The 144,179-nt window shown below is 44.8% G+C and overlaps 1 protein-coding gene across 3 annotated transcripts; it reads right to left on the bottom strand.

The window, feature by feature from the left end:
* Positions 1–25,342: 25,342 nt before the first annotated feature.
* golga5 (golgin A5) lies at positions 25,343–128,568 on the bottom strand. Of its 3 annotated transcripts, none has more exons than XM_073039140.1 (13): positions 128,400–128,568; positions 101,709–102,322; positions 87,894–88,121; positions 74,238–74,457; positions 68,385–68,508; positions 65,710–65,913; positions 62,449–62,619; positions 60,263–60,391; positions 49,092–49,190; positions 42,857–43,079; positions 41,891–41,993; positions 41,658–41,721; positions 25,343–25,702 (listed from the first exon to the last, which is right to left on the bottom strand). In XM_073039140.1, the coding sequence occupies exons 2-13, from the start codon at positions 102,280–102,282 to the stop codon at positions 25,616–25,618; spliced, it is 2,226 nt and encodes a 741-aa protein (XP_072895241.1). In that variant the 5' UTR covers positions 102,283–102,322; positions 128,400–128,568; the 3' UTR covers positions 25,343–25,615. The 3 variants fall into 3 exon arrangements, with proteins under 3 accessions (XP_072895241.1, XP_072895240.1, XP_072895242.1); XM_073039139.1 differs by lacking the exon at positions 128,400–128,568 and adding an exon at positions 128,283–128,395; XM_073039141.1 differs by lacking the exon at positions 128,400–128,568 and adding an exon at positions 128,185–128,311.
* Between the last annotated feature and the right edge of the window lie 15,611 nt (positions 128,569–144,179).

Genomic DNA, 144,179 nt, shown 5'->3' with positions numbered 1-144,179 from the left:
CATAACCCTCCATTTCTTTCCTGTCCATATACTCCTCTCTGGCTAAAAATATACCTCTTTTCCTCTCTCCTAAAGGCTGAGTCCTCTAGTTCTGGATACCCGGACCACAGGAAACATCCTCTTCACATCCACCCTATCTAGACCTTTCAACATTCAGTAGGTTTCAATGTCCCCCGACAGTCTTTAAAATCCAGTAAGTACAGGCCCAAATCTGCCAAACGCTCTTCATATGTTAACCCCTTCATTCCCAGAATCATCCTCGTGAACCTCCTCTGGACTCTCTCCAATGACAACACCTTATGAACTATTCCCAGAAACTTCAGCCATCTCTGCTCTGCTGTCATCCCCACCAGTATCCTCCTCCAATCCACCTGGGCAAGCTCCTCTCTCATGCCTCTGTAAATCCTTTATTCTATTGCGATATCGATACATGTGACTTGTACTCCTCCCTCTCAAATTGTAGTATGAATTCAATCACATTATGGTCACTGTCTCCTAAAGATTCCTTTCCACTAAACTCCCTAATAAGATCTGGATTATTAAACAACACCCGATTTAAGACAGCCTTTCCCTGAGTAGGCTCAAGCACAAGCTGCTCTAAAAAGCCATCCCATAGGCATTGGATCACTGAAAACAACGCTGGAGAGGTAGTACTGGGGGAGAAGAAATGGTGGATGAACTGAATAAGCATTTTACTTTAGTCTTGACTGTGGAAGACACTAACAGTTTGGTGGAATTTCAGAGTCAGGGTCATGAAGTGTGTGAAGTTACCAAGACTAGAGAGAAGGGTCTTGGGAAACTGAAATGTCTGAAGGTAGATAAGTCACCTGGACCAGATGAAGTACACTCCAGAGTTCTGAAAGAGGTGGCTGAAGAGGTCATGGAGACATTAGTAATGATCTTTCAAGAATCACTAGATTCTGGAATGGTTCCTGTGACTGGAAAATTGCAAATGTCTTTCCACTCCTCAAGAGGGCAGAGAGGCAGAAGAAAGGAAACTATAGGCCAGTTAGTCTGACCTCTGTCGTGGGAAGATGGTGGAGTCGATTATTAACAATGACATCTCAGGAAGCACATGATGACAAAATAGACTGTAGTCAGTGTGAATTCTTCAAGGAAAAATCTTGCCCAACAAATCTGTTAGAATTCTTTGAAGAAATAAGCGGGATAGACACAGGAGAATCAGGTGATGTGTACTTGTATTGAAACCTACCAAATGTTGAAAGGACTAGATAGGGTGGATGTGGAGAGGATGTTTTCTATACTGAGGGTATCCAGAACTAGAGGGCACAGCATCAAAATTGAGGGATGACCATTTAGGAGGAATTTTTTAGCCAGAGAGCAGTGAACAGTCTATGGTAAAGGCAAAGTCTATGGATGTATTTAAGGTGGAAGTTGATAGTTTCCTGATTGGTCAGGACTTCAAAGGATATGGCAAGAAGGCAGGTGTATGGGGTTGAGTGGGATCTGGGATCAGCCCTGATGGAATGGCGGAGCAGACTTGATGGGCCGAATGGCCTAATTCTGTTCCTATGTCTAATGGTCTCCTGAAGGATTTGGCAAACTTGACTTGCGAGAATGCAGTAAGTACCTTGGTGGTGTCTCTGGGGCTCTGTGGTGGGAGGTGCTGGAGTCTTGGGTCCTGTGACACCAAGTTCGGGAGGAGTTGTCGCTCTGAAGCTGTCAGGCTCCTGTCCTGGACTTGCTTTCGGACACTCTTCAGCTCATGTTCTATATATTTATTTTTATTTGTATGATTCGTCCTCTTTTGCACATGAGATTTAATTGTGTGGGTTTCTTTGTGGATTCTACTCTGTTTCTTTGTTTGGTGGCTGCCTGCAAGAAGACAAATCTTAAGGTTGTGTATGGTATACACACTTTGATAATAAAGGTGAACTTCTGACACTTAAAGAAAATACTTGATTACGATTTTAACAAAATCAGGTCGATATGGATTGTAGCGTCTGTTTCAGCAAGTGGTCAAATATATGAAGATACAGTATTTTATAGTGTCAAAGTAAATGAGTTTCAGTTTGGCCATTATGTTTCATCCACTTTCACTTATTTATTCCAGAACAATCACCAGAACCAAGGCAGATAGAGCCAAATTCCTGTCGAATGATTGCTTTCGACCCCGTGGCCAGGAAAACTCAGCATCGCCTCCAGTTCCTCTCTGTACGATTGTACAAGTTCAGAAGGCCTGTGACAAGGTGCCACACATGAAGCTGCTTAACAAGCTACGAGCCCATGGTATTACAGGAGAGATTCCAGCACGGATAAAGCAGTGGCTGATTGGCACGAGGCAAAGAGAGAGAATAAAGGGAGCCTTTTCTGGCTGGTTGCCGGGTGACTAGTGGTGTTCCATAGAGGTCTGTGTTGGGACTGACTTGATGCTGGAATTGATGACTTTGTTGTAAAGTTTGCAGATCATGTGAAGATGGGTGGATGGGCAGGTAGTTTTGAGGAAGTAGAGAGGCTACAAAAGGACTTAGAAAAATTAGGAGAATGGGCAAAGAAATGGCAATGCAATATAGAGTTGTGCATACACACTCTGATAATAACTGTAGTTTGAATCTCTGACTACAGTGTAGGAGGAGAACCCGTTCCTGTTTGCCTATACTGTCCATCTCCCTCCATTCCCTGGATATTTATTAGCCTATCTAAAAGCATTTAGAGATTGTATCTGCTTCCAAAATCACTCCAGGAAATACATTCTATACAGTTGGCAGTCTTTGTTAAAAAAAAACAGTCCTGCACCTGTTCTTTAACTTCAGGATCAAGCTTATTGTCAACTGAATGTACATATAGACAACCGAATGAAACAATGTTCCCCCGGACACAGTCCACCCACAAAACACAGCACATAAAACAAAATAATAGATAGATACTTTATTGATCCCAAAGGAAATTATAGTGTCAGAGTAGCATTGCAAGTGCACAGATATACAAATATTAGAATGAGGTAAGAAAGAATTAAAAAGTTACCTTAAAAATAAAATGTACAAGATTTACACATCAAAGATTACAAGATTTCCTAGATCGCACTGATAAGCTGGTAGTGCAAGAATTACCATAATATTATAAGAACATGGAGAGAGAGGGCAGAGGCATGACAGGTGCACTGGACTCGGTGCTGCCCTCCAGTGTTCACTTGGTGGAAGAGCAGCTGGTTACAATTTGTGGCTACACTAACAGGACCACCATGGCCTTGTTCTTGCTGAATGCATCCAACGCACCATCAACCTCATCTCTCAGGGATTGACCTATATTATTAGTAGTTTCTGTGTAGCTATATTTTTACTGCTAGCGTGATTATATGCACCTTGTGTGGCTGTTGGTACTGGGTTTTCCACATTAGCCTTGGAGGATAACCGTTTGGCTAAACTGTGTGATTGAATGACTATCAAACTTGACCTTAAAATTCTGAGAACTTGTTTCTGGAGGTGGGTGGGGGAGGAGGGGTGACAGCGTGCAATACCAAATCACTTAAACCGAATTCAGCCTATGAGGAAACGGAGTGCTCTAAAATGTTTCAGAGAAGCTATTTGTCAGAAAGAATAATTGCGCCAAATTCCCACTTTGATTGCTCTTGTGTATTTAATATTTCATTAATATTTGAATACTGTTGTAAATCTATTGATTGATAAAGCATTCTTTGATTCATTATGGCTGTATGCAAAAACCATAACACCACCACATGATATCTGTGCACCTCACTTGGAGTAAACACAAACGAAGACTCAGAGCATTTCAGTCCCTAGTTTTATTGCAATTAACTTTTATGTTTTGAAGCTACAAATAATAACAATTCCGAGATGGAATGGAGGCTTCTTGGGAAGATCAATTGGGTAAAATTTTGGCAAATTGTCAAATTTTCTATCAATCAGTTACATATCAGACACTGTAATCAAGAGGTTTTTGACAGAAGTAGTTAATGTCTCAGCCTGGCCTCAGCTTGTGCAGAAACTCATGCTGCTCCATGGTAGCATAGCGGTTAGAGTAATGCTCGGGCCGCCGGAGTTCAGAGTTCAATTCTGACGCCATCTGTAAGGAGCCCTGTACATCCTCCTGGTTTCCACTGGGTGCTCTGGTTTCCTCCCACAGTCCAAAGACATACTGGTTGGTAGGTTAATTGGTCATTGTAAATTGTCCAATTAGGCTAGGGTTAAACCGGGGGTTGTTCAGCATTGCAGTTCGAAGGGGGTATTCTGCACTGTATCTCAGTAAATGACTGATTTTGGTTAATGGTATTTATTAATGTGAAAACAGTAGACATCCTGTATGAGAGTTAACAACAACAATGTGACTTTTATTACTGGTATTCGTTATGGTCCCTTCATGGGAATAAGCAAAAACTACCTATTAAATGCGCCCAATGGCTTGTGTCTCAAATAGCCTCTGACAACCAAGTCCAGCTCCTGGCCTTCACATAGAAACATAGAAAACCTACAGCACAATACAGGCCCTTTGGCCCACAATGCTGTGCCGAACATGTCCTTACCTGAGAAATTACTGAGGGTTACCCATAGTCCTCTATTTTTCTAAGTTCCATGTACCTATCCAGGAGTCTCTTAAAAGACCCTATCGTATCTGTCTCCACCACCGTTGTCGGCAGCCCATTCCACGCACTCACCACTCTCTGACTAAAAAACTTACCCCTGACATCTCCTCTGCACCTACTTCCAAGCATGTTAAAAATTGTGCCCTCATGCTAGCCATTTCAGCCCTGGGAAAAAGCCTCTGACTATCCACACGATCAATGCCTCTCATTATCTTGTACACCTCAATCAGGTCACCTCTCACCCTCCGTTGCTCCAAGGAGAAAAGGCCGAGTTCACTCAACCTATTCTCATAAGGCATGCTCCCCAATCCAGGAAACATCCTTGTAAATCTCCTCTGCACCCTTTCCATAGTTTCCACATCCTTCCTGACCAGAACTGAGCACAGTACTCCAAGTGGGGTCAGACCAGGGTCCTATATAGCTGCAACATTACCTCTCAGCTCCTAAATTCAATTCCACGATTGATGAAGGCCAATACACCGTATGCCTTCTTAACTACAGAGTCAACCTGCACAGCAGCTTTGAGTGTCCTATGGACTCGGACCCCAAGACACTGCCAAGAGTCTTACCATTAATACTATATTCTGCCATCATATTTGACCTACCCCATCTGTCACTTCTCAGCCCAGTTTTGCATCCTATCGATGCCCCACTGTAACCTCTGACAGCCCTCCACACTACCCACAACACCCCCAACCTTTGTGTCATCAGCAAATTTACTAACCCATCCCTCCACTTCCTCATCCAGGTCATTTATAAAAATCACGAAGAGTAAGGGTCCCAGAACAGATCCCTGAGGCACGCCACTAGTGACCGACCTCCATGCAGAATGTGACCCGTCTACAACCAATCTTTGCTTCTATGGGCAAGCCAGTTCTGGATCCACGTGTGGCTTAATTGCTCAGCCTGGAGGAACTGAGAGGAGAAGGGTTAAGCAAAGACGGGTTACTGGCACCTTAAATCCAGTCACTTCGGGCAGATGGGGCTTGTTAGCTGTTGTTGGTAGCTCATCTAGGAGATGAAAGCTGCGATCTCAAACCTCCGTTACCTTGTGGCTGTACCCACTCATGGGGAAGGCTTCGGGAGTAAACCGCGAGGGAAAAATCCAGCGCTGGAGTCCCTAAGGCAGTCCTACATTGAGCTCGATGCTGACTGATAACTCCAGCAATGCTGCTGGTACCAAACTGTATCAGTCTCTGTCATTCCTTTGGCTTCATTAGCTGTGTGGAGAGGGGGAGCTTGCTACATGAGCAACAGCTGGCCCATGTCGTACTGTCCAGGCTTGCGTATCTAGACAGCCAGGATGCAATATCCATGGTCAACTCTGACCGACAGAAACCCTCACCTCATTCATTAAAGGTGGAATATTAACCGGGGCATCAGTAGAAATTGTACCTCTTCTTTGAACAATATCTTGGGATCTTTACCATACGTTACTTGGATCAGCAATTAGTACAAGACCATCAGATATAGGAGCAGTATTAGGCCATTTAGCCCATCGAGTCTGCTTTGCCATTCATCATGGTTGATCCATTTCCCTCTCAGCTCCAGTCTCCTGCCTTCTCCCCATATCCCTTCATTAATGACTAATCAAGAATCTATCAACCTCTGTTATAAATGACATTTATATTGAATTGAATTGACTTTATTACTTACATGAGGAGTAAAAATCTTTACATTGTGTCTCCATCTAAATGTGCAATGTGCAATTTATAGACATTTATAATAAATATTATGTACAACAGGATAATCATTATAACAGAAATACAGTTGTATCAGCATGAATTTATCAGTCTGATGGCCTGGTGGAAGAAACTGTCCTGGAGCCTGTTGGTCCTGGCTTTTGTGCTGTGGTACCGTGTCCTGGATGGTAGCAGCTGGAACAGTTTGTGGTTGGGGTGACTCAGGTCCCCAGTGATCCTACAGGCCCTTTTTACACACCTGTTTTTATAAATGTCCTGAATCATGGGAAGTTCACATCTACAGATGCGCTGGGCTGTCCGCACCACTCTCTGCAGAGTCCTGTGATTGAGGGAGGTACAGTTTCCATACCAGACAGTGATGCAGACAGTCAGGATGCTCTCAATTGTACCCCTGTAGAAAGTCCTTAGGATTTAGGGGCCCATACCAAACTTCCTCAACCTCTGAGGTGAAAGAGGTGCTGTTGTGCCTTTTTCACCACACAGCTGGTGTGTACAGACCATGTGAGGTCCTCGGAGATGTGGATGCCGAGAAACTTAAAGCTGTTCACCCTCTCAACCCCAGATCCATTGATGTCTTTATGCTGTATTATCTCCAGCAAATATCCTATTTGCTATAAAACTAACAGCAAATCTGTCAGGTCACCTCTCATCCTCCGTCACTCCAAGGAGAAAAGGCCGAGTTCACTCAACCTATTCTCATAAGGCACGCTCCCCAATCCAGGCAACATCCTTGTAAATCTCCTCTGCACCCTTTCTATGGTTTCCACGTCCTTCCCGTAGTGAGGCGACTGGAACTGAGCACAGTACTCCAAGTGGGGTCAGACCAGGGTTCTATATAGCTGCAACATTACCTCCCGGCTGCAATTGACTTGCCCTCAATCCTAACCCTCAGGTGTTGTCAGCATGCAATGTGCTCATTCTCCTTTGGATAATGTGCCTTTCCTCCCAGTGCTCCGTTCAGCTCCAACAACCAGAGGACGAGCTGGTGGATTAATGACATCCTGTACAATACCCATTGGTGTGGTTTGTCAGGGAAAAGAATGAATGAGGGGGGTAAGTTACAAGGGTACAGAGAAATGCAGAGTCCGGGAAAAAGACTCAGAGAGTTGTTCTTTGGAATCTGGCATGGTCCAAGTGTGCTGAAAGATCTCTGTCTGTGTTTTTACAAGTACAAGATTGGAAGCATAAGATAAGCAAATGAAGGCATGGCTGCCAATTAAGAAACTGCAAGGATAATGTAATCATTATGGGGATCATATATAGGCCTCCAAATAGAAGCCGAGATGTGGGGTTGAGATTGCAAAGGGAGCTGGAAAAGGCATGTAATAAGGGTAATGTCACAATTGTAATGGGGGACTTCAAAATGCAAGGGGATTGGGAAAATCAGGTTGTTTCGGATCACAAGAGGGAATTTGTTCCATGCCTATAAGATGGCTTTTCAGGGCAGCTTTTGCTCCAGCCAGCTAGGGGAAAAACTATCTTAGATTGGGTGTTGTGTAATAACCCAGATCTTATTAGTCAGCTTAACATGAAGGAACCCTTAGGAGACAGCGATCATAATATGATTGAACTCATACTAACTCCTGAGGACAGGTGACAAATCAACTGATGATCCCACTGATGATAGCACAGGACAGTTAACATCTTGGTCCACGTGTATTGTTCTGGACACTGGTGACTACCGGGAATAGTCTGCTGGCAACCGGGAATAGTCCGGTTGGCAACCGGGAATAGTCCGGGTGGCAACCGGGAATAGTCCGGGTGACTACCGGGAATAGTCCGGGTGGCAACCGGGAATAGTCCGGGTGGCAACCGGGAATAGTCTGGCTGGCAACCGGGAATAGTCCGGCTGGCAACCGGGAATAGTCTGGTGGCAACCGGGAATAGTCCGGCTGGCAACCGGGAATAGTCTGGTGACTACCGGGAATAGTCTGGTGGCAACCGGGAATAGTCTGGTGGCAACCGGGAATAGTCCGGTTGGCAACCGGGAATAGTCCGGGTGGCAACCGGGAATAGTCCGGTTGGCAACCGGGAATAGTCCGGGTGGCAACCGGGAATAGTCCGGTTGGCAACCGGGAATAGTCCGGCTGGCAACCGGGAATAGTCCGGTTGGCAACCGGGAATAGTCTGGTGGCAACCGGGAATAGTCTGCTGGCAACCGGGAATAGTCTGGCTGGCTTACTTCACCAAGCACAGAAGATGTGGTCTTTTCAACCACTGATACACAAGCCACAGCGATTCGCTCTGGAGAGGGTCATCATACTCCAGGTCAGACGAGAGATAACCCAGGTCAGGTTGCAGACCACAGTACCCAGGTAGATCCTTCGCATGATGGCGGTGGTGAGGTGGGTGGTAGAGAAGAAGAGGAAGGTCAAGTGGCCAGGACTGGCAGATGAGAAGGCTTGGTGTGTGTTTGATGAGGATATCAGTATGATGTTGGAGAACACTCTCAGGGGAACATCAAAGAGAAAGTTGGAAGTGATGGGCAATATGATTTATAATGTTGGAAAGTACAGGTTTGGTTTAGTTGAGCTGAAGAACACAAAGCCTACACAGCAACCAAGCAGGCTTCAGAAGGAGGTTAGTAGGTTGAGGAGAGAGCTTCGATCGTTGAGACAGAGGTGGAAGGTAGCAAGTGAGGGTGACAAGCCAGGGCCTGCTGATCTCCGAGAGCAGTTTCGAATAAAGTTAGCATCACTCCATCGTGCAGAGTCACAGCATAAAAAGAGAGAGAAGGCAAGGAAGTCATTCTTTGAGAACCATCACCAGTTCACAAAGAGTTTGTCTGAACAAAATAAGAGCGGGCAGCTTAACATCTCTCAACAAGAACTTGAGGATCACCTGGCAGGCACTTACTCTAACGAACAGCAGGAGGCTCCTTTGCTTGACATTTCGGGGCTTGTGAAGCATACCGAGCCAGGAGTGAAGTTCAATCTGTCAGAACCCAAACTGGCAGAAGTCGAACGGTTCATCAAAAAGGCAAGGTCAGGTTCAGTGCCAGGACCTAATGGAGTGCCGTATAAGGTGTTCAAGAAGTGTGAAGAGCTGAGGAAATTGTTAAAGGTAGTGTGGAGACAAGGTGTTGTTCCTTTGTCATGGAGTGAGGCTGAAGGAGTACACACCCCGAAGGAAGAGATTTCTATTACATTGAATCAGTTCTGACCAATTTCACTCCTGAATGTAGGGGGAAGATTATGTTTGGCATTCTAGCAGAAAGAATATCTTCATTTGTGATAGAGAATGGATTGGTAAATACATCTGTGCAGAAGGCAGGAATACCAGGCTTCCCGGGATGCCTTGAACATACTGGTATGATATGGCATACCATCCAGGAGTCGAAAAGGTTGAGAAGAAATCTGGCTGTAGTTTGGCTTGATCTTGCAAATGCGTATGGTTCCATTCCCCATGTCTTGATTGAGTTTGCAATGGAATTCCTATGGATTCCTGCTAGGGTGAGGAACTTTGTTATGCAATACTACAACGATTTCCGGATGAGGTTTTCCACTCAGCGGTTTAAAACTTGGTGACAGAGCTTGGACATTGGTATCCCGATGGGATGTGTGATTTCACCCATCCTTTTTGTGTTAGACATGGAGGTCATTGTGAGGGCTGCAGAATCAGTGGGACCAGGTGTTGCATTTAATGGCGGAGGGGAGTTGCCACCAATACGAGCGTTCATGGACAATCTCACCCTTTTGGGTCCTAGCACGGAGGCAGTGGAACGTGTACTATCTAGACTCGAGGAGCTAATGGATTGGGAAAGAATGAAGTTCAAGACCAAGAAGTCAAGGAGCCTTGTTCTTAGGAGAGGAAAGCTGGTTGACTTTCATTTCACCCTTTGTGGAGAGGAGATTCCATCCATTCAGGACCAACCAGTTAAGAGCCTCGGGCGATGGTACACAGAGGAGCTGAGAGATACCAAGAGGGTTCAAGAGACAGGAGAACAGATCAGCAGAGGTCTGATGTCTGTCGATAAGTGTGGCTTGCCTGGCAAGTTGAAGTTGTGGTGCTTGCAGTAAGGACTGATGCCACGGATAATGTGGCCACTAACTGTCTATGAAGTGGCAATGTCCCATGTTGAGGCAATGGAATGGAAGATCAACAAGTATGTTGATTATAGGAAAGATATCAACAAAATAGCGAGAGTACAGAGAAGATTTACTAGAATGTTACATGGGTTTCAGCACCTAAGTTACAGGGAAAGGTTGAACAAGTTAGGTCTTTATTCCTTGGAGCGTAGAAGGTTGAGGGGGGACTTGATAGAGGTATTTAAAATAATGAGGGGGATAGATTGAGTTGACGTGGATAGGCTTTTTCCATTGAGAGTAGGGGAGATTCAAACAAGAGGACATGAGTTGAGAGTTAAGGGGCAAAAGTTTAAGGGTAGCACGAGGGGGAATTTCTTTACTCAGAGAGTGGTAGCTGTGTGGAATGAATTTCCAGTAGAAGTGGTAGAGGCAGGTTCAGTATTGTCATTTAAAGTAAAATTGGATAGGTATATGGACAGGAAAGGAATGGAGGGTTATGGGCTGAGTGCGGGCCAGTGGGATTAGGTGAGAGTAAGCGTTCGGCATGGACTAGAAGGGCCGAGATGGCCTGTTTCCGTGCTGTAATTGTTATATGGTTATATGTGAAGAAGTGGCTTGGAGTACCCAGCAGCCTCACTAATATTGCAATCCACAGTAGCCAGACAAAGCTTGCCATCCCAGTGCAATCCCTTGTTGAAGAGGTCAAGGTAGCCAAGGTAGGATCATTCTTGATGCTTCGAGACTCAAAAGACCCTGTCATCAAGAACATCCAGCCGGATGTGAGATCAGGCAGGAAGTGGTCAGCCCGGGCAGCAGTCGATGAGGCAGAGTCTAGATTGAAGCACAAGGAGACGGTTGGGGCTACCCAGCCAGGCCGCCAGGGACTTGGATGGACAACCCACAAGTGGTGGTCATCTTCTACAGGTAAGGAGTGCCGTGAGCTTGTAACGCAAGAAATACGAGAGGTAGAAGAGGAGAAGAGGTTAGCTAAAGCAGCTGGCCTGACCAAACAAGGGGCTTACACCTGGTGGGAAAGTGTTGAACAACAACACCTACCTTGGAATGTTCTGTGGCAGATGGAACCGCTCTGCATTTCTTTTCTATGCAAAGCAGTGTATGACCTGCTCCCAACACCTGCCAACCTCAGCACCTGGTATGAAGATAAGACAGACAGGTGTGCTGCTTGTGGCGAGAAGGGAACACTTCAGCATACTCTGAGTGCATGCAGAGTCAATCTTTCCAGCGGCATGTACACTTGGAGACAAAACAACGTTCTCAAAGTTGTAACAGAAGCAGTTGAGCAGAGAGTACTGCAGCACAACTTATCTCATGCCCCATGCTGCACAGAACATCGCATATCATTTGTGAAAGAAGGCTCCAAGACAAGGGTGTACAACGCAGGACCACGATCAAGCATACTTTCTTCAGCCAATGATTGGTGTGTCAAGGCCGACCTGGATGGGAAAGGCAGTTTCCTGGAGTAAATAGTTTTCACCACATTGCGTCCAGATATAATCGTCTGGTCTGACACCAGTAGAGAAGTGGTTAATGGTGAACTCACAGTCCCCTGGGAAGACAACATCGATGAAGCCCATGAGCATAAGTTAACCAAGTATGCAGAATTAAGATCAGAGTGCAGAGACAGAGGGTGGAAGGTCTCATGCTATCCATTCGAAGTAGGATGCCGTGGCTTTATTGTGTTCACTTTCCAGAAGTGGCTGCGTGACCTTGGCTTCACTAGAAGAGAGATCAAGTCAACCAGCAGGGCTGTAGCTGAGGCAGCAGAGACAGGATCATCTTGGGTGTGGACCAAATACGTCCAGAGGGGCAGATAGTCGGACAGTCTATCCATCTTTTGTAAACTCTTCAGTAGCTGCATAGATACCTGAAGAGTCGACTATCTGTTGGATGGAAGCGACCAGCAACTCTGATAGAGGCAGATGCCGAGTTGTTAAACTCATCAGTGGGAGGTGGTGCTTTAGCACTGCTGGCCCACCACCTCGAGGGAGTCTTGATCATACGCGGGCCGAAACTCCTGAGGACAGGTGGCAGATCAACTGATGATCCCACTGATGATAGCACAGGACAGTTAACATCTTAGTCCACGTGTATTTTCAATTCGTTTGCAATTTAAGAAGGAGAAGCACAAGTCACATGTATCAATATTGCAATGGATTTACAGAGACATGAGAGAGGAGCTTGCCCAGGTGGATTGGAGGAGGATACTGGTGGGGATGACGGCAGAGCAGAGATGGCTGAAGATTCTGGGAATAGTTCACAAGGTGCAGGATGGATAGCAGTGGTAGGAACTGTGGCTGACAGGGAAGTTATGGATAGTATAAAAGTCAAGGAAAGGGCACATAAGGTAGCAAAAGTGAGTGGGAAGTTGGATGATTGGGGAAACTTAAAATCCAACAAACGGCAACTAAAAAAGCTGTAAGAAGAGACAAGATGAATATGAGGGCAGAAAAGCCAATAATATAAAGCAGGACACAAAGTTTTTTTAGTTATATAAAGAGTAAAAGGGAGGCAAGAGTTGATATTGAAAAATGATGCTGGTGAGGTAGTGATGGGGAACAAAGAAATGGAGATGAACTTAATGGGTACTTTGCATCTGTCTTTCTTCTCTGTGGAAGACACTAGCAGAGTGCCAGAGGTCCGTGAGTGTCAGGGAGAGGTGCCTCACATGAGGCTGCTTAACAAGAAAAATATCCTATGGTGTTACAGAATAGATACTGGCTTGGATAGAAGGATAGCTGACAGGCAGGAGGCATCAAGTGGGAATAAAGAGGGCCTTTTCGGTTGGCTGCTGGTGATTAGTGGTGTTCCTCAGGGGTCAGTATTGGGACCACTACTTTTCACATCGTAATGGTAGTGGAGTTGATGGCTTTGTGACAAAGTTTGTGGATGATATGGAGATAGGTGGAGGGTTGGGTAGTGCTGAGGAAGCAATGCGATTGCAGCAGGACTTGGACAAATTGGAAGAATGGGCAAAAAATGTGGCAGATGGAATACAGTGTTGGGAAATGCATGATAATACATTTTGGTAAAAGGAACAGAAGTGCGGACTATTATCTAAATGGTTCAAACAGCAGAGGTGCAGAGGGACTTAGGAGTCCTCGTACAAGACTCCCAGAAGGTGAATTTACAGGTTAATTCTGAGTAAAGAAGGCAAATGCAATGTTGGCATTTATTTCAAGTGGAATAGAATATAAAAGCGAGGAGATAATGCTGAGGATTATAAGAGACAAGTCAGGCCGCACTCCAGAATCAGGTTTATTATCACCGACACAGCGTGAATTTTTGTTAACTTAGCTGCAGCAGTTCATTGCAATAAATATAAATGAATAAATTACAGTATACGTATATTGAATAGATTAAAATTGTGCAACAACAGAAAAATATATTTTCAAGAAGTGAGATAGTGTCCACGGGTTCAATGCCCATTCAGGAATCGGATGGCAGAGGGGAAGAAGCTGTTCCTGAATCACTGAGTGTGTGCCTTCAGGCTTCTGTACCTCCTTCCTGATGGTAACAGTGAGAAAAGGGCATGCCCTGGGTCTGGAGGTCCTTAGTAATGGACGCTGCCTTTCTGAGACACAGCTTGGGAGTATTGTCAACAGTTTTAGGCCCCATATCTCAGAAAGAATGTGATGTCATTGAAGACAGTCCAGAGGAGGGTCACAGGGATAATTCCATATGAGGAGCATTTGGCAGCTTTGGGCCTGTACTCATTGGAATTTAGAAGAATGTGGGGGGGGGGGGATTTCTCATTGAAACCTACCAAATTTTGAAAGGACTAGATAGGAAACATCCTCTCTACATCTGCCCTCTGTGTCCTGAACTAGAGGGCACAGCCTCAAAATTGAGGCAGCAACTCTTTAGAACAGAGGTAAGGAGGATTTTTTAAGCCAGAGAGTAGTGAATCTGTAGAATGCTCTGCCAAGTCTGAGGGTATATTTAAGACAGAAATTGATTATTTCCTGGTCAGTCAGGGCATCAAAGGATAAGGCAGGAAGGCAGGTGTATGATCCAGGATCCAGGATCAGCCATGATGGGATGGCAGAGAAGATTCAATGGGCTGAATAGCCTAATTCTGCTCCTATGTCTTATAGTCTTACTCTCGCCTCTCTTTTACACTTTATTTATCCGAAGAAACTTCCAGTATCCTCTTTAATATTATTGGCTGGCTTACTTTTGTATTCCATTTTAACCTTTTTAATGACTTTTTTAGTTGCCTTCTGTTGGTTTTTAAAACCTTCCCAATCCTCGAGCTTCCCACTGATTGTTGCTCAATTATATGGCCTCTATTGGCTCACAAATGTTACACAGTGAAATTATGTTTAATTAGTGCAGGACAACTGCAAAAGGAAGATTTTTAAAAATGTCCAGCAGATATTATAAGGTGGGAAGGCAGGTGTATGGGGTGTATATATACATGTTGGTACCAACGACATAGGCAGGAAGAGGGATCAGGTCCTGAAGTGTGAGTTTTGGGAACTAGGCAGAAAGCTGAAGAACAGGACCTCAAGGGTGGCGTTCTCAGGATTGCTGCCAGTGCTACGTGATAGTGATGGTAAGAATTGGAGGAGATGGCAGTTGAATGCGTGGCTGAGGAGTTGGTGCAGGGGGCAGGGTTTTAGATTTTTGGATCATTGGGATCTCTTCTGGGGAAGGTGGGACCTCTACAGGTTGGATGGGTTGCAACTGAACTCGAAGGGGAGCAATATCCTTGCTGGTAGGTTTACTAGCATGGTTTGGGAGGGTTTAAACTAATTTGCAAGGGGGATGGGACCCGGAGCGATAGAGCAGTGAAAGAAGTGCATGGAGTAAAGCCAGATCTAACATATAGAGAGGCTTTGAAGAAAGAGAAGCAGAATAAAGGGTATAAAGGTAGTAAGGCTGAAGGGCTAAAGTGCGTGTACTTCAATGCGAGAAGCATCAGGAACAAAGGTGATGAACTGAGAGCTTGGATACTTACATGGAATTATGATGTAGTGGCCATTACGGAGACTTGGCTGGCACCAGGGCAGGAATGGATTCACAATATTCCTGGATTTCAGTGCTTTAAAAGGGATGGGGGGGGGGGGGATGGGGAGGAGGTGTGGCATTACTGGTCAGGGATACTATTACAGCTGCAGAAAGGGTGGGTAATGTAGCAGGGATCCTCTTTTGAGTCAGTATGGGTAGAAGTCAGGAACAGGAAGGGAGCAGTTACTCTACTGGGAGTATTCTATAGGCCCCCTGGTAGCAGCAGAGATACCGAGGAACAGATTGGGAGGCAGATTTTGGAAAGGTGCAAAAATAACAGGGTGGTTATCATGGGTGACTTTAATTTCCCTAATATTGATTGGCACCTGATTAGTTCCAAGGGTTTAGATGGGGCAGAGTTTGTTAAGTGCATCCAGGATGGATTCCTGTCACAGTATGTTGACAGGCCGACTAGGGGGAATGCCATACTAGATCCAGTATTAGGTAACAAACCGGGTCAGGTCACAGATCTGTCAGTGGGTGAGCATCTGGGGGACAGTGACCACCGCTCCCTGGCCTTTAGCATTATCATGGAAAAGGATAGAATCAGAGAGGATAGGAAAATTTTTAATTGGGGAAGGGCAAATTATGAGGCTATAAGGCTAGAACTTGCGGGTGTGAATTGGGATGATGTTTTTGCAGGGAAATGTACTATGGACATGTGGTCAATGTTTAGGGATATCTTACAGGATATTAGGGATAAACTTCTCCCAGTGAGGAAGATAAAGAATGGTAGGGTGAAGGAACCATGGGTGACAAGTGAGGTGGAAAATCTAGTCAGGTGGAAGAAGGCAGCATACATGAGGTTTAGGAAGCAAGGATCAGATGGGTCTATTGAGGAATATAGGGTAGCAAGAAAGGAGCTTAAGAAGGGGCTGAGAAGAGCAAGAAAGGGGCACGAGAAGGCCTTGGCGAGTAGGGTAAAGGAAAACCCCAAGGCATTCTTCAATTATGTGAAGAACAGAAGGTTGACAGGAGTGAAGATAGGACCGATTAGAGATAAAGGTGTGAAGATGTGCCTGGAGACTGTGGAAGTGAGCGAGGTCCTCAATGAATACTTCTCTTCGGTATTCACCAATGAGAGGGAACTTGATGACGGTGAGGACAATATGAGTGAGGTTGATGTTCTGGAGCATGTTGATATTAAGGGAGAAGAGGTGTTGGAGTTGTTAAAATACATTAGGATGGATAAGTCCCTGGGGCCTGACGGAATATTCCCCAGGCTGCTCCATGAGGCGAGGGAAGAGATAGCTGAGCCTCTGGCTAGGATCTTTATGTCCTCATTGTCTACAGGAATGGTACCAAAGGATTGGAGGGAGGCAGATGTTGTCCCCTTGTTCAAAAAAGGTAGTAAGGATAGTCCAGGTAATTATAGACCAGTGAGCCTTACGTCTGTGGTGGGAAAGCTGTTGGAAAAGATTCTTAGAGATAGGATCTATGGGCATTTAGAGAATCATGGTCTGATCAGGGACAGTCAGCATAGCTTTGTGAAGGGCAGATCGTGTCTAACAAGCCTGATAGAGTTCTTTGAGGAGGTGACCAGGCATATAGATGAGGGTAGTGCAGTGGATGTGATCTACATGGATTTTAGTAAGGCATTTGACAAGGTTCCACACGGTAGGCTTATTCAGAAAGTCAGAAGGCATGGGATCCAGGGAAGTTTGGCTAGGTGGATTCAGAATTGGCTTGCCTGCAGAAGGCAGAGGGTCATAGTGTACATTCAGATTGGAGGGTTGTGACTAGTGATGTCCCACAAGGATCTTTTCTGGGACCTCTACTTTTTGTGATTTTTATTAACATCCTGGATGTGGGGGTAGAAGGGTGGGTTGGCAAGTTTGCAGATGACACAAAGGTTGGTGGTGTTGTAGATAGTGTAGAGAATTGTCGAAGATTGCAGAGAGACATTGATAGGATGCAGAAGTGGGCTGAGAATTGGCAGATGGAGTTCAACCTGGAGAAGTGTGAGGTGGTACACTTTGGAAGGACAAATTCCAAGGCAGAGTACAAAGTAAATGACAGGATACTTGGGAGTGTGGAGGAGCAGAGAGATCTGGGGGTACGTGTCCACAGATCCCTGAAAGTTGCCTCACAGGTTGATAGGGTAGTTAAGAAAGCTTATGGGGTGTTAGCTTTCATAAGTCGAGGGATAGAGTTTAAGAGTCACGATGTAATGATGCAGCTCTATAAAACTCTGGTTAGGCCACACTTGGAGTATTGTGTCCAGTTCTGGTCGCCTCAGTATAGGAAGGATGTGGAAGCATTGGAAAGGGTACAGAGGAGATTTACCAGGATGCTGCCTGGTTTAGAGAGTATGGATTATGATCAGAGATTAAGGAAGCTGGGGCTTTACTCTTTGGAGAGAAGGAGGATGAGAGGAGAAATGATGGAGGTATACAAGATATTAACAGGAATAGATAGAGTGGACAGCCAGTGCCTCTTCCCCAGGGCACCACTACTCAATACAAGAGGACATGGCTTTAAGGTAAGGGGAGGAAAGTTCAAGGGGGATATTAGAGGAAGGTTTTTTACTCAGAGAGTGGTTGGTGCGTGGAATGCACTGCCTGAGTCAGTGGTGGAGGCAGATACACTAGTGAAATTTAAGAGACTACAAGACAAATATATGGAGGAATTTAAGGTGGGGGGTTATATTGGAGGCAGGGTTTAAGGGTCGGCACAACATTGTGGGCCGAAGGACCTGTACTTTGCTGTACTATTCTATGTTCTAGATTGAGGAAGCTGTACCATATTTACAAACGTATAAAAAACCAAATGATTAAAAATAAATCTAGTCAAAGATTACAGAGATAATTACAGCAGAAAATTATTAAATATTTTGTGAAGGGGAAGGTTGGAGGCATTGGATGAATGGGCAAGGGAAACTCGGAGAAAATCTTTCTTTTGCTCCCTTTTTGCACTAGTTTTTAAATTTCTAAATATGTATTTATTGTAATTTATAGTTTTTATGTATTACACTGTGCTGCTGTCAGAAAACAAACTTCAGGGCATATGCCAGTGATAGTAAACCGGATTCTGCTTATCTCCACTTTCGGCAATTGTTCTTTCTTATCAGTCTTAAATGTCTTTAATGTTATTAGGTGGAGGCATGGTTACCACATTGAGTGTTTTTGTTTATTTTTCAGATTACAGATCAGTGTAAAATTGGAACCCATTGGAACTTGCACACAACTGTGAATCCAACAGTAGTACCATCATTGCCCACGTGAGGGCAGCTGTGAGCACAGGAACATGAAATGACTGACAATCGGCACAAAATGCTGAAGGAACTCAGCAAGCCTCCTAAAGAGTTCCTCCAGCATTTTGTGTGTGTTGCTTGGATTTCCAGGATCTGCAGATTTTCTCATGTTAGTGATTAAATTACTAGCAATGACAGGAAGACTCTCCTAACGAAGGCTGAAGACACAAATCCATTACTCTTTCCACAGAAATTGCCTGACCTGATGAGTTTTGCCAACATTTTTGATTTAAACTAACCATCTGTACATCCCCTCCAAACTCCCCCACTGGGTTTAGCACTCCTAGTGAGACCAAGTGTGCAATCTGACTGGAATGGCCACCCCAAGTTCCCAGGCATGCGTCATTTCAACTCTGTTTCTCCACCCTGACCTACCAGCCTTTGGTCTCCTCCACTGCCTCATATTCCACCAGGGCAGTGTACAACTCAGTGGTATGAACATTGAATTTGTTATGTACTTATTTATTTGGAGATGAGGACTTTCCGGCCCACCGAGCCTTGCCACCCAGCTACCCACCTATTTAACCTGGGCCTAATCACAGGACAATTTACAATGACCAGTTAACATAACAACATAAGAAATAGGTGCAGGTATAGACCATCCGGCTCATCGAGCCTGCCCTGTCATTCAATAAGATCATGGCTGATCTGTCCGTAAACTCAGCTCCATCTACCTGCCTTTTCCCCATAACCCTTAATTCCATTACTGTGTACAAATCTATCAAACTGTATCTTAGATATATTTAGTGAAGAAGCCTCAACTGCTTCCCTGGGCAGAGAATTCCACAGATTCACCACTCTCTGGGAAAAACAGTTTCTCCTCATCTCTGTCCTAAATCTTCTCCCATGAATCTTGAGGTAATGTCCCCTAGTTCTAGTCTCACCTACCGATGGAAACAACTTTCCTACTGTCTTATCTATCCCTTTCAAAAAATTTTAATGTTTCTATAAGATCCCCTCTCATTCTTCTGAATTCCAGAGAGTATAGTCCCAGGTGACTGAATCTCTCCTCATAAATTAACCCCTTCATCTCTGGAATCAACCTGGTGAACCTCCTCTGCACTGCTTACAAAGCCAGTATATCCTTCCTCAAGTATGGAGCCCAGAACTGCACCAGTACTCCAGGTGCGGCCTCACCAGTACCCTGTACAGTTGCATCATGACCTCACTGCTCTTGAATTCAATTCCTCTAGCAATGAAGGCCAACATTCTGTTTGCCTTCTTAATAACATGCTGTACCTGCATACCAACTTTTTGGGATTCATGAACAAGCACTCCCAAGTCCCTCTGCACAACAGCATGCTGCAATCTTTCACCATTTAAATACTAATCTGCTCTTCTCTTATTCCTTCCAAAGTGGATGATCTCGCATTTACCAACATTATATTCCATCTGCCAGACCTTGGCCCACTCACTTAACCTATCTATATCCCTCTGCAGACTCTCCACATCCTCTGTATAATTTGCTTTTCCACTCAGTTTAGTGTCATCAGCAAATTTTGCTACGCTACACTCAGTCCCCTCTTCCAAATCATCAATGTAAATGGTAAACAGCTGCGGGGCCAGCAGTGACCCCTGCGGCACCCCACTCACCACTGACTGGCAACCGGAGAAACACGCATTTATACCAACTCTCTGCCTTCTGTTAGTTAACCAATCCACTATCCATGCCAATACACTTTCTCTGACTCCATTCATCTTTATCTTACAAAGTATTTATAAGTCTGTTATGCGGCACCTTATCGAACACCTTCTGGAAATTTAAGTATACGACATCCACCTGTTCCTCTCTATCCACTGCACTCATTATGTCCTCAAAGAACTCCAGTAAGTGTGTCAAACAGGACCTGCCCTTTCTGAATCCATGCTGCGTCTAATGGACCCACTCCTTTTTAAATGTTACACTATTTCTTACTTAATGACAGCTTCAAGCATTTTCACAACTACAGATGTTAAGCTAACTAGCCTATAGTTGCCCGTTTTTTGTCTACATCCTTTTTTAAAAAGTGGCGTGACATTTGCCGTCTTCCAGTCTGCTGGGACCTGCCCTGAGTCTAGAGAATTTTGGTAAATGATTACCATAACCAATTCCCTCAGCACCCTGGGATGCATCCCATCAGGAGCAGGGGACTTACCTACCTTCAGGCCCTCTAGTTTGCTCATCACTATCTCTTTAGTGACAGTGATTTTATCGAGGTCCTCACCTCCCATTTCATCCATAACATCCTTCTTTGGCAGATTAGACGCATCCTCCACCGTGAAGACCAACACAAAACAGTCGCTCAATGCCTCAGCCATTTCCTTATCACTGGTGGAACTGGACGCCCTGACGGTGGTGTCTGAAAAGAGGATGCTGTCCAACTTGCATGCCATCTTGGACAATGTCTCCCATCCACTCCATAATGTACTGGTTAGGCACAGGAATACATTCAGCCAGAGACTCATTCCACCGAGATGCAACACTGAGCATCATAGGAAGTCATTCCTGCCTGTGGCCATCAAACTTTACAACTCCTCCCTCGGAGCGTCAGACACCCTGAGCCAATAGGCTGGTCCTGGACTTATTTACACTTGTCATAATTTATTTATTATTATTATTATTATTATTTATGGTTTTATATTGCTATATCTCTATACTATTCTTGGTCGGTGCGACTGTAACGAAACCCAATTTCCCTCGGGATCAATAAAGTATGTCTGTCTGTCTGTCTAATATCAATTTCCCCTTATCATCTTCCAAGGAACCTACGTTGATTTTGGCCACCCTCTTCCACTTTATATATTTATAAAAACTTTTGCAATCTTTGTATATTTTGGGCTAATTCACTTTCATACTTTATCTTCCGTTTCCTTATTTCTTGTTTAGTTGTTCTCTGTTGCTTTTTAAAGTTTTCCCAATCCTCCAGTCTCCCACTACTCTTTGCGACTTTGTACACATGAGCTTTTAATTTGATACAATCTTTTATTTCCTCAGTTATCCAAGGCTGGCTCTCCCCACACTTACTGTCCTTACTTTTCACTGGAATATACTTCTGTTCAGCACTGTGAAAAATCTCTTTGAAAGTATTCCACTGTTCCTCAACTGTCCTACCAAATAGCCAATTCACATTAGCCAACTCCTCCCTCATCCCATTGCAGTCTCTCTTGTTCTGCATAGTCTCTAGCATAATACACTAGTTTTAGATCTATTTCATCCTCCATCTGTATGCGAAATTCAATCATACTATGATCACTCTTTCCAAGAGGATCCCTGACTACAAGATTGTTAATCTTACCTGTCTCATTGCACAGGACTAGATCTAAGAGCATTTTCCCTTGTAGGTTCACTAACATGCTACTCAGGAAAGCCATCACAGATGCATTCTATGAAGTCCTCCTCAAGACTTCCTTGACCAACCTCATTCACCCAATCTATGTGGAAGTTAAAATCCCTAATGACAGCTGCCGTTCCGTTCTTACAAGCCTCAGTTATTTCTTGGATAATCGCCTCTGCCATTGCAATATTTTTATTAGATGGCCTATAGACAACTCCCACCAGTGATTTTTTTCCCATTACTATTCTTAATCTCTACCCGGATGGACTCAGCATTCTGCTCCATAGATCTTATATCGTCTCTCACAATCACCCTGATCTCATCCCTAATCAAGAGCACCACTCCACCTCCTCTGCCTTCCTGCCTATCTTTCCGTTTTACCTGATACCCTTGGATATTTAATTCCCAGTCATCTCCACTTTGCAACCAAGTTTCTGTAATGGCTGCTAAATCATATGCCTTGGTACTGATCTGTGTCACAAGTTCACTAACTTTGTTTCTAATACTACAGGCATTTAGATAAAGTGCCCTTATACGCATTGTCCTTTTAGAATCTAGTGACCTATGCTATTTTTGCTTTGTACATTTATGCACTCTTACTTTTTTCTTCACTAACTCTAGCTTTGGTCTCTGCATCACTTCCCTCTTCTTTTCTTTGTGGGCTCCCCTCCCTCTGCCATATTAGTTTAAAGCCTTCCCAACAGCCTACTTAATTAACCTACTAACCGGCATGTCTTCGGACTATGGGAGGAAACCAGAGCCCCCCGGAGAAAGCCCAGGCGCTCATGGGAAGGAGCGTACAAACTCGCTTACAGAGGATGTTGGAATTGAACTCTGAAGCCGCGATCTGTAATACTCTCAGGCTAACAGCTACATTCCCATGGCACTCCGAGAAAATACCTTACCCAACGGAGTGCTCAAATGCACAACTCTGCGATTGAACGGCTCACGCTCCACTGACTGAGTTATCTGGGCTTACAGGTAACTCTCTCCCTGGTGTCTCCCTCTCTATCTCTGCAATCCTCCTCCCATCTTTGTTGCATTATCCCTGCGACCGTCGAGGAGGAGGGACAGGAGCCTGAAAACACACACTCAACATTTCAGGAACAGTTTCTTCCCCTCCACTATCAGATTTCTGAATGGACAATGAACCCATCAACGATACCCATTTTTCTTGCTCATTTTTGCACTATTTATTCTATTTTTTATTGAATTGACTTTATTTTTTACATACATCAGTAAAAATCTTTACGTTACATCTCCATCTAAATTTGCAATGTGCAAGCATAGTAATTTATCATAATCTATAATAGATAGCATAGTCAATATAGAGTACATTCAAATCAGTGTGAGTTCATCAGTCTGATGGCCTGGTGGAAGAAGCTGTCCCAGAGCCTGTTGGTCCTGGTTTTTATACTGTGGTACCGTTTCCCAGATGGTAGCAGCTGGAATAGATTGTGGTTGGGGTGACTCGGGTCCGCAGTGATCCTACAGGCCCTTTTTACACACCTGTCTTTGTAAATGTCCTGAATAGTGGGAAGTTCACAGCTACAGATGCGCTGGGCTGTCCGCACCACTCTCTGCAGAGTCCTGTGATTGAGGGAAGTACAGTTCCCATACCAGGCAGTGATGCAGACAGTCAGGATGCTCTCAATTGTGCCCCTGTAGAAAGTTCTTATGATTTGGGGGCCATACCAAACTTCCTCAACCATCTGAGGTGAAAGAGGTGCTGTTGTGCCTTTTTCACCACACAGCTGGTGTGGACAGACCACGTGAGATCCTCGGTGATGTGGTTGCCGAGGAACTTGAAGCTGTTTACCCTCTCAACCCCAGATCCATTGATGTCAATAGGGGTTAGCCTGTCTCCATTCCTCCTGTAATCCACAACCAGCTCCTTTGTTTTTGTGACATTGAGGGAGAGATTGTTTTCTTGACACCACTGTGTCAGAGAGATGACTTCTACCCTGTAGGCCACCTCATTATTGTTTGAGATAATCTATGTAGTGTCATCTGCAAATTTAATTAGCAGACTGGAGCTGTGGGTGGCGATTATTGTACTTTATAGATTTAATTATATATGGCACTGTACAGCTGCCACAAAACAGATTTCACAACATGAGCCGGTGATATTAAACCTGACTTTCCTCTCCCACTTGCTTCCACATCCTTTTTTTAAACCCTCGTCGATTTCATCTTTCACACACCTGCCTTCGTCTCCCAGCTCCACAGCTTCTCTCCTCCTGCTCGTGCTCCAACTGTCCATCATCGCTCTCTGACCCATTATTATCTACAGGCCTCTGTCTCCCCTCTCACTCCCCCCTTTAGATTGGCCCTTCCCCGTGCCTTGTGCTGTCGACAATTCCTTTCTCCCTGGAAATTCGCTAATGAAGGAACAGATAAAATACTGCACTTATGACATACGTCAACAACTTGGACATGGGATTAATGGAATTGTGACTAAATTTGCCGATGATACAAAGATAGGTGGAGGAGCGGGTAGTGTTGAGGAAATAGAGACCCTGTAGAGAGACTTAGATAGTTTAGGGGAATGGGCAAAGAAGTGACAAATGAAATACAATGTTGAAAAGTGTATGGTCATATATTTTAGTGGAGGAAATAAACAGGCAGATTATTATTTAGATGGGGAGAGAATTCAAAATGCAGAGGTACAAAGGGTCTTGGGAGTCCTTGTGCAGGATACCCTAAAGGTTAACCTCCAGGTTGTGTCGGTTTTGAAGAAGGCGAATGCAATGTTGGCATTCATTTCTAGAGATATAGAATATAAGAGCAGGGATGTGATGTTGAGGCTCTATAAGACACTCGTGAGATCACACTTGGAGTACTGTGTGCAGTTTTGGGCTCCTTATTTTAGAAAGGATATACTGACATTGGAGAGGGTTCAGAGAAGATTCATGAGAATGATTCCAGGAATTAAAGGGTTACATCTGGCAGCTCTTGGGCTGTATTCCCACATGTTCAGGAGAATGAGACAGGATCTCACAGAAACATTCCCAATGTTAAAAGGCCTGAACAGATTAGCAAAGTTATTTCCCATGGTAGGGGAGTCCAGGACAAGAGGCCATGACTTCAGGATTGAAGGGCATCCATTTAGAACAGAGATGCAGAGAAATTACTTTAGTCAGAGGGTGGTAAATCTGTGGAATTTGTTGCCACGAACGGCTGTGGAGGCCAAGTCATTGGGTGTATTTAAGATAGATAAGTTCTTGATTAGCCAGGGCATCAAAGGGTATGGGGTGAAAGCAGGGGAGTGGGGATGACTGGAAGAATTGGATCAGCCCATGATTGAATGGCTGAGCAGACTCGATGGGCCAAATGGCCTACTTCTGCTCCTATATCTTATGGTCTATTCAGGTCAGATTACAGAACAGAACCTGATGACTTTTCTCATTCCTGTGTTATGGAATAATGCTGAATATATATTGAAGAATCAACACTTTTGGAATGAGTTTATTAAAAGATATTGCACAATCAAGTTGCTTCTGTCCCTCAGTATAACTACATAACCACTATATCGATGTACAGATTCTAATGTGTATGGCGATTGCGAAAATGCCAAGAGGCTGAAAATTAAAACTCTCAAACTACCGATTTGGTGATTAAAGCCAATAGTTAACTGGTTGTGCAGTTTGCATCAACGTATTGGTATATTATGTGTGTACAGAGCAATTCAAATCCCTCTCTGATGGCTTGATGTCCATTTCTTCTCACTTGCCGCCCGGTTGTGAGGAACCGTGGTGGATCTCCGGGGTGTAAGTCAGAAGCACTATCATCACCCACAAGTGCAGCAGCACCTACAAGAGAAATAATCTTTTAACCAAACAAGGGTAAGGAAATGTTTAGAGAAGCATCTACTCTATGGTTTTGAGAAAATCAGAGATAGAGTTTCACTAACGATCAGAGTTTTCAGTAGTTTGGGCTGCAGAATTTATTGGAGGCCTCTTCACCATTCACACCCTGTAGCTAAGCTATGTCGTACCAACAGGCCCAAATGCGTAAGAGCTTCTAAATATTAAAAGTGACTGTTCAGCAAAACGCACCAAATTATTTTTAAGTACTTACACATTTACCTTTTTTGTATTTGAATGGAAGACAAATTCAGCCACTGACATCACGTTTTATCTTCACACTCCTCAGTTACCACAAAATCAACTTCCCTTTCTTCTGTCCTCTAACTAGTTTTTTTGTAATACTAATTTCTGCTTGGTGGGCATCATGTGAGAACTCCATCAATTTCAGTGTCTGACTCATGACGTATTATTTATGCAGAAAAGGTTCGCAGCTTCAAGTTCCTGGGTGTTTCAGCATTTCTGAAGATCCATCCTGAGCCCAACATATTGATGCAATTACAAAGAAGGTGTGACAGTGGTACGTTTCATTAGGAATTTTAGGAGACTTGGAATGCCACCAAAGACACTCACAAGTTTTCTACAGATGTACCATGGAGAGCATTCTAACTGGCTGCTGCAGCGTCTGGTATGGAGAGGCTCAGAGAAGTTGTAAACTCAAATAGGCCCATCACGGACACTAGCCTCCCCAGCATCGACAACACCTTCAAAAGCTCATACCTCAAAAAGACAAGTCCATAAGACGTAGGAGCAGAATTATCCATTAGCCATTCCAGTGAATACAGGCTCAAATACATCAAACACTCTTCATATGACAAGTCATTCAATCCTGGAATCATTTTCATGAACCTCCTTTGAACCCTCTCCAGTTTCAGCACATCCTGTCTAAGATAAGAGACCCCAAAACTGTTCACAGTCTCACCTGTGCTTTATAAAGTCTCATCATTACATCTTTGCTTTTATATTCATCATATGATTGAATTTGAGAGGGGGAAGCACAACTCACATGTATCAGTATCGAAATGCAATAGAGGGAATTACAGAGGCATCAGAGAGGAGCTCGCCCAGGTGGATAGGAGGATGATACTAATGGAGATGACAGCAGAATACAGGTGGCTGAAGTTTCTGGGAATAGTTCACAAGGCACAGGATAGATGTGTTCCACTGAAGAAGTAGTTCTCAAATGGCTGACTGCATAAAAACCAAGGAAAGGGCATATAAGGTAGCAAAAGTGAGTGGGAAGTTGGATGATTGAGAAGCTTTTAAAATCTAAAAAAAAAAGAACTAAAAAAGCTACAAGGGAAAAGATGAAATGAGGGCAAACTAGCCAATAATATAAAGCAGGATACTAAAGTTTTTTCAGTTATATAAAGAATAAAAGGGAGGCAAGAGTTAAAATTGGACCACTGGAAAATGATGCTGGTGAGGAAGTAACAGGGACAAAGAAATGGCAGATGAACTTAATAAATACTTTGCTTCAGTCTTTAAAGTGGAAGACACTAGCTATGTGCCAGAGGTCCCTGCGTGTCAGGAAGCAGGAGTGAGTGCCGTTGCTATTACAAAGGAAAAAGTATGAGGCAAACTCCAAGGTCTAAAGGTGGATAGGTGATCTGGACCAGATGGACTACATCCCAGAGTCCTGAAGAGATAATCTTGGTCATGATCTTTCAAAAGTCACTTGATTCTGGCATGGTCCTGGCAGACTGAAGATTGCAAATGTCACTTCACTCTTTAAGAAGGGAGGAAGGAAAAAGAAAAGAAATTGTAGGCCAGTTAGCCTAACCTCAGTGGTTGGGAGGAGTCTACATTAAGGATGTGGTTTTGAGGTACTTGGAGACTAATGACAAAATAAGCCAAAGTCAACATGGTTTCTGTAAAGGGAAATCTTCCCTGACAAATCTGTTAGAGTTCTTTGAGGAAATAACAAACAGGGTGGACAAAGGGGATGTTATTTACTTGGATTTTCAGAAGGCATTTGATAAGGTGCCTCACATGAGGCTGCTTAACAAGATAAAATCCTATGGTGTTACAGGAGAGATACTGGCATGGATAGAGGAAAGTCTGACAGGCAGGAGGCAGCGAGTGGGAATAAAAGGGGCCTTTTCTGGTTGGCTGCCAGTGATTAGTGGTGTTCCTCAGGCATCAGTATTGGGACCATTACTTTTCACATTGTTTGTTAATGATTTAGATAATGGCTTTGAGGCAAAGTTTGCGAATGATATGAAGATAGGTGGGGGGGGGGGGTAGGTGGTGCTAAGGAAGCAATGTGATTGCAGCAGGACTTAGACAAATTGGAAGAATGGGCAAAAAAGTGGCAGATGGAATACAGTGTTGGGAAATGTATAATAATGCATTTTGGTAAAAGAAAAATAGTGCAGATTATTATCTAAATAGGAAGAAATTTCAAATGTCAGACATGCAAAGGGTCTTATCAGTCCTCACGCAAGACTCCCAGAAAGTTAATTCACAGGTTGAGTCTGTGGTAAAAAGGCAAATGCAATGTTGGCATTTATTTCAAGGGAATAGAATATAAAAGCAAGGAGATAATGCTGAGGCTTTATAAGACACTAGTCAGGCTGCATTTAGAGTGTTGTCAAAGTTTTGGGCCTCATATCTCAGAAAGGATGTATTTTCATTGGAGAAAGCCCAGAGAAGATTCACAAGGATGATTCTGGGAATGAAGGGGTTAACATACAAGGTAGATTTAGCAACTTTGGGCCTGTACGCACTAGAATTTAGAAGAATGTAGAGGGATCTCACTGCAACCTACTGAATGGTGACAGGGCTAGATAGGGTGGATGTGGAGAGGATGGTGCTGATATCCAGAACTACAGACACAGCTTCAAAATTGAGGGGAAACCTTTTAGAACAGAAGTTGGAAGAATATTTTTTAGGCAAAGAGTGATGAATCTGTGGTATGCTCTGCATAGACAGCTATGGAGGCCAGGTCCGTGGATATATTCAACATGGAAATTGATAGTTTCCTGATTGGTCAGGGCATCAAGGGGTACAGTGAAAGGGCAGGTCTATGGGGTCGAGTGGGATCTGGGATCAGTCATGATGGAGTTGAGGAGCAGACTCGATGGGATGAATGGCCTAATTCTGCTCCCATGTCTTATGGTCCATTTGAAATGAATGCTAACATTGCATTTTCCTTCCTCCCACAAACTCATCCTGCAAATTAACCTTTTTCCCCAAATCCCACACAGAGTTCAAATCACCACCACTGGAGCCATCTCACTAACCTGCTATGCCCAAACAGATGAGGAATGAACAAATAAAGATGGAGAGAGATATAATATATATATATATACACACATACACATACACACACACACACATACATATATATATATATATATATATGTATATAGATAGATAGAGAGATGGATGGAGAGAGGGGGAGAGGGAGAGATGGAGATAGAGATAGAGAGAATGGGAGAGAGATAGAGAGAAAAAGAAAGTAACTCACAAGACAATGTACCTCACCGAAGCCTGATGGGTCAAAGCCACTCTAAACACTGACACACTCACAAAAATAGCCACTCAAAGAATGGCTGCCCCACTTGTATATGAATTATTCTTACTGGCCCTTTCTAATGACCCCCACCTGCTGACTGCTGAGGCAAAACTCTGCCTTTGAAACCTTGCGTGCCTTCCTGATTAAAAGGGAGCTCTTTTCACGTACCTAGGGTGTGGATTGTAAGGAACCCATCACCCAGGACGTGCCCTCTTCTCATCGCTACCGAGGAGGAGATACAGGAGCCTGAAGACACTCACTCACTGATTCAGGAACAGTTTCTTCCCCTCTACCATCAGGTTTCTGAATGGACAATGAACCTATGAACACTACCTCGGTATTTTTCTCTCCTTTTGCATATATATATATTTTAAAAAATAATTTTTCTTATTGTAATTTGTTCTTAAATTATGTATTGCAACGTAATGCTGACACAAAACAACAAATTTCACAACATATGCTGGTGATATTAAACCTGATTCTGATTCAGAACTGTAAGAGTAAACCAGAGGTACATTTCTGTTACAACAGTCTACTCTGATACCAGGTAAACTAGAATTGCTCAGGTCCATCGATAGAGCAAAAGCTAAAAGGTAGCATTGGGAAATCCAGCAGCATCTGTAGTTATTATTTGTACTTGAGGCTAGTTACAATCAATCCAATGCAGAGAATCCCACACAATCAGAATGTGTGGTCTTTCTAGCGAGCAACTTTAATATCTCAGCTTTTACAGTAAACGTGACTCTGAAGGCCTAAGCATAGCGATTAGCAGAACACTGTTACAGCTCAGACTGTTGGAATTTAGGGTTCAATTTCCACTGCACATTCTCCCCGTGACTACTTGAGTTTAGTCCAGGTGCTCAGATTTCCTCCCACAGTCCAAAGACGTTCCAGTTAGGTTAACTGGTCATTGTAAACTGTCCTGTGATTAGGATAGAGTTAAATCAGTGGGTTACTGGCAGTGCAGTTCATTGGGCAGGAAGGGCCATTTCTGCTCTGTATCTCTAAATAAATTAAACAGACTTTTGGAAAGAGTACTCTCCTGCAGTGAAGATGTTTAGAACAAAATAAGGAAAGAGGCGAATGAGAAATTCTGCAGATGATGGAAATCTGAGCAACACACAAACAATGCTGGGAGCTCAGCAGGTCAGGCAGCATCTACGAAAAAAATACAGCCAACGTTTCAGGCCAAAACCCTTCGGCAGGACAGTCAATGGAACTATCCATTCAAGCCAGTATGCATCCTTAAAGCCAAGATTTCATAAATCAAACCATGTGTTCTTCTGTCTCAGGTTATTTAAACGACCAGCATTAGCAACTTAAATTGGTTTTCTTTAGAAACCTAAAAGATTAGGAGTTAAACCAATCGGGTGGCATCTGTGACACATCCCACTCTGAACTCATTCTTGAAGAAGATGCCTCAATAGCTGAGTATTTTTCTGGTTTACTTCAGATTGCTGTTATAAACAGGAGTCTTCCTGCCACTAACTACAGATATAATCTATCTATTCCTTTGATAGCAACAGAGAGTTTCCAGCTGTCATAGTCAAATAGGTAGAGGTACAATGTTAACAATCCCAGGCAGCAACAGAAATTCAAATTCAATCCTAGCATCATTAATATTTAGAGGAGTTGTTGTTCATGAGGAGGAGGGTGATGAGTAAAAGCCGTTTCCCCAGAGGGTTATCAACAACAAAACACAGCACAGGCCAATGCCTGACTTCCTGCCATCTTCATGGCATCCTTGAAACATCTCGGTTGGGGAACAGAGGAAATTCGATTGAAAAGATGGGTAATCTTTTCATGTCACTCGATAGCAGCAAGTCAACAGGTGTTTTATGTTGTTGGCGCTCGTCAACATTAATCTTATTCTAAGCAAATAAGGCAAAACGATAGTAAATAGGTTTGAAGCTCTAAAGTTATACTTTCTGCTTCTCATTAACAAGTTGACAAATTCAACCTGTTAATGAAAAGCTTCGGCAAGAACATGCGGAGACTCGATAAGTTTGTTCCTTATTCAACTCTGCAGAGAATAAGGGGTACGTCTACAAAGCCAGTGTTCTGTTCTGGGTGTCAGAAATGGGATTTCCAGGAGATGCCCAGCCTCCCCGATGGCCACATCTTCACCCCGTGCATCGAGATGCAGCTCCTTAGAGACCGTGTTAGGGAACTGGAGCTGCAGCTTGATGACCTTCGGCTTGTCACGGAAACTGAAGCAATGATAGACAGGAGCTACAGGGAGGTAGTCACCCCAAGGTTACAGGAGGCAGATAATGGGTGACCCTCAGGAGAGGGAACGGGGAGAGCACCCCTGTGCTCGTCCCCATCAACTACTGGTACTCCATTTTAAGTAATGTTGCGGAGTGGGTGGGGGGGGGGGGGAACAGCTGCCGTGCCTCTGGCACAGAGTCTGGCCTTGTGGCTCAGAAGAGTAGGGAAATGAAGAACTGAAGAGGATGGCAGCAGTAACAGGGGACTCTACAGACGGGGACAGATAGGCAATTCTGTAGATGCAAAAAGAAAACATGAATAGTAGTTTGCCTCCCAGGATCCAAGGTCCAAGATTTTTATGAAACATCCACAATATCCTGAAAAGAGAGGGTAAACAGCTGGAAGTCATGGTACATATTGGTACCAACGACATAAGGAAAAAAAGGGAGGAGGTCCTGAATAAAGAATACAGGGAGTTAGAAAGGAAGATGAGAAGCAGGACTTCAAAGGTAATAGTCTTGGAATAGAATGAGGTGGCAGGTAAATGCATAGCTGAAGAATTGGAGCTGGGGTAGGGATTCAGAACTCAGGATCATTGGGACAACTTCTGGGGCAGGTGCGTCCTGTACAAAAGGGACAGGTTGCACTTGAATCCGAGTAGGACCAATATTCTTGCAGGCAGGTTTACTAAAGCTGTTAGTAGTGGCTTAAACTAATATGGCATGGGATGGGAACCAGTATGTTAGGGCTGAGGATGAGCCAATGGGTTTACAAGTAGATAATGGGTATAACATGAATGTAAGGAAGGAGAAGCCAATGATTGGGTACAAATGCAGACAGAGCAAAGAGTTAAATTGTACTACAGAGGCAAAATTCAAAAGAGCTACGAACGTAGGACTGAAGGTGCTGTATTTAAATGCGCGTAGCATTCTGAATAAGGTGGATAAACTCATGGTGCGATTAGAGATGGGTCGGTATGACACGGTGAGCAATTAGAGATGGGTCAGTATGACATGGTGAGCAATTAGAGATGGGTCGGTATGACATGGTGAGCAATTAGAGATTGATCGGTATGACACGGTGAGCATCGCTGAGACGTGGCTGAAAGACGGTCATTGCTACGAGCTGAACATCCAAGGTTATATTTTGTATCGAAAGGACAGGCAGGATGTTATAGACGGTGGTGTGGCTCTGTTGGCAAGAGATGAAATTACACCTTTAGGAAAAGGTGACAGTACGAGAATGTTGAATCATTGTGGATAGAGTTAAGACACTACAAGAGCAAAAAAAACCATTATGGGAATCATAGTTAGGCCTTCAAATAGTAGCCAAGATGTGGGGTTGATGTTGCAAAGGGAGCTGGAAAAGGCATGTAATAAGGGTAATGTCACAATTGTAATGGGGGAACTTCAATATGCAAGGGGATTAGAAAAATCGGGATGGTGTCGGTTGGCAAGAGAGGGAATTTGTTGAAACAGAAACATAGAAAACCTACAGCACAATACAGGCCCTTTGGCCCACAAAGTTGTGCCAAACATGTCCCTACCTTAGAAATTACTAGGCTTACCCATAGCCCTCTATTTTACTAAGCTCCATGTACCTATCTAAAAGTCTCTTAAAAGACCCTATTGTATCCGCCTCCACCACCGTTGCCGGCAGCCCATTCCACGCACTCACCACTCTCTGAGTAAAAAACTTACCCCTGATATCTCCTCTGTACCTACTCCCCAGCACCTTAAACCTGTGTCCTCTTCTGGCAACCATTTCAGCCCTGGGAAAAAGCCTCTGACTATCCTCACGATCAATGCCTCTCATCATCTTATACACCTCTATCAGGTCACCTCTTATCCTCCATCGCTCCAAGGAGAAAAGGCTGAGTTCACTCAACCTATTCTCGTAAGGCATGCTCTCCAATCCAGGCAACATCCTTGTAAATCTCCTCTGCACCCTTTCTATAGTTTCCACATCCTTCCTGTAGTGAGGTGACCAGAATTGAGCACAGTACTCCAAGTGGGGTCTGACCAGGGTCCTATATAGCTGCAACTTTACTTCTCGGCTCTTAAATTCAATTCCATGATTGATGAAGGCCAATACAGTGTACACCTTCTTAACCACAGAGTCAACCTGTGCAGCACCTTTGAGCGTACTATGGACTTAGATAGATAGATAGATAGATACTTTATTCATCCCCATGGGGAAATTCAACATTTTTTCCAATGTCCCATACACTTATTGTAGCAAAACTAATTACATACAATACTTAACTCAGTAAAAATATGATATGCATCTAAAATCACCCTCTCAAAAAGCATTAATAATAGCTTTTAAAAAGTTCTTAAGTAGTTTACTTAAATACATTGAGTCCTAACCCCGGCACTTTAACATATCTTACTCCTGGCGGTTGAATTGTAAAGCCGAATGGCATTGGGGAGTATTGATCTCTTCATCCTGTCTGAGGAGCATTGCATCGATAGCAACCTGTCGCTGAAACTGCTTCTCTGTCTCTGGATGGTGCTATGTAGAGGATGTTCAGGGTTTTCCATAATTAACCGTAGCCTACTCAGCGCCCTTCGCTCTGCTACCGATGTTATACTCTCCAGTACTTTGCCCACGACAGAGCCCGCCTTCCCAAGATCCCTCTGTTCCTCCACACTGCCAAGAGTCTTACCGTTAATACTATATTTTGCCATCATATTTGACCTACCAAAATAAACCACTTCACACTTATCTGGGTTGAACTCCATCTGCCACTTCTCAGCCCAGTTTTGCATCCTATCAATGTCCCACTATAACCTCTGACAGTCCTCCACACTATCCACAACAAGCCCAACCTTTGTGTCATCAGCAAACTTACTCACCCATCCCTCCACTTCCTCATCCAGTTCATTTATAAAAATCTCAAGGAGTAAGGGTCCCAGAACAGATCCCTGAGGCACACCACTGGTGACCGATCTCCATGCAGAATATGATCCATCTACAACCACTCTTTGCCTTCTGTGGGTAAGCCAGTTCTGGATGCACAAAGCAATGTCCCCTCTGATCCCATGCCTCCTTACTTTCTCAATAAGCCTTGCATTGGGTACCTTATCAAGTCCCTCTTGCACTATCTACAAGCTTTCTCTATTTGTGAGCCAACATCCTCTTCCCCAGTCTCTTTAGTTCGGTTCCCACCCCCCAACAATTCTAGTTTAAACTCTCCCCAGTAGCCTTAGCAAACCTCCCCACCAGGATATTGGTCCCCCTGGGATTCAAGTGCGACCCATCCTTTTAGTACAGGTCACACCTGCCTCAAAGGAGATCCCAATGATCCAGAAATCTGAATCCCTACCCCCTGCTCCAATCCCTCAGTCACGCATTTATGGCTGATGAACTTAATGGGTACTTTGCATCTGGCTTCACTATGGAAGACACTAGTAGTGTGTCAGAGGTTTGTTGAGTGTCAGGGAGAGGAGAGAATGCTGTTGCTATTACAAAGGAAAATTTGCTAAGCAAACTGAAAATTAGTAAGGTGGATAAGTCAGCTGGGCCAAGTCTTGAGAGAGGTTACTGAAGAGATAACAGATGCATTGGTCATGATCTTTCAAGAATCACTTGATTCTGGCATGGTCCCAGAGGACTGGAAGATTGTAAATGTCACTCCACTCTTTAAGGAGGGAGGAAAATAAAAGAAAGGTAATTATAGGCCAGTTAGCCCAACCTCAGTGGTTGGGGAAGTGTTGGAGTCTGTTATTAAAGATGAGGTTTCGAGGTACTTGGAGAGTAATGATAAAATAAGTCAAAGTCAGCATGGTTCCTGTACAGGGAAATCTTGCCTGTCAAATCTGTTAAGAGTTCTTCAAAGAAGTAACAAGCAGGGTGGACAAAGGAAAGGCAGTAGATGTCATTTACTTGGATTTTCAGGGCATTTGATAAGGTGTCACAAGAGGCTGCTTAACAAGATAAAATCCTATCTTAGATACTGGCATGGATAGAGGAATGGCTAACAGGCAGGAGGCAGAGAGTGGAAATAAATGGGTCCTTTTCTGGTTGGCTGCCAGTGACTAGTGATGTTCCTCAGGGATCAGTATTGGGAGGTTCCGAGGTTGTCAAGCCGAGGAGTGGTAGTGGGGACAAGCTCCCACTACCTAAAAGGCATGTGCCTCAAAGAGCCTCTGACAACCAAGTCCAACTCCTGGCCTTCTCGTGTGGCTTAGCCCCTAAGCCCAGCAGAACTGTTTCTACTGACAGGAGAAGGGACAAAGGCAGGTCCTGGTGCCTTAAGACCAGTGCTTTGGGTAGATGGAGCTTGTCAGCCTGGGAAGGCAGTCCATCTGAGAGAGGGAAAACTCTGATTTCAAACCTCCACTGCCTTGCGGCCATACCCACTCATGGGAAAGGCTTCGGAAGTAAACCCTGAGGACAAATCCGGAGCTGTGGTCCCTAAGGCAGTCCGACATTGCCTTCAACCTCGCTCTGGCAACTCCTGTGACGTCACTGGTGCCAAGCTATATCGGCCCTTGCCCTTCCCTTGGACAACATCGGTGGCGTGGAGAGGGGAGACTTGCTGCTTGGGCAACTGCCTGACTCCCATACAACCTTTCCCAGGCCTGCGTCCTGGAGAGGACAGGCACAGATCCATGGTCTCGTGAGACTAACGGATGCCATCCAAGTATTGAAACCACTACTTTTCACATTGTTTGTCAATGATTTAGATAACGGAATTGAGGGCTTTGTGGCAAAGTTTGCAGATGATACGAAGATAGTTGGAGGGGTAGGTGGTGCTGAGGAAGCAATGCAATTGCAGCAGGACTTGGACAAATTGGAAGAATGGGCAAAATAGTGGCAGGTGGAATACAGTGTTGGGAAATTATGGTAATACATTTTGGTAAAAGAAACAATCATGTAGAATATTGTCTAAATGAGGAGAAGGTTCAAACATCAGAGGTGCAGAGGGACTTAGGAGTCCTCATGCAAGACTCTCAGAAGGTTAATTCACAGGTTGAGTCTGTGGTAAAGAAGACAAATGCAATGTTGGCATTTATTTCAAGGGGAAGCAAGGAGATAATGCTGAGCCTTTATAAGACACGAGTCAGGCCGCACTTCAGAGTATTGTCTACAGTTGTGGACCCCAAATCTCAGAAGGGAAGTGTTGTCATTGGGAGAGTCCAGAGGAGGTTCACGAGGATGATTCCAGGAACGAAGGGATAACATATGAGGAGCATTTGGCGGCTTTGGGCCTGTACTCACTGGAATTTAGAAGACTGTAGGGGGATCTCATTGAAACCTACTGAATATTGAAAGGTCTAGATAGGGTGGACATGGAGAGTACGTTTCCTATGGTGGGGGTATCCAGAACTAGAAGGCACAGCCTCAAAATTGAGGGGCAACCCTTTAGAACAGAGGTATGGAGGAATTTTTTTAGCTGGAGGGTAGTGAATCTGTGGAATGCTCTGCCACAGACTGTGGTGGAGGCCGAACCCGTGGGTATATTTAAGGCGGAAGTTGTTAGTTTCCCGATCAGTCAGGGCATCAAAGGATACGGCAAGAAGGCTGGTGTACGGGGTTGAGTGAGATCCAGGATCAGCCATGATGGAATGGCAGAGCAGACTCGATAGGCTGAATGGCCTAATTCTGCTCCTATGGCTTATTGTCTGATGGTCTAAACTGAATTCTGTATTGTGATTTTAATACACATTTAATCTCACATTTTTTTCCTTTAAATTAGTAGCCAGCTATGTGAGCCAAACAAAAAGTGATTGAACCTGTCTGCAATGAGCAGGTAATCACCAGGGTAGGCTTTAGTCAGAAAAGACTCTATGCTTCCTCACACTCAATTGTCCAGACGTGGAGACAAATGGAACTTCTCTCGCCAGCTGTTCCTTCCTCAGTAATGAATCCCAGAGCATTGCGTGTTGGTACTCTGAACGATCTAATATCACAGCCCTTCAGAATCAATAGTATTGAATTTCTCAGTTTCAAACACCTGACAATTTATAACGAATAACAGACTACACTTCTGCTGCTTTACTGAGATGTGGCCATGCAAAATAACCTCATTTCCTGTGTCCTTCAGTGCAGAATGCTGGGAAACAGAGACTGGAACAGACAACACACACAAAATGCTGGTGGAACACAGCAGGTCAGGCAGCATCTACAGGGAGAAGCACTGTCGACATTTCGGGCCGAGACACTTCCTCAGGACTAACTGAAAGGAAAGATACTAAGAGATACTGGAACGGACCTATACCTACTAACAGGCTGAGGGCAGATCTGATGGAGGTTTATAAGATTATGAAAGACAGAGAGTTGACAGTAATTTTTTTCCCAGTAAAAAGATATAATATCAGAGGGCAAAGGTCAGAGAGGGTAACCTCAAAGGAGATCTGAGGAGCAATTTTTGACAAACAGAGAGTAGTGGCTGCCTGGAATACGCCTCTGGGGGTGGTGGTAGAGGCAGATAGAGTAGTGGTTGCCAACCTTTTTCAGCCCAGGATCCCCTACCTCGGCCTTAGTGAAAGGCAAGATCGACCTACTAAATCATTTAGAGAAACAACAGCTCAGATTGTACTTCCAACTTGAGGCCCTTTATCTGGGCTGATTGTATTTTAATTACATAAAATGCTTTTGTCAATCTTTCAAATTAATTTAATCAAGAAAACACTGTAACTAGCATCTCAAACAGGCCATAGCTGTCTTTCTGTCATTCCATTTGTAGTAACTTCTACTTTGAAAAAGGACCACTCAACAACCTCATGTCCAAAGGAACAACTTCATCTGGGACAGCAAAACCGATATTTAACATACAGAGGTTTTCACTGAACAGCGGTGCATGGTGGAGGGGCTATACACACATGCGCACCGGGCAGAAAGAACGGAAGTAAAACCCCACAACGCCTGAAACAACCTCTCTTAACAAACAGCTTTCCGTAGCGGGAGCATTGCTATATTACCATTATCCTAATTAGTATTACCGGTACTTTATTTTTATAATGCTCACATTACAATACCTTTAATTCTAAGTTTCATTATTTAATTTTATTTCAACACAAAAAATAAATGAATAAAAATGACTGGGGCTGAATATTTTCTGCTAGTTCCCTGAAATTTGGCTCATAACTACAGACAGCCAGTCTGAGACAGTCTGTGAGGTGTCTGTCAGTAAGACAGCTCCTGTACTTAGATTTAATAATTTTCATCTGTGAAAATGCAACTTCACACAGATAAGTTGACCCGAAGTAGACACTGACTTTCAGTGCACACGTGGTGAGATGAGGAAACTTCTCCCTGCTGACAAGCCCCCAAAAGTCACCGTCCCTTGATTTTGCTTTTAAGCTCGATGTCATTTTGCAAATCAATTATTTCCATTTCAATATCACTTGGCACACCAAATACTTGCTGGAATTTGGCTGCTATCTGTTCTATATCAATTGGCAGAAATGGGTTTGAAATAAATGCAGCAATATCTTTCATGATGTTTAACTCCCCAAAACACCGATCGAACTCTATTGCCAGTTTGTCTAGGTAAGCACAGTACTGCTCAGGGCAAAAAGCATTTTTTTTCCTTGATGGCCTGTAACATTTTCTCCAAGTTGGGAAAGTGTGACAACCTCCCGTTCCTTAAATTTGAAATCCAAACAACAAGCTTGGCCTTAAACGCATTTACTGCGCTTATCATGTGGGGCAGGTGTGGGTCTTTTCCCATGAGCTTGTTGTTAAGTGCATTTTATTTAGCCATTAAGTCTGTCAGAAACCCTCAATCCAGTAGCCACGCATCATCTGACAGATCCTCGTGTTCCTCATTTCTTTATCTCAGGCAGCAAGTCAACAAATTGTTGCAGCACAGCACCCTCGCAAACCTCCTGACAGACTGAATATTTGAATGGACAGTTTCCGTTGTTAGACTGGGTGTTGAATCTGCCACATTTTTCAGGTGTTTTGTATTGGTAAACTGATACTGAGACACTAGTATAAGTTTCAGGGGTACGCAAGCTAATGATACCACTGTTTTTGTTTCCCATTTCTTGTACATTTGGGGAATGTTGGAATTTAAAGGGGGAGAAGGGTTGTAACGTGAGCATTATAAAGTTAAGTTAATACCAATTAGGATAATGGTAATATAGCAATATTCCCACTACGGAAAGCTGAATGTAAAGAGAGGTTGTTTCAGGCGTTGCGGGGTTTTACTTCCGTTCTTTCTGCCCAGTGCACATGTGCGTATAGCCCCTCCACCATGCACCACTGTTCAGTGAAAACCTCCGTATGTTAAATATTGATTTTGCCGTCCCAGATAAAGTTGTTCTTTGGACATGAAGTTGTTGAGTGGTCCTTTTTCAAAATAGAAGTTACTACATATGACTCACATATGCGCTCTAGGGGTAAAATTTGCTATTGCATCAAAAGGTTTATCAGGCATAATGTATTTGTGTATTTATTTTCATTTTTTTTCAGGATCTACTGGGAAAGTCTCAAAGATTGACCGACTGGCGACCACTATATTAGAGACTTTTAAGAGGTGTTTACAGAGGCACATGAACATGAGGAAAATGGAGGGATATGGACGTTGTTTAGCCAGAAGGGATCAGTTTAATTGGCCATTTGATCTCTAATTAAAGTGTTTGGTTAGAACATGGTAGGCTGAGGGGCCTGTTGCCGTGCTGGACTGTTCGATGCTCTATGTTCTAAACCTCGGTTCAGCAAGACTGGAATAAAAGAGTGCTATTTATAAAGAGCATTTAGAATTTATCTCACTCTGATCTTTGCCTTCAGTCAACAGCTCATGAGAATAATTTCACTCAGACAGACAGACCATGGAAGAGGGTTGATTCAACAGGGCCTGACAGGAATTCTTCAGACTTCTCAGGAGCCAGCACATCAATCTGTGCTTTATGCAGCTGCATTTTCAGATCAGATTTTTCAATCTGCATTTCATTCAGTGTGACATCAGCAGCAGGAACATCGATGAAGAGTTCAGTGTAGTCGGAACATTTGTTGTGTAGTGACCCCCCCCCCCCCCCCACCCTGGTTCAGTGTAGACGGTCGTCATGACTCCCCCCCCCCCCCACCCCAGTTCAGTGTAGTCGGAACATCTGTTGTGTGGTGACTCCCCCCCACCACCCCCGGTTCAGTGTAGATGGTCATCGTGTGACCCCCCCCCACCACCCCGGTTCAGTGTAGACGGTCGTCGTGTGACTCCCCACCACCCCGGTTCAGTGTAGACGGTCGTCGTGTGACTCCCCACCACCCCGGTTCAGTGTAGATGGTCATCGTGTGACCCCCCCCCACCACCCCGGTTCAGTGTAGACGGTCGTCGTGTGACTCCCCACCACCCCGGTTCAGTGTAGATGGTCATCGTGTGACCCCCCCCCCACCACCCCGGTTCAGTGTAGACGGTCGTCGTGTGACTCCCCACCACCCCGGTTCAGTGTAGACGGTCGTCGTGTGACTCCCCACCACCCCGGTTCAGTGTAGACGGTCGTCGTGTGACTCCCCACCACCCCGGTTCAGTGTAGATGGTCATCGTGTGACCCCCCCCCACCACCCCGGTTCAGTGTAGACGGTCGTCGTGTGACTCCCCACCACCCCGGTTCAGTGTAGACGGTCGTCGTGTGACTCCCCACCACCCCGGTTCATTGTAGATGGTCATCATGTGACCCCCCCCCCACCACCCCGGTTCAGTGTAGACGGTCGTCGTGTGACCCCCCCCCCCCCCCACCCCGGTTCAGTGTAGACAGTCGTCATGTGACTAACCCCCTCCCCCACCCCGGTTCAGTGTAGACGGTCGTCATGTGACTAACCCCCTCCCCCACCTCGGTTCAGTGTAGACAGTCGTCATGTGACTAACCCCCTCCCCCACCCCGGTTCAGTGTAGACGTTTGTCATGTGACCCCACCCCCACCCCGGTTCAGTGTAGACGGTTGTCATGTGACCCCCCCACCCCAGTTCAGTGTAGACGGTCATCGCGTGACTACCCCCCCCCACCCCCAACAACCCTGGTTCAGTATAGATGGAGCAGTTGGAAGTGCAGGTCTGAACTCAGTGTGCCATTAAAGGTTTACCTTGGTGCTATTAACTCATCGGCCTGGCAGAGATCATTAATTCTAGCGGATGCCTTAAGCTAAATCAAAACCTAAACACTATGACATACTATAATACTTCAGTCATACATTGTAACTGGTAAAAGAATAAACTCACCATATAAATAATTACAAATACCCTTGCGATTGGATATCGCCTCAGAAAAATTCCTAACCGGATGCTGTGAAAGACATGAGGTGTTATTTCGAATGCCATCAATAAAATGAAAATAAAACATTAAATCACTTTATGAAATATAAACTTCCAAACAAATGTGCAGAAAAAGTACACAATTACTGCAGATTCAGTAAAGAAAAGGCCAGAACAAATAGTTAGTGGCAGACACTTACCTGAATCGATCAATTGTATTTGCAGCTTTGCGAACTTTCCCATACATTCCTACTGAACCGTCTGGTTCACCAAAAAGAACTGGGACGCTTCTCAAACGAGCACCTAGTTCAAGTACAACTTATTCATTAAAATATTTCAGCAATCCAGACATTTGTGTCTCTTTTACAGTAAAGCAAAACTGAATGAAAATGTTGTGAGATCTCTGTGGACCGGCACAATGCACCAATACAACACGCCATCCACTCTCTGACTAACCAACATGATGCAACTATGATGTATGGGTGAAATGCTGGTGCTGCCCTCCAGTGTTAGCTCAGTGCAAGACAAGCTGGATTGTAATATCTGCAGCTGTTCTTACACAGGATAAGGAACTCATGCGGGCTCATTCTTGTAGAAATGTGGCTCCAGGACAACATCTAACACACCATCAACCCACAGGCCATGACACTCAGGGACTTGGGCTACATTATTATCATTTTATGTTTTTTTTTGTAATTATCCATGCTGTGTCATGGAATTATAACAGTAAATTTAACTTCAGTGAATTCAATTACAGATGCGTGCCTTGCAAGTAAATCCATTCAAAGCAAGGGTTTAATATTAATGTTGGGGTGGCACGGTTGTACAGCTATTAGTGTAACACTTCATGGTACCAGCGATCGCCAGACTGGGATCCAGTTCCTGCTGCTGCCTGTAAGGGACTTTGTAGGAGCTCTCTGTGATCACACTGGCTTCCTCACACGTTCCAGTGCAAGTTGTACATACGTCACTCTGCTGCCGGAAGCATAGTGACACTGTCGGGTTGCCCAGCACAATCGCCACTGATCTGATTTGATGCAAACAGTACTTGACACTGTTTTGATGTACTTGTGACAAATAAAGTTCATCTGAATCTGAGGAAACATGCTACCCTCCAGACAAGAACCCCAAAAGCAAGGAAATGAAAGCAATGACTACCTGCATACCTTCGCTAGCTTCCAATGCTGATACATTAATAACAGGGCCGTTAACATTGCTGCCCTGGCTATTTTTCAGTTGCTGCTCAAGACGTTCCAGTTGGAAGCAAAGTGAGTTCTTCTCAGTACTGAGGGCCTCTAACATAGTCTGCTTCTGGATCAGAGTTTCAGTCAGCTGGTGCAGGCGATTCTCCAGTTCGGTGTGGCTGCTACTCAAAGTTTTGTTGGTAAGCTGAAGGTAAAACAACAACAGAGAATTAAGACCAGTAATGCCAGCTCTTTGATAAAACTATCCATAAGACATAGGAGCAGAAATAGGCCATTCAGCCCATCAAGCCAGCTCCACTATTCCATCATGGCTGATTTATTACCCCTCTCAACCCCATTCTCCTGCCTTCTCCCCATAACCTTTGATCCCTTAACTAATCAAGAACCAATCAACCTCCACATTAAACACTCCCAATTACTTGGTCTGCACAGCTGTTTGTGGCAATGAATTCCACAGATTCACTACCCTCTGGCTAAAGAAATTCCCCCACCCCTCTGTTCTAAATGGCCCTCTCTATTCTGAGGCTGTCCTAGACCTCCCCCACTATACAAAACACGCTCTCCACATTCACTCTATCTAGACCTTTCACTGTTCGATATGTTTCAATGAGCTCCAGCAAGTACAGCATCAGAGCCATCAAACATTCCTTATATGTTAACCCTTTTATCCCTGGGATCATTCTTATGAACCTCCTCTGGATCCTCTCCAAATCCAGCACATCTTTTCTCAGGTAAGGGACGCCAAGCTGCTGACAATACACCAAGTGGGATCTGACTAATGCCTTATAAAGCCTTAACATTACATCCTTTCTTTTATATTCTAGTCCGCTTCAAATGAATGCTAACATTACTTTTCCCTTCCTCACCACCAACTCAAGCTGTAAACTGTCCTTTGGGAAATCCCCCACAAGACTCTCAAGTCCCTTTGCAGCTCTGAATATGGAACTTTCTCACCATTTGGAAAACATTCAATGCTTTTATTCCTTCTACCAAATTTGCAGATAACACAACCATTACTGGCAGAAGCTCAGAAGGTGATGAGAGGGTGTACAGGACTGAGATGTACTGCTCAGCTGAGTGGTGTCACAGCAACAACCTGGCACTCAATGTCAGTCAGAACAAAGAGCTGATTGTGAACTTCAGGAAGGGTAAGATGAGGGAACACACACCAATCCTCATAGAGGGATCAGAAGTGGAGAGAGTTTCTGGTTGTCAAGATCTCTGAGGATCTAATCTGGTCCTAACATAGCAATGCAGTTATAAAGAAGACAAGGCTGTGGCTATATTTCATTAGAAGTTTGAGGACATCAGGTTTGCCACCGAAAACACTGGAAAACTTCTACAGATGTACTGTGGAGAGCATTCTGACAGGATTGAAGCAAGCTGCACGGAGTTGTAAAATTAGTCCGTTCCATCATGAGCACTTCCCTCCATAGTATCCAGGCCATTTTCAAGGTGCAATGCCTCAAAAAGGTGGCAGCCATCATTAAGGACCCTACCATCCAGGACATGCTCTCTTCTCATTGTTACCAGGTACAGAATCCCAAAGGTACACACTCAGCGATTCAACAATTCAGGAACAGCTTCCTCCACTCTCTCATCAGATTTCTGAATGTGCAATGAACCCATGGACACTACCTCTCTACAATTTTATTTCTATTTTTGTACCACTTATTTAACTCTATATTATCATTGTTGCATTGTACTGCTACCACAAGGTTATCAGGTTTCAAGATATCTACCAGTGATATTAAACCTGATTCTGAAAAGGAAACCCACTCCTCTCATCTTTCTATCATATTACTTATTTCTTGAATAACTTCAAATATTTACTTATTGTCAATGATCCCTCACATCCATCCAACAATCTCTCTGACCCCCTAACAACAGGTAGGAGGAACTGGAGCATTAGCATGTCAGGATGGGAAACGGCTTCTTCCCCAGGCCTGTGAGACTACTGAACTCTCTGTCACCACCCAGGTCTTGCCACGTATAAGGCGCCAGTCGTGCTATACTGTTTACTTTGTAACTTACGTAACTTGCCCCCAGCTATGTGGAGTACTTCACCATGTCTTCAACCTGAGCCTGAGTCTCCAGAGGGTTCCTGTGCTGTGGAAGACGTCCTGACTCATTCCTGTACCGAAGACGCCGCGCCCCAGCAGCTCCAATGACTACAGACTGGTGGCATTGACCTCCCACATCATGAAGACCCTGGAGAGACTTGTTCTAGAGCAGCTCCGGTCTATGGTTAGGCCACACTTAGACCCCCTCCAGTTCGCCTATCAACCCCGACTAGGAGTTGAGGATGCCATCGTCTACCTGCTGAACCATGTCTACGCCCACCTGGACAAGCCGGTGAGCACTGTGAGGGTCATGTTTTTTGACTTCTCCAGTGTGTTCAACTCCATCCGCCCTGCTCTGCTGGGTGAGAAGCTGACAGTGATGCAGGTGGATGCTTCCCTGGTGTCATGGATTATTGATTACCTGACTGGCAGACCACAGTACGTGCGCTTGCAACACTGTGTGTCAGACAGAGTGGTCAGCAGCACTGAGGCTCCACAGGGGACTGTCCTGTCTCCCTCTCTCTTCACCATCTATACCTCGGACTTCAACTACAACACAGAGTCTTGCCATCTTCAGAAGTTTTCTGATGACTCTGCCATAGTTGGATGCATCAGCAAGGGAGATGAGGCTGAGTACAGGGCTACGGTGGGAAACTTTGTCACATGGTGCGAGCAGAATCATCTGCAGCTTAATGTGAAAAAGACTAAAGAGCTGGTGGTGGACCTGAGGAGGGCTAAGGCACCGGTGACCCCTGTTTCCATCCAAGGGGTCAGTGTGGACATGGCTGTCCTTAAGAAGGGGCAGAGCTGTCTCTATTTCCTGAGGAGACTGAGGTCCTTTAACATCTGCCAGATGATGCTGAGGATGTTCTACAAGACTGTGGTGGCCAGTGCTATCATGTTTGCTGTTGTGTGCTGGGGCAGCAGGCTGAGGGTAGCAGACACCAACAGAATCAACAAACTCATTTGTAAGGCCAGTGATGTTGTGGGGGTGGAACTGGACTCCCTGACAGTGGTGTCTGAAAAGAGGATGCTGTCCAAGTTGCATGCCATTTTGGACAATAACTCCCATCCACTCCATAATGTATTGGTTAGGCACAGGAGTACATTCAGCCAGAGACTCATTCCACTGAGATGTAACACTAAGCGTCATAGGAAGTCATTCCTACCTGTGGCCATCAATCTTTACAACTCCTCCCTCGGAGTGTCAGACACCCTGAGCCAATAGGCTGGTCCTGGACTTATTTCCACTGGGCATGATTAACTTGTTATTATTTAATTATTTATGGTTTTATATTGCTATATTTCTACACTATTCTTGGTTGGTACAGCTGTAACGAAACCCAATTTCCCTCGGGATCAATAAAGTATGTCTGTCTGTCTGTCTTTGCCAACAGTGACCCTCCGGAGGACACTACCCACAGCGACTCTAGGTGACTCTCCGGAGGACACTACCCACAGTGACTCTAGGTGACCCTCCGGAGGACACTACCCACAGCGACTCTAGGTGACTCTCCGGAGGACACTACCCACAGCGACTCTAGGTGACTCTCCGGAGGACACTACCCACAGTGACTCTAGGTGACTCTCCGGAAGACACTACCCACAGTGACTCTAGGTGACTCTCCGGAGGACACTACCCACAGTGACTCTAGGTGACCCTCCGGAGGACACTACCCACAGCGACTCTAGGTGACTCTCCGGAGGACACTACCCACAGTGACTCTAGGTGACTCTCCGGAGGACACTACCCACAGTGACTCTAGGTGACCCTCCGGAGGACACTACCCACAGTGACTGTAGGTGACCCTCCGGAGGACACTACCCACAGTGACTCTAGGTGACCCTCCGGAGGACACTACCCACAGTGACTCTAGGTGACTCTCCGGAGGACACTACCCACAGTGACTCTAGGTGACTCTCTGGAGGACACTACCCACAGTGACTCTAGGTGACTCTCCGGAGGACACTACCCACCGTGACTCTAGGTGACTCTCCGGAGGACACTACCGACAGTGACACACTAGAGGATGGAATACATGTTGGGAAATGTATGATAATGCATTTTAGTAAAAGGAACAATAGTGTGGTCTATTGTCTAAATGGGGAGAAGGTTCACACATCAGAGGTGCAAAGGGAGTTAGGAGTCCTCGTGCAAGACTCCCAGAAGGTTAATTTACAGGTTGAGTCCGTGGTAAAGAAGACAGATGCAATATTGGCATTTATTTTTTGCTCTCATTTTGCACTATATATATACACATATAAATTATCATCTGCAATATATATCTTATTGAAATTCATAATTCGTTGATTATGCTTTGCAACGTACTGCTGTTGCAAAACACCATTTCGCAAGTTATGTCAGTGATATTAAACTTGATTCTGAAGTGAACACAATCAACATTTCAGGCTGAAACCCTTTATCAGGACTCAGCAACCCTTGCAGGTTCAGCTCCCGTTCACACAGCATATCTATTTGTTATTCATTATTATTGGGCCACTGCCTGCTGGTACTTTCGGAATACCTGCATTATACAGACAGCTGCAGCTCTGGTGGAAAATCCACCACGGACAGTCCCAACCCAGCTGTGAAAAGATGAGCGTTGGCCAAGGGGCTAGCAACCCCATCCCATAAAAACGCAGAGTTACAGAAATGCCAGCTGAAGCCCCAGAGACGTCATCCTTGGCAGAGAAAGGACCTTACCAAGCTGCAGAAATGTGAAAGTCTGGCCCAGGACAGAGGATTCTGTCAAGCAGTGTTGCCAGTCTACGCATCAGTGATCAGCTCCTAGTGGGGATGAGGTCTTGAGTATTAATACTGCCTTTGCCAGCTACACTTGCATTACAAAATTAAAGAGTACTTACTACCTAGAGTACTCTCACCTAGATGGGGTCAGTTGTGCTGTGAGGATTACATTCCTTGACTTCTCTAGTGCCTTTAACACCATCCAGCCCAAGATCTTAAGGCACAAACTAACGGAGATGGGAGTAGACTCTCACATGGTGGATTGGATAGTGGACTACTTGACAGATAGACCTCAGTATGTGCGGTTGGGAGACTGTAGGTCTGACACGGTGGTCAGCAGCACAGGGGCGCCGCAGGGAACCGTACTCTCTCCGGTCCTGTTCACCCTGTACACATCAGACTTCCAATATAACTCAGAGTCCTGCCATGTGCAGAAGTTCGCTGATGACACGGCCATAGTGGGGTGTGTCAGGAATGGACAGGAGGAGGAGTATAGGAAACTGATACAGGACTTTGTGATATGGTGCAACTCAAACTACCTGCGTCTCAATATCACCAAGACCAAGGAGATGGTGGTGGACGTTAGGAGATCTAGGCCTCATATGGAGCCAGTGATCATTAATGGAGAATGTGTGGAGCAGGTTAAGACCTACAAGTATCTGGGAGTACAGTTAGACGAGAAGCTAGACTGGACTGCCAACACAGATGCCTTGTGCAGGAAGGCACAGAGTCGAATGTACTTCCTAAGAAGGTTGGCGTCATTCAATGTCTGTAGTGAGATGCTGAAGATGTTCTATAGGTCAGTTGTGGAGAGCGCCCTCTTCTTTGTGGTGGCGTGTTGGGGAGGAAGCATTAAGAAGAGGGACGCCTCACGTCTTAATAAGCTGGTAAGGAAGGCGGGCTCTGTCGTGGGCAAAGTACTGGAGAGTTTAACATCGGTAGCTGAGCGAAGGGCGCTGAGTAGGCTACGGTCAATTATGGATAACTCTGAACATCCTCTACATAGCACCATCCAGAGACAGAGAAGCAGTTTCAGCGACAGGTTACTATCGATGCAATGCTCCTCAGACAGGATGAAGAGGTCAATACTCCCCAATGCCATTAGGCTTTACAATTCCACCGCCAGGACTTAAGAACTTTTTAAAGCTATTATTAATGCTTTTTGAGATGGTGATTTAGATGCATATAATTTTTTTTTTACTGAGTTAAGTATTGTATGTAATTAGTTTTGCTACAACAAGTGTATGGGACATTGGAAAAAAAGTTGAATTTCCCCATGGGGATGAATAAAGTATCTATCTATCTATCTATCTACATTACAATAGAACTTTAGAAAGAGAGAATAAAACTACTTCATGTGAATACAAACCAATCATCTGAGCACTACCTGATTCCGGAGTTTCTGAATTTCGTCCTCTCGGTCCTTCACTCTCATCTGCAGTGTGTTCTTTGTACGGTGAAGTTCATCTTCTATATATTGAAACTCCTGAATTCAACAGGGAGGGAAAAATACAAGTACTTACTAACTAAAAATGCACAGGAACTTAATCCCTCACAGACTGATGATACTTACACAGACCAATATTGTAGCTATCCTTTCATGGGGTTAAATAGGAATTCCATAAGAAACAGCTCTTAACTAATTGTCGTTAACCATTTTGATATTTATGAAATAGTCTCTTAAACTTCACTAGTGTGTCTGCCTCCACCACTGACTCAGGCAGTGCATTCCACGCACCAACCACTCTCTGACTGAAAAACCTTCCTCTAATATCCCCCTTGAACTTCCCTCCCCTTAACTTAAAGCCATGTCCTCTTGTACTGAGCAGTGGTGCCCTGGGGAAGAGGTGCTGGCTGTCCACTCTGTCTATTCCTCTTAATATCTTGTACACCTCTATCATGTCTCCTCTCATCCTCCTTCTCTCCAAAGAGTAAAACCCTAGCTCCCTTAATCTCTGATCATAATCCATACTCTCTAAACCAGGCAGCATCCTGGTAAATTTCCTCTGTACCCTTTCCAATGCTTCCACATCCTTCCTATACTGAGGCGACCAGAACTGGACACAGTACTCCAAGTGTGGCCTAACTATAGTTTTATAGAGCTGCATCATTACATTGCGTCTCTTAAACTCGATCCCTCGACTTATGAAAGCTAACACCCCATAAGCTTTCTTAACTACCCTATCTACCTGTGAGGCAACTTTCAGGGATCTGTGGATATGTACCCCCAGATCTCTCTGCTCCTCCACACTACCAAGTATCCTGCCATTTACTTTGTACTCTGCCTTGGAGTTTGTCTTTTCAAAGTGTACCACGTCACACATTCCTGGGTTGAACTCCATCTGCCACTGCTCAGCCCACTTCTGCATCCTATCAATGTCTCTCTGCAATCTTCGACAATTCTCTACACTATCTACAACACCACCAATCTTTGAGTTGTCTGCAAACTTGCCAAACCACCCTTCTACCCCCACATCCAGGTCGTTAATAAAAATCACAAAAAGTAGAGGTCCCAGAACAGATCCTTGTGGGACACCACTAGTCACAACCCTCCAATCTGAATGTACTCCCTCCACCACAACCCTCTGCCTTCTGCAGGTAAGCCAATTCTGAATCCACCTGGCCAAACTTCCCTGGATCCCATGCCTTCTGACTTTCTGAATAAGCCTACCGTATGGAACCTTGTCAAATGCCTTACTAAAATCCATGTAGATCACATCCACTGCACTACCCTCATCTATATGCCTGGTCACCTCCTCAAAGAACTCTATCAGGCTTGTTAGGCACAATCTGCCCTTCACAAAGCCATGCTGACTGTCCCTGATCAGACCATGATTCTCTAAACGCCCATAGTTCCCATCTCTAAGAATCTTTTCCAACAGCTTTCCCACCACAGACGTAAGGTCTACAATTACCCTGACTATCCCTACTACCTTTTTTGAACAAGGGGACAACATTCGCCTCCCTCCAATCCTCCGGTACCATTCCTGTGGACAACAAGGACATAAAGATCCTAGCCAGAGGTTCAGCAATCTCTTCCCTCGCCTCATGGAGCATCTTGGGGAATATTCCGTCAGGCCCCGGGGACTTATCTGTCCTAATGTATTTTAACAACTCCAACACCTCCTCTCCCTTAATATCAACAAGCTCCAGAACATCAACCTCACTCATATTGTCCTCACCGGGCCTTTATCTAACAAAAGATGTGCTGGCATCCGAGAAGGTCCAGAGGAGGTTTGCGTGAATGATTCTGGGAATGAAATGGTTAATGTACAAGACCGCTGTTGGGTATATGGTCCCAACATTGATTCTGCTCTGTTTCTTGGATTTACACACATATGCCCACAAGAAAATGAATGTTGACATATATGTACTTGGATAATAAATTCCAAGAACAGGCCCAGAGCCAAATGCTCCTCATACATTAACTCTTTCATTCCAGTAATCATTCTCATAAATCTCCCCTGGACCCTCTCCAATGCCAGCACACTTTCTTAGTAAGGGATTCAAAACTGCTCACAATACTCCCAGTGTGGTCTGACCAATGCCTTATAAAGCCTCAGCACTGCACGCTGAGTTCTCTCAAAATGAATGCTAACATTGCATTTGCCTTCCTTACCACCAGCTCAACCTGCATGTTAACCTTCAGGGAATCCTGCACAAAGACTCTCAAGTCCTTCCACGTCTAATTTTTGAATTTTGAATTTTCTACCCATTTAGAAAATAGTCCTTCTACCAAAGTGCAAGACGTTACACTTCCCGACACTCTATTCCATCTGCCACTCCTTTGTCAATTCTCCCAATCTGTTCAAAACCTTCTACTTCCTCAACACTACCTGTCCCTCCACCTATCTTTGTATCATCTGCAAACTTGACCACAAAGCCACCAATTCCATCATCCAAATCGCTGACATATACCATGAAAAAAACGGTCCCAATACCAACATCTGAAGAACAACACTTGTCAGTGGAAATCAACTGGAATAGGCCCTTTTATTCTCACTCTTTGCCTGCTACGAGTCAACCAGTCACTTGTCCATGCTAGAATCTTTCCTGTAAAACCACAGGCTCTTATCTTGTTTAGCAGCATCCTGTGTGGTACCTTGTCAAAGGCCTTCTGAAAATCCAAATACAAATACTTTATTGTCACCAAACAATTGATACTACAGCGTGCAATCATCAGTGATATTTGTTCTGCGCTTCGCGCTCCCTGAAGTACAAATCTAAGTAAATATAATAAAAATTTAAATTATAAATCATAATTAGAAAATAGAAAAGGGAAAGTAAGGTAGTACAACTCAGGTCTGGATATTTGGAAGGTACAACCCAGATCCGGGTCAGGATCTGTTCAGCAGTCTTATCACAGTTGGAAAGAAGCTGTTCCCAAATCTGGCCATACGAATCTTCATGCTCCTGAACATTCTCCCGGAGGGAAGAGGGACAAAAAGTGTGTTGGCTGGGTGGGTCTTGTCCTTGATTATCCTGGCAGCACTGCTCCGACAGCGTGCGGTGTAAAGTGAGTCCAAGGATGGAAGATTGGTTTGTGTGATGTGCTGGGCTATGTTCATGACAGCTTCTTCCACTCTTGGACAGGACAACTTCCATACCAGGTTGTGATGCACCCTAGAAGAATGCTTTCTACGGTGCATCTATAAAAATTAGTGAGGGTTTTAGGGGGCAGGCCAAATTCCTTCAGCTTTCTCAGGAAGTAAAGACGCTGGTGGGCCTTCTTGGCAGTGGACTCTGCTTGGTTATACCAAGTCAGGTCATTTGTGATATTCACCCCGAGGAAATTAAAGCTTTTGACATGTTCCACCTGCGCATCACCGTAAACAACATCCACTGACTCTCCTTTGTCTATCCTGCCTGTTATTTCCTCAAAGAATTCCAAGAGATTTGTCTGCAAGAATTTCCCTTATGGAAACCATAAAATAGGCTGACTATGGCCTATTTTATCATTTGCCTCCAACTGCCCTGAGACCTCATCCTTAATGATCATCTCCACCACCTTCCCAGCCACTGAGGTCAGTATAACTGGCCTAAGAAATCGATGTTCACGCCATCAGGTTGGTGACTACCCAGACAGAACATAAAGTGTTGCTCCTGCAACCTGAGCGTGGCCTCATTGCGGCAACTGGCCATGGACGGACACGTCACGGTGTGGAGGCGGCCATGGACGGACACGTCACGGTGTGGAGGCGGCCATGGACGGACACGTCACGGTGTAGAGGCGGCCATGGACGGACACGTCACGGTGTAGAGGCGGCCATGGACGGACACGTCACGATGTGGAGACGGCCATGGACAGACACGTCACGATGTGGAGGTGGCCATGGACGGACACGTCACGGTGTAGAGGCGGCCATGGACGGACATGTCACAATGGGAATAGGAAGAGAAATTAAAATAAGTGGCTACTGGGAAATCCTGCTTTTTCTGGCGGATGGAGCACAGATGCTCAGTGACACAGACTCCCAATCTACCTCGGGTCTCATGGATATTCAGGAAGCACCGGATTCAGTAGATGACCCCAAGAGACAAACAGGTGAAGTGTCGCCTCACTTGGAAGGACTGTCTGGGGCCCTGAATGGTAGTGAGGGAGGAGGTGTAGGGGCAGGTATAGCACTTGTTCTGCTTGCAAGGATAAGTGCCGGGAGGGACATCGGTGAGGAGGGACCTATGGATAAGGGAGTCGCGTAGGAAGCAGAAAGTGGAGGAGAGGGAAGGATGTGCTTGGTGGTCGGATCTTGTTGGAGATGGTGGAAGTTTCGGAGAATTATGTACTGGATGCGGAGGTTGGTGGTGCTGCAGGTGAGGAAAAGAGGAACTGTATCCCTGGTGGCGTGGCAGGAGGATGGCGTGAGGGTAGTTGTGTGCGAAATGGAAGAGATGCAGGTGAGAGCAGCAGTGGTGGTGGAGGAAGGAAAGCCCCTTTCTTTGAAGGAGGAGGACATCTTAGTTTTGGCCTACAGTTTCCTTTCTTCTTCCTCCCTCCCTTCTTAAAGAGTAGAGTGACATGCACAATTTTTCTCTAGAAACATTCCAGAATCTAGTGATTCTTGATGAAAGATCATCACTAATGCCTCCACAGTCTCTTCAGATACCTCTTTCAGACCCAGTGGTATAGTCCATCTGGCCCAGGTGACTTATCTAACTTCAGACATTTCAGCTTTCCGAACACCTTCTGCTTGGTAACAGCAGCTATACTCACTCTTGCCCTGACACTCACAGATCTCTGGCATACGCTGGTACTTCCACAGTGAAGATTGAAGCAAAATCCTTACTAAGTTTGTTTACCATCCCTTTGTTCCCCATTACTATCTTGTCAACATCATAGAAAAAAACCATAGAAAACCTACAGCACAATACTGCGCCAAATGCACTTACTTTAGAATTTACCTAGGGTGACCCAAAGCCCTCCATTTTTCTAAGCTCCATGTACTTATCCAGGAGTCTCTTAAAAGACCCTATCGTATCTGCCTCCACCACCGTCGTCAGCAGCCCATTCCACGCACTCACCACTCTCTGAGTAAAAACTTACCCCTGACATCTCCTCTGTACCTACTCCCCAGCACCTTAAACCTGTGCCCTCTCGTGTTAGTCATTTCCTCTCTCATAAATATTTAACTCTTTATATATCTGGAAAAACTTTTGGTATCCTTTTTTAATATTATTTGCTAGAATACCATCATATTTCATTTATTCTCTCCTTATGGCTTTTTTAATTGCTTTCTGTTGGTTTTTAAATATTTTTCAAACCTCTAAAGTCACACTAATTTTTGCAATATTACATGCCCTCAACAGCCCTGGTTGCTATATCCTCCCTTTAGAATAGGTATCTATCCTGCATCTTCCAAACTGTCCCTAGAAACACCAGCCATTACTGTGTAGCTACCATTCCCGCCAGTGTCCCTTTACAATCAACTTTGGCCAGGTTCCCTCTCATGCCTCAGCAATTCCCTTTACTCCACTGTAATACTGATACATCTGACTTTATCTTCACCCTCTTAAAATGCAGGGTGTACTCATTGCCTCCCAAGGGTTCCTTTACCTTAAGCTCCCTAATCAAATCTGGTTCATTACACAACACCCAAACCAGAAAACCAGAAGTGCCTCTCCCCTAGAGGGCTTAACCACTAACTGCTCTGAAACGACACACTGTAGGCACTCTACAATTCCCCTCTCTTGGTATCCAGCACCAACCTGATTTTTCCAATCTACCTGCATATTGAAATCCCCCATAACTATCATAACATTGCCCTTATCAGATGCCTTTTCTATTTCCCGCTGAAACTATCCCACATCACAGGCCTGTATATAACTCACATCAGGGTCTTTTTAGACAATAAAACCATAAGACATAGGAGCAGAATTAGGTCATTTGGCCTATTGAGTCTGCTCCACCATTCAGTCCTGGCTGATCCTTTTTTCCCCTCCTCAGCCCCACTCCCCGGCCTTCTCCCCGTAACCTCTAAAGCAGCGTCCAATGAAGAACCTATTTGCCTTAGATACATTCGACAACCTGGCCTCCAAAGCTGCATGTGGTAATAAATTCCACAATTTTACCCTTGCAGTTTCTTAACTCTATCCACAGGGATTCTACATCTTCCAATCCTGTTTCACCTCTTTCGAAGGATTTTATTTAATTTTTTTATGCCACCCCTTCCCCGTCTGCCTGTAAGTCCTTTCTATACGATATCTGTTCTTGGATATTAAGATATTAAGATATTAAGTTCCCAAATAGGATATTCTTACAGCCACTCATATCATAACTGCCAATCTCTGACTGCACTATAAGATCACCTACCTCATTGAAATACAACATCTTCAGTATTCATCACCCTTTTCGTTTTGGCTCCGTGTTGCACTTCAACTCATCCTATTGACTGCAATTTTGCTCTGTCATGTCTGTCCTTTCTCAGTTTCACTACACACTGCCTCTGCTTGTAAACCAACTGCCCCATCCTCAGCCCTGCCATTGTGATTTCCATTCATATGCCAAATTTCTTTTAACCCTCCCAAACAGCTCTAGCAAACTTACCTGTACGGATATTGGACCACCTCGGTTCAGGTACAACCCATCCCTTCTGTACAGGTCACACCTTCCCCGGACGAGATCCCAATAATCCAGAAATCTGATCCCCTGCCCCTGCACCATTTCCTCAGCCACTCATTTATCTGTCCTACCGATTTAGCACACTACACTGGGAGTAATCCCGCTCCTCAGTCTCTTCTCTAACTCACTGCGCAGGACCTCTTCCGGTCATCTACTATCTGAAGCCTGCACTCTGGGTGTGACCACCTCAGTAAAAGACTCCACGATGGTCCTCAGTACATCCAACTCCAACTCCCCGTCAGTCAGGAGCTGAATTTGGGGGCACGTCCTTCAGAAGCCATCATTAGGGAGACTGTTAGATACCCTGAAATCCCACATCTCACAGGAGGGGAGTCTAGGACCAAATGGAACAGCCTCTGAATTGAGGAAGGTCCATTTAGAAGAAAAGGAATTTCTTTAGCCACAGGGTGGTTAATCTGTGGAATTTAGCGCTCCAGGCATGCCAAGTGATTGGGTATATTTAAAGCAGAGGTTAATGGGTTCTTGATTGGTCAGGGCATCAAAGGTTAAAGAGAGAAGGCAAGAGAATGGGATTGAGAGAGATAATAAATCAACTGCGATGGAATGATAGAACAAACCAATGGGCTGAATGGCCTTGTGCTTCTCCTATGTCTTATGCTGTTGAATTAAATAATTTTAACCAATTGACTTAATGTAAGCTTTATTTACTTTGGTGCTTTGTAAAAGGGGAACATTGTGCCATTCCACCACAAAACTGTTCAGAGCTTTTGACTTACCAGGTCAAAGGTTACCAGGTTAGAGCGCGGATCAGTGTTTGGAGGTATGATGTGGTGGCCATTACAGAGACTTGGATGGCTCAGGGACAGGAATGGTTACTTCAACTGTTGGGTTTTAGAAGCTTCAGAAAGGACAGGGAGGGAGGCAAAAGAGGTGGGGATGTAGCACTATTGATCAGAGATAGTGTCAGGGCTGCAGAAAAGGTGGATGCCATGGAGGGATTGGAAGTTAGGATCAGGAGGGGGTCAATAATTTTACTGGGTGATTTTTATAGGCCGCCCAATAGTAACAGGGATATCAAGGAGCAGATAGGGAAACAGATCCTGGAAAGGTGTAATAATAGACTTAAAGAAAAGAGTGGAAATAAAAAAAACACAAGCAAAAGGAAAAAAAATGTACAAGTAGGGAGTGATCTTTTTTTTTTACAACATATTCATTGATTTGTGAGAATAAAATCAGGCCTATTGATATATATATGTACAATGTCTGGAATACATCTTATGGAAATATTTGTTTGATGATGAACTTCAGTAAAAAAATAAATTACAACAAAAAAGAAAGGTGTAATAATAACAGAGTTGTCGTGATGGGAGACTTTAATTTCCCAAATATCGACTGGCATCTCCCTAGAGCAAGGGGTTCAGATAGGGTGGAGTTTGTTAGGTGTGTTCAGGAAGGTTTCTTGACACAATATGTAGATAAGCCTACAAGAGGAGAGGCTATACTTGATTTGGTATTGGGAAATGAACCTGGTCAGGTGTCAGATCTCTCAGTGGGAGAGCATTTTGGAGATAGTGATCATAATTCTATCACCTTTACAATAGTACTGGAGAGGGATAGGAACAGACAAGTTAGGAAAGTGTTTAATTGGAGTAAGGGGAATTATGAGGCTATCAGGCAGGAAATTGGAGGCTTAAATTGGAAACAGATGTTCTCAGGGAAAAGTACAGAAGAAATGTGGCAAATGTTCAGGGGATATTTGTGTAGAGTTCTGCACAGGTATGTTCCAATGAAACAGGAAAGTTATGGTAGGGTACAGGAACTGTGGTGTACAAAGGCTGAAATCAATCTAGTCAAGAAGAAAAGCTTACAAAAGGTTCAGAGAGCTAGGTAATGTTAGTGATCTAGAAGATTATAAGGCTAATGGGAAGGATCTTAAGAAGGAAATTAGGAGAGCCAGAAGGGGCCATGAGAAGGGCCTTGGCGGACAGGATTAAGGAAAACCCCAAGGCATTCTACAAGTATGTGAAGAACAAGAGGATAAGACATGAAAGAATAGAACCTATCAAGTGTGACAGTGGGAAGTGTGTATGGAACCGGAGGAAATAGCAGAGGTACTTAATGAATACTTTACTTCAGTATTCACTATGGAAAAGGATCTTAGTGATTGTAGGGATGACTTACAGTGGACTGAAAAGCTTGAGCATGTCGATATTAAGAAAGTGGATGTGCTGGAGCTTTTGGAAAGCATCAAGTTGGATAAGTCGCCGGGACCGGATGAGATGTACCCTAGGCTACCACAGGAGGCGAGGGAAGAGATTGCTGAGCCTCTGGCATTAATCTGTGCATCATCACTGGGGATGGGAGAGGTTCCGGAGGATTGGAGGGTTGTGGATGTTGTTCTTTTGTTCAAGAAGGGGAGAAGAGATAGCCCAGGAAATTATAGGCCAGTGAGTCTTACCTCAGTGGTTGGTAATTTGATGGAGAAGATCCTGAGAGGCAGGATTTATGAACATTTGGAGAGGTATTATATGATTAGGAATAGTCAGCATGGCTTTGTCAAAGGCAAGTCGTGCCTTGCATGCCTGAATGAATTTTTTAAGGATGTGACTAAACACATTGATGAAGGAAGAGCAGTAGATGTAGTGTACATGGATTTCAGCAAGGCATTTGATAAGGTACGCCATGCAAGGCTTATTGAGAAAGTAAGGAGGCATGGGATCCAAGGGGACATTGCTTTGTGGATCCAGAACTGGCTTGCCACAGAAGGCAAACAGTGGTTGGAGACCGGTTCATATTCTGCATGGAGGTCGGTCACGAGTGGAGTGCCTCAGGGATCTGTTCTGGGACCCCTTCTCTTCATGATTTTTATAAATGACCTGGATGAGGAAGTGGAGGGATGGGTTAGTAAGTTTGCTGATTATACAAAGGTTGGGGGTGTTGAGGATAGTGTGGAGGGCTATCAGAAGTTACAGCGGGACATTGATGGGATGCAAAATTGGGCTGAGAAGTGGCAGATGGAGTTCAACCCAGATAAGTGTGAAGTGGTTCATTTTGGTAGGTCAAATCTGATGGCAGAATTTAGTATTAATGGTAAGACTCTTGACAGTGTGGAGGATCAGAGGGATCTTGGGGTCCGAGTCAATAGGATGCTCAAAGCAGCTGCGCAGGTTGACACTGTGGTTAAGAAGGCATACGGTGTATTGGCCTTCATCAATCATGGAATTGAATTTAGGAGCCGAGAGATAATGTTGCAGCTATACAGGACCCTGGTCAGACTCCACTTGGAGTACTGTGCTCAGTTCTAGTCACTTCACTACGGGAAGGATGTAGAAGCTATAGAAAGGGTGCAGAGGAGATTTACAAGGATGTTGCCTGGATTGGGGAGCATGTCTTATCACAAGTTGAGTGAACTCGGCCTTTTCTCCTTAGAGCGATGGAGGATGAGAGGTGACCTGATAGAGGGTGTATAAGATGATGAGAGGCATTGATTGTGTGGATAGTCAGAGGCTTTTTCCCAGGGCTGAAATGGTTGCCATGAGAGGACACAGGTTTAAGGTGCTGGGGAGTAGGTACAGAGGAGATGTCAGGGGTAAATTTTTTACTCAGAGAGTGGTGAGTGCGTGGAATGGGCTGCCGGCAACGGTGGTGGAGGTGGATACGATAGGGTCTTTTAAGAGACTTTTGGATAGCTACATGAAGCTTAGAAAAATAGAGGACTATGGGTAAGCCTAGTAATTTCTAAGGTAGGGACATGTTCGGCACCACTTTGTGGGCTGAATGGCCTGTATTGTAGGTTTTCTATGTTTCTGTGTCCATTTTTAACAAGACTCAAGAAATGTTAAAATACATTGAACATTACGCCCATTACTGAGAGGCTAAAGAACTATGATTTAAAAGCTTTAAATACCTCTAGATACCATGTCACATCATTGAAAAAAACAGAAATGATTTTATTTTGTTGATACTCACAATAATGATTGCACCTTTTTCTAGAAACAACTAGAGGCTGCACACTGGATGGTGCTCAACAATCTGCTGAAGGAACTTGGTGGATGGAGCAGCGTTTGTATAAGGAATGGAATTACCGACTTGTTGATTCAAAACTCTGCTTCAAAACATCCAAATAAAAAGTGGACAACTCTTCAGGCCTTTCATCCTCTCTTATGCAGGGTTTCTATCCAAAACCACAGCAATTCACTTCCTCACTTTGATGCCGTTTAACCTGCTGCATTCCACCAAACTGCATCTGCACCTCCTGCGGTCCATCATACAGTCAAAGCTTTATCAGAACAGTTAATATTTTGTATTTTATATTGTATGAAGTTATTTGAGTTAATATTTTGTTTTATCGGTTGTGTGTGATACGTATTGTGAGTCACCACAGCCTGGAGGAATTTTGTTGTATTTCTGTACAGTCAGATGACAATAAACTTGGCCTTGAACTTGATTTTACTTTGATTTACGAAGGTTAATACACATACCTGTTTCTGACGTTCTAGTTCAGCTTCCATTTCCTTTTTGGATGCCAGTAGTGAATGGATTTGTTCTTGTAGTTCTTGAATTTGTTCCCTGAACGATTCTGCCTCACCTAACTGTTGAGCCTCAGTATCCTACAATCAAATTCAAGTGTCGAAGATAAATCAGTCAGCAATGCTTCATTTGTAACAGACCATTCCATGCATGCAGCTTCTTCCAAATTGCACAGGGCTTCCTTAAATAAATTTACATAGGATTAATTTCAGTTCATTTCACTGTAAGGTGTATGCTTCATATCAGAATGGAATTACAAATTTACCTCTATGTCGCAAAATAAATCCCCACCCATTAAACACAGCAATGATAATTAACAACTGCATTTACATTTGCCAAAATATTTACGTCATGCATGTACAATAACCTATACAGGGATTTTTTTTAAATTAAAACAATATCTGTCAGACTGTGGTAAGTCTGAGATAGGGGAATCTCATTATTAATTATTCTAAAGATGAGATCAATCTTCTTATTTATCACAGAGGGAGAATAGTTCTTAATGGTTTTAGGGCAAATTGACAAGGATCTAGATCAGGGGTTCCCAACCGGAGTCCACAGACCCTTTGGTTAATGGCAGGAGTCCATGGCATAAACAAGGTTGGGATCCCTGATCCAGATCAAGAAGAGCTTAAGATAATTGCCCCTTCCTGACCTATCAATGGACCACTGGTAGACAGACAAATATTCAATACAGTAGCAAATATCACCCTTTTGCAATTCACAGTTAATACAGGGGATTTTTTGAGAACACACCACTCTCCTGAGTTCCCAACAACCTCCCGACAATCCTTCACTAGAATGCTGGGCTCCCATTTCTAACCCCATCCAAACGTCGGACCAAGTGGTGTTCCCCAGGGAGCTGTGTTGGGACAATACAAAGATAGGTGAATGAGGTAGGTAGTGTTGAGGAAGTAGGAAGTCTGCAGAAAGATTGAGAGAAAGGGCAAAGTGGCAGATGGAAAATAGTGTAGGGAGATGTTTGATCAGGCATTTTGGCAGAAGGAATAAAGACGTAAACCATTTCCCGAATGGGGAGAAAGTTCAAGAATCAGAGGTACAGAGGGACTTTGGGATCCTTGTGCAGGATTCCTTAAAGGTTAACTTGCAGGTTGAGCTGGTGGTAAAGAAGGCAAATGCCACATTAGCATTCATTTCCAGAGGAAAAGAATATAAAAGCAAGGATATAAAAGGAAACAGGAAAATCATACAGTTTAACATGTAGCTAAGAAGTTGGTGCAGGAGAGAGGGCTTTAGATTTTTGGATCATTGGGCTCTCTGCTAGGGGAGATGGAACCTGTAAACCTGTACAGAAAAGATGGTTTGCACCTCAACAGAAGGCAGATTACTAATATCCCAGTGGAAGGTTTGCCAAAGCTGCACTGGCGGGGGGCGGTGGGGTGTTAAACGAGAGTTGCAAGGGGATGGGAACCGGAGAGCCAGAGTAGACAGTGTTTGTGGGTTAAGGGTGAAAGGTGAAAAGTCTACTGGGAACATGAAGGGCAACTTCTCCTCTCAGAGGGTAGTGAGAGTGCGGAACAAGCTGCCAGTGCCAGTGGTGGATGCGCATTGATTTTAATATTAAAGGGAAATTTGGATGGGAGAGGTGTGGAAGGCGATGGTCAGGGTGCAAGTCCACAGGACTAGGCTTGGACTTGATGGGTCGAAGGGTTTATTCCTGTGCTGTAGGTGTTCTATGAATATGAATTTCTTTAGCCAGAGGGTGGTGAATCTCATTGCCGCAGACAGCTGTGGAGACCAGATCACTGGGTATATATAAAGCAGAGTTTGATAGCTTATTGATTAGTCAGGGCTTCAAAGGATACGGGGAGAAAGCAGGAGAATGGGGTTGAGAGGGATAATAAATCAGCCATGATGGAATGACAGAGAAAAACTTGACGGGCTGAATGGCCTATTTCTGCTCCTTTGTCTTATGGTCTCCCAACTCTAGAACACTGTGCTCCCATTTAAGATCCCACCCAAAAAGCACACCACAGAGAAATGCAGAGCCAAAATGCCAGGTTTTCCTGTGAGAGCCATTTCCATCTTGTGGCGTTTTGTTCAGTCACAGCTAAAGTAAGCAATAAAATACATCACTTGAAGAAGAGTTTTACAGCTGATGACAAGATGTACATACCTGCAGTTCTGTCCTCAGTGTTTGGATCTGACCCAATAGTCTTTGGATCTCTTCCCGCTGCATGTCACGTTCATGCCGCACCTCCTCCAGCTCCAATGTGTTAATCATATGGCTCTCAATACCTTCAATCCCTGAACCCTCCTTTAGGCTGTTAATCAGTTTCTCTTTGGACTGTGGAAGAACAGCGTAGAGAGTTGATAACAAGTTTGTGTTAAGTAATTTTAGAATGGTAACTGAGAAAAACGATGAACATTCCTTATATAGGCCTATTGACACCTCCATTGTTCAAAGTTCAAAGTAAAATTTATTATCACAGTCTATACACGTCACCACATACAACCCTGAGATTCATTTTCCTGCGGGCATACTGAGAAAATCTATAGAATAGTAACTGTAAACAGGATCAATGAAAGAGCTGGAACATAGAAGACAACAAACTGCAAATGTAAACATAAATAAATAGCAATAAAAAACAAGAGCATGAAATAACAAGATAAAGAGTGCTTAAAGTGAGATCATTGGTTGTGGGAACACCTCAATAGATGAGTGTCATTATCCTCTCTTGTTCAAGAGCCTGATGGTTGTGGGATAGTAATCTGGTGGTTTAAGTCCTGAGGCTCCTGTATCTTCTACCCGATGGCAGCAGTGAGAAAAGAGCATGGCCTGGGTGGGGAGGATCTCTGATGATGGATTCTGCTTTTCTTTGACAGCATTTCATGTAGATGTGCTCAAAGGCTGAGAGGGCTTTGCTCGTGATGTACTGGGCCAAATCCAGTACCTTTCGTAGGATTTTCTGTTCAAAGGCATTGGTGTTTCCATACCAGGTCATGATGCAATCAGTCTATTCAGTCTCCACTGCACATCAATAGAAGTTTATCAACAACTGGCAAACCCATGTTATGGGAGGGGCAACTGCTTTCAAGAAAATGGTCTACAAGTGATTTTCCTTAATACAAACCTCCTCACACAAATCTGTAAGAGCAGAACTTGGGTAGTGGTTTGTGAACTGTAAAGCAAATTTCTGACACCCAAACAGCTGTAATCTGGAGATCACCTGGACTACAATTCCTCGTCTTTGATGCAATTTTGATGTCCTACTCAAAGTGAACCATTCATTAGTCATGGAACACTCCAGCACAGAAATATGCCTTTCCTTCCTGAACTACTACTCTGCCTATTCCCATTCCACAGCCCTCCAATCCATGTGCCTATCCAAATTTCTCTTAAATGTTGAAACTGACTCCGTATCCACCAGCTGCACTGGCAGCTCGTTCCACACCCTCAACATCCTCCAGTGAAGATATTCTCCTCATGTTCCCCGGTTGGGTGCAGCCTTTCATTGATTCTATTTCCTTTCTTGGATTAGTGAGTATGTACGCAAGAAAACAAATCTCAGGGTTGTACTTTGAACTTTAAACATTTCACCTTTCCCCCTTAACCCATAATTTCTAGTGGTGGTCCCACCCAAGTCCAGTGGGAAAAAACCTGCTTGCATTTACCCTATCTATGCCCCTCATAATTTTGTAAACCTGTATCAAATCTCCTTTCAGTTTTCTAAGTTCCGAACATAATATCAAATTAAAACACCTTGATTGTATACTTAGGAGTCTAATCTAAGATTAACATTTTCTGCTGGGAAATTGCAAAAGCATCTCATGATGGGATAAGGTAAATATAAAAATTACTACAAACTATCAAATTAAGCTCATTCCTGTCACCTAGTGACCACATTCCAGTATTGCAATGCACCAGTGAAAAACATTCAAGTTTAGATGAAAATTTGTGCCCCCCTGAGAAAGAAGTGCAAAGGAGCCTAAACCTGTTGTTCGGTTCTTCCCTCTAACAGCAACGTTCTGTTAACCTGCCATGCTGGGGACTTTGCTGGTGCTGAACTAGCCTATGTTTTAGACAGTAAGATGCTTCACTTTAATTCAGCTTTATTTAAGATGTTACACAAATGAATCTGGTGATTTGAATGGAACAGAGGAATCTGAGCCCCAGCGAGAGAAACCAGCGAGTGCCAAGTACCATTTTATTTACTTACTTAGACATGCAGTGTGGAACATACCCTCGTGGTCCTTCAACCTGCGGCACCCAGCAACCCATTGGTTTAACTCCACAGGACAATTTACAATGACCATTTAACCTATTAACCGGTACATCTTTGAACTGTAGGAGCAAACCCGGTTTCTGAAAGGGGATGCTGGATTTGAACTCCAAACTCCAACGCTCCGAGCCGTGAGCCAGATGCTGAACCATCGGAATTTTTGATTAGTTCATTGTTGCTAAGCTACATTCATTACCTTCTCCAAGAGCAATTCAAGATTCTCTAAATGCTTTATCCTCTCCCTCAATGCTTTCTAGCCATAGAACACTCTAACTCTTTATTCCCAGAGTGATAATCACTAATTACTTAACTAAAAAAAATGACAAGGATGTTGCCAGGACTTGAGGACCCGAGTTATAGGAAAACGCTGATTAGGGTTAGGTCTTCATTCTCTGAAACATAGAATGAGAGAGGTTTGATAGGGGTATACAGAATTATGCAGAGTATAGATAGGGTAAATGCAAATGTCATGGGTTAAGGGTGAAAGGTGAAATGTTTAAGGGGAACATGAGGGGAACTTGGCCATTTAGAGAGTGGTGAAAGTATGGAATAAGCTGCTAGTTGTGGAAGCAGTGCTGATCTCAAACATTTAGGAGAAATGTGTATAAGATGATGCGAGGCACTGATTGTGTGGATAGTCAGAGGCTTCTTCCCAGGGCTGAAATGGCTAACTCGAGAGAGCACAGTTTTAAGGTGCTTGGAAGTAGGTACAGAGGAGATGTCAGGGGCAAGTTGTTTTTTTACGCAGAGAGTGGTGAGTGCGTGGAATGGGCTGCTGGTGACAGTGGTGGAGGCGGATACAATAGGGTCCTTTAAGAGACTCCTGGAAATAGGTACATGGAGTTTGGAAAAATAGAGGGCTATGGGTAACCCTAGGTAATTTCTAAGGTAAGGACATGTTCAGCACAGCTTTGTGGGCTGAAGGGCCTGTATTGCACTGTAGGTTTTCTATGTTTATGTGCATGGAAGGGAGGGGTGCTCAATGTTATGTTATTATGTGTTGTATTGTACAGGGTTTATAGGCTGTAAATTGTCTCCATTGCTGACTTGGGACCCTCATGGCTCAAAGTATGTTCCATGTAATAAGTTATCCATTTGACATCACTTAGCTAAATATACAAGTTTGTTGTACTTCTTCATAACTTTGTCCTCACTTGCAGGATTCGGGAGGCCTTTTGCTTGTACTCCGCCAGCTCCTGTTTAGCAGAATCCAAGCTGGTCTTGGCAAGTTTGAGCTGCTGCTGATGATCTTCTGCCTTCCTCTTCTCTTCAATCGCCTTTCTCTCAGCTGCTGTCAGTGCTTCTGCTAGACTCTGACGCTCACACTCCATCTTACTCAGGCGAGCTGCAAATTCATTCTTAACAGAAAGAACAAAAGTGTTTTATTTAAATATATCTTTTATTTTCTTCAGAGATACAGCACAGAACAGTTCTTTCTGACCCACTGACCCTACCTTAATCACAGACAATTTACAATGCCATACCAACCGGCGCATTCTTGGACTGTGGGAAGCAACCAGAGAACTCAGAGGAAACCCACACACTCACAGGGAGAACGTACAGAGGACACTGGAACTGAATCCCAAACTCCAACACCACAAGCTGTAATAGCATTGCTATCCTGACAACCTCGTTCTTGATTTTTGATTTTTGAGCAAGTGCAAGTCTTATTGCTAAACAGATTCTGGGAAGAAGCCGGTATGGCTTAATAACAGCTTTTCAGCACATTCAATTATAAGAATTTCCCACTCACGTTTACCTACTTCATCTTTACTGTCCAGTCTCATAAATGACTGACCGTCTTAGACAGTACACTCAAATGCCCTCTTCACCTAGATGAGAAAAAATACAGTGGACTCTGGTTAATTGGTCAATTAGGGCAGCTGTTTATTTGGGACATCTCTTAAAGAGCAAAAACTAATCAAGAAAATAGGATTCCCTTTGTTTATTTGGGACACTATGCTGCCTTATTGGGACAGAAGACTATTACCGAATAGTTTCTAACTAGCATCAGTTACATGCACTTGTGTGGTCGTTAACACTCTACATCGTGTTTAGGACAAACAGTTTTTAAATAGTATCAGTTGTGTGCATTTGTGTATCTACTTGGGCCAATGGACTGCAATACAAAACATAGTGATTTTTTGATAATGTTATTCATTTATTTTGACTTTAGAAAACTTCAGACACTTGCCAAGAAGTCACTAAAATATTTGACACAAGCCAAAAAATTGCCTTAGGTATGTTTCTGCAGTTAATCAAAAGAACATGGCAATGTACACTGGATGAATTCCTCCATCAATAACTATTTGCAATTAATAACAGTTTTATAGTACTGTAGTGCTATTTGTACTGTTTTAATTTGCTCTGTATTTTATTTAAATACATAATTTGCTACTCAGTTAAACGGTAATTTATCTTTTTATACCTTTTTAACTATTCCCATGAAATTTCATCTAATTGGGGCAGCCAAAATGTTAACTGAGCCAAAATATACTGGTTCCAACATGTCCCAAGTAACCAGAATCCACTGTATTAATTTTAAACTAAAGATACAAACATCATCAGAAGTAAGAGGCGAAACTGGGGCAAGGGTAAACTCTGGTGGAATTCCATAAAACACAATGAAAGGTTAAATACAGATGTTCTGCATGTCAGCTGTCATGGATTGTACACTATTTCAGTCCAAGGATAGAAACAAATCCTCAATTATGTACAGTAACTATATATTCATAGCTGGGAATTGTACTCTACTGCAGATTTCCAGTGGAATTGAGTTTCAGAGATGGAGAACCAATTTGATCGTACCTTTGCTATGTGCTGCTAAGGACAAATTTCTACCTTATTGAACTTCTCTGCATCACAGGCAAATTCTTACTAATCACAATCAATGAAGTTTGTTTTAAACTGTTACAGGAAAAAAAATTACATTTGCCTCTATGTGCTATGGCATAATGATAAAATACCACTTGTCACCATAACAAGTTTTATGACTGCACCAGCCAATGAAACCTGCATTTATTCTGCTGAGGGAAGTGTGTGACAAACAAAATCCATCGTGTGATATTTGCGCTTTTTTATATAACGATGCTTAGGGTACAGACACAAATAATATGAGAATTAACTACTTATAAAAGTCTTCACACTTTATTCTTAGATTTACATATTTAATCTTTCCTCTCTTAATTGCTTGTAAAGCAAATGGACACAAAATAAAAATGCTTTTGTCCATTTCAGTTTCATAGAGCACAGAACAGTACATCATGGGAACAGGCCCTTCCACCCACAAGGCTGTGCTAAACCAATTAAATTAGTAATCAAATTGCCAACTAACTTAATCTCTTCCGCCTCAACAAAGTCAATATCCTTCCATTTTGCTCACATCCATGTGTTTATCTAAGAGCCTCTTAAATGCCTCTGCCATTACTGCCTCCATCACCCCCCCCCCCCCAGGGAGCACATTCCAGGCACCCACCACTCTGTGTGAAAAACTTCCCCTCACATCTTTAAAATGACCTTTCACCTTAAATTCACGCCCTCTGATATTAGACATTTCAACCCTGGAAAATGATACAGTTTGTCTACTCTATCCATGCCTCTCCTAACTATATAAACATCTATCCGGTCTCCCATCAGCCTTCACTGGTCTGCCCAACCTCACGTTACAGCACAGGCCCTGTAAGCCACGCAGCTTCGAAAGTGCATCGTCCAACAAACCAGGTCCATAATCTGATTTAATGCAAATTACAAATCAGACCAAGTTCATTCTAACTGGAAAGAGTCATCAGTATTCAGCTTCACGTTCTGGATACTTTTTGTTCAGACCAACCTGCATCTGAGTATAATTCTCTTGTTCTCTTTTAAGGGTTGATTCAGCATCCAGAAGCCTCTCTTGCATTGTCTGGTAGGCTTGGTTATGCAAGCTGCTGCCTTCATTATGATCTTGCAGAATCCTTTCAGTAAAACAGGAGTGTCATTATAAAACTCTCCTTGGGATTTTATAGATGCAATGTGTAAATACACAGCACAATGATATGGATTAGTCTATTCATATTCCCCATTATCTCACTTCCATAACATATAGGAATTTTCAATTTGGTCACCGTTTAATACTGCCAATTAGAGGCACTAACAATCACCTTATTATATCAAGAAGGATGTATGTCAACAGCAAAACTTACTTAACCTCCAGTAAATGGGTAATTAAACTGAAGCTCTAACATGCATAATGAGGAATGTCTCAATACATTAAATATGGAAAAAACAACACTTTGGATATAGAAGAACAGGAGTTATACAGTTATGCTAGCTTAATGAGACAAATGAAATCAGGAAACCAGCGCATTCTTTGACATAACTGATTAGAATGGATTATCCTTGGTGTGAAATATGTTAAATTGTAATGATGAACCTTGGGCATACAACAACTGTAACGCATTTATTCCGCAAACTGACATCACAAATAGTAGCATAAACATTTGTGCTTTAAGTAGTAAACTCTAACATACATAACACCTTCACTCTTGTATTCATCACCCTTTTTGATTTTACCCCCATGATACACTTCAACTCATCCGACGGACTTCGATTTTGCCCTGTCACCTGCCTGTCCTTTCCCAGTCTCGCTATACACTCTATCTATTTTCACACCAACTGCTCCATTCTCAGCCCTATCACTCCAGTTCCCATCTCTCTGCCAATTTAGTTTAAACCCTCCCCAACAGCTCCAGCAAACCAGCCTGCAAGGACATCAGCCCCCTTGGGTTCAGGTGTAACCATCCTTTTAGTACAGCTCGTACTGTCTGCAGGAGAGATCTCAATGATCCAGAAATCAGAACCCCTGCCCCCTGCACCAGCCCCATGCCAAATCATCCTATTCCTGCCCTCACTGGCGTGTGGCACAAGCAGCAATCCAGAGATTACTATTCTGAAGATCCTGGTTCTCAGCTTTCCACCCAAATCTAGAACACTTGCCTGAGTGTTCAGGAGCCTTGCAAGGTCAACAAATGATCTTTGTGATTTTTAAATATTCTACGTTGCTAATTTCACACTATGAAGTATCTACTTCAGCTCTATCCATTTTAAGATGTCATTTAAAAATCTGTACATTTAAAAGCCAACAACAAATAAAATTATGTCAAATTCCCAACAACATGGTAGGTTGTTGCCTAGCTGATTACACAGGAGCTGTGCACATCACAGGACCACTCTTCACGATCAAGCTGGAAAAGTGGTCGAGAGAGGCTCAGCTCAACTCCAAAACGTAACAGTAGGAACAGAGAGATAATAGGCTCAATTTCATTTAAAAAACAACTTTCACAATTATGTAAAACCACATTTCACTCAAGTTGCACCACACTGAGCTATGATATGCAATGCAGGTGAGCTTAGGAGGGTTAATAGCACCAAACAGTGACTCCATTGCTTGCATCTACAGAAACAGCTCTATTTCCATCTTTAATATCTCTATTTTTCCCTTTCAGGGTTCTTTTGAAGACCCTGACCTGAGTTACAGGCTGACTACGGTTCTTTGCGGGAATGAGACCCACTCTCGAGGTTTTATAACTGGCCGTTGTTCAGCACACCAAGGGCCCGGCCTAAGTACTTGGCTTGGCATTGGAAGCCTAAGATCTTGCGGCTCTGGAGACAGGCGGACCAAGGGTCAGTGTCACAACAGGAGACCCGTGTGTCTTCGGTGGAGTCAGGATATCTGCGACTGTGTGCCTGGAGACCCGGGATCTTTGCGATCTTCAGGCACAGAGCTCCAGAAAAGCGACATAACGGACTTTTAACATCGTAAACCAGCGAGTTGTTTGTTATGTCTCTCCACTCACTGGGAAAATGGAGACACCTCTTCCTCCCTTATTAGGGAGAGAGAGAACCTGTGGTATGTCGAATACCGGGTGAAACGCGAAGTCTTTGGGGTAACTGCAAGTCTGTGTCTTTGCTATCGCTTTGCTCATGCTTGAGTGCTCGGTGGCGGTGCCAGTGTTTTATTTTTGCCGGGGGGGAGGGGAGATTGTTGCTTGCTGCCGTTTATCGTGGGAGGGGAGAGCTGGGGGGACTTTGGGGTTCTAACATTTAACTGTCGTTCATTCTTTGGAGCACCCCTCTGTTTTTGTGGATGGTTGCAAAGATGGTTTCAGGATGTATATTGTATACATCTCTCTGACATTAAATGTACCTTTGAACCTTTGAATGAAGCACAAATAGAATGAAAAGCAAGTCAACCCATCTGACAGTGCGTCTGCAAATCTACCAATATTAGTACAGGCCTGCAGCGCAAAAGTCAGGAAGTTACGTTGCCGCTTTATAAAACTCTAGCTAGGCTGTGTCTGCAGTATTGCATACAGTTCTGGTCACCCTTTTATAGGAAGGATTTTGATGTTTTAGAGAGGTGTAGAAGAGGTTTACCAGGATACCTCCTGGATTAGAGGGCATGTTATAATGAGAGATTGGACAAACTTGGTTGGTTTTTATTATTATTAAGATAGAGTGGGGAGTAAGCCCTCTGGGCCCTTTGAGCTGCACCAGCCAGCAAACCCCAATTGAACCCTAGCCCAATCACAGGACAATTTACAATGTCCAATGAACCTACCAACTGTGAGACTGTGGGAGGTAACCAGAGCACCCAGAGGAAACCCACGCGGTCACAGGGAGAGCGTACAAACTCCTTACAGGCAGCAGCGGGAAGTGAACCCGTGTCACTGGTATTGTGAAGGGCTAAGCTACCCACCATGCTACCCAGCCAGATGTGAAGTGTTGCACCTTGGCAGGTCAAGTATAAAGAGACAGTACACTGTTATGGACAAGTGTTGATGAGGTCCAAGTTCCTAACTCTCTAAAAGTGGCAATGCAGGCTGATAGGGTTATTAAGAAGGCATACGGTATGTTTGCCTATATTAGTCGAGACACTGAGCTCAAAAGTTAGGAAGTTACGCCACAACTTTACAGAACGAGTGAGGCCGCAGCGGGAGTATTGCATACAATTCTAGTTGCCTCAGTTTAGGAAGGACGCTGAGGCTTGGAAGAAAGTGGAGAAGAGGCTTACCAGGATGTTGCCTGGATGTGCTCTCAGGAGAGACTGGACACGCTTGGGTTGTTTTCTCTGGAGTGAAGGCTGTGGGGAGATCTCTTGGAGGTTTTTAAAATTATGAGAGGCAGAGACAGCATAGGCAGACAGTATCTTTTTCCCAGGGCTGAAATGTCTAATACCAGAAGACATGCATTTAAAGTGAGAGAGGGTAATTTCAGAGCAGATGTGAGGGGGAAGTTGTTGTGCGTGTTTTTATTTAAACACAGGGTTAGAGGGTGCATGGAACGCGCTGCCGGGGGTGGTACTGGGGCAGATAAATTAGGGACTTTTACGTAGAGGGATTAATTAAGTTAGCCACGGGATTACTAATCCACCTGGTTCAGCACAGCATTGTGGGCCAAAGAGCCTGTTCCTGTGCTGTACTGTTCTGTTTTATATTCTACTGCTGTGAACTGGTCCCTTAAGGCTGTTACTGCCGGGAGTGGTAATGGGGACAAGCTCCCACTACCAATGCTCCCAATGCCGCAGGTTACTGGCACCTTAAAGCCAGTTGTTTTGGGCAGGTGGGACTCATCAGCCATGGTTTTTAGTGTTGAAATTGCAGGGGCTCTGGCAGAAATATTTAAAATGTCGATATCCATGGGTCAGGTGCCGGAGGATTGGAGGATTGCTCATGTAGTTCCGTTGTTTAAAAAAGGCTCAAAAAGTAAGCCAGGAAATTATAGGCCGGTAAGTTTGACATCGGTAGTAGGTAAATTATTGGAAGGAATACTAAGAGATAGGATCTACAAGTATTTGGATAGACAGGGACTTATTAGAAAAAGTCAGCATGGTTTGTGCGTGGTAAGTCATGTTTAACCAATCTATTAGAATTTTCGAGGAAGTTACCAGGAAAGTGGATGAAGAGAAGGCAGTGGATGTTGTCTACATGGACTTCAGTAAGGCCTTTGACAAGATCCCGCATGGGAGGTTAGTTAGGAAGATTCAGTCACTAGGTATAAATGGAGAGGTAGTAAATTGGATTAGACATTGGCTCAATGGGAGAAGTCAGAGAGTGGTAGTGGAGGATTGCTTCTCTGAGTGGAGGCCTGTGACTAGTGGTGTGCCATAGGGATCAGTGCTGGGTCCATTGTTATTTGTCATCTATATCAATGATCTGGATGATAATGTGGCAAATTGGATCAGCAAATTTGCTGATGATACAAAGATTGGAGGTGTAGTGGACAGTGAGGAAGGTTTTCAAAGCTTGCAGAGGGATTTGGACCAGTTGGAGGAATGGGCTAAAAAATGGCAGATGGAGTTTAATGCAGACAAGTGTGAGGTATTGCACTTTGGGAGGTCAAACCAAGGTAGAACATACAAGGTAAATGGTAGGACACTGAGGAGTGCAGTAGAACAGAGGGTTCTGGGAGTACAGATACATAATTCCCTAAAAGTGGCGTCACAAGTAGATAGGGTTGTAAAGAAAGCTTTTGGTACATTGGCCCTTATAAATCAAAGTATTGAGAATAAGAGTTGGAATGTAATGGTGAGGTTGTATAAGACATTGGTGAGACCGAATTTGGAGTATTGTGTGCAGTTTTGGTCACCTAATCACAGGAAGGATATTAATAAGGTTGACAGAGTGCAGAGAAGGTTTACAAGGATGTTGCTGGGATTTGAGAACTGAGTTACAGAGAAAGGTTGAATAGGTTAGGACTTTATTCCCTGGAGCGTAGGAGAATGAGGGGAGATTTGATAGAGGTGTATAAAATTATGATGGGCATAGATAGAGTGAATGCAAGCAGGCTTTTTCCACTGAGGCCGGGGGAGAAAAAAAAGAGGTCATAGGTTAAGGGTGAAGGGGGAAAAGTTTAAAGGGAACATTGGGGGGGCTTCTTCACACACAGAGTGGTGGGAGTGTGGAATGAGCTGCCAGATGAAGTGGTGAATACAGGCTCACTTTTGACATTTAAGAAAAACTTGGACAGGTACATGGATGAGAGGGGTTTGGAGGGATATGGTCCAGGTGCAGGTCAGTGGGACTAGGCAGAAAAATGGTTCAGCACAGCCAAGAAGGGCCAAAAGGCCTGTTTCTGTGCTGTAACGTTCTATGGTTGGCAGCTCATCAAGAAGGAGGAAAACTCTGATCTCAAACCTCCATTGCCTTGTGGCTGTATCCATTCATGGGGAAGGCTTCGGGAGTAAACCACGAGGGAACAGTCCAGAGCTGGAGTCCCTAAGGGAGTCCTACATTGAGTTCAATGTTGACTGGCAACTCCTGTGATGCTGCTGGTACCAAACTGTATTGGTCTCTGCCATTCCTTTGGGTTCATTAGCTGTGTGGAGAGGGGGAGCAACAGCATGCTCTCCATATTGTACTGCCCAAGTTTGTGCATTTAGACAGCTAGGAACAATAACCATGGTCAACTCTGACTGACAAGGACCCTCTCTGTGAACTGCATCCTTGATTTCACTAAATGTTATAAATAAGAGCTGCATGTTTTTCCCTTTCCAAGCACCATGAAATAATTAAAAATTTCATGAAAGGAACAAGTGTTAAAATCCTTTTTCAGTCTGTTTCTCACCCAAATTCAGTCTTTTTTAGAAGCTTTATGGAAGTCAGTATCTAATGAACAACATGCATGTCAACAGAGTAATTTTTACCTGCTTTTCTCGCTCTGCAACATGTCTATCACCTCGGTACGCGTCTTCAGCAGTTGATCTGCCTCTTCCAATCTCACTTTGAGCACAGCCAACTGAGAATCCTTGGCGCTCAGCACCTCGTTCAGATCATCCACCTGCGAGCGCAGCTCTCGACCGATCCTGTCTGTCTTCGAGTTTTCCGTGTTCCATTTCTCAATCTGTTTCCTGGATTTATTTAACTCTACAAACACACAAATTACAATGACATGAAAGTACAGATCACAGAGGCTGTTCACCCCAACCAATTGCACCTGGAATAATGCAATTTTTTTTGCGCAAATTTCCAACTTAAAGGACTATTGTAAAACAACTTATCATGGTTCTTGAGCTCTTTGGCTTCTCTTAGTTGTTTAATCCTTTCAAATTTATGTTCCCTCATTGCTGTATTTGAGCTTACTCTCATGTAACCCTCAACAGTTTAATAACCTTCTCTGCTTATTGTCGCTCAGGCTGTCTAGTGGAAAAGTGCCAGAAAAATTGCAACCTTTCCTCTAAGTGAAGAAGTTTCCCCTCATGTTCCCCTTAAACTTTTCACCTTTCACCCTTAAACCATGACCTCTGGTCACAGTCCCACCCAACCTCAGTAGTAAAACACTGCTTGCACGTTCTCCATGTGAAGCACTCGTCTTATCTGGTGTGACTGGTTGCCGCACTCTTATGAGAAAATCATATTACATAGCACTACACTAGGTGCTGGTAGGCCATCAGAAGCTCTAGATAGCAGGAGGAGGCAGTGAATAGAGAACACACACTTCTGGAGGTAAGTTTTGTTTATAAAAAAAAACAAAATATACAAAATATTTACATGAATAAGAACAATTCAAAATTCCAACATTATGTTAGGTTCCAAGTCTACCAAATTCCTTTTCAGTTAGAATCAGTAAGATTCATTAGAATAACCTTTATTACTCTAATTTCTCTAAATAGATCCAGTGTTATTCCCTATTTCCTCAGCTGAGGCAGTGTGTTTGTGTCCTTGAGCAAGGCACTTAACAACACATTGCTCTGCGACGTCACCGGTGCCAAGCTGCATGGGTCCTAGTGCCCTTCCCTTGGACAACATCGGTGGCGTGGAGAGGGGAAGGGCTGCAGCTTGGGCAACTGCCGGTCTCCCATACAACCCTGCCTAGGCCTGCGCCCTGGAAACTCCAGGCGCAGATCCATGGTCTCTCGAGACCGACGGATGCCAAATTATTATTCCCTATTTAAAGGTTTACAGACTAACCTTTCCTTTTTATTTATCCCTAGTTAAAAAACTAATTGACTTCCTATTCTTAAGCATAATGGTTAGCTTCAGTTTCAGTTCTAGTCAGTATGTCTACAAATTTAAATTCAAAGATTATATATAAACAGCTTAACTTCTTTCACAGCAATTCTCCAACATCACAACTTTTAAACAAAGTAAATCTTCTTCTTTAAATTATTAAAGTCTTTGCAAATAATCAGTTCTTGCAGAAAATCAAATTCAGGTCCTTCGAATGAAAATAAACTTGTACATCCAACTGCATTAAATCTTCTACGTCATTAAACATTTTGTTCCCGCGTAGGCTCTTTGATCTTGGGTGGTTCGCCATCTTGTTTCTTGTTTTGTTGGATGAAATAGTTGATCATCCACAGAAAGTCGATTCAAAAACCAATACAAAAAAAACTTGACCATTTCCCTTGGTGTGATTTAACAGAACTAATTACTGGTTATACAGTAGAGATCTTGGACACTCTTCTCTGCCAATATTGTCTTGTTACAGCTGCTACTTGTTATAACTGTAGCTTCAATAGCTCTTTTATCGATATTGCCTCTCCTCCAGGGGTTTCACCCTGAGGTTTTCAAGTAAGTAAGGTAGAGATACTCACTACTAATTCCACTTTTAACAGTTTATATCTTTAGGTTCTAATAGTCTGCTGCATTTCTCTTGCTTTCCCATGAGTGCGTCAGTCACGCCTTGTTCTCTCATAGCTTCCCCCACCCCCATCCCCCAAGTTCTTTTTTAAAAATTCGGTAATACCTTGTTTTCATCCCTCCACAGGTGGAGCTTTCTAACATTACATCTTTGGGTTTAATTAACCTTGGTTACATCTAACTTTACCCTTATAGTTTTGTATACCTCTGTCAAATCTCCTCTCAACCTTGGACATTATAAAAAATACAGTCCCAGCAACATCCTTGTAAATTTTCTCTGTATTCAGTACATTGATTCATGAAGACCAATGTGCTAAAAGTTTTCTTTACAACCCTACCTACCCGTGATGTCAATCTCAATGAATTATGTTCCTGTATTCCCAGCACCATTTGTTCTACAACACTCCTCAGTGCCTACCGTTCCCTGTCTAAGACCTACCCTGGTTGATCCCACCAAAGTGCAAACCATCGCACTTCTCTGTATTAAACTCCATCTGACACTTTTCAGCACATTTTTCCAGCCGAATCAGATCCTGCTGCAAGCCATGATAGCCTTCCTCAGTGTCCACTACATCCCCAAACCTTGGTGTCATCTGCAAATTTGCCGAACAAGTTAACCCCATTACCATCCAGATCATTGATATAGATGACAAACAACAAAGGACACAGCACCAATCCCTGCAGCACAAGTCACAGACCTCCCGTCAGGGAAGCAGCTATTTACTACCATTCTCTGGCTTCTCCCACAATGTTAATGTCTAATCCAATTTACTACCTCATCCTGAATGCTGAGTGACTGAACTGGTCTTGACCATCTTGCCATGCGGGACCTTGTCAAATACTTTTCTAAAGTCCACATGCTTTAGAACACCCACTGCCTTGTCTTCATCAACTTCCCTGGTAACGTCATCGAAAAATTCTGCATGGTTGGTTAGACATGAGTATCATGCGCGAAGCCATGCAGACTGTCCTTAATCAGTCCATTTCTATCCAAACACTTATATATCCGGTTCATTAGAATACTTTCCAATAACTTTCCCACACTGACGTCAGACTCACTGGCCTATAATTTCCTGGTTTATGTTCAGAGCCTTTTTTAAACAGTGAACATCGGATATTCTCCAATCCTCTGGTACCTCACCCGTTGCTAAGGATGTTTTAAATATCTCTGCTAGGACCTCAGCAATTTCTGCCTCCCACTGGGTCAGAGGAAACGACTGGTCAGGGCATGGGGATTTAGCCAACCTAATCTGCCTCAGGGTAGCAAACACCTCCTCCTCTGTAATCTGTACAAACTCCATGAAATTGGTGCCTCTTTGCCTCACTTTTATAGACTCTGTATCCATCTCCTGAGTAAATACAGAAGCAAAGAATTCATTTAAGATCTCCCTCGTTTGTTTTGGTTCCATTCTGGTCTTCCACAGGACCAATTTTGTCCCATGCAATCCTTTTGCTCTCAACATACCTACTGGCCTATAACTTCCTTTCTTCTGCTTCTCTTCCTTCTTGAAGAGTGGAGTGACACTTGCAATTTTCCAGTCCTATGGAACCATTCCAGAATCTATTGCCTCCATAATCTCTTCAGTTACCTCTTTCGGAACCTTGGGATGTATACCATCTGGTCCAGATGACCCAACTACCTTCAGACTGTTCAATTTCCCAAACACCTTCTTCCTAGTAACATATATTAGTGTCTTCTACAGTGAAGACTGATGCAAGATAATTAATCAGTTTGTCTGCCATTTCCTCGTTCCCCATTACAACCTCTCCAGCATCGTTTTCCACTGATCTGATATCTCTCTCACCTTTCTTTCACACTGTTTGTATCTAAAGAAACTTTTTTGTATCCTTTTTAATATTATTGGCTAGCTTACCTTCATAGTCCATGTTTTCCTTCTCTATGACTTTTTTAGTTGCTTTCTATTAGTTTTTAAAAGCTTCCAAATTCTCTCACTTCCCACTAATTTTTGCCCTCTCTTTGGCTTTTATGTTAACTTTGACTTCCCTTGTCAGCCACGGTTGCGTCATCCTGCCTTTAAAATACTAATACTTTTTTGGGAAGTATCTATCCTATGTCTCCTGACTTGCTCCCAGAAAGTACAGCCATTGCAGCTCTGCCATCATCCCTGCTAGTGTTCCCTTCCAATCAATTTTGGCCAGCTCCTCTCTCATGCCTCTGTAACTCCCTTTACTCCATTCTAATACTGACTTTAGCTTCTTCTCAAATTGTAGGGTGAATTCTATCATATTATGATCACTAGCCCCCAAGCTCTCTAATCAATTCTGGTTCATGCATAACAACCAATCCAGAATAGCTGATCACCTGGTAGGCTCAACCACGAGCTGCTCTAAAAAGCCTTTTCAGTGGCACTCTAAAAAGTCCCCCTTTTGGAACCAGCACTAAACTGATTTTCCCAATCTACCTGCATATTGGGCACTCCTCTGCTTTTGTGGATATTTGCAAAGAAAAAGAGTTCCAGGGCGTATATTTTATACATTTCTCTGACATTAAATGTACCTAATGAACCTATTGAATTCCCCCATGACTATTGTAACATTGCTCTTTTGGCATACATTTCCCATTGCCCATTGAAATTTGTAGGCCACATCCTTACTATTGTTTGAGGGGTCTGTACACAACTCCAATCAGGGCCTTCTTACCCTTACAGTGTCTTAGCTTTACCCTCAACGATTCTGCATCTTCTGATCCTATGTCACTTGTTTCTAATGATTTGATTTCATTTTTTACCAACACAGCCACCCCATCCCTCAGCCTACCTGCCTGTTCTTTCGTTACAATGTGTATCCTTGGACATTAAGCTCCCAGCTGTAATCTTCTTTCAGCCACAATTCAGTGATGTCCATGTCACACTTGCTGATCTGTAACTGTGCTACAAGATCATCTACCTTATTCTGTATACTGCGCACGTTCAAACGTAACACCTTGAGTCCTGTATTCACCCTTATTTTGTCCCCCTTTTACATTGCAACTCATCCCATTGACTGTAATTTTGCCCTATCATCAGCCTTTCCTTGCTAGCAGTCTCACAATATAATGCCTCTGTTTGTGAACTAACTACCTCATCCTCAGCCCTTCACTCTGGTTCCCACACCTCTGCCAAATTAGCTTAAACCCTCCCAAACAACTCTGGCCAAGCTGCCCACAGGGATTTTGGTTCCCTCGGGTTCAGGTGTAACCTGTCCCTTTTGTACAGGTTGTACCTTCCGGAATAGAGATCCCAAAGATCCATAAATCTGAACTCTTGCCCCCACACCAGCTCCTCAACCAAATCATCCTATTCTTGCCCTCACTGATGCGTGGCACAGTCAGCAATCCAGAGATTACCACTCTGGACTTTCTACCCAGCTCCCTAAAATCGCTCTTCAGGACCTCCTCAGCTTTCCTATCTTTGTCATTAGTGCCAATATATACCAAGCCTTCTGGCTGCTCACCCTCCTCCTTAAGAATGCCGTGGTCCTGATCCTGGGACCTGGAAGGGAACATACCATCTGGGTGTCTCTATACTGTGTCCACAGAATTGCGTCTCTGTTCCTCAAAATATGGAATCTCCAATCACTATTGCAAGCTGCTTCACCTTCTCTTCTGTGCCAAAGTGCCAGAGACCCTCCAGTAGGTCGTCCTGCTCAAGTGTTCAAAACTGTCTACTTATTATTGAGCAAAACGGCCACAGGGGTACTCTGCACTAGCTGTCTATCTCCCTTTCCTCTCCTGACAGTCACCCAGTTACTTGCATCCTGCAGCCTTGGGGTGACTACCTCCCTGTAGCTCCCATCTATCATTGCCTCAGTCTTCCATATGAGTCAAAGGTCTTGGAGCTGCAGCTCCTGTTCTTTAAAATGTTCTCTGAGGAGCTGCACCTGGTGTAGATGTGGTTATCCGGGAGGCACCAACAGACGAGAAATGAAAAATGAAGAGGATGAAGAAACTTATCAGATACTTAGCTCACACAAGCTTAATGAGCCAAAGCCACTCCAACAACGGCCCCACTACACAACGGCTGCTCCGCTTACCCCTGCCTTATTTTTATTTATCTGTTCTAGTGAACACCTAGATAGAGTGGCCATGGAGATGTTTCCTATAGGGGGAGTCTAAGGCCAGAAAGCACAGCATCACAATGCAAAGATGTCCCTTTACTACAGAGAAGAGGAGGAATTTCTTTAGCCAGAGGGTAGTGAATATGTGCAATTCATTGCCACAGACACCTGTGGAGACTAAGTAGGTAGATATATTTAAAGCAAAGGTTGATAAGTTCTTGATTAGTAAGGATATCAAAGGTTATGGGGAGAAGGCAGGAGAACAGGGTTGAGAGGGATAATAAATCAGCCATGGTGGAATGGCGGAGCAAACTCAGTGGGCTGAAACATCGATTCATTCACCGAAATATTCATTTCCATGGATGATGCTGCCTAATGTCTTATAGTCTTATAATTTGTCACTGTGAAGTTCTAGATTGCAATTTCCATTCTTTCAGATAACAAATTCTTTATTTTTCATGTTTTCAGCCAGGCTTTGTGTTGGTGGAGCATATCCACATCCAAATGACACTCATTCACACGTATGAGACGAGAACAGACTCTGGAATTCTGCGTCATTCATAATCTCTTTTCAGACTGCAGTTGCCAAAAATAGATTCCATCTTCCCCTCTGAGACACTGACTCTCTTGTGACGGATATTCCTCAGCTGCTTATTAGCTGTTAATAACTGCTGTATAAAGAAAGACTGTAAGGGAGTTCAGTCTCTCTCACAAGGTCCAAACTTGTACTGAACTACTGTCAAAATCAGTTGCCCCATTAGTGTTTTTTCCTCTTACTTTAGCTCAGGAATACAGACGTCAATATTGTCAGTATGAAACAGTGAAGCTGTCCTTCATTGAAGATTTGCCTGCTGTTACGCCTGTGCCCAGTGACCCAGTTACAGGGTTCGTAACACTGCAAACAAAGCGACCACGGGCAACATCCTTCAGACAGTTCAAGAAATTCAAACAAGAGACAATCTGCAGATGCTGGAAACCCCAGCAACGCATGCTGGAGGAACTCAGCAGGCCAGGCAGCATCTATGGAAAATAGTACAGTCGACGTTTTGGGCCTAGACCTTCGGCAGAACTGGAGGAAAAAAGAGGAGTAGATTTAAAAGGTGGGGGAGGGGAGAGAGAAACACAAAGTGGTAGGTGAGGGGGAGGGATGAAGTAACGAGCTGCAAAGTTGATTGGTGAAAGCAACAGAAAGCCATGGAAGAAACAAAAGGGGGAGGAGCACTGAGGGAGGCGATGGGTGGGCAAGGACTGAAGGTGAAAGAGGACAAAGGGGATGGGAAATGGTGCGGGGGTGGGGGGGGCCATAACCAAAAGTTCAGGAAATTAATGTTGACGACTTCAGTTTGGAGCCAAACCAGACAGAATACAGCGTGTTGTTCCTCCAACCTGAGCGTGGCCTCACTGCAACAGTACAGCAGGCCATGGATTGACGTACTGGAATAAGAATGGGAAGAGGTATGTCGGAGGGCTGCAGAGGTCACAGAGAAGGAGCAGGGAGAGAGGAGTTCACTGAACTCCCGTTGTTGGGAAGATATAAGAAAAAGAGATAATGGGTAGAGCAAAACCATGGGGCGGGACACTGAATTGGGATGACAGCCCATGGGGATTGACACCGAACTGGGACGACAGACCGTGGGGAGTGACACCGAACTGAGACGACAGACTGTGGGGATTGACACTGAATTGGGATGACAGCCCGTGGGGATTGACACCGAACTGGGACGACAGACCGTGGGGATTGACACTGAACTGAGACGACAGACCGTGGGGATTGACACTGAACTGGTTGCACAGACCGTGGGGAGTGACACCGAACTGGGATGACAGACCGTGGGGATTAACACCGAACTGGGACGACAGACCGTGGGGATTGACACTGAACTGGGACTACAGACCGTGGGGATTGACACTGAACTGGTTGGACAGACCGTGGGGATTGACACTGAACTGGGACGACAGACCGTGGGGAGTGACAGTGAACTGGTTGGACAGACCGTGGGGATTGACACTGAACTGAGACGACAGACCGTGGGGATTGACACTGAACTGGTTGGACAGACCGTGGGGATAGACACCGAACTGAGACAACAGACCGTGGGGCTTGACACTGAACTGAGACGACAGACCGTGGGGAGTGACACTGAACTGGGACGACAGACCGTGGGGATTGACACTGAACTGGGACTACAGACCGTGGGGATTGACACTGAACTGGTTGGACAGACCGTGGGGATTGACACTGAACTGGGACGACAGACCGTGGGGAGTGACAGTGAACTGGTTGGACAGACCGTGGGGATTGACACTGAACTGAGACGACAGATCGTGGGGATTGACACTGAACTGGTTGGACAGACCGTGGGGCTTGACACTGAACTGAGACGACAGACCGTGAGGAGTGACACTGAACTGGGACGACAGACCGTGGGGATTGACACTGAACTGGGACTACAGACCGTGGGGATTGACACTGAACTGGTTGGACAGACCGTGGGGATTGACACTGAACTGGGACGACAGACCGTGGGGAGTGACAGTGAACTGGTTGGACAGACCGTGGGGATTGACACTGAACTGAGACGACAGACCGTGGGGATTGACACTGAACTGGGACGATAGACCGTGGGGATTGACACTGAACTGAGACGACAGATCGTGGGGATTGACACTGAACTGGTTGGACAGACCGTGGGGATTGACACCGAAATGAGACGACAGACCGTGGGGCTTGACACTGAACTGGTTGGACAGACCGTGGGGATTGACACCGAACTGGGACGACAGACCGTGGGGATTGACACTGAACTGGTTGACAGACCGTGGGGATTGACACTGAACTGGGACGACAGACCGTGGGGATTGACACTGAACTGAGACGACAGACTGTGGGGAGTGACACTGAACTGGTTGGACAGACCGTGGGGATTGACACTGAACTGGGACGACAGACCGTGGGGATTGACACCGAACTGAGACGACAGACCGTGGGGCTTGACACTGAACTGAGACGACAGACCGTGGGGAGTGACACTGAACTGGTTGGACAGACCGTGGGGATTGACACTGAACTGGGACGACAGACCGTGGGGAGTGACACTGAACTGGTTGGACAGACCGTGGGGATTGACACTGAACTGAGACGACAGACCGTGGGGATTGACACTGAACTGGTTGGACAGACTGTGGAGAGTGACACTGAACTGAGACGACAGACCGTGTGGATTGACACTGAACTGGGACGACAGACCGTGGGGATTGACATTGAACTGGTTGCACAGACCGTGGGGATTGACATTGAACTGGTTGGACAGACCGTGGGGATTGACACCGAACTGGTTGGACAGACCGTGGGGATTGACACTGAACTGAGACGACAGACCGTGGGGATTGACACTGAACTGGGACGACAGACCGTGGGGATTGACACTGAACTGGTTGGACAGACCGTGGAGATTGACACTGAACTGGGATGACAGACCGTGGGGATTGACACTGAACTGGGACGACAGACCGTGGGGATTGACACTGAACTGGAACGACAGACCGTGGGGATTGACACTGAACTGGTTGGACAGACCGTGGGGATTGACATTGAACTGGTTGGACAGACCGTGGGGAGTGACACTGAACTGGGACGACAGACCGTGGGGATTGACACTGAACTGGTTGGACAGACCGTGGGGATTGACACTGAACTGAGACGACAGACCGTGGGGAGTGACACTGAACTGAGATGACAGACCGTGGGGATTGACACTGAACTGGTTGGACAGACCGTGGGGATTGACAATGAACTGAGACGACAGACCGTGGGGATTGTCACTGAACTGAGACGACAGACCTTGGGGATTGACACTGAACTGGTTGGACAGACCGTGGGGATTTACACCGAACTGGGACGACAGAACGCGGGGAGTGACACTGAACTGGTTGGACAGATCGTGGGGATTGACACTGAAGTGGGACGACAGACCATGGGGAGTGACACTGAACTGAGACGACAGACCGTGGGAATTGACACCGAACTGGTTGGACAGACCGCGGGGAGTGACACTGAACTGGTTGGACAGACCGTGGGGAGTGACACTGAACTGGTTGGACAGACCGTAGGGATTGACACTGAACTGGTTGGACAGACCGTAGGGAGTGACACTGAACTGGGATGACAGTCTGTGGGGATTGACACTGAACTGGTTGGACAGACCGTGGGGATTGACACTGAACTGGTTGGACAGACTGTGGGGACTGAATTGGTGGGACAGACCATGGGGAGTGACACTGAACTGGTTGGACAGACCGTAGGGATTGACACTGAACTGGTTGGACAGACCGTGGGGAGTGACACTGAATTGGTTAGACAGACTGTGGGGATTGACACCGAACTGAGACGACAGACCGTGGGGATTGACACCGAACTGAGACGACAGACAGTGGGGATTGACACTGAAGTGGGACGACAGACCGTGGGGATTGACACTGAACTGAGACGACAGACCGTGGGGATTGACACTGAAGTGGGACGACAGACCGTGGGGATTGACACTGAACTGAGACGACAGACCGTGGGGATTGACACTGAACTGGCTGGACAGACCGTGGGGATTGACACCGAACTGAGACGACAGACCGTGGGGATTGACACTGAACTGAGACGACAGACCGTGGGGATTGACACTGAAGTGGGACGACAGACCGTGGGGATTGACACTGAACTGAGACGACAGACCGTGGGGATTGACACTGAACTGGCTGGACAGACCGTGGGGATTGACACCGAACTGAGACGACAGACCGTGGGGATTGACACTGAACTGGGACGACAGACCGTGGGGAGTGACACTGAACTGGTTGGACAGACCGTGGGGACTGACACTGAACTGGGACGACAGACCGTGGGGATTGACACTGAACTGAGACGACAGACCGTGGGGATTGACAACGAACTGGGACGACAGACCGCGGGGAGTGACACTGAACTGGTTGGACAGATCGTGGGGATTGACACTGAAGTGGGACGACAGACCGTGGGGATTGACACTGAACTGAGACGACAGACCGTGGGGATTGACACCGAACTGGTTGGACAGACCGCGGGGAGTGACACTGAACTGGTTGGACAGACCGTGGAGAGTGACACTGAACTGGGATGACAGTCTGTGGGGATTGACACTGAACTGGTTGGACAGACCTTGGGGAGTGACACTGAACTGGTTGGACAGACCGTGGGTATTGACACTGAACTGAGACGACAGACCGTGGGGAGTGACACTGAACTGGTTGGACAGACTGTGGGGACTGAATTGGTTGGACAGACCGTGGGGAGTGACACTGAACTGGTTGGACAGACCGTTTGGGAGTGACACTGAACTGGTTGGACAGACCGTGGGGAGTGACACTGAACTGGTTGGACAGACCGTGGGGACTGAATTGGTTGGACAGACCGTGGGGATTGACACTGAACTGGTTGGACAGACCGTGGGTATTGACACTGAACTGAGACGACAGACCGTGGGGATTGACACTGAACTGGTTGGACAGACCGTGGGGACTGAATTGGTTGGACAGACCGTGGGGAGTGACACTGAACTGGTTGGACAGACCGTGGGGATTGACACTGAACTGGTTGAACAGACCATGGGGAGTGACACTGAACTGGTTGGACAGACCGTGGGGAGTGACACTGAACTGGGATGACAGACCGTGGGGATTGACACTGAACTGGGACGACAGACCGTGGGGAGTGACACTGAACTGGTTGGACAGACCGTGGGGAGTGACATTGAACTGGTTGGACAGACCGTGTGGATTGACACTGAACTGAGACGACAGACCGTGGGGATTGACATTGAACTGGTTGGACAGACTGTGGGGATTGACAGTGAACTGAGACGACAGACCGTGGGGATTGACATTGAACTGGTTGGACAGACTGTGGGGATTGACACTGAACTGGGACGACAGACTGTGGGGATTGACACTGAACTGAGACGACAGACCGTGGGGATTGACACCGAACTGGGATGACAGACCGTGGGGAGTGACACTGAACTGGTTGGACAGACCGTGGGGATTGACACTGAACTGAGACGACAGACTGTGGGGATTGACACTGAACTGGTTGGACAGACCGTGGGGATTGACACTGAACTGAGACGACAGACTGTGGGGATTGACACTGAACTGAGACGACAGACCGCGGGGATTGACACTGAACTGGTTGGACAGACCGTGGGGATTGACACTGAACTGAGACGACAGACCGTGGGGAGTGACACTGAACTGGTTGGACAGACCGTGGGGATTGACACTGAACTGGGACGACAGACCGTGGGGATTGACACTGAACTGGTTGGACAGACCGTGGGGATTGACACTGAACTGGGATGACAGACCGTGGGGATTGACACTGAACTGGTTGGACAGACTGTGGGGATTGACACTGAACTGAGACGACAGACCGTGGGGAGTGACACTGAACTGAGACGACAGACCGTGGGGATTGACACCGAACTGGGATGACAGACCGTGGGGAGTGACACCGAACTGGCTGGACAGACCGTGGGGATTGACACTGAATTGGGATGACAGACCATGGGGAGTGACACCGAACTGGGATGACAGACCGTGGGGAGTCACACTGAACTGGGACGACAGACCGTGGGGATTGACACCGAACTGGGACGACAGACCGTGGGGAGTGACACCGAACTGGGACGACAGACCGTGGGGATTGACACTCAACTGGTTGGACAGACCGTGGGGATTGACACTGAACTGATTGGACAGACCGTGGGGGTTGACACTGAACTGGGACGACAGACCGTGGGGGTTGACACTGAACTGGTTGGACAGACCGTGGGGAGTGACACTGAACTGGTTGGACAGACCGTGGGGATTGACACTGAACTGGTTGGACAGACCGTGGGGAGTGACACTGAACTGGGACGACAGACCGTGGGGATTGACACTGAACTGGGACGACAGACCGTGGGGAGTGACACTGAACTGGTTGGACAGACCGTGGGGATTGACACTGAACTGAGACGAAAGACCGTGGGGAGTGACACTGAACTGGGACGACAGACCGTGGGGATTGACACTGAACTGGGACGACAGACCGTGGGGAGTGACACTGAACTGGTTGGACAGACCGTGGGGATTGACACTGAACTGAGACGAAAGACCGTGGGGAGTGACACTGAACTGGGACGACAGACTGTGGAGACTGTGACAGAAGTGGTTGGACAGACCCTGGGGATTGACAGCGTTGGTGGTGCAGACTATGAGGATTTTGATCAATTGCAGAACTTGTGAAGATATTTTTCTGTCCCTCTTTGAATAGAACCTCTAGAACCACGTCTCAGAAACAGTTATCTATTGTAACACACACACAAAAAGCTGGAGCAGTTCAGCAGGTCAGGCAGCATTAGTGCAGAGGAATAAGTGGTTGGCATTTTGGACCAAATCCCTTCATCAAGACCTGATGAAGATTTCAATCCAGAACATCAACACTTTATTCCTTTCCAAAATGCCTGCCCTGCTGAGTCCTCTATCAACTTGAGCCTGTTTTGCTAGATTTCCATCACCTGCAGAATCTCTTATATTTACAATGGAAAGGAGAAGTAGTGCTTGCCACAAACCGAAAGCTTCAATTCTCTTCTTACCTTCTTGAGTCTGCACTGACTTCTGAATCACTGAAGCCATTTCTTGGTTTAAGGAGTTGACCTCGTTCCGCAACAACTGGTTTTCAAGCCGAAGGTTTGATAGCTCTTGTGACTGATTCTCATTTTTATTCAAGGAAGTTGTTCCTCCTGCATTCCCCAATGCTTCCTCGTTTGATGGTTCTATTTGGGTACTCTGATTGACACTGGAGCTTTCCGACCTTTCCGAATCTTTTAAAATAACAATTAATAAATCAAACCAGTAGTATAATTGGAAATTCAGTTTACAATTCAAAGTTTTCTAATACTTATACAAATAAATTGGAAGTTAAAGATTTGCCAATCGGCAGACGTTACTTTTCTTTTATGTGATGAGGAACAGGCCCCTCTAGGCCTTCACCCCAGCAGCACCCAACAACCCCGATTTAATCCAGATTTAATCACGGGACAATTTCCAATGACCAGTTAACCTACCCAGCACTCCTTTGGACTGCGGGAGAAAACTGAAGCGTCCGGGAAAAACCGTGGGAAGAACATACGGAGAACGCTGGAATTCAACTCTGAACTACAACATCCTGAGCTATAATAGCATAGCACTAACTGCTATTTGCTTTACCATTTCAAAATCTGTTTCGGTGAATCAACTTACTAACTTCCCAGTGCAAAATATTTATGATAGATACTTCAGGATTTTATGTGTACAGCATTCCTCATTAGGACTGCAGATCAGTAGTTCCGGAAGCCTTCGTGACTAAATAATATTATTGACAGAATTAATTTTTTTTGTAATTTATTTTTTATTGGAGTTTATCATCAAACAAACATTTCCATAAGATATATTTCAGATACTGTACATATATATCATATAATCATATTTGTCACAAATCTCCACATAATTATCTGAGATATACTCTTATAGAAAGGAGAGGAGAAAAAGAACAAGTGAAATAAGAAAACTATGTACAAGTAGGGAGTGATCTTTTTTTTTTACAACATATTCATTGATTTGTGAGAATAAAATCAGGCCTGTGAGGCATTATGTAGTTAAACCATTTTTCCCAGTATGAATCAAATTGTTGCAACTTATGATTAACAGATGCTGTTATCTTCTCCATTTTGTAAATGTCCATTGTAATTTCCATCCATACATTTAAAGATGGGCTCTCCTGTGACAACCATTTCCTGGTAAGGGCCTTTTTACCAGCCACAAGCAGTATATTCATTAAATAATTATCTCTTTTCAACCATTCTTGAGGTATATACCCAAAATATATGGTCTTACACTCTAAGGGTATTTCACATTTAAAGATGTCTTGTAGGACATTATGTATCGACAGAATTAATTTTAACAATCAAAAATTGTATGCAACTCCAATTTGGGTTAGTTGACCTTTGTGCCCAATTGCCCAACATAGCCTTGTTCAAGGAGACCCACTGGTTAGAAACACAGAAAACCTTCAGCACAATACAGGCCATTCAGCCCACAAAGTTGTGCTGAACATGTCTCTACCTTAGAAATTACTAGGCTTACCTATAGCCCTCTATTTTTCTAAGCTCCATGTTTCTATCCAAAAGTCTCTTAAAAGACCCTATCGTATCCACCTCCACCGCCGTTGCCGGCAGCTCATTACACACACTCACCACTCTGAGTAAAAAAATTTACCCCTGACATCTCCTCTGTACCTAATCTCCAGCACCTTCAACCTGTGTCCTCTTGTGACAACCATTTCAGCCCTGGAAAAAAGCCTCCGACTATCTACACAATCAACGCCTCTCATCATCTTATACACCTCTATCAGGTCACCTCTCATCCTCCGTCGCTCCAAGGAGAAAAGGCTGAGTTCACTCAACCTATTCTCATAAGGCATGCTCCCCAATCCAGGCAACATCCTTGTAAATCTCCTCTGCACCCTTTCTATGGCTTCCACATCCTTCCTGTAGTGAGGCGACCAGAACTGAGCACAGTACTCCAAGTGGGGTCTGACCAGGGTCCTATATAGCAGCAACATTACCTCTCGGCTCCTAAATTCAATTCCACGATTGATGAAGACCAATACAACGTATGCCTTCTTAACCACAGAGTCAACCCGTGCGGCTGCTTTGAATGTCCTATGGACTCGGACCCCAAGATTCCTCTGATCCTCCACACTGCCAATATTAATGCTATATTATAGATGTAATGAAAGATCTCAAATTATTTTCCTCCACTGCACAACTAGAAAATAAATCCATACTCTAATATGCAAATCCATTTATGCTTAAAGTGTCAAGATCCAGCAAAATAAGGAATATTTCTGACATAAATCAAATCGTGTGTAGATTGCATATAGGTCACCCGGAACAGCACAATCAATAATTTCTTCTACTCTGCTTTATTTCTATGGCAACAGATTCTAAATGAATACTTTCCTTCAGTATTCACCGTGGAAAAGGCTCTTGGTTATAATAGTGACGACTTGTAACAGATTGAAAAGCTTGAGCACATAGATATTAAGAAAGAGGATGTGCTGGAGCTTTTGGAATGCATCAAGTTGGATAAGTCACCGGGACCGGATGAGATGTACCAGGCTACTGTGGGAGGTGAGGGAGGAGATTGCTGAGCCTCTGGGGATGATCTCTGCATCATCAATAGGGATGGGAGAGGTTCCAGAGGATTGGAGGGTTGCAAATATTGTTCCTTTATTCAAGAAAGAGAGTATAGATAGCCCAGGAAATTATAGACCAGTGAGTCTTACCTCAGTGGTTGGTAAGTTGATGGAGAAGATCCTGAGAGGCAGGATTTATGAACATTTGGAGAGGTATAATATGATTAGGAGTAGTCAGCATGGCTTTGTCAAAGGCAAGTCCTGCTTTACGAGCCTGACTGAATTTTTTTGAGGACGTGACTAAACATATTGACGAAGGAAGAGCCGTAGATATAGTGTATATGGATTTCAGCAAGGCATTTGATAAGGTACCCCATGCAAAGCTTATTGAGAAAGTAAAGAGGCATGGGATCCAAGGGGACATTGTTTTGTGGATCCAGAACTGGCTTGCTCACAGAAGACAAAGAGTGGTTCTAGATGGGTAATATTCTGCATGGAGATCGGTGACCAGTGGAGTGCCTCAGGGATTTGTTCTGGGACCCTTACTGTTCGTGATTTTTTTCAATGACCTGGATGAGGAATTGGAGGGATGGGTTAGCAAGTTTGCTAATGGCACAAAAGTTGGAGGTGTTGTGGATAGTGTAGAGGGCTGTCAGAGGTTACAGCGGGACATTGATAGAATGCAAAACTGGGCTGAGAAGTGGCAAATGGAGTTCAACCCAGATTAGTGTGAGGTGGTTCATTTTGGTAGGTCAAATATGATGGCAGAGGGTTCCGGTGACATCATCGTCCAGAATGGCAGCTTAAGTCAATAGCTCCTCCGGAAAAACGCATATCTTGCCCTGTTAATCCATCAAATATAAGATCTTTCAAAAATATCTGAATTGATAAGGGAGGCAAGATTGGGGAAAAAGAATGGAGGCAAAAAAAGTGTCACTGCGGAGCCTGTGGACGAGAAGGGTACAATGAGCAGCTCTCCTACCCGAACGCGTGGTAGCGAGGCTGACGATGGGCCTCATTCAGGCAAAGCAGCAAATATGATAAAAATTCTGGAAGAGATATGGGGATTCCAAAAATAAATAAAACAGCAACTAAATGATATCAAGTCAGAGCTCGCCAACGTCAATCAAAGAATAGCGGTGGCAGAGACATGAACTGAGAAGGTAGAAGATCGCGTGCAAAACGTGGAACGGATACTAAGTTGATAAAAATATTAAATCGACAAGAAAGTAAACTGCTTGACCAGGAGGGAAGATCACGGTGGAAAAATATCAGAATATACAATGTTCCCAAAGGAGTGGAGGGCTTGTCTATGACAGGGTTTCTACGAAAGTTGCTGAGGGACACGCTGGAGCTTCCCTCAACTATGGAGCTGGAAATTAATTCCTTCGAATCAATACCAAGGCGGAGATTCTACGAAGGGCCTGGGGAAAGAAGAGGGTGTTTTTGGACAGGAAATTAATATATTTTGATCAAGATTACCTCCCCACCCCCCCCCCCCCGGCGGTCCTGCAGAAATGTAAAAAATACTCTGAAGTAAAGCAAATATTAAAGCAAGGAAAGATTAGATTCCAAACTCTGCACCCTACTAAACTGCAAGTGTTTTATGAAGATGGGATGCAAATATATCAGACAGTGGAAGAGGCAACTACAGACATGAAGGCCAGACGGTTGCCTGTCAGCGTGATCAAACCGAGGGAAAGCCTGGCTGAGCAGTTATCCCGCACTGCTTGGGAAATAGTGAGAAAATCGAGAAAGCAGGGGACGGGAGGAGGGCGAGAGAAATACATCAGGAAGAGACTGTGAGTTTTCCGAAGACAGCCCTCACCCCTCCAGAACAGCCATACGGTTTGGCTAATTTAAAAAATGTTGATAAGCTAAACGGAAGCAAAAATAGACGGTGCTATACCTATCTCGAGAAATACTTATTATAATGTGGATTTTATATTACTCAATTATTCTTTTTTATTCATTCATTCACTCCTTTTTCCTCACCTAATTAAGAATATATATATGGGAGGAATACACAGGGAAATCTTTTCTGTGTAATGAACATAGATTTGTTCACTTACTTTTATGTGTACTGCTATTAGGGGCCCTCATCTCTCAGCTAGGAGGGGCTATACCCCACAGCTATACATTTCCTCCAGCTCAACCCAGGGTCATCTACTAGAGGCCTCAGCCTTGGAACTACACCTTCGTTGCCTTTTTCTTTATTATTTGTGTTTCTTGGTTCTTACTTGCTCAGGGAGTAGATGGATTAAATTTTATTCTGCTAATTTCAATGATATAATGACAGATAAATATACATGGGTAAGGACAAAGTAAAACTCATTTCTTTTAATGTCAATGGGCTGTTAAATCCAATCAAAAGCAGTAGAATTCTATCCAAAATGAAAAAGAACAAGCCCATGTAGTATATTTACAGGAAACTCACTTGTGATAATAAGCATGGAAAACTAAAGAGAATGGGCTTCACTAATTTGTTTTTCTCCTCATATAAATCAGGACATAGGAGAGGAGTTGCTATTCTTATCTCAAGCAAGCTAAATTTTGAAAAAGTATTCGAAATGGGAGATAAGGAGGGTAGATATATTCTGGTAAGAGGGAATACAGATGGAAATTCAATTACTCTATTGAAAATGTACGCACCCCCAGGAAGTGATATTAGTTTCTTTTAGAAAATTACTAATATTATGATAACGGAAACAGGTGGTCTCCTGATATGTGGGGGAGACTTAAATTTACAATTACAACCAAAGTTAGACTCTTCCAATAGCAAAACCTATGAAACAAAATCCTTACATAAGAAACTTAATACACTTCTTGAGGATGTTGGTCTAACCGATATATGGAAGCACCTTTTCCCCAACAGAAGGGATTACATTCATTATTCTGCCCCCCATTCTGTATATACAAGAATAGACTATTTCATAACATTTGGAAAAGACTAAGACAAAATAAACACCTGTGGAATTGGGACAATAGATGTAAGTGACCATACACCTATATATTTACCTGGTAATTTTGACCTACAACCAAAGAATACTATTTGGAAACTAAATTCAAGTCTACTCAATGATCCCTACTTTAAGGAACAAATTAAAAAAGAAATTGGTCTTTACTCAGAATTCAATAATAGTGGAGCGGTTTCTCCTCCCATTCTATGGGATGCTCTGAAGGCTGTTTTAAGAGGGAAACCAGAGGAGGAAATCCAAACATGCTTCCAGGAAGAACGTTCAAACTTTCTTACAATGGATGCTGGAACTGAACTCCGAAGTCTGATACCCAGAGCTGTAATAGCATGACGATAACCACTGTGCTACTGTGGCGCCCCACACAGTAATGAGGAGAAATTTTCGAATGCAAGAAGGACAGTACCGTGGCTGACAAGTGAAGTCAGAGCCAAAGTAAAAGCAAAAGAGAGGGCATACAAGGAAGCAAAAGCTAGTGGGAAGATAGAGGATTGGGAAGCTTTTAAAAACTTGCAGAAGGAAACTAAGAAGTTTATTAGGAAGGAAAAGATGAATTATGGAATGAAGCTGGCAACCAATATCAAAGAAGGGCTGTATTCCCTGGAGTTCAGGAGAATGAGGGGGATCTCACAGAAACATTCTGAATGTTAAAAGGCCTAAACAGATAATATGGCAAAATTATTTCCCATGGTAGGGGAGTCTAGGACAAGAAGGCACGACTTCAGAATTGAAGGACATCTATTTAGAACAGAGATGCGGAGAAATTACTTTAGTCAGAGAGTGGTAAATCTGTGGAATCTGTTGCCATGAGTGACTGTGGAGGCCATGTCATTGGGTGCATTTAAGGCAGAGATAGATAGGTTCTTGATTAGCCAGGGCATCAAGGGGTATGGGGAGAAGGCAGGAGAGTGGCGACGACTGGAAGAATTGGATCAGCCCATGACTGAATGGTGGAGCAGACGTGATGGGCCAAATGGCCTACTTCTGCTCCTATATCTTATGGTCACACTGTATTCTACTTCAGGGTTCAAGATTGTTTCACCTCATTTCCAGTAAACAAGTGTCAATAACAAAATAATTGTTACTCCAGATCCAATGCAGCACAAAAGGTAAAGAACAGAATCTGATTCTGCCAAACAATCCCACCGCTTAGGAAAGTAACTGTTCCCAAGTCTGATGGCCCTGACGTGGATACCACATAGCTTCCTCCCTGATGAAAGTGGCACAAACAGTTCATGAGCAGGGTAGGTGGGGTCCCCATGATGTGACTGGCCCTTTTCCAGCATCTTTCTGTATAACTGTCCTCAGTGGGTTGGCTCGTGCCTGCTGATGCTTTGGCTAGTCTTAACCGTTGGCTTCAGTGCAACCTCTACACTAATCAGAGATACGGCTTGTTAGAATGCACTTTCGTCCCTAAACCAGAGCCCTCTCCCCACTAGGGAGCCAACATCATCCCACACCCTACCCTTCACCCTAATCCTAACTTCCAATGGACCACGCACCCCAACTAAACCGGACAGCACCCCAAATAACCCAAGCCACACCCCACAAAGGGGCTTATGTAACACCGGCCCCCACCATTCCCTCTCGCATCCCTAGTCCTCAGCCCTACCCCTAAACCTGACATCTCCAACACACCCCCATAAACCCAAGCCCTCTCTCTCCCATAGGGAGCCAAATTCACCCAATATCACCAGCAGTTCAGTTCCTCTTTGAAATATCCCCCTCTACTTCAAGGTACTGCACTACCCCTCCCACCCACCCCCCCACCCCCCCGCACTGCCAGTTCCCACCCCACCTTCCTTCACTGTGAAACCTCCACCCCCATTACCTAACTCTACCCCCGGTCCTGTCCCGCCTACACCCCCCCCCCCCCCCAAATAGTTACTGCACAACCCCCAAATCACAACACCCATTCCCTACAAACACCCCCCAATCACTAACAATAAGCAATAACCCCACCATCGTAATTTAAACTCTAGAATGGAGGTTAATGAGCAGGAAGATCCCAATAAAGGTAAGTGGGGGTCCTGGATGATGACAACGTGGGCCAAAAGCAAAGTGGCAGGGTGAAGTGATACTGCATCTCCAGTGTGAAATAAATGGATATTTTGCCCACTGCCCACGTAATCGTATTCCATGGGGGATGTTCTTCACAATCTGCCTCTTTTTGGTTACCTGTCTAATGCTTTACGGGTTTTTTCGAAGATAAAAAAATCTTAGCAACATATGATTATTGTTGTTGCTGATTCTGTTTGCAACTAATTATGCAACTGTCAGGGTCAAATTGGTTAAGTATAGAATCTAGCTGGATTAGACAGCCCATTACTCAAATGAATAATATCACTGAATGTGATATTCACTGTTCACTGAATCAAAGTTCAAAGTTTGTGTTCACTGAATGTGAACTTCGTCACGTGGTGTGAGCAGAATCATCTGCAGCTTAATGTGAAAAAGACTAAGCTGCTGGTGGTGGTGGAGGATTACAGATACCCGGGGATACGAATTGACAATAAACTGGACTGGTCAAAGAACACTGAAGCTGTCTACAGGAAGGGTCAGAGCTGTCTCTATTTCCTGAGGAGACTGAGGTCCTTTAACATCTACCGGACAATGCTGAGGATGTTCTACAAGTCTGTGGTGGCCAGTGCTATCATGTTTGCTGTTGTGTGCTGGGGCAGCAGGCTGAGGGTAGCAGACACCAACAGAATCAACAAACTCATTCGTAAGCCCAGTGATGTTGTGGGGGTGGAACTGACACAACACTCTCTGACAGTGGCGTCTGAAAAGAGGATGCTGTCCAAGTTGCATGCCATCTTGGACAATGTCTCCCATCCACTTCATAATGTACTGGTTAGGCACAGGAGTACGTTCAGCCAGAGACTCATTCCACCAAGATGCAACACTGAGCGTCATAGGAAGTCATTCCTACCTGTCACCATCAAACTTTACAACTCCTCCCTCGGAGTGTCAGACACCCTGAGCCAATAGGCTGGACCTGGACTTATTTCCACTTGGAATAATTTACTTATTATTATTTAATTATTTATGGTTTTATATTGCTATATTTCTACACTATTCTTGGTTGGTGCGACTGTAACGAAACCCAATTTCCCTCAGGATCAATAAAGTATGTCTGATTCTGGTCTGATTCTGATTCTGAATGAGCCAGGATTCAAAATGGAAATTATCTCAAAGGTACTCAAACTGTGGACTAAAAACATTAGACATGCAAAGAATTGGTACTCATTAATGCTTGTAAAGTCTTTCCCAAATTTTAAGTGGCAAATGTATACATAGTTGACAGCTTCCAGATTACATTGTCAAAATAGCAGATAATATAGAACCAATTCCACACTATATACATCAAATCTGTCAATGAGGCAATTACTACCTTGTGTCTTTCACCTTAATCCTAAATTCCAATGGACCGCGCACCCCAGCTAAACTGGACAGCACCCCAAAGGAGAAAACAAATAAATATAAAGCAGTATCCGAATTCTCTCCTCTCCAATATGAGCTCTATAAATACAGTGGATTCTGGTTAATTGGGCTATCAATTAATCTGACACCACTTATTTGGGACAACTCTTAAAGAACAAAAGCTAATCAAGAAAATAGCGAGGATTCCCTACATTTATTTGGGACAGTATGCCGCTTAATTGGGACAGAAGACTATTGTTGAACAGTTTCAAACTATAGTTTGTTGTGACATTTGTGTGGCCATTAAGCACTGTGCTTAGAACAAACAGTTTTAAACAGCGTCAGTTGTGTGTACTTGTGTTCAAAAAGCAGTGATTTTTGTCACTGATAGTTGATGAGAAATAAGTGGTAAGGTAATTTTGAATTGCTTTGCTCACTGGGGTTTCAAGCATTCAGGTTTAGAGAGGGTAGAGAAGGAACACATCCCAATTCTCAGAGGGGACATAGTTTAAGGTGCCTGGAAGTGGGTACAAGAGGGTGTCAGAGGTAAGTTTTTCCACACACAGAGTGGTGGCTGAGTGGAATGCACTGCCAGTCACGGTGGTGGAGGCGGATACGATAGGGTCTTTTAACAGACTCTTGGATAGGTACATGGAGCTTAGAAAACTAGAGGGCTATGCGGTAGGAAAATTCTAGGCAGTTTCTAGAGGAGGTTACATGGTCAGACAACATTGTGGGCCAAAAGGCCTGTAATGTGCTGTAGATTTCTATGTTCTATGAATCAGGAGTGGAAAGAGTGAGTAATTTCAAGTTCCTGGGTGTTATTCTCTCTGAGGATCTAACCTGAACCCAACATATCGATGCAGCCACAGAGAATACAATTAGGAGTTTGAGAAGATTTAGTATGACACCAAAAATACTCACAAATGTCTACAGAACATTCTAACTGGCTGCATCACCATCTGGTATGGGTGGGTGGGGGGGGGCTACTGCACAGGATCAAAGTAAGCTGCAGAGAGTTTAAAATTACTCAGCTCCACCATAGGCACTGGTCTCCGTAGTATCTAGGACATCACGGAGCGATGCCTCAAAAGGGCAACAGACATCATTAAGAACCCCATCACCCAGGTGACACCTTGTTCTCATTGCTACCTTCAGGAAAGAGGTACAGAAGCCTGAATGTACACACTCAGCAATTCAGGGACCGTTTCTTCTCCTCTGCCATCCGATTCCTAAATGCACATTCAACCAATGTATTTATATATATATATATAAAAATGTCATGACATATGCCTGTGATAACTACAAAAAGGGGATAACGACATTCGTTCTGGTGTTTCCACAACCGATGGTTTCACTTTTAGGACTCCCTATCTTGTTATTCCATGCTCGTTATTTGTTATTTGCATTTGCACAGTTTGTTGTTCATTGATCCTGTTTACAGTTACTGTTCTATAGATTTGCTGAGTCTGCCCGCAGGAAAAAGAATCTCAGGGTTGTATGTGGTGACATGTATGTACTGGGATAATAAATTTTACTTTGAACTTTTAAACCTGATTCTGAAATGATTTGTTCACAGTCACAAGCTGATATGTTCACAGTCCATCAAAAGAACATGGCAGTGTGCACTGGATGAATTCTTCCATCGATAACGATTAGAAAATGTAGTTTTATAATACTGAAGCAGTATTCATGTTTTAATTTGTTCTCTATTTCATTTACCCCCTTGCGCAACTGGATACAGGATTTCCTCACTTGTTGATCCAGTCAGTTTGGATTGGCAAAAACATCTTCTCCACAATCTGCATTAACACAGGACCACCACAGGGATGTGTACTTAGCCACACAGTTAGAGGTGTAAAGCAAGTAGAGCAGGGGGCTAAGTACATCTCCAACACTATATACCAGTTTGCTGACAACAGCACTGTTGTAAGCCATAGCAAAAGTGGTGAAGAATCAGCATAGGAGGGATATTGAAAATTTGGCTGACAAAAACCTTTCACTCTCAGTGTCAATAAGACTGAGGAACTGATTGTAGACTTCAGGAGAGGGAAACCAGAGGTCCATGAGCTCCTCATCAGAGGGTCAGCAAGTTTAAATTCCTGGGTGTCACTATCTCAGAGGACCTGTCCTGCACCCATCATATAAATATTATTGTGAAGAAAGCAGGACAGTGCCTCTTCTTCTTTGGGAGTCTGTGGAAATTCGGCATGTCACCAAAAACCGTGGGAAACTTCTAAAAATGTGTGCCGTAAAGTCTGCTGACTGGTTGCACTACAGTCTGGTACGGAAACACCAATGCTTTTGAGCACGAAATCCAACAAAAAGTATTGGATTCAGCCCAGTGCATCACAGGTAAAGCCTTCTGAACTACTGACCACATCTACAGGAAATGTTACTGTAGCAGAGCAGCATCCATCACTAAAGGCCGTCAGCACCCAGGCCATGCTCTTTTCTCACTGCTGCCAGCAGATAGAAGGTACAAGTGCCTCAGGACTCACACCACCAGTTACTACCCTCAAACATCAGGCTCTTGAACAAAAGGGTATAACTACACTCATTTAAGGACTCTGCTCGTTATTTATTGCTGTTTATTTATATCTGGTTCATAAGAACATAAGGAAGGCATCAAACTAAAAGCTTGTGCATACAAAGTCACCAAGAGTAGTGGGAAACTGGAAGACTGGGAAAACTAAAAAGCAACAAAGAACCACAAAGCGAACAATAAAGAAAGGGAAGCTAAATTATGAAAATAAACTAGCACAAAATATAACAAACAGATAGTAAAAGTTTTTATAATTATATAAACTGGAGAAGGGTGGCTAAAGTGAACGTAGGTCCCTTGGAGGACGAGAAGGGGGAATTGATATTGGGTCATGAGGAAATGACAGAAACTTTGAATGACTATTTTGTGTTGGTCTTGACGGTGGAGGACACATCTAACATGCCAAGAAGAGATAATATGGAAGCAATGGGAGGTGAAGACCTTAATACAATAGCTATCACTAAAGAGATAGTGCTGAACAAACTTGTGGGCCTGAAGATAGACAAGTCTCCTGGTCCTGATGGAATGTATCCCAGGGTACTGAATGAAATGGCAGAAGTTATACTAGAGGCTTTGGTGATAATTTACCAAAATTCTCTGGAGTCTGGGCAGGTCCCGCAGATTGAAAGATGGTGAATGTCATGCCACTGTTCAAAAAAGGATGTAGGCAAAAGGTAGGTAACTATAGGCCAGTTAGTTTGACATATGTAGTTGGGAAAATGTTTGAAGTTATCATTAAAGAAGAAATAGCAAGGCATCTGGAAAGAAATGGATCCATCAGGCAAAGGCAGCATGGATTCAGCAAAGGCAGGTCCTACTTGACAAACTTACTGGAGTTCTTTGAGGACATAATGAGTGCAGTGGATAGAGGGGAACAGATGGATGTTATTTACTGGATTTCCAGAAGGCGTTTGATAAGGTGCCACATAAAAGACTTACAGTACCTATAAGATAAGGATGCATCGAGTTGGGAGTGATGGATTAGCATGGATAGAGAATTGGTAAACCAATAGAATGCAGATACCGGTAGTTAGGATACATGGGTGTTTCTCTAGTTGGCAGTCAGTGGTGAGTGGTGTGCCGCAGGGGTCGGTGCTGGGCCCACAACTGTTCACAATATACATTAACAAGATGGGAGTGGGAACCCAGTGTAATGTATCTAAATTTGTTGATGACACTAAACTGAGTGGAAAAGTAAATTGTACAAAAGTTATGGAGAGTCTGCAGAGAGATATAGATATGTTCAGTGAGTGGGCAAGGGTCTGGCAGATGGAGTAAAATGTTGGTAAATGTGAGGTCATCTACTTAGGAAGGAAAAATTGGAGCAGATTATTATTTAAATAGTAAAAAATTGCAGCATGCTGCTATGCAGAGGGACTTGAGAGTGCTTGTGCATGAATCACAAAAGGTTGGTTTGCAGGTGTAGCAGGCTATCAAGAAGGCAAATTGGATGTTGACCTTCATTGCTAGAGGGATTGAATTTAAGAGCAGGGAAGTTATACTGCAACTGTGCAGGGTACTGGTGAGGCCACACCTGGAGTACTGTGTGCAGTTCTAGTCTGCTTACTTGAAGAAGGATATACTGGCTTTGAAGGCAGTGCAGAGGAGGTTCATCAAGTTGATTCCAGAGTTGAGGGGGTTAGACTATGAGGAGAGATTGAGTCACCTAGGACTGTACTTGCTGGAATTCAGAAGGATGAGAGGAGATCTTATAAAAACATACAAAATGTTGAAAGGGATAGTTAAGATAGAAACAGGAAAATTATTTCCACTGGTAGGTGAGACTAAAACTAGGGGACATAGCCTCAAGATTCAGGGGAGTAGATTTAGGACAGAAATAAGGAGGAACTGCTTTTCTCAAAGAGTGGTGAATCTGTGGAATTCTCTGCCCAATGAAGCAATGGAGACTACTTCAATAAATATATTCAAGGCAAGTTTGGATAGATTTTTGCATAGTAAGGGAATTAAGGGTTATGGGGAAAAGGCAGGTAGGTGGAGATGAGTTCATGGCCAGATCAGCCATGATCTTATTGAATGGCAGAGCAGGCTCGACAAGCCAGATGGTCTATTCCTGCCCCTACTTCTTATGTTCTTATTGTAAATTGTTCTGTGATTAAGCTAAATTTAAATAGGTGGGTTGCCCTATGACATGATTCACTGGACTCGAAGGTCCCCTTCTGCGCTGTATCTCTAAAGAAAATACATCTATAAAATGTTCTATCTGCATAACTGAAATTGTGTGTAGAAAATTAGTAAACAATAATTTGTTTTCATTGAAACATTTTCTTACCATATCCAGAAGCAGAACTGTCCTTGATAAAGCTCTCCTCAGCCGTCTTATTATTGGTGCCCAATTTTACCGAACTGTGACTAGATGTCCGAGAATGAGTCTTTGGCGTGACAGGCTTTGCTACCTCTTGCTTAGTGTCCACTTTTCCATTTAATAATTTTTCTGAACTATTTAGAAAATCAAAAAGTTGGTCATCATTGGGCTCATTCCGTTTTGGTCGTACAAACTGCACTGAGGGCCTGCTTTGCGAAGAGCTTGCAGGTACACCAGCCATAGCATCAACATTCGATGATGATGATACATTAGGAACTCCAGCCAAAAGGGTGGCCTTCTGTCTCTTAATGTTACTGGCAGCGGAGGAGACATAATCAGGGTTTGTGTGGATCTGCTGATCAGATTTACGGCTCAGCTGGTTCAGGGCAGAATACTCGCTCTGAGAACTGGCCTCATCGCTGTGCAGGTGTGTGGCTGTTGCGGCATTAAGGGGTGCATTCTGCAGAGCGGCTGCTGCTCCCTGGTCCACTTTGTTCAAGAAGGTTTCTGCCTTCCCTGCCAAATCAGCAAACCATGACATTCTGAACTGAGATGAAAGCCCACAAGGTTTATAACATGACCTGATAACAAAAGAACAAAAAGCACATCTTAGTCCACAAACTGACAATCCACACACACCTTAATTAGCTGATGTGAAACAAAGCCAATGGCCAAACATTTTAATTCCCATTCCCATTTCAATGTGTCAGTCCACAGCCGTCTCTCGTGCCACCCTCAGGGTGGAGGAGCAACACCTTATATTCCATCTGGGTATCTTCCAACCTGATGGCATGAACATTGATGACTCTTCCAGTAAACAAATGCAACCCCTCCCACCACATTCCCCACTCAGGGTTGTATGTGGTGACGTGTAAGCACTCGGATAATGAATTTTAGATCTAATACATTATTTGTTACTGAGTTTAATGATAGTTTGCATTTTTATGCTTTTTTAACTACTTCCATGAAACCTCTGCTAATTGGGGCAGCCGCTGAATTGGGCCAAAATATACTGGTCCCAATGGGTCCCAATTAACGGGAATGCACTGCATAACAAATCAACAAATAGGACCATTTCATATTTTACCTCTTCTCACCTTCCTATCATTTCCCCCTGGGTTCTGGGTCCTTCCCTCACTCCCCTCCTTCCAGATTCCTTCTTCTCCGGCCCTTGACCTTTCCCACCCACCTGGCTTCACCTAGCACCTTCCGGCCTGCCTCTTTCGCTTCCCCCCCCCCCCCCACCTTTTTATTCTGGCATCTTCCCCCTTCCTTAGTCCTGAAGAAGAGTCTCAGACACCAAAACTTTGACTGTTTTTCCAGAGATGCTGCCTGGCCTGCTGAGTTCCTCCAGCATTTTGAGTGTGTTGCTCTGGATTTCCAGCATCTGCAAACTTCCTCTTGCTTATGAATGCTGCCAACTCAGCCAGCACCATCATTGAGGACCTCTGTCACCCAGGACATGCCCTCTTCTTATTGCTACCATCAGGAGGAGGCAGAAGATGCACACTCAGCGTTTCAGGGACAGTTCCTTCCTCTCTGCCATCAGGTTTCTGAATGGACATTGAACCCTTGAACACTCCATTTGTTTGGTCTCTTTCTGCACTATTTAATTTTAAATCTTCTTACCGTGGATTTCGGTTAATTGGATAATATCGTGACCAGTACATTTTGGCTCAAATGTAAGCAGCTGTCCCAATTAGGCAAATTTTCTTGGAAGTAGTTCAAAAGTATTTTTAAAAAACTAAATGATGTACTTAAATGAAATATAGAACAAATTAGAACACTACCAATACTATTACAGTACTATGAAACTGTATTAGCTCCTAATACTTATCAACAGAGGAATTCGCTCTGCGTTGTGCTCTTTTGAATGACTGTAAATGAACAAAATCAGACACCTAATGCAGGTAATGGACTGCTTCACACAATGTGTTCAAAGCAAATTTATTTTCCAAATACATGTATGTCACCATATACAACCCTGAGATTCATTTTCTTGCAGGCAGGTAATGAATCCAATAACCATAATAGAATCAATGAAAGATCTCACTAACAGGGCGGACAATGAGTGTGCAAAAAACAACAAACTGTGCATATACAATTAGAAAGATTAGAAAAACAGTAATACTAAAGGAAGAAAGAAACAATAAATATTGAGAACACGAGATGAACAATCCTTGAAACTGAGCCCAGAGTTTATGGGAAAAGATCAGTATTGGGGTGAGTGAAGTTATTCCCTTGGGTTCAAAAGTGATAACTGTTCCTGGACTTGCTGGTGTGAGTCCTGAGACGCCTGTACCTCCTTCCTGATGGCAGCAATGAGAGGCGACAATTGCATCCTCCAAATCTTGATTTTCATTGTAATATTCAAAATGATTTTTGACACCTTTAGATTCTTCATAGCTTATAAACAATAGAAGGCAATTTAAAAAGCCATGGGGGGGGGGAGATGAAAAACGAAGGCAAGCTAGCCAATAATATTAAAAAGGATACCAAATATTTTTTGAGATATATCAAGAGTAAAAGAAGTGAGAATATATATTGGACTACTGGAAAATAAATCAGAATTAATATCACCGGCATGACATGAAATTTGTTAACCTAGCAGCAGCAGTTCAATGCAATACATAATATTGCAGGGAAAAAAATAACTACAAATATATTTTTTAAATAAACAAATAAATCAATTATGTATATTGAATAGATTTTTTAAAAATGCACAAAATCAGAAATACTGTATAGTAAAAAAAAGTGAGGTAGTGTCCAAAGATTCAATGTCCATTTAGGAATCAGACGGCAGAGGGGAAGAAGCTGTTCCTGAATCGCTGAGTGTGCGCCTTCAAACTTCTGTACCTCCTACCTCATGGTAACATTGAGAAAAGGGCATTGTAGGTTAGTACCCAAGATGGGACTGACTAATTTACAACTTCTGCAGCTTCTTTCGGTCTTGTGCAGTAGCCCCTCCATACCAGACAGCGATGCAGCCTGTTAGAATGTTCTCCATGGTACTACCACAGAAGTTTTGAGTGTATTTGCTGGCATGCCAAATCTCTTCAAACTCCTAATAAAGTATAGCTGCTGTCTTGCCTTCATTATAATTACATCGATATGTTGGGACCAGGTTAGATCCTCAGTGATCTTGATGCCCAAGAACTTAAAACTGCTCACTCTCTCCACTTCTGATCCCTCTATGAGGATTGGTATGTGTTCCTTCGTCTTATCCATCCTGAAGTCCACAATCAGCTCTTTCGTCTTGCTGACATTGAGGGCCAGGTTGTTGCTACAGCACCACTCCACTAGTTAGCATATCTTACTCCTGTACGCCCTCTCATCACCACCTCAGATTCTACCAACAATGGTTGTATCATTAGCAAATTTGTAGATGGTATTTGAGCTATGCCTAGCCACACAGTCATGTGTAGAGAGAGAGTAGAGCAGTGGGCTAAGCGCACACACCTGAGGTGCACCAGTGTTGATCATCAGCGAGGAGTAGATATTATCATCAATCCACACAGATTGTGGTCTTCTGTTTAGGAAGTCAAGGATCCAATTGCAGAGGGAGGTACAGAGGCCCAGGTTCTGCAACTTCTCAATCAGGATCATGGGAATGATGGTATTAAATGCTGAGCTATAGTCGATGAACAGCATCCTGATGTAGGAGTTTGTGTTGTCCAGATGGTCTAAAGCCGTGTGGAGAGCCATTGAGATTGCATTTACCTTTGACCTATTGTGGTGATGGGCAAATTGCAATGGGTCCAGGTCCTTGCTGAGGCAGAAGTTCGGTCTAGTCATGACCAACCTCTCAAAGCATTTCAGCACTGTCGATGTGAGTGCTACCGGGTGATAGTCATTAAGGCAGCTCACATTAATTCTTCGTAGGCACCAGTATAATTGTTGCCTTTTTGAAGCAAGTGGGAACTTCTGCCCATAGCAGTGAGAGGTTGAAAATGTCCTGAATACCCACACTACTTGATTGGCACAGGTTTTCAGAGCCTTACCAGGTACTCCAGCAAGACCTTACGCCTTGCAAGGGTTTACTCTCTTTAAAGACAGTCTAACATCGGCCTCTGAGACAGAGATCACAGGGTCATCAGGTGCAGCAGGGATCTTCACAGCTGTAGTTGTGTTGAGTTCATCTGACAGTGAAGCATCGCTGCCATTCATGCTATTGGGTTTCGCTTTGTAGGAAGCAATGATGCTGGAGAGGTAGTAATGAGAGATAAGGAATGGCAGATGAACTGAATAAGTATTTTGCATCAGCTTTCACAGTGGAAGACACAAGCAGCATGCTGGAAGTCCAGTGAGTCAGGGGGTAGAAGTGTATGAAATTGCCATTACCAGAGAGTCAGGGGGTAGAAGTGTATGAAATTGCCATTACCAGAGTCAGGGGGTAGAAGTGTATGCAATTGCCATTACCAGAGTCAGGGGGTAGAAGTGTATGAAATTGCCATTACCAGAGAGTCAGGGGGTAGAAGTGTATGAAATTGCCATTACCAGAGAGTCAGGGGGTAGAAGTGAATGAAATTGTCATTACCAGAGAGTCAGGGGGTAGAAGTGTATGAAATTGCCATTACCAGAGTCAGGGGGTAGAAGTGTATGCAATTGCCATTACCAGAGTCAGGGGGTAGAAGTGTATGAAATTGCCATTACCAGAGAGTCAGGGGGTAGAAGTGTATGAAATTGCCATTACCAGAGAGTCAGGGGGTAGAAGTGTATGAAATTGTCATTACCAGAGTCAGGGGGTAGAAGTGAATGAAATTGTCATTACCAGAGAGTCAGGGGGTAGAAGTGTATGAAATTGCCATTACTAGAGAGTCAGGGGGTAGAAGTGTATGAAATTGCCATTACCAGAGAGTCAGGGGGTAGAAGTGAATGAAATTGTCATTACCAGAGAGTCAGGGGGTAGAAGTGTATGAAATTGCCATTACCAGAGTCAGGGGGTAGAAGTGTATGAAATTGCCATTACCAGAGAGTCAGGGGGTAGAAGTGAATGAAATTGCCATTACCAGAGAGTCAGGGGGTAGAAGTGTATGAAATTGCCATTACCAGAGAGTCAGGGGGTAGAAGTGAATGAAATTGTCATTACCAGAGAGTCAGGGGGTAGAAGTGAATGAAATTGTCATTACCAGAGAGTCAGGGGGTAGAAGTGTATGAAATTGCCATTACTAGAGAGTCAGGGGGTAGAAGTGAATGAAATTGTCATTACCAGAGAGTCAGGGGGTAGAAGTGAATGAAATTGTCATTACCAGAGTCAGGGGGTAGAAGTGAATGAAATTGCCATTACCAGAGAGTCAGGGGGTAGAAGTGAATGAAATTGTCATTACCAGAGTCAGGGGGTAGAAGTGAATGAAATTGCCATTACCAGAGAGTCAGGGGGTAGAAGTGTATGAAATTGCCATTACTAGAGAGTCAGGGGGTAGAAGTGAATGAAATTGTCATTACCAGAGAGTCAGGGGGTAGAAGTGAATGAAATTGTCATTACCAGAGTCAGGGGGTAGAAGTGAATGAAATTGCCATTACCAGAGAGTCAGGGGGTAGAAGTGAATGAAATTGTCATTACCAGAGTCAGGGGGTAGAAGTGAATGAAATTGCCATTACCAGAGAGTCAGGGGGTAGAAGTGAATGAAATTGCCATTACCAGAGAGTCAGGGGGTAGAAGTGTATGAAATTGCCATTACCAGAGTCAGGGGGTAGAAGTGAATGAAATTGCCATTACTAGAGAGTCAGGGGGTAGAAGTGTATGCAATTGCCATTACCAGAGTCAGGGGGTAGAAGTGTATGCAATTGCCATTACCAGAGAGTCAGGGGGTAGAAGTGTATGCAATTGCCATTACCAGAGAGTCAGGGGGTAGAAGTGTATGCAATTGCCATTACCAGAGTCAGGGGGTAGAAGTGTATGCAATTGTCATTACCAGAGAGTCAGGGGGTAGAAGTGAATGAAATTGTCATTACCAGTGAGTCAGGGGGTAGAAGTGTATGCAATTGCCATTACCAGAGTCAGGGGGTAGAAGTGTATGCAATTGCCATTACCAGAGAGTCAGGGGGTAGAAGTGTATGCAATTGCCATTACCAGAGTCAGGGGGTAGAAGTGTATGAAATTGCCATTACTAGAGAGAAGGTTCTTGGGAAATTGAAAGGTCTGAAGATAGGTAAGTGACCTGTACCAAATGGTCTACACCCCAGAGACCTGAAACTGGCTTTATGGCCAAGTCTGTAGACGATACAAAGGAAGGCAGAGAGACAGGTAGTGTTGAGGAAGCAGGGAGGTGGCAGAAGGATTTTGACAGATTCAGAGAAGCAGTTTGAACGGGGCGCGACTGCACAAGCGTGTGAAAGTCAGCCCATGAGGCAGCAGGAGAGTTTAAAAAGCGAGTAGATTAACGGAGCGGGCGACGGAGTAGTGGGAGGCAGAGTAGGAAGGCTTTGGCTCAAGAGGCTTCGGCGAGCAGAGGCTGAGGATGAGAGGGGTCAGTAACTTTAAATTCCCAGATGTCACTATCTCAGAGGACCTGTCTTGGACCTGTCATATAAATGTAATTGCTAAGAAAGCACAACAGCTATTTCCTTCTGAGTCTTAGGGAAGTTCGGCATTTCATCAAAACCCTTGGCAAACCTACAGATGTGTGCTGACTTTGCAGCATTACAGCCTGGCGCGGGAACGCCACCCGCCTGGCACAGGAACATCACTGCCTTTGAAGGGAAACCCTACAAAAGGTGGTGGATACGGCCCAGTAAAACCCTCCCAAACATTGAGCACATCTACGTGAAACACCGTGTAGTAAAGCAGCATTCAGCATCAAAGATCCTTAGCACCCAAGCCATGCTCTTTTCTTGCTGGTAGAAGGTACAGGAGACCCAAAATTCGCACCACCTGGTTCAAGAACAGTTACTACCCCACAACCAGCAGGCTCTTAAACAAAGGAGGATAATGACACTCATATACAGAGATGTTCCCACAACCAACGATCTCACTTTAAGGACTTTAACTTGTTATTTCATTGCTATTTATTTATGTTTGCATTTGCAGTGTGTTGTCTTCTATGCTCTTGCTCTTTCATTGATCCTATTTGGAGTTACTGTTCTATAGATTTACTGAGTACGCCCACAGGAAAACGTATCTTAGAGTTCCATGTATGTACTCTGATATTAAATTTTACTTTGAACTTTGAGAATACTTCATAAGACCATATGACATAGGAGCAGAATTAGATTCAGCCCATCAAGTCTGCTGATACAGGACTTTGTGATATGGTGCAACTCAAACTACCTGCGTCTCAATGTCACCAAGACCAAGGAGATGGTGGTGGACTTTAGGAGATCTAGGCCTCATATGGAGCCAGTGATCATTAATGGAGAATGTGTGGAGCAGGTTAAGACCTACAAGTATCTGGGAGTACAGTTGGACGAGAAGCTAGACTGGACTGCCAACACAGATGCCTTGTGCAGGAAGGCACAGAGTCGACTGTACTTCCTTAGAAGGTTGGCGTCATTCAATGTCTGCAGTGAGATGCTGATGATGTTCTATAGGTCAGTTGTTGAGAGCGCCCTCTTCTTTGTGGTGGCGTGTTGGGGAGGAAGCATTAAGAAGAAGGACGCCTCACGTCTTAATAAGCTGATAAGGAAGGCGGGCTCTGTCGTGGGCAAAGTACTGGAGAGTTTAACATCGGTAGCTGAGCGAAGGGCGCTGAGTAGGCTACGGTCAATTATGGAAAACCCTGAACATCCTCTACATAGCACCATCCAGAGACAGAGAAGCAGTTTCAGCGACAGGTTACTGTCGATGCAATGCTCCTCAGACAGGATGAAGAGGTCAATACTCCCCAATGCCATTAGGCTTTACAATTCAACTGCCAGGACTTAAGAACTTTTTTTTTAAAGCTATTATTAATGCTTTTTGAGTTAGTGATTTAGATGCATATCATATTATTACTGAGTTAAGTATTGTATGTACAACAAGTGTATGGGACATTGGAAAAAATGTTGAATTTCCCCATGGGGATGAATAAAGTATCTATCTATCTATCTATCATGGCTGATGCCATTCAACCCCATACACCTGCCATCTTGCCAGATCCTTTGATGCCCTGACTGACCAGGAAACGATCAACTTCCACCTTAAATATACCCACGGACTTGGCCTCCACCACAGTCTGTGGCAGAGCATTCCACAGATTCACTACTCTCTGGCTAATTCACTTACCTCTGTTCTAAAGGGTCAATTTTCAGGCTGTGCCCTCTCATTCTGGATACACCTACTATAGGAAACATCCTCTCCACGTCCATCTTATCTAGTTCTTTCAACATTCAGTAGATTTCAATGAGATCACACCATATTCTGCTAAATTCCAGTGAGTACAGGCCCTAAGCTGCCAAACGCTCCTCATATGTTAACCCCTTCATTCCTGGAATCATCCTCGTGAAACTCCTCTGGACTCTCTCCAATGACAACACATCCTGAGACACGGGACCCAAAACTGTTGACAACACTCCAAGTGCATCCTGACTAGTGTCTTATAAAGGCTCAGCGTTATCACGTTTCTTTCATATTCTATTCCCCTTGAAATAAGTGCCAACGTTGCTTTAGCCTTCTTTAACCCAGACTCAACCTGGTAAATTAGCCTTTTGGGAGTCCTGCACAAGGATTCCCAAGTTCTTCTGTACCTTGAATGTTTGAATTTTCTCCCGTTTTAGATAATAGCCCGCACTATTTTTCCTTCTAGCGAAATGCATTATGGTACATTACCCAACACTGTATTCCATCTGCTACTTTTTGTCCAATTTGTCCAAGTCATAGAAACATAGAAAATAGATGCAGGAGTAGGCCATTCGGCCCTTTGAGCCTGCACCGCCATTCAGTATGATCATGGCTGATCATCCAACTCAGAACCCTGTACCTGCTTTCTCTCCATACCCCTGATCCCTTTAGCCACAAGGGCCATATCTAACTCCCTCTTAAATATAGCCAATGAACCGGCCTCAACTGTTTCCTGTGGCAGAGAATTCCACAGATTCATCACTCTCTGTGTGAAGCAGTTTTTCCTCATCTCGGTCCTAAAAGGCTTCCCCTTTATCCTTAAACTGTGACCCCTTGTTCTGGACTTCCCCAACATCGGAAACAATCTTCCTGCATCTAGCCTGTCCAATCCCTTTAGAATTTTATACGTTTCAATAAGATCCCCCCTCAATCTTCTAAATTCCAGTGAGTATAAGCCTAGTCGATCCAGTCTTTCTTCATATGAAAGTCCTGCCATCCCAGGAATCAATCTGGTGAACCTTCTCTGTACTCCCTCTATGGCAAGAATGTCTTTCCTCAGATTAGGGGACCAAAACTGCACACAATATTCTAGGTGTGGTCTCACCAAGGCCTTGTACAACTGCAGTAGAACCTCCCTGCTCCTGTACTCAAATCCTTTTGCTATGAATGCCAACATACCATTTGCCTTCTTCACGGCCTGCTGTACCTGCATGCCCACCTTCAATGACTGGTGTACAATGACACCCAGGTCTCGTTGCATCTCCCCTTTTCCTAATCGCCCACCGTTCAGATAATAGTCTGTTTTCCTGTTCTTGCAACCAAAGTGGATAACCTCACATTTATCCACATTAAATTGCATCTGCCATGAATTTGCCCACTCACCTAACCTATCCAAGTCACCCTGCATCCTCCTCACAGCTAACACCGCCGCCCAGCTTCGTGTCATCCGCAAAATTGGAGATGCTGCATTTAATTTCCTCGTCTAAATCATTAATATATATTGTAAACAACTGGGGTCCCAGCATTGAGCCTTGCGGTACCCCACTAGTCACTGCCTGCCATTCTGAAAAGGTCCCATTTACTCCCACTCTTTGCTTCCTGTCTGCCAACCAATTCTCTATCCACATCAATACCATACCCCCAATACCGTGTGCTTTAAGTTTGCACACTCATCTCCTGTGTGGGACCTTGTCAAAAGCCTTTTGAAAATCTAAATATACCACATCCGCTGGCTCTCCCCATCCACTCTACTAGTTACATCTTCAAAAAATTCTTTAAGATTCGTCAGACATGATTTTCCTTTCACAAATCCATGCTGACTTTGTCCGATGATTTCACCTCTTTCCAAATGTGCTGTTATCACATCTTTGATAACTGACTCTAGCATTTTCCCCACCACCGATGTCAGAACAACCGGTCTATAATTCCCCGGTTTCTCTCTCCCTCCTTTTTTAAAAAGTGGGGTTACATTAGCCACCCTCCAATTCTCAGGAACTAATCCAGAATCTAAGGAGTTTTGAAAAATTATCACTAATGCAGCCACTATTTCTTGGGCTACTTCCTTAAGCACTCTGGGATGCAGACCATCTGGCTCTGGGGATTTATCTGCCTTTAATCCCTTCAATTTTCCTAACACCACTTCCCTACTAACATGTATTTCCCTCAGTTCCTCCATCTCACCAGACACTCGGTCCCTTACTATTTCCAGAAGATTATTTATGTCCTCCTTAGTGAGGACAGAACCAAAGTAGTTATTCAATTGGTCTGCCATGTCTTTGTTCCCTATGATCAATTCACCTGTTTCTGACTGTAAAGGACCTACATTTGTCTTGACCAATCTTTTTCTTTTCACGTATCTATAAAAGTTTTTACAGTCAGTTTTTATGTTCCCTGCCAGCTTTCTCTCATAATCTTTTTTCCCTTTCCTAATTAAGCCCTTTGTCCTCCTCTGCTGGTCTCTGAATTTCTCCCAGTCCTCAGGTGTGCCGCTTTTTTTTGCTAATTTATATGTTTCTTCTTTGGACTTGATACTATCCCTAATTTCCCCTGTCAGCCACGGGTGCACTACCTTCCCTGGTTTATTCTTTTGCCAAACTGGGATGAACAATTGTTGTAGTTCATCCATGCGATCTTTAAATGCTTGCCATTGCATATCCACCGTCAACCCTTTAAGTATCATTTGTCAGTCTATCTTAGCTCATTCACGTCTCATACCTTCAAAGTTACTCTTCTTTAAGTTCAGAACCTTTGTTTCTGAATTAACTATGTCACTCTCCATCTTAATGAAGAATTCCACCATATTATGGTCACCAACATCACTTGCGTGTGGTCATCTGTGTGTGGAGAGGTGCTGGTCGGAATGAGCCGCGCCTCCAGGCGCTCTGACACGGTAGTAGGCCATGGGTCTCCAGGAACATGGTGGACCTTGGACCAGGCCTTGCTAATCGGGTCCAGGTGCGGTCCGGAGTTGAAGAAGCAATTCAGGCGCGTCAATGATCTCCAGCTGGGTCAGTAGCTTCACCAGGGTGTTGTTGATCTTGCTAGATGTAGCAAATTGGAGGTTTAGAAGTGCTTCTCAGGTATAGGATAGTGTAGAGGGCAGTTTGCTCGGAGAGCACACACAGAGTCGCCAGATACCGGCGCCATCTTCTCTCTCTCTCTCTCCCCCCCCCCCCGCCCTTGCCCCCCCATCTTACTACCCCGGGGGGAAGATGTCTGAGTGTGTCCTGTTTCTCTCTGTCTCTCTCTCTGCTCTTGGGGGAAGGTGCCTGAGTGTGGGGATCTCTCTCGCACACTACCCCTGGGGTAAGGTGCCTGTGTGTGTGGGTCTCTCTCCCTCTCTTTGCCCCTGGGGGAAGGTGCCTGCGTGTATGTGTTCTCTCTCTCTCTCTCTCTCTCTCTCTCATTTGTTGCTGTTGAAAGGTGGTGCCGGAGTCCTGGGCTTTAGGTAAGGTTAAAGTGCCGGGTTTTAGATGTTTCAGAAAGGACAGGGAGGGAGGCAAAAGAGGTGGGAACATGGCACTGGTGATCAGAGATAGTGTCACGGCCGTAGAAAAGGAGGAAGACATGGAGGGATTGTCTACGGAGTCTCTGTGGGTGGAGGTTAGAAACAGGAAGGGGTCAATAACTCTACTGGGTGCTTTTTTTATAGACCACTCAATAGTAACGGGGACATCGAGGAGCTGATAGGGAGAGAGATTTTGGAACAGTGCAGTAATAACATGGTTGTTGTGACAGGGGATTTTAATTTTCCTAATATTAATTGGTATCTTCCTAGAGCAAGGGGTTTAGATGGGGTGGAGTTTGTTAGGTGTCTTCAGGAAGATTTCCTGATACAATATGTAGATAAGCCTACAAGAGGGGAGGCTGTACTTGATCTGGTATTGGGAAATAGAAACATAGAAAACCTACAGCGCAATACAGGCCCTTCGGCCCACAAAGTTGTGTCGAACATGTCCCTACCTTAGAAATTACTAGGCTTACCTATAGCCCTCTATTTTTCTAAGCTCCATGTACCTATCCAAAAGTCTCTTAAAAGACCCTATCGTATCCGCCTCCACCACCGTCGCCAATAGCCCATTCCATGCAATCATCATTCCCTGCGTAAAAAACTTACCCCTGACATCTCCTCTGTACCTACTCCCCAGCACCTTAAACCTGTGTCCTCTCGTGGCAGCCATTTCAGCCCTGGGAAAAAGCCTCTGATTATCCACACAATCAATGCCTCGGATCATCTTATACACCACTATCAGGTCGCCTGTCATCCTCCGTCGCTCCAAGGAGAAAAGGCTGAATTCACTCAACCTGTTTTCATAACATTTCATGCTCCTCAATCCAGGCAACACCTTTGTAAATCTCCTCTGCCTTGCTGAAATCCATATACATTACATCTACTGCTCTTCCTTCATCAATGTGTTTAGTCACATCCTCAAAAAATTCAATCAGGCTCGTAAGGCACGACCTTCCCTTGACAACATCATGCTGACTATTCACCTGGTCAGGTGTCAGGTCTGTCAGTGGGGGAGCATTTTGGAGATAGAGATCACAATTCTACCTCCTTTACCATAGCATTGGAGAGGGATAGGAACAGACAATTCAGAAAAGTGTTTAATTGGAGTAAGGGGAAATACAAAGCTATCAGGCAGGAACTTGGAAACAAATTGGGAGCAGATGTTCTCAGGGAAATGTAAGGCAGAAATGCAGCAAATGTTCAGGGGATATTTGCGTGGCATTCTGCATTGGTACATTCCTATGAGACAAGGAAGTTATGGTAGGGTACAGTAATCATGATGTTCAAAGGCAGTAGAAAATCTAGTCAAGAAGAAAAGCTTACGAAAGGTTGAAAAAACTAGGTAATGATAGAGATCTAGAAGATTATAAGGCTAACAGGAAGGAATTTAAGAATAAAATTAGGAGTGCCAGAAGGGGCCATGAGAAGGCCTTGGCAGGCAGGATTAAGGAAAACCCCCAAGGCATTCTACAAGTATGTGAACAGCAAGAGAATAAGGTGTGAAAGAATAGTACCTATCAATGTGACAGTGGAAGAGCGTGTATGGAACTGGAGAAGATAGCGGAGGTACTTAGTTAGTATTTTGCTTCAGTACTCACTACGGAAAAGGACCTTGGCGATTGTAGAGACAACTTACAGCAGACTGAAAAGCTTCAGCATATAGACATGAAGAAAGAGGATGTGTTGGAGCTTTTGGAAAGCATCAGACTTGGATAAGTCACCTGGACATGCCCCAAACTACTGTGGGAGACGAGGGAGGAGATTGCTGAGCCTCTGGCAATGATCTTTGCATCATCAATGAGGGACGGAAGAGGCTCCAGAGGTTTGGAGGGTTGCAGATGTTGTTCCATTATTCAAGAAAGGGAGTAGAGATAGGCAGGAAATTATAGACTAGTGAGTCTTACTTCAGTGGTTGGTAAGTTGATGGAGAAGATCCTGAGAGGCAGGATTTGTGAACGTTTGGAGAGGCATAATATGATTAGGAATAGTCAGCATGGCTTTGTCAAGGCAGGCCATGTCTTACGAGCCTGATTGAACTTTTTGAGGATAGGACTAAACACATTGATGAAGGAAGAGCCGTAGATGCAGTGTATATGGATTTCAGCAAGGCATTTGATAAGGTACCCCATGCAAGGCTTATTGAGAAAGTAAGGAGGCATGGGACCCAAGGGGACATTGCTTGGTGGATCCAGAACTGGCTTGCCCACAGAAGGCAAAGAGTGGCTGTGGACAGGTCATATTCTGCATGGAGGTCGGTGACCAGTGGTGTGCCTCAGGGATTTGTTCTGGGACCCCTACTCTTCTTGATTTTTATAAATGACCTGGATGAGGAAGTGGAGGAATGGGTTAGTAAATTTGCTGATGACACAAAGGTTGGAGATGTTGTGGATAGTGTGGAGGGCTGTCAAGAGGTTACAGTGGGACATTGATAGGATGCAAAACTGGGCTGAGAAGTGGCAGATGGAGTTCAACCCAGGTAAGTGTGAATTGGTTCATTTTGGTAGGTAAAATATGATGGCAGAATATGTATTAATGGTAAGTCTCTTGGCAGTGTGGAGAATCAGGGATCTTGGGGTCCGAGTCCATAGGTTGACTGCGCAGGTTGACTCTGCGGTTAAGAAGGCATTTGGTGCATTGGCCTTCATCAACTATGGGTTTGAGTTCAAGAGCCGAAAGGTAATGTTGCAGCTATACAGGACCCTGGTCAGACCCCACTTGGAGTACTGTGCTCAGTTCTGGTCACCTCACTACAGGAAGGATGTAGAAACCATAGAAAGGGTGAAGAGGAGATTTACAAGGATGTTGCCTGGATTGGGGAGCATGCCTTATGAGAATAGGTTGAATGAACTTGACCTTTTCTCCTTGCAGCAATGGAAGAAGAGAGGTGACCTGATAGAGGTGTATAAGATGATGAGAGGCATTGATCGTGTGGATAGTCAGAGGCTTTTTCCCAGGGCTGAAATGGCTAGCACAAGAGGACACAGTTTTAAAATGCTTTGAAGTAGGTACAAAGGAGATGTCAGGGGTAAAGCCAGAGAGTGGTGAGTGTGTGGAATGGTCTGCCGGCAACGGTGGTGGAGGCAGATACGATAGGGTCTTTTAAGAGACTTCTGAACAGGTACATGGAGCTTAGAAAACTAGAGGGCTATGGGTAACCCGAGGTAAGTACATGTTTGGCACAGTACTGTGGGCCGAAGGGCCTGTATTGTGCTGCAGGTTTTCTATGTTTCTGTGTTTCTTCCCCTCTGCCATCTGATTCCTAAATGGACATTGAACCCTTGGACACTAACTCACTTTTTTTAAAAAAAGTACATAGTAATTATGTTTTTGCACGGTTTTTCATCTATTCAATATACGTATACAGTATAAAGCAGGGGTCCACAACCTTTCTGCCTCTGTGGGCCGGATCGCATATCAATGAATGGACGGTGGGCCAGATATATGCAATTAAAAAACTTGAAATATGGGAATTATCCATTTAAATATATCTAGTTATGTTTTGTCTCAAATTAGTGAATAACGCGTGCTAGAAAATCAGTTATGCTTAAGGTTGCCTATCCCTGGTATAAAGTATACAGAATAAGATTTTTTTCTTCTATATTATGTATTGCATTGAACTGCTGCTACTAAGTTAACAAATTTCACGTCACATGCCGGTGATAATAAAACTGATTCTGATTCAATTGTGCCTGTCGAAAATTCTTAGGATTTGGAAGCCCATACCAAACTTCTTCAACTGTCTGAGGTGAAAAAGGTGCTGTTGTGCCATTTTCACCACACAGCCGCTACGTACAGACCATGTGAGATCCTCGATGATGTGTGTACAAGGAACTTGAAGCTGTTCACCCTTTCAGCCCCAGATCCAATAGGGGATATCAATAGGGGTGAGCCTGTCTCCATTCCTCCTGTAGACCACAGTCAGCTCCTTTGTTTTTGAGGGGGAGGTTGTTTTCTTGACACCACCGTGTCAGGGTGATGACTTCCCTGTGGGCTGCCTCGTTATTATTCGATATAAGGCCAATCAATGTAGTGTTGTCAGCAAATTTGATTAGCAGATTGGAGCTGTGGGTGGCAACAGTCATGGGTATATGGAGAGTAAAGGAGGGGGCTTAGGACACAGTCCTGAGGAGCACCTGTGCAGAGGGACAGAGGTGAAGGAGCCCAGTCTTACCATTTGCCAGCAATCTGTCAGGAAATCCAGGATCCAGCTGCACAAGTCAGGGTCAAAGCTCAGGTCTCTGAGCTTCTTGTTGAGCCTGGAGGGCATTATGGTGTTGAATGCCGAACTGTAATCCAAGAACAGCACTCTCACATAAGCATCCCTCTTCTCCAGATGTGTAAGTATAGTGTGTGGAGCAGTGGCTATTGCAGTATCCGTCAATCAGTTGTGTCGGTAGGTGAATTGTAGGGAGTCCAGTGTGGATGGTAGCATGCTGCAGATGTAGTCCTTGACCAGATTCTCAAAGCATTTGCTTATTATTGAGGTGAGTGCGACAGGATGCCAGTCGTTCAGATATACTACCTTGGTCTTTTTAGGTGCTGGAACAATCGTGGATGTTTTGAAGCAGGAGGGCACTCTACTTTGGGAGAGGGAGAGGTTAAAAATGTCAGTAAATACACCTGCCAGTTGTGCCACACACACTCTGAGTACTCGCTCTGGGATGCCGTTGGGTTCTACAGCCTTGCGACTGTCCACTCGTTGGAAACACTTGCATACTTCAGCCTCAGAAATCACCAAGCTGCAGGTCACATCAGCTGTAGGTCTCCTCAGGGGCTCAGTGTTGGCAACATCAAATTGAGTGTAAAAAAGATTTAGCTCATCTGGGAGAGAGGCAGCAGTGTTAGAAATTCCACTGCATTTATCTTTGAAGTCTGCGATGGTGTGTTGACTTTGCCATAAGCTGCGTGTGCTTTTGGTGTAGAGTTGAGTCTGAATCTTGTCCCTATATTGTTGTTTCACTGCCTTGATGACTTTGCGCAGATCGTAGCTGCATTTCTTGAGTTTCTGTTGGATACCGGCAACGTAAGCTCTGTCTCGCGTGGTTAGTGCTGATCGCTCAGAACTGTTGATCCAGGGCTTCTGGTTTGGATAGACCCTGACCGACTCCTGAGGGACAATATCCTTAATGTACTTCCAAATGACACTCATGATCCCTTCCGTGAACTCAGAGACATCCTCATCACGGAAGGCATTCCAGTCAATGTCATCAAAGCCATCCTGTAGCATGGAGACCGATTGTTGGACCAATAGTGGATGGTTTTTAACTATGGCCACCTATTGTTTCAGCTTCCGCCTGTACTTTGGCAGTAGCAGATGGAGGAGTGATCCGATTTTCCAAATGGGGGGCGGCGCGAAGCAATGCAGAAGGGAGATTAGCAGGCTACCTCCACGAGTGCTCACCTGGATGTGTTGGCAAAACTTCGGAGAGACTTTAATCAGTGACAATCTATTAAAGTCTCTGGTGACGATGAAGGCAGCCTCTGACTGCGCAGGCTCCAGGGTGCTGACAGGCTCGTACAGTTCCTTGAGAGCCAGGTCAGTAGCAGCCTGCGGCAGAATGTACACCGCTGTGATAACAGCCATGAACTCCCTCGGCAGCCAGAAAGGTCTACACAGCAGCACCAGGCACTCTAGATCCGGGGAACAGTAGGATTTGAGCGCATGCACATTCCGCAGGTCGCACCAAGCACTGTTGACCATGAAGCATACCCCACCTCCTTTGCTCTTCCCCCTGAGGTTTTTAGACCTGTCCTCCCAGAACAGGGAGAACCCAGAGGTCTCAATGGTGTGATCCGATATCTCACCCATCAGCCGGGTCTCCATGAAGCACAAAACGTTACATTCCTTTGTTTCCTGCTGGAAGGAAATTCTGGCTCTCAGTTCGAACAGTTGTGGTTCACGTCGGTACCAATGACTGGGGAGGACAAATGACAAGGTTCTACATAGGAAGTTCAGGGAGTTAGGTGCTAATTTAAAGGACAGGACCTCCAGGGTTGTGATCACAGGATTGCTACTCACGCTACGTGCTAGGAAGATTATACAGTTTAACACTTGGCTAAGAAGTTGGTGTAGGAGGGAGGGCATAAGATTTTTGGATCATTGATCTCTCTTCCGGGGAAGGCAAGACCTGCACAGAAGAGACAGTTTGCAACTGAACTGGAGGGGTCTGTTATCCTATTGCTATAGTTATGCTGTCCAGTATTTTATTTTAAACAGCTTTTCTGTAAAACGCAGTGTTCTGTTCAAACTTTACCATCTAGTATTTGGGTTTTTGTTAAAATATAAGGAGACATTTGATCTGCTTAGGAATGTTGTGTCAGCCAGTGGGGTTTGTCTTGATAACATTCTGTCCAGTGGGATGCCGTAGAACATACAAGAGAGAGAGATTGGCTGCATCAGATTCCTAGGAGAATACCGGCTGGTTTTGGGGTCACACTGGCAGGAGTTAGTGGGTGCGGCAAGCACGATTGGAAGGCACTTGTGGAATGCCACCACAGTTGTATGAAGCTTTTTGTGCAAATGGTTCCACAGAGGAAGTGCCGATTAGTTAGCCAGTTAGTCAGACAAAAACTTCGAAGGAAGTTTGAATTGTGGCTGGTGTCACTCAAGCAGAACGTAAGTTCAGCGCCAGGAGTAATTAAATCGAAGCACCCGACTAGCTGGCAATGAGCTCCAATGTTTATGTGCATATTACAGACTGGTTTAACTGTAATAGGTCCTTTCTCTGTTAACAGTTTGTTAAGTTGAAATATTTGTAAATATACTTCCACTTTAAGTTTATGCTGGTGTATGTTCCGTCATTTCCTGGCAAATGATAACTTTGCATAAGACAATATTTACACAACATTCACCATAATTTTCATTCCCTCAAGGGAACATTCCAGCTTTCCTGCTTGGTTGAACCTGAATCATAACGTGTGTTGCTTATTGGAGATGACCGTTTCACTGTTACCCATGCATTGCTGAGTCACATGGTTGTCAGCCAGAGATAGCTAACAAGCCTAATTTGTTACGAGCCACGGTGAGAGGGTTACAATAGCAAAACAAAAGTCTAATAAAGCAAGGTGTATAGATGCTCCTCTCACCCAATTTGTTGATGTAGAAAATTAGAAGATGTCAGGTAGCATCATCCATGGAAATGAATGTTTCGTTGAATGAATCGATGTTTCAGCCCACCGAGTTTGCTCCGCCATTCCACCATGGCCGATTTATGATCCCTCTCAACCCCATTCTCCTGCCTTCTCCCCGTAACCTTTGATGCCCTGACTAATCAACAACCTATCAACCTTTGCTTTAAATATACACAATGACTGGTCTCCAAGGTCATCTGTGGCAATGAGTTCCACAGATTCACTACCCTTTGGCTAAAGAAATTCTTCCTCAACTCTGTTCTAAACAAAGGTTCCTCTATTCTGAGGTCATGCCCTCTTGTCCTAGATTCCTGTTTGTTTTTGGAGTTACAAAACATAATAGAAAGAAAAACACCGGAGCCAGAGATAAACACGTTCATTTCATTTTACTTTAGTGAGGCGCAAACATATGACGTGGTGTCACAATGACGTATGCCATTCCCATACTTTTACATATAACCTGTAATGAATTCTGTAACAACAAGGAATGCTTCAAACAATACATTTACAATATTACTCAAACATTAAATGCATAAGACTCTTCCCTGCTTAGTTATAAACTCCGATTCAATGTGTCTCAACTCTACTACTTAATGTGTTGCTCTCTAGTTTGTATGCGCACACAGTGCCTTGTAAAGGTACTCAGCCCCACAGCTACTTCCACATTTTACTGCCTCAGTTTCTAAATTTAAAAAAATTGAAGTAGGATTTTTGAGCAAATCTACAAAACATTGTGCCTCATGTCAAATCAAAAGAAAAATTCCAAAACCTGTCAATAATTTACTAAAATTTAAAAAACCAAATCCACGAGGCTGAAAAAGTATTCATCCTCTTTGTAATTACAACGCTAACTTTCCTCAGATACCATACAGTATATCACCTTACCAACTCACCCAATTTGTTGATGTAGAAAATTAGAAGATCACCTGTTTTCAATGAATTCATAAGAATAAATACCCCCTCTGTCTATAAAGTCCAATAGTATGGTAGATTTTCAACAGAACAAACAAAATGAAGACAAAAAAAGTATTCAAGACAAGTCAAGGAAATGAGAGAGAAGCACAGATCTGGGAAAGTGTACAAGACCAACTCAAAGGCACTGAACATACCTCAGACCTCAGTGCAATCGTTGTGAAAAAATATGATCAGACCAACCACCACCCCCCACAATTAGTCACCAAAGAAGAATGGCACTTGTAACAGAGGCTACCATGATGCCAACAGTCACTAACGTGAGCTGGGGAAGTCAGCGGCTGCAACTGGAGATGAAGTTCATGGTGCCACAATCTCCAAGGCTTTACACAAAAACAGTATTCATGGAAGAGTGGCAAGGAAGAAGCCCCAACTTTAAAAAAAGCATATCCTTGCCATAAAGACTTTACAAAGCATCACTTCCAAGATACTGTAAAGATGTGCAAGAAGATCTTGTGGTGGATGAGACTAAGATGGAACTTCTTGGCCTCATCACTAAGTGGGGCGTGTGGTGTAAGTCTAATACTGAGCTTCAGCCAGATAACACCATCCCTACTGTAGAGTACGGTGAAGGTAGCATCATGCTACGGGGATATTTTTCAGCAGTAGGGACTAGAAATCTGGTCAGTGTTTATGGGAAGATGAATGCTGTTAAATACAGAGAGATCCTGGATTAAAAACCTGCTCACCTCTGCCTGAAAGCTTAAATAGGGGAGGAAGTTAGTCTTTCAGCAGAACAACAATCCAAACCACATTGCCATAGAAATTTGATGTCCTTGAGTGGCCCAGTCAGCGTCCTGACCTTAATCCAACTGCACATCTCTGGCAAGACCTCAAGATTCCTGTCCACCACTACTCCCAAATTACCTGGCGCAGCTTGAACAATTTTGCAAGGAGAATTGGGCAAATCTAGCTCCATCATATTATGCAAAGCTAAGATTTAAGCTCATATTATGCAAAGATTTGATCAAAAAGACTACTGGCTGTAAAAGCTGTGAGAGATGGTTCAACTAGGTACTGATTGAAGGGGGATGAATACTTTTAAACTGCTGACATTTCAGTCTTTAAACTTTTAGTTTTTCATGCTTTACAATCTTCCCTGATTTTTGAACTCTGCTGTGAAAAAAGAAACATGTGATTCACAAATAAAATTTCTCAGTTCAATTGATAAAACCCCTGGTTGTAATACTTATTTATGTGAACAAAGGGCTGAGGGTTAAATACTCGGACAAGTCAGTGTACATACACACATGCATAATCGAGAAAGTCAGCTACAGATTGGCAAATATGACATCATGCCCATCTCTGAAACTTGGCTCAAGGATGGCTGCCATTGATCTGAATGTTAAAATTGATGGAAAAAATTGGTCAAGATTATGTTCTGATAGTATGAGAAATACAATAAATGTTCGACTTAGATTAATACAATATAATTTTTTACATCAAATATATATAGCACAACAGAAAATAAATAGATTAAATTCAAATATGTCTGACCAATGTTTTCGATGTAAACAAGAAATTGGTACTTTTTTACATTCTACTTGGTCTTGTTCTAAAATTCAACCATTTTGGATTAATTTAAGATTTTTATTGGAACAAATTATTGGAGTACAACTTCCACATAGTCCATTATTATTTTTATTAGGAGACACTGAAGGGACAATAACGAAATTTAAATTGAATAAGTATCAGAAAAAATTTATAAAAATTGCTTTGGCAGTAGTCAAAAAAGTTATCGCAGTTACTTGGAAATCTGATTTAAATTTAACTATGGATCGTTGGAATAATGAAATACATAGTTGTATTCCACTTGAAAAAATTACGTATAATTTAAGAAATGAATATGAGATATTTTTGAAAATTTGGTCACCATACTTACGAAAGATAGGATTAGATACATAGGTCCTTCGAAGATAAAATTATAGTAATTGGGGAAAGTGAAAATAAATATCAAAATTATTTTGAACTCCATGGAGCATGTGGGGATCCTCCGATAGCCAGGCAATCTTTCTTCTCTTTTCTTTCTTTTTTTTCTCTCTTTCTTTAGATAAGGGTTAAGGGGGGGAGGGTTAAGGGGAGGGCGGAGGGTTAATATCATTTTTCTTACTATTTTATTATTACATTTATTCTTTGTAATTTCTAAAATTCAATAAATAAATAATATTTTTTTAAAAAGGATGGCTGCCATTGGGAGCTAAACGTCCAAGGATATAGTGTATCGAAAAGATAGGTTTGCAGGCAGAGGGGGTGGTGTGGCCCTATGTATAAGAAATTATATTAAATCATTAGAAAGGGATGACATAGGATCATAAGGTGTAGAGTCTCTACAGGTTGAGTTAACAAATGGCCAGGGTAAAAGGACCCTAATGGCAGTTGCATTCAGGCCTCTAAACAGCAGCCGGGATGTGGATTACAAATTACAGCAGGAGACAGAAAAGACATGTCAGAAGGGCAATGTCATAATAATCCTGGGGATTTTAACATGAAAGTGGATTGGGAAAACCAGGTTGTACTGGACATCAAGAGAGAGAATTTGTGGAATATCTAAGGGATGGCTTTTTTAGAACAGCTTGTTGTTGAGCCCATTGGGGAATCGGTTGTGCTGAACTGGGTGTTTTGCAATGATCCGGAGGTGATAAGAGAGCTTATGATAAAAGAACCCTTAGGGAACAGTGATCACAATATGATTGAGTTCACTGAAATTTGAGAGGGAAAAATTAAAATCCAGTATGTTGGTATTTCAATAGAATAAAGGAAATTACAAAGGCATGAGAGGGGAACTGGCCGAAGTTGACTGGAAAGGGACATTTGCAGGAAGGACAGCAGAGCAGCAATGGTTGGAGATTCTGTGAAAAATGAGGGAAGAGCAAGACAGATATATTTCAAATAAGAAGAAATTTTCAAAGGGAAGAAGGACACTACGGTGGCTAACAAGTGAAGTCAGAGCCAAAGTAAAAGCAAAAGAGAGGGCATGCAAGGAAGCCAAAGCTAGTGGGAAGATAGAAGTTTGGGGAGCTTTTAAAAACTACAGAAGGAAACTATGAATGTTATTAGGATGGAAAAGATGAATTATGAAAGGAAGCTGGCAACTAATATCAAAGAAGATACTAAAAGCTTTTTTTAAGTATATAAAGGGTAAAAGAGAGTTGAGGGTAGATATAGGACCAATAGAAAATGACACTGGAGATATTGTAATGAGAGATGATAGAGGAGCTGAATACATATTTTGCATCAGTCTTCACAATGGAAGACGTCTGCAGTATACCAGGCATTCAAGAGTGTCAGGGAAGTGAAGTTTGTGCAGTGAAAATTACAACTGAGAAGGTGCTCAGGAAGCTTAATGGTCTAAAGGTGGATAAATCTCCCGGACCTGATGGAATGCACCTTCGGGTTCTGAAGGAAGTAGCTGGAGAGATTGCAGAGGCATTAACAATGATCTTTCAAGAATCGATAGATTCTGGCATTGTACCAGATGACTGGAAAATTGCAAGTCTTACTCCACTATTTAAGAAGGGTGGGAGGCAGCAGAAAGGAATCTATAGACCTGTTAGCCTGACATCAGTGGTTGGGAAGTTGTTGGAATCGATTGTTAGGGCTGAGATTACGGAGTATTTGGAGGTACGTGACAAGATAGGCCAAAGCCAGCATGGTTTCCTGAAAGGAAAATCCTGCCTGACTAACCTACTGCAGTTCTTTGAGGTAATTACAAGCAGGGTAGACAAAGGAGATACAGTAGACATGGTGTACTTGGATTTTCAGAAGGCCTTTGACAAGGTGCCGCACATGAGGCTGCTTAGCAAGATAAGATCCCATGGAATTACAGGGAAGTTACTAGCATGGGTGGAGCATTGATTGATCAGCAGAAAGCAGAGAGTGGGAATAAAGGGATCCTACTCTGGCTGGCTGATGGGGTGGTAAATTGGATTAGTAAGTATGCAGATGATACTAAGATAGGTGGTGTTGTGGATAATGAAGTAGGTTTTCAAAGTTTGCAGAGAGAATTTAGGCCAGTTAGAAGAGTGGGCTGAACGATGGTAGATGGAGTTTAATACTGATAAGTGTGAGGTGCTACATTTTGGTAGGAATAATCCAAATAGGACATACATCGTAAATAGTAGGGCATTGAAGAATGCAGTAGAACAGTGTGATATAGGAATAATGGTGCATAATTCCCTGAAGGTGGAATCTCATGTGGATAGGGTGGTGAAGAAAGCTTTTGGTATGCTGGCCTTTATAAATCAGAGCATTGAGTATAGGAGTTGGGATGTAATGTTAAAATTGTACAAGGCATTGGTAAGGCTGAATTTGGAGTATTGTGTACAGTTCTGGTCACCGAATTATAGGAAAGATGTCAACAAAATAGAGAGAGTATAAAGAAGATTTACTAGAATGTAACCTGGGTTTCAGCACCTAAGTTACAGAGAAAGGCTGAACAAGTTAGGTCTTTATTCCTTGGAGCGTAGAAGGTTGAGGGGGGACTTGATAGAGGTATTTAAAATAATGAGGGGGATAGATTGAGTTGACGTGGTTAGGCTTTTTCCATTGAGAGTAGGGGAGATTCAAACAAGAGGACATGATTTGAGAGTTAGGGGGCAAAAGTATAAGGGTAACACGAGGGGGAATTTCTTTACTCAGAGAGTAGTAGCTATGTGGAATAAGCTTCCAGTAGAAGTGGTAGAGGCAGGTTCGGTATTGTCACTTAAAGTAAAATTGGATAGGTATATGGACAGGAAAGGAATGGAGGGTTATGTGCTGAGTGTGGGCCAGTGGACTAGGTGAGAGTAAGCGTCGGCATGGACTAGGAGGGCCGAGATGGCCTGTTTCTGTGTTGTAATTGTTATATGGTTATAAGGGGGCACGACTTCAGGATTGAAGGACGTCCTTTTAGAACTGAGATGTGGAGAAATTACTTTTAATCAGAGGGTGGTAAATCTGTGGAATTTGTTGCCATGAGCGGCTGTGGAGGCCAAGTCATTGGGTGCACTTAAGGCAGAGATAGACGGGTTCTTGATTAGAATCAGAGAACATTACAGCACAGAAACAGGCCTCTTGGCCCTTCTTGGCTGTGCCGAACCATTTTTCTCCTAGTCTCACTGACCTGCACCTGGACCATATCCCCCCATACACCTCTCATCCATGTACCTGTCCAAATTTTTCTTAAATGTTAAAAGTGAGCCCGCATTCACCACTTCATCTGGCAGCTCATTCCACACTCCCACCACTCTCTGTGTGAAGAAGCTCCCCCTAATGTTCCCTTTAAACTTTTCCCTTTTCATGCTTAACCCATGTCGTCTGGCTTTTTTCTCCCCTAGCCTCAGTGGAAAAAGCCTGCTTGCATTCACTCTATCTATACCCATCATAATTTTATACATCTCTATCAAATCTCCCCTCATTCTTCTACGCTTCAGGAAATAAAGTCCTAACCTATTCAACCTTTCTCTGTAACTCAGTTTCTCAAGTCCCAGCAACATACTTGTAAACCTTCTCTGCACTCTTTCAACCTTATTAATATCCTTCCTGTAACTAGGTGACCAAAACTGCACACAATACACCATATTCGGCCTCATCAATGTCTTATACAACCTCACCATTACATTCCAACTCTTATACTCAATACTTGATTTATAAAGGCCAATGTACCCAAAGTTCTCTTTATGACCCTAGCCAGGGCATCAAATGGTATGGAGTGAAGACAGGGGAGTGGGGATGACTGGAAGAATTGGATCAGCCCATGATTGAATGGCAGAACAGACTTGATGGGCCGAGTGGCCTGCTTCTGCTCCTATATCTTATGGTCTTCTAAATATTCATCATCACCCACTATAGTAAACATCCTCTCCCCAACCACACTTTCAATATTCGATAGATTTCAATGAGTCTTCTCGCCTCCTCATTCTCTAAACTCCAGTGCTACAGCTCGGAGCTGTAAATGCTCCTCATTTGTTAACCCTTTTATTACCGAAATCATTCTCGTCAATCTCATCAGGATCCTTTCAGATGCCAACACATCTTATGGCAGACAAGGGATCCAAAACTGCTGGACGTGCGTGCTCCTGGAACAGGCAAAGTACTTTCTCAAACCCATTCTGAGTTGTGGGTCAGAGATTCCCATAAATTGATGGAGAGACAAGCTTTGTGATGATCCAGTTGTCTCCTGTGACATGTAAACTCCTCCAGTGAAGGCGGTTGGCAGGTGTTTACCGAGTCACCACACATCCTGCCACATTGCACATTCCAGCAGGTTTATTTGTGTTAAATAAACCAGCCTAGTTCCAATACTAAAATGACAATATCTCGCCGTTTTCTGCTCGCAGGAATTCCGGCACCTCAACCCGAAACCTGCAGAATTCAGGCACACTAGAATACTTACAAAGGAAACCAAAGCTGTTAATTCGCCCGTGAATCTGGACCTAACTTCCAGCGAATAATAAACGCGCAGCGATTCCCTATAAATTAAGCTAATGGACACTGAAAAGGGCCTCAGTAAGCGGGAAAGAGGTGCAACTTCAGCGGCCCGAGGATGAGACCCGAGTCCAGCCGATACCACCCCCTCCTCCGATCGCACTTACCGGGTGCAGACAGGCCCGCCCCGGGGAGACGGAAAACGAGCTGTCACAAGCCCGGCCCAAGTCCGGCTGATACTACCCCCTCCTCCGATCACACTTACCGGGTGCAGACAGGCCCGGCCCGGCCCGGGGAGACGGACACACCAGAACGGAAAACGAGCTGTCACAAGCCCGGCCCAAGTCCGGCTGATACTACCGCCTCCTCCGATCACACTTACCGGGTGCAGACAGGCCCGGCCCGGCCCGGGGAGACGGACACACCAGAACGGAAAACGAGCTGTCACAAGCCCGGCCCGAGCGGGGCAGCAGACGTGGAGCTGAACCCGGAAATGCTCACTCAGGACCTCGCAGCAAGGCATCCATGTAGAATGCCTGAGAGGTTAAAATGGAGCCGGTGAACGACGGAGGAGGGTGAGAATGGGGCTTGGAAGGTGTTGACCGCCCCTGCTGGTAGGAGGACCGACATCATCGTCTCCAGCTGCTGGGAGGACCAACAATCTCACCCCAGCTGGTTAGGGAACCGACTTCACCGCCCCTGCTGGTGGGAGGACCAGCATCACCTCCCTTGGCATTACCAGGAGTTTGATAAATTGATGTTCATGCCATCAGGTTAGAGACTACCCAAATGGAATGTAAGGTGTTGTTCCTTCAACCTAAGTGTTTCCTGCTGGAAGATTTCGGCCTGAAACATTGACTGTCCTTTTTTCCATAGAGGTTGCCTGTCCTGCTGAGTTCCTCCAGCATTTTGTGTTTGTTGCTCACCTCCCTTGGTGGTGGGAGGACCAATATCACTGCCCCTGGTGGTGGTAGAACTGGATCACTGGGAGCACCTATGTCCTAAAGAAAGGTCTCGGCCTGAAATGTCGACTGTTTACTCTTTTCCATGTAAACACAAAGTACACTGCAGATGCTGTGGTCAAATCAAGACGTACAGAAAAGCTGGATGAACTCAGCAGGTCGGGCAGCATCATCCGTTGAAAGAAGGACCTCGACCCGAAACGTTGACTGCTTCTTTCAACAGATGCTGCCCGACCTGCTGATTTCATCCAGCTTTTTTGTACTCTTTTCCATAGATGCTTCCTGACCTGCTGAGTTCCTCCAGCATTTTGTGTGTGAAGCTTGAATTTTCAGCATCTGCAGATTTTCAACTGTTTGGACCAATATCATCACCCACTGGTGGTGGGAGGGTCAATATCACCGCCCACTGGTGCTGGGAGGGTCAATATCACCGCCCACTGGTGGTGGGGGGGTCAATGTCACCGCCCACTGGTGGTGGGAGGGTCAATATCACCGCCCACTGGTGGTGGGAGGGTCAATATCACCGCCCACTGGTGGTGGGAGGGTCAATATCACCGCCCACTGGTGGTGGGGGGGTCAATGTCACCGCCCACTGGTGGTGGGAGGGTCAATATCACCGCCCACTGGTGGTGGGAGGGTCAATATCACCGCCCACTGGTGGTGGGAGGGTCAATATCACCGCCCACTGGTGGTGGGGGGGTCAATGTCACCGCCCACTGGTGGTGGGAGGGTCAATATCACCGCCCACTGGTGGTGGGAGGGTCAATATCACCGCCCAATGGTGGTGGGAGGGTCAATATCACCGCCCACTGGTGGTGGGAGGGTCAATATCACCGCCCAATGGTGGTGGGAGGGTCAATATCACCGCCCACTGGTGGTGGGAGGGTCAATATCACCGCCCAATGGTGGTGGGAGGGTCAATATCACCGCCCACTGGTGGTGGGAGGGTCAATATCACCGCCCAATGGTGGTGGGAGGGTCAATATCACCGCCCACTGGTGGTGGGCGGGTCAATATCACCGCCCACTGGTGCTGGGAGGGTCAATATCACCGCCCACTGGTGGTGGGGGGGTCAATATCACCGCCCACTGGTGCTGGGAGGGTCAATATCACCGCCCACTGGTGGTGGGGGGGTCAATATCACCGCCCACTGGTGGTGGGGGGGTCAATATCACCGCCCACTGGTGCTGGGGGGGTCAATATCACCGCCCACTGGTGGTGAGGGGGTCAATATCACCGCCCACTGGTGGTGGGGGGGTCAATATCACCGCCCACTGGTGCTGGGAGGGTCAATATCACCGCCCACTGGTGGTGGGGGGGTCAATATCACCGCCCACTGGTGGTGGGGGGGTCAATATCACCGCCCACTGGTGCTGGGGGGGTCAATATCACCGCCCACTGGTGGTGGGGGGGGTCAATATCACCGCCCACTGGTGGTGGGGGGGTCAATATCACCGCCCACTGGTGCTGGGAGGGTCAATATCACCGCCCACTGGTGGTGGGAGGGTCAATATCACCGCCCACTGGTGGTGGGGGGGTCAATATCACCGCCCACTGGTGGTGGGGGGGTCAATATCACCGCCCACTGGTGGTGGGGGGGTCAATATCACCGCCCACTGGTGCTGGGGGGGGTCAATATCACCGCCCACTGGTGCTGGGGGGGTCAATATCACCGCCCACTGGTGGTGGGGGGGTCAATATCACCGCCCACTGGTGCTGGGGGGGTCAATATCACCGCCCACTGGTGGTGGGAGGGTCAATATCACCGCCCACTGGTGGTGGGAGGGTCAATATCACCGCCCACTGGTGGTGGGAGGGTCAATATCACCGCCCACTGGTGGTGGGAGGGTCAATAACACCGCCCACTGGTGGTGGGAGGGTCAATATCACCGCCCACTGGTGGTGGGAGGGTCAATATCACCGCCCAATGGTGGTGGGAGGGTCAATATCACCGCCCACTGGTGGTGGGAGGACCTACAAGGGGAAGAACCAACAATGCTGCCAATACACACAGATTGATTGTATATCCATAAAGTGACGCTCAGCACAGGAGTACATAAGGTGACTGACAGGAAGTGATAAGGTAGCAGTGGTTGAGGTTGTGGAGGGGTGGGTTAGTGGGTGGAAGTGTTGTTCAGTGCTTGGGAAAAGTAACTGTTTTTGAGTCTGGTGGTCCTGGTGTGGATGGTACATAGCCTCCTTCCTGATTCCGAGCAGGGTGGGTGGGCTCCTTTAAGATGTTACTGGCCCTTTTCCAATACATTTCTCTATACACTGTGTATCGTTGATGGTGGGTGGGCTGGTGCTGGTGCCAGTGATGTGTTGGGCAGATCTGACTGCCTGGTGTAGATCCTCCGGTCCACCCCACTTTCCATGCCAGGCAGTGATGCAGCTTGTTAGGGAGCTCTCTACTGCACATCTGCAGAGGATATGATTATAGATGTGCATAATCAAACTTTCTTCAACCTCCTCAGAAAGCAGAGGCATTGGAGAGAGAGAGAGGATGTGTGGGAGTGCGGATGAATGGAAATGAAGGGGAACATGTGAGGAAGAGGGAGAGAAAGAGATAGATCTACAGAGTCTCTCAAAAGCAGAGGTGGAGGAGTATGCCTCATGATCAACTCTTCTTCATGCACAAATATATCAGCGCTGTCCCAATTCTGCTCACCAGATCTGGAATATCTAACAGTTAAATGCCACCCATTTTACCTACCACTGGAGATTTCTGGGATCATTTTGGTAGCAGTATACATTCCACCTCAGGCCAATGTCAATCAGGCTTTAGATGATCTGAGCAATGAGATCAACATGTACGAAACAGCGCACCCTAACGCCTTCACCATCATTTTGGGGGATTTTAACCAGGCCAGTCTGAAAAATAATCACTAAGCAATTACCATCAACAGATCACTTGCAATACCAGAGGTAACCACACACTGGACCACTGTTACACCACCATCAAGAATGCCTATTGTGCTATTCCACACCCTCAATTCAGGAAGTGTGACTACCTGGCTGTACTTCTACTCCTGAGTATAGGCAGAGACTGAAGACTGCAGCACCAGTAGTGAAGGTTTGGACAAGGGAAGTACAGGAGTGTTTACAGGGCTGCTTTGAATCAGTGGACTGGACTGTATTCAGGGATTCATCTTTGAATCTGGATGAGTACGTTGCAGTTGTTATTGGCTTCATTACAATCTGTGTGAATGAGTGTGTGCCTACAAAGACTCACTGTACATTCCCAAACCAAAAGCTGTGGATGAACCAGAAGGTACGCCATCTGCCGAAGGCCAGATCTGTGACATTCAAGTCTGGTGACCCAGGTCTGTACCAGGCCAGGGTCAATGATGGGGTCAGAGTCAGTGTGAGCGGTGGGGAGTGATGGGGGTCAGTGTGGGGGGTGGGGAATGATGAGGTTCGGTCTCAGTGTGTGGGGTGGGGAGTGATAGGGGTCAGTGTGGGGGGTGCGGAGTGATGGGGGTCGGTGTTGGGGGTGGGGAGTGATGGGGGTCAGTGTGAGTGGTGGGGAGTGATGGGGTTCAGTCTCAATGTGGGGGGTGGGGGGTGATGGGGGTCGGTGTGGGGGGTGGGGAGTGATGGGGGTCAGTCTCAGTGTGGGGGGTGGGGAATGATGGGGGTCAGTGTGGGGGGTGGGGAGTGATGGGGGTCGGTGTTGGGGCTGGGGAGTGATGGGGGTCAGTCTCAGTGTGCGGGGTGGGGAGTGATAGGGTTCAGTCTCAGTGTGCGGGGTGGGGAGTTTATAGGGTTCAGTCTCAGTGTGTGGGATGGGGAGTGATGGGGGTCGGTGTGCGGAGTGGGGAGTGATGGGGGTCGGTGTGGGGGGTGGGGAGTGATGGGGGTCAGTCTCAGTGTGTGGGATGGGGAGTGATGGGGGTCGGTGTTGGGGCTGGGGAGTGATGGGGGTCGGTGTGGGGGGTGGGGAGTGATGGGGGTCGGTGTGGGGGGTGGGGAGTGATGGGGGTCAGTGTGGGGGGTGCGGAGTGATGGGGGTCGGTGTGAGGGGTGGGGAGTGATGGGGGTCGGTGTGGGGGGTGGGGAGTGATGGGGGTCAGTCTCAGTGTGTGGGATGGGGAGTGATGGGGGTCGGTCTCAGTGTGCGGAGTGGGGAGTGATGGGGGTCGGTGTGGGGGGTGGGGAGTGATGGGGGTCAGTGTGGGGGGTGGGGAGTGATGGGGGTCAGTCTCAGTGTGTGGGATGGGGAGTGATGGGGGTCGGTGTGGGGGGTGGGGAGTGATGGGGGTCGGTGTGGGGGGTGGGGAGTGATGGGTGTCAGTCTCAGTGTGGGGGGTGGGGAGTGATGGGGGTCAGTGTTGGGGCTGGGGAGTGATGGGGGTCAGTCTCAGTGTGGGGGGTGGGGAATGATGGGGGTCAGAGTGGGGGGTGGGGAGTGATGGGGGTCGGTGTTGGGGCTGGGGAGTGATGGGGTCAGTCTCAGTGTGCGGGGTGGGGAATGATCGGGGTCAGTGTGGGGGGTGCGGAGTGATGGGGGTCAGTGTGGGGGGTGGGGAGTGATGGGGGTCGGTGTTGGGGCTGGGGAGTGATGGGGGTCAGTCTCAGTGTGCGGGGTGGGGAGTGATGGGGGTCAGTGTGGGGGTGGGGAGTGATGGGGGTCGGTGTGGGGGGTGGTGAGTGATGGGGGTCAGTGTTGGGGGTGGGGAGTGATGGGGGTCAGTCTCAGTGTGGGGGGTGGGGAATGATGGGGGTCAGAGTGGGGGTGGGGAGTGATGGGGGTCGGTGTTGGGGCTGGGGAGTGATGGGGTCAGTCTCAGCGTGCGGGGTGGGGAATGATGGGGGTCAGTGTGGGGGGTGGGGAGTGATGGGGGTCGGTGTTGGGGGTGGGGAGTGATGGGGGTCAGTCTCAGTGTGCGGGGTGGGGAATGATGGGGGTCAGTGTGGGGGGTGCGGAGTGATGGGGGTCAGTGTGGGGGGTGGGGAGTGATGGGGGTCGGTGTTGGGGCTGGGGAGTGATGGGGGTCAGTCTCAGTGTGCGGGGTGGGGAGTGGCCAGTACCTGGCCGAACTTCTACTCCTGAGTATAGCCAGAGACTAAGGACTGCAGCACCAGTAGTGAGGACAAAGAAGGTTTGGACAAGGGAAGTACAGGAGTGTTTACAGGACTGCTTTGAATCGGTGGACTGGACTGTATTCAGGGATTCATCTTTGAATCTGGATGAGTACGTTGCAGTTGTTATTGGCTTCATTAAAACCTGTGTGGATGAGTGGGTGCCTACAAAGACTTACTGTACATTCCCAAACCAAAAGCTGTGGTTGAACCAGAAGGTACGCCATCTGCCGAAGGTCAGATCTGTGACATTCAAGTCTGGTGACCCAGGTCTGTACCAGAAAACCAGGTATGATTTGCAGAGGGCCATTTCAAGGGCGAAGGGACAATTTCGAACGAGGCTGGAGGCAACATCAGATGCAACTCTGGCAGGGTTTGCAAGACATTACTTCCCACAAAGCGAAACCCAATAGCATGAATGGCAGTGGTGCTTCACTACCAGATGAACGCAACCCCTTCTAAGTCCACTTTGAAAGGGAGAACAGAACTATCACTGTGATGATCCCTACTGCACCTGATGACCATGTGATCTCTGTCTCAGAGGCTGGTATTAGACTGTCTTTAAATAGAGTGAACCTTCGCAAGGTAGAAGGTCCTGATGGAGTACCTGGTAAGGCTTTGAAAACTTGTGCGAACCAACTAGCTGGAGTACTCAAGGACATTTTCAAACTCTCACTGCTAAGGGCAGAAGTTCCCACTTGCTTCAAAAAGGCAACAATTGTACCAATGTCTAAGAAAAATAATGTGAGCTGCCTTAATGACTATCGCCCAGTAGCACTCACATCGACAGTGATGAAATGCTTTGAGAGGTTGGTCATGACTAGACTGAACTCCTGCCTCAGCGAGGACCTGGACCCATTGCAATTTGCCCATCACCACAATAGGTCAAAGGTAAATGCAATTTCAATGGCTCTCCACACGGCTTTAGACCATCTGGACAACACAAACTCCTACATCAGGATGCAGTTCATCGACTATAGCTCAGCATTTAACACCATCATTCCCACAATCCTGATTGAGAAGTTGCAGAACCTGGGCCTCTGTACCTCCCTCTGCAATTGGATCCTTGACTTCGTAACCAGAAGACCATAATCTCAAGTCAAGACAAGTCAGTTTTTATTGTCATTTCAAACATAACTGCTGGTACAGTACTCAGTAAAAACGAAACAACGTTTATCAGGACCATGGTGCTACATGAAACAGTACAAAAACTACACTGAACTACGTAAAACAGAACAGAAAAAACTACACTAGACTACAGACCTACCCAGGACTGCATAAAGTGCACAAAACAGTGCAGGCATTACAATAAATAATAAACAAGACAATAGGCACAGTAGAGGGCAGTAAGTTGGTGTCAGTCCAGGCTCTGGGTATTGAGGAATCTGATAGCTTGGGGGAAGAAACTGTTACATAGTCTGGTCGTGAGAGCCCAAATGCTTTGGTGCCTTTTCCCAGACGGCACGAGGGAGAAGAGTTTGCATGAGGGGTGCATGGGGTCCTTCATAATGCTGTTTGCTTTGCGGATGCAGCGTGTAGTGTAAATGTCTGTCATGGCGGGAAGAGAGACCCCGATGATCTTCTCAGCTGACCTCACTATCCGCTGCAGGGACTTGCGATCCGAGATGGTGCAATTTCCAAACCAGGCAGTGATGCAGTTGCTCAGGATGCTCTCAGTACAACCCCGGTAGAAAGTGATGAGGATGGGGGGGTGGGAGATGGTCTTTCCTCGGCCTTCGCAGAAAGTAGAGACACTTCTGGGCTTTCTTTGCTATGGAGCTGGTGTTGAGGGACCAGGTGAGATTCTCCGCCAGGTGAACATCAAGAAATTTGATGCTCTTAACAACCTCTACCGAGGAGCTGTCAATGTTCAGCGGAGAGTGGTCGCTCCGTGCCCTCCTGAAGTCAACAACCATCTCTTTTGTTTTGTTCACATTAAGAGACAGGTTGTTGGCTCTGCACCAGTCCATTAGCTGCTGCACCTCCTCTCTGTAAGCTGGCTCGTCGTTCATTGCTGATGAAGATCATCAGGGTCTCTCTTCCCGCCATCACGGACATTTACACTAAACACTGCATCCACAAAGCAAACAGCATTATGAAGGACCCCATGCACCCCTCATACAATCTCTTCTCCCTCCTGCCGTCTGGGAAAAGGCTCCGAAGGATTCGGGCTCTCACGACCAGACTGTGTAACAGTTTCTTCCCCCAAGCTATCAGACTCCTCAATACCCAGAGCCTGGACTGACACCTTGCCCTATAGTCCTGTTTATTATTTATTGTAATGCCTGCACTGTTTGTGCACTTTATGCAGTCCTGGGTGGGTCTGTAGTCAGGACTACACCATGGTCCTGAAAAACGTTGTCTCATTTTTACTATGTACTGTACCAGCAGTTATGGTCAAAATGACAATAAAAGTGACTTGACTTGAGACCCACCACGGTCGTGTCATCGGTGAACTTGATGATGTGGTTCGAGCTGTGTGTTGCAGCACAGTCGTGGGTCAGCAGAGTGAACAACAGTGGACTGAGCACACAGCCCTGGGGAGCCCCTGTGCTCAGTGTGATGGTGTTGGAGATGCTGCTCCCGATCCGGACTGACTGAGGTTTCCCAGTCAGGAAGTCGAGGATCCAGTTGCAGAGGGAGGTGTTCAGGCCCAGTAGGCTCAGCTTTCCAATCAGTTTCTGAGGGATGATTGTGTTGAATGCTGAACTGAAGTCTATGAACAGCATTCAAACGTACGTGTCTTTTTTGTCCAGGTGGGTTAGGGCCAGGTGGAGGGTGGTGGCAATGGTGTCGTCTGTTGAACGGTTGGGACGGTACGCAAACTGCAGGGGGTCCAGTGAGGGGGGCAGCAGGGTCTTGATATGCCTCATGACGAGTCTCTCAAAACACTTCATGATGATGGATGTGAGAGCAACGGGATGGTAGTCATTGAGGCAGGACACTGAAGACTTCTTTGGCACCAATCTGTGCGGATTGGTGATAACATCTCCTCCTCGCTGACGATCAACACTGGTGCACCTCAGGGATGTGTGCTTAGCCCACTGCTCTACTCTCTGTATACACATGACTGTGTGGCTAGGCATAGCTCAAATACCATCTATAAATTTGCTGATGATACAACTGTTGTTGGTAGCATCTCAGGTGGTGACGAGAGGACGTACAGGAGTGAGATATGCCAGCTAGTGGAGTGGTGCTGCAGCAACCAGGCACTCAACGTCAGTAAGATGAAAGTGTTGATTGTGGACTTCAGGAAGGGTAAGACAAGGTAACACATACCAATCCTCATAGAGGGATCAGAAGTGGAGAGAGTGAGCAGCTTCAAGTTCCTGGTGTCAAGATCTCTGAGGATCTAACCTGGTCTCAACATATCGATGCAGTTATAAAGGAGGCAAGACAGCAGCTATACTTCATTAGGAGTTTGAAGAGATTTGGTATGTCAACAAAAACACTCAAAGACTTCTATAGATGTACGGTGGAGAGCATTCTGACAGACTGCATCACTGTCTGGTATGGAGGGGCTACTGCACAGGGCTGAAGAAGTCTGCAGAGGATTGTAAAGTTAGTCAGCTCCATCTTGGCTACTAGTCTACAAATTACCCAGGATATCTTCAAGGAGTGGTGTCTCGGAAAGGCAGCGTCCATTATTAAGGACCTCCAGCACCAGGGGATGCCCTTTTCTCACTGTTACCATCAGGTAGAAGGTACAAAAGCCTGAAGGCACACACAACGATACAGGAACAGCTTCTTCAGTGAGTGAGTGGGCGGGCCAGTGAAGGAGTGGAGATTTGAGGCTTTGACTCGAGAGGCTTCGACGAGAAGAGGCGGAGGATGAGCTTGTTCCCAGTTAGTCTTTACAATGCCTCCTGAGATGGTGATGTGCCTCTCCTGTGAGATGTGGCAGTCTTGGGGGAGCTCCCCTCTCCCGCAGAGTCACATCTGCCAGAAGTGCTTGCGGCTGGGCGATCTGGAAGACCATGTGAGGAATCTGGAGCAGTAGCTGGATGACCTTCGACTCATAAGGGAAAATGAGGCAGTGATAGATGAGAACTACAGGGAGGTAGTCACACCTGGGCTGCTGGAAGCAGGTCGTTGGGTGACAGTCAGAGGGGGGAAAGCGAAGGTGAGTAGACAGGTAGTGCAGAGCACCCCTGTAGCCATTCCCCTGAATAATAAGTTTACTGTCCTGGATGCTGTTGGTGAGGACGACCGACCAGGTGTGAGCCACGGTGGCAGGGCCTCTGGCACTGAGTCTGACCCTGTGGTGCAGAAGGATGGGACGGAGAAGAGGAGAGCTGTCGTCATTGGAGACTCTATAGTCAGGGGAGCAGACAGGAGATTTTGTGGACATGAGATGGACACCCGCATGGTTTGTTGCCTCCCGGGTGCCAGGATCCGGGATGTCTCTGACCGGGTGCATGACATACTGTTACGAGAAGGAAAGCAACCAGAAGTCGTGATACATGTTGGTACCAACGACATAGGCAGGAAGAGGGGTGAGGTCCTGAAGTGTGAGTTTTGGGAACTAGGCAGAAGGCTGAAGAACAGGACCCCAAGGGTGGCGTTCTCAGGATTGCTGCCAGTGCTACGTGATAATGATGGTAAGAATTGGAGGAGATGGCAGTTGAATGCGTGGCTGAGGAGTTGGTGCAGGGGGCAGGGTTTTAGATTTTTGGATCATTGGGATCTCTTCTGGGGAAGGTGGGACCTGTACAGATTGGATGGGTTGCACCTGAACTCAAGGGGGAGCAATATCCTTGCAGGTAGGTTTGCTAGCATGGTTCGAGAGGGTTTAAACTAATTTGCAAGGGGGATGAGACCCGGAGTGATACAGCAGTGAAAGAAGTGCATGGAGTAAAGCCGGATCTAACATATAGAGAGGCTTTGAGGAAAGAGAAGCAGAATAAAGGGTGTAAAGGTAGTAAGGTAGAAGGACTAAAGTGTGTGTATTTCAAAGCAAGAAGCATCAGGAACAAAGGTGATGAACTGAGAGCTTGGATACATACATGGAATTATGATGTAGTGGCCATTACGGAGACTTGGCTGGCACCAGGGCAGGAATGGATTCTCAATATTCCTGGATTTCAGTGCTTTAAAAGGGATAGAGAGGGGGGAAAAAGGGGAGGAGGGGTGGCATTACTGGTCAGGGATACTATTACAGCTACAGAAAGGGTGGGTAATGTAGCAGAATCCTCTTTTGAGTCAGTATGGGTGGAAGTCAGGAACAGGAAGGGAGCAGTTACTCTACTGGGAGTATTCTATAGGCCCCCTGGTAACAGCAGAGATACCAAGGAGCAGATTGGGAGGCAGATTTGGGAAAGGTACAAAAATAACAGGGTTGTTATCATGGGTGACTTTAACTTCCCTAATATTGATTGGCACTTGATTAGTTCCAAGGGTTTAGATGGGGCAGAGTTTGTTAAGTGTGTCCAGGATGGATTCCTGTCACAGTATGTTGACAGGCCGACTAGGGGGAATGCCATACTAGATCTAGTATTAGGTAACGAACCAGGTCAGGTCACAGATCTGTCAGTGGGTGAGCATCTGGGGGACAGTGATCACCGCTCCCTGACCTTTAGCATTATCATGGAAAAGGATAGAATCAGAGAGGACAGGAAAATTTTTAATTGGGGAAGGGCAAATTATGAGGCTATAAGGCTAGAACTTGCGGGTGTGAATTGGCATGATGTTTTTGCAGGGAAATGTACTATGGACATGTGGTCGATGTTTAGGGATATCTTGCAGGATGTTAGGGATAAATTTGTCCCAGTGAGGAAGATAAAGAATGGTAGGGTGAAGGAACCATGGGTGACAAGTGAAGTGGAAAATCTAGTCAGGTGGAAGAAGGCAGCATACATGAGGTTTAGGAAGCAAGGATCAGATGAGTCTATTGAGGAATATAGGGTAGCAAGAAGGAGCTTAAGAAGGGGCTGAGAAGAGCAAGAAGGGGGCATGAGAAGGCCTTGGCGAGTAGGGTAAAGGAAAACCCCAAGGCATTCTTCAATTATGTGAAGAACAAAAGGATGACAGGAGTGAAGGTAGGACCGATTAGAGATAAAAGTGGGAAGATGTGCCTGGAGGCTGTGGAAATGAGCGAGGTCCTCAATGAATACTTCTCTTCGGTATTCATCAATGAGAGGGAACTTGATGACAGTGAGGACAATATGAGTGAGGTTGACGTTCTGGAGCATGTTGATATTAAGGGAGAGGAGGTGTTGGAGTTGTTAAAATACATTAGATGGATAAGTCCCCAGGGCCTGATGGAATATTCCCCAGGCTGCTCCACGATGTAAGGGAAGAGATTGCTGAACCTCTGGCTAGATCTTTATGTCCTCATTGTCTACGGGAATGGTACCAGAGGATTGGAGGGAGGCGAATGTTGTCCCCTTGTTCAAAAAAGGTAGTAGGGATAGTCCAGGTAATTATAGACCAGTGAGCCTTATGTCTGTGGTGGGAAAGCTGTTGGAAAAGATTCTTAGAGATAGAATCTATGGGCATTTAGAGAATCATGGTCTGATCAGGGACAGTCAGCATGGCTTTGTGAAGGGCAGATCATGTCTAACAAGCCTGATAGAGTTCTTTGAGGAGGTGACCAGGCATATAGATGAGGGTAGTGCAATGGATGTGATCTACATGGATTTTTGTAAGGCATTTGACAAGGTTCCACACGGTAGGCTTATTCAGAAAGTCAGAAGGCATGGGATCCAGGGAAGTTTGGCCAGGTGGATTCAGAATTGGCTTGCCTGCAGAAGGCAGAGGGTTGTGGTGGAGGGAGTACATTCAGATTGGAGGGTTGTGACTAGTGGTGTCCCACAAGGACCTGTTCTGGGACCTCTACTTTTCGTGATTTTTATTAACAACCTGGATGTGGGGGTAGAAGGGTGGGTTGACAAGTTTGCAGATGACACAAAGGTTGGTGGTGTTATAGATAGTGTAGAGGATTGTGGAAGATTGCAGAGAGACATTGATAGGATGCAGAAGTGGGCTGAGAATTGGCAGATGGAGTTCAACCCAGAGAAGTCTGAGGTGGTACACTTTGGAAGGACAAACTCCAAGGCAGAGTACAAAGTAAATGGCAGGATACTTGGGAGTGTGGAGGAGCAGAGGGATCTGGGGGTACATATCCACAGATCCCTGAAAGTTGCCTCACAGGTAGATAGGGTAGTTAAGAAAGCTTATGGGGTGTTAGCTTTCATAAGTCGAGGGATAGAGTTTAAGAGACGCAATGTAATGATGCAGCTTTTTAAAACTCTGGTTAGGCCACATTTAGAGTACTGTGTCCAGTTCTGGTTGCCTCAGTATAGGAAGGATGTGGAAGCACTGGAAAGGGTACAGAGGAGATTTACCAGGATGCTGCCTGGTTTAGAGAGTATGCATTATGATCAGAGATTAAGAGAGCTAGGGCTTTACTCTTTGGAGAGAAGGAGGATGAGAGGAGACATGATAGAGGTATACAAGATATTAAGAGGAATAGACAGAGTAGACAGCCAGCGCCTCTTCCCCAGGGTACCACTGCTCAGTACAAGAGGACATGGCTTTAAGGTAAGGGGAGGGAAGTTCAAGGGGGATATTAGAGAAAGGTTTTTCACTCAGAGAGTGGTTGGTGCGTGGAATGCACTGCCTGAGTCAGTGGTAGAGGCAGATACACTAGTGAAATTTAAGAGACTACTAGATAGGTATATGGAGGAATTTAAGGTGGGGGGTTATATGGGAGGCAGGGTTTGAGGGTCAGCCAACATTGTGGGCCGAAGGGCCTGTAATGTGCTGTACTATTCTATGTTCTATGTTCCCTTCTGCCATCCAATTCCTAAATGGACATTGAATCTTTGAAGACCACCTCACCTTTTTAATATAGATTATTTCTGTTTGTTTGCACAATTTTTAATCTCTTCAATATATGTATACTCTAATTGATTTACTTATTTATTTATTTTTACTTTTTTTCTTTTATATTATGTATTGCATTGAACTGCTGCTACTAAGTTAACAAATTTCACGACACATGCTGGTGATAATAAACCTGATTCTGAAGAGAGACAGTGGGTAAGAGAGAGGGAGAGAGAGAGGGGGAGAAAGAGAGAGGGAGAGAGGGGGAGAAAGAGAGAGGGAGAGAGGGGGAGAAAGAGAGAGGGAGAGAGGGGGAGAGAGAGTGAGCGAGAGGAGAGGACAGACGAGAACTGCTATTGCTGCTTCAAACAGCAGAGGGCAGTGCTAGTTACAGACTGAATGAAAGTTCCTCAGCACAGTATTGGTACAGGGGTCAGTGTTTCATGTGGAAAACCTGCCTGAGGGAAGAGAACCAGGGTAGTTCAGGGTAAAGGACCAGGGTAGTTCAGGGTAAAGGACCAGGGTAGTTCAAAGTGAAGGAACTGATGGCTTTGGGGCTAAGTTTGCGGAGGGACAGGTAGTGTTGAGAAAGCAGAGACTGCAGAATGGGCAAATGAGTGACAGGTGGAATATAGAGTCGGGAAGTGTATACTCATGACCTTTGGTGGAAGAAATAAAGGTGAAGAATATTTTCTAAACAGAAAAAAATTCAAAACTCAATGCTGAAAAGGGAATCCTCGTGCAGGATTCCATAAAGGTTAACTTGCAGGTTGAATCAGTGGTGACTATGCCATTGTTAGTATTAGTCTTGAGAGGACTGGAATATAGGAGCAAGGATATAATATGTCACCAGTACAATCTTCTCTGCAGTGGTGTTCTGGGGCAATGGCGTCAACACGGGTGATGCCAACAGACTCAATAAACTGATTAGAAAGGCTGGCTCTGTTATAGGAGTGAAACTGGACCCACTGGAGGCTCTGGTAGAAAAAAGGACCCTCTGGAAAATCCTGGCAATTCCGGACAATGTTTCTCATTCTCTGCATGCCACCTTGGCCGAACGGAGGAGCACTTTCAGTAATAGACTAAAACAATTGCACTGCTCCAAACAGTGCTATATGAGGTCATTCTTACCCTCGGCCACTAGATTCTATAATGAGTTAACCTATAGCCAGGGAAGTGATGATCCCTCCTGTTAGAATGTTTCAGGTAAGTTAATTTTTATTCTTTCTTACTTCTCTTCTAATATTTGTATATCTGTGCACTTGGAAGGCTAGTGTGACACTGAAATTTCCTTTGGGATTAATGAAGTATCTTTCTGTCTCCATCTCTGGAGACGGCTTATCTACTACAAGCCTATAAGCCTACGGATTCTCACAGCTACCTGGACTATTCCTCTTCCCACCCTGTCTCTTGCAAAAATGCTATCCTCTTCTCACAATTCCTCCGTCTCCACCACATCTGCTCTCAGGATGAGGCTTTTCATTCCAGGATGAAGGAGGTGTCTTCCTTTTTTAAAGAAAAGGGGCTTCCCTTCCTCCACCATCAACTCCTCTCCCAAACGCATCTCTCCCATTTCCCGCACATCTGCCCTCACCCCATCCACCCACCACCCCACTAAGGACAGGGTTACCCTTGTCCACCCCACCAGCCTCCGGGTCCAACATATACCGTAGATTCCGGACTACAGAGCGCACCTGATTAAAAGCCGCTGGCTCTAATTTTAGAAATAAAATCAATTTTTTACTTGTAAAGGCCGCACCGGATTTTAGGCCGCACCAGATTTTCGGCCGCAGGTGTCCCACGTTGTAATATGAGATATTTACACAGAAAGATATTACACATGAGGATTTTTTAACTTTTAATTAAATCCATATGGTAACAAAAACAAATACATATTGCAAATGCTTTTTTTCGAACCGTGCCCGTAACGCGGCTACTTTTAAATATACGTTGCGTATACTTCTTTACTGAACAACATTCCAATATCTCCTAACGACTGGTAAAAAATATATATACTGCAGCCTACCAGGAAAAGTTATTGATCGCCTTTAACTTAAAAGCAGCGTTTTCGCTCCGCCGCTCAACCCCCTCCTTCCCGTTTATCGCAAACGGCATTTAAAAGCAGCGTTTCGCTCGGGTCTAATGCCCCCTCCGTCCCGTTTATCGCAAACCGGTATTTTCCCACAAGACGCGGCGAAACCGGGTGTGACGTCATAGCATCCCGCGATGTAGTACAGAAAACAAATATAGTTAAAACTCTTCTAACTTAAACTAGAAAATGAATTACTAAG

Source organism: Hemitrygon akajei, chromosome 3, assembly GCF_048418815.1.
Source record: "Hemitrygon akajei chromosome 3, sHemAka1.3, whole genome shotgun sequence".
NCBI classification, from domain to species: Eukaryota; Metazoa; Chordata; class Chondrichthyes; order Myliobatiformes; family Dasyatidae; genus Hemitrygon; species Hemitrygon akajei.
Note: the sequence above shows the minus strand (reverse complement) of the source record. Positions and strands in the feature narration are given on the sequence as shown.

What these genes read in the sequence shown, in the direction of transcription:
- golga5 (XM_073039140.1), bottom strand. Translation starts at nt 102,282, where the DNA reads ATGTCATGGTTTGCTGATTTGGCAGGGAAGGCAGAAACCTTCTTGAAC. An exon ending in GTCAGTGCAGACTCAAGAAG is followed by an intron (nt 74,458 to 87,893) that starts GTAAGAAGAGAA and finishes GTGTGTTTGTAG; the next exon opens with AGTTAAATAAATCCAGGAAA. An exon ending in AATACAATTGATCGATTCAG is followed by an intron (nt 41,722 to 41,890) that starts GTAAGTGTCTGC and finishes TGTCTTTCACAG; the next exon opens with CATCCGGTTAGGAATTTTTC.